The 143,242-nt window shown below is 45.1% G+C and overlaps 4 protein-coding genes and 1 pseudogene across 4 annotated transcripts in view; 2 read left to right on the forward strand and 3 right to left on the reverse strand.

Moving 5' to 3' along the window:
* Window positions 1-367: 367 nt before the first annotated feature.
* Window positions 368-1,866, reverse strand: CLPS (colipase). Its single transcript, XM_040982956.1, has 3 exons — window positions 1,786-1,866; window positions 826-948; window positions 368-484 (listed from the first exon to the last, which is right to left on the reverse strand). The coding sequence occupies exons 1-3, from the start codon at window positions 1,864-1,866 to the stop codon at window positions 368-370; spliced, it is 321 nt and encodes a 106-aa protein (XP_040838890.1).
* Window positions 1,867-9,934: 8,068 nt separating this feature from the next.
* On the forward strand, window positions 9,935-17,542 carry LHFPL5 (LHFPL tetraspan subfamily member 5). The gene is made up of 3 exons (XM_040982957.1): window positions 9,935-10,375; window positions 16,565-16,801; window positions 17,530-17,542. The coding sequence occupies exons 1-3, from the start codon at window positions 9,964-9,966 to the stop codon at window positions 17,538-17,540; spliced, it is 660 nt and encodes a 219-aa protein (XP_040838891.1). The 5' UTR covers window positions 9,935-9,963; the 3' UTR covers window positions 17,541-17,542.
* A 6,013-nt stretch (window positions 17,543-23,555) lies between these two features.
* SRPK1 (SRSF protein kinase 1) lies at window positions 23,556-78,051 on the reverse strand. The gene is given in 16 exon segments (XM_040983246.1): window positions 23,556-25,958; window positions 26,887-26,979; window positions 28,686-28,755; window positions 35,296-35,403; window positions 37,655-37,755; window positions 38,138-38,545; window positions 38,918-39,131; window positions 39,570-39,595; window positions 41,448-41,613; window positions 42,402-42,508; window positions 45,767-45,854; window positions 46,722-46,809; window positions 47,757-47,865; window positions 48,259-48,377; window positions 77,466-77,920; window positions 77,923-78,051. Coding segments are annotated over 16 exon segments (2,451 nt in total). The 5' UTR covers window positions 78,037-78,051; the 3' UTR covers window positions 23,556-25,773.
* LOC121158518 lies at window positions 57,722-58,161 on the forward strand (annotated as a pseudogene).
* Window positions 78,052-99,433: 21,382 nt separating the features above from the next.
* The window catches only part of SLC26A8 (solute carrier family 26 member 8), a 57,931-nt gene continuing 14,122 nt past the window's right edge, over window positions 99,434-143,242 (reverse strand). The window contains exons 4-20 of the mRNA XM_040983248.1: window positions 141,352-141,468; window positions 132,533-132,714; window positions 128,529-128,693; window positions 127,676-127,825; window positions 122,902-122,984; window positions 120,031-120,178; window positions 119,124-119,237; window positions 112,060-112,137; window positions 110,572-110,667; window positions 109,531-109,637; window positions 109,381-109,450; window positions 108,851-108,943; window positions 108,617-108,748; window positions 105,518-105,880; window positions 104,177-104,231; window positions 103,901-104,085; window positions 99,434-100,263 (exon numbers count right to left, since the gene is read on the reverse strand). Coding sequence (XP_040839182.1) covers window positions 99,853-100,263; window positions 103,901-104,085; window positions 104,177-104,231; window positions 105,518-105,880; window positions 108,617-108,748; window positions 108,851-108,943; window positions 109,381-109,450; window positions 109,531-109,637; window positions 110,572-110,667; window positions 112,060-112,137; window positions 119,124-119,237; window positions 120,031-120,178; window positions 122,902-122,984; window positions 127,676-127,825; window positions 128,529-128,693; window positions 132,533-132,714; window positions 141,352-141,468 — 2,549 coding nt within the window. The 3' untranslated portion in view covers window positions 99,434-99,852. The remainder of the gene's footprint in view (window positions 100,264-103,900; window positions 104,086-104,176; window positions 104,232-105,517; window positions 105,881-108,616; window positions 108,749-108,850; window positions 108,944-109,380; window positions 109,451-109,530; window positions 109,638-110,571; window positions 110,668-112,059; window positions 112,138-119,123; window positions 119,238-120,030; window positions 120,179-122,901; window positions 122,985-127,675; window positions 127,826-128,528; window positions 128,694-132,532; window positions 132,715-141,351; window positions 141,469-143,242) is intronic.

A 143,242-nucleotide genomic window follows, 5' to 3' on the forward strand; every position in this document is an offset into this window, starting at 1 on the left:
GTGTGTGTGTACAGCTGCTTCTCTCTCCAGGAACTCTGAAGCCTAAGGGGCCACTCCAAGGGGGTGTGACTGCTTCCCAGTACTGGAGAGACACCAGGCCTGACCCCAACCTTGACTCTAGTCGGCCTACTGTTTAGAGCCATCTGCCCTGACCGTGTGTGTGTGTGTGTGTGTGTGTGTGTGTGTGTGTGTGTGTGGCCTGCCCAGATGGGTCAGGTTGGCTGGAGCTGAAAGGGAAACAGCAGCCGCTCACAAGAACCACAGGAGGCCAGGAGGATTTGCATGAGGGCTTTAATCGCCAACAGCCTGATTTAATCTTGGAGGTACTGCTCGAGGAGGTGGCCAGCCACAGCAAAGGTGGCCAAGATCAGAGATCAAGGCAGATGCCGTAGTTGGTGTTGGTGATGGAGCCCACGATGGACCTGTCCCCTTCGCAGGTCAGGCCCCGCTCACAGGGGCACTTGTAGTAGATGCCGTAGATGGTCTGCAGAGATGGAGGCCATAGTCATCTGCTGGCCCGCCTGCCCTCCTGCCTCCCCCTCACCTCCCCTGGCTGTCCCTCACTTCCGCCCCTGGGCTCAGGTGCTCTTATCAAGGTCATCTCTCTGGGGTGCCTCTCTTTCCCCATCCGTGAAATAGGGATAGCAAAGACCAGCCTCTCCCACCTCACAGAGAAGACAGATGGGATGGAGTTGAGAGTGAACCTGTGGCCCTCCCCTCTCTTTGTTCCCTTGCCAGTCAGTCCAGGCTCATGGTCAACTCTGATCTTAGCCCTCACCCTTTGGGGACCACCCTCCTTGGAGTCCACCTGTTCCCAGCACCCACCTGGGGTGAGCACTCGCTGTTCTCGCTGGCCTTGGGCTCACAGCGGGCCAGGCTCAGAGCACTCGAGTGTTGGCAGCAGCCGCTCTTGCACTGGGCACTGTTGAGGCAGAGTTCGCCATTCTCCTGCGGGGTCCAGGACAGTCAGCCCAGGGTCCCTGTCCCACCCCCCGCCGCCCTGTCCCTGCTGGGCTCCATATGCAGGACTCCAACCCCAAGCAAGGGGGTAGGGTAGCCTGGAGGCTACTTCACTCTCCCAGCTGTATGACTCAGGAGCAGCCTAAGGAGTTCTAGGCTTCTGCACTGCCAACTGCTTGGTAACCCAGCGCGAGTCTCTGCCTCCAGGCTTTCGATCCGCTTGGGAATGTATGTTTGGAGCTCCAGGCAGGGTCTGGGGACCACTTGGGGCCCCACAGTCCTTTGGGGAAATGGAGAAAGCTCAGGATTCCTTCCCATCCCACAGCCATGCACATCCAACTCAAGGAATCTGGGGTCCTCCAAGCCCCTCCCCAGCTGGAAGCAAAGGAGCTCTGGACTGGTTGGATGGCCCTATGGGGCTTTCCCAGCTATGTGTAGCTTCTATGGCTGGGGTCGTGGGAAGAGCAGGAGCTTGCCATACCAGCTCAGCCACAGGCAGGCTGCTGCCCACTGGGTGGATGAGAACTGTCTCTGGGTGGGAAGTCCCTGCAAACCAGCAGCCACGGTTACTGGCTGAGCGTTTTAATCTGCCCTGGACCTCCCAACTCACAGTTTCCGGGCAGTACCCTGGCCTCTGCTTTGAGTGCATTGCAGGTGGGATGCATGAGCTCCTGGGATGCCCGTGGAGGAGGCACAGAACAGGGCCTGGGGCAGTGAGGGAAGAGGCACCCCAGCCCCATCCCGGAGACACCAGAGGTCAAGCTCCAAACTTTCCCAGTCCTTCCCTGGGGACACGGATGGCTCCTCCCCTAAAGACCCTCTTACCAGGTTGATAATGATTCCCCGCTCAGGAGCCGCATGGGCCACCGCCAGGACCACAAGCAGGAGGATGAGGACCTTCTCCATGGTGAGTGGGACAGTAGGTGTGAGCTGCAGCCAGCAGGTCAGGGACACAGGCCATTGCCAGCTGGGGTGGCGGAGCCTTTAAAGGGACCCTGCCCACAGGGCCCTCCGTGAGCAGAGACACAGCTGTGGCCAATCTGCTGGGGTCCTGATAAGGTACTGGGCAGGCTCCTGGGAGTGTGTGCACGCATGCTTACCCAGAGAGGGAGTACTCTGTACTTGTGGCTGTTGCTAGCTGTCAGAGTGATTAGACGGTGAAATCATCTCACTGTTTGGCTCTCAGTGTTTTCACCTCTCTGCCAAGGAGACGCTCAGTGAGCCAAGAAGGCTGAAATGACATGTGTGTATTTGTGTTGCGGATGTTTCATGTAGATAACTATGCAAGTCTATTTTTATTAACCATTGTCATTTTTTTTAAAGATTTATTTTGTTTTTATTTTTAAGTTGGATTCACAAAGAGGGAAAGAGCTTCCATCTGTTGGTTTATTCCCCAAATGACCGTGACTGATTAAAATCCAGAGCTGAACTGATCCAAAGCCAGGAGCTTCTTTTGGGTCTGTCACATAAATTCAGGGTCCCAAGGCTCTGAACTGTCCTCTACTGTTTTCCCAGACCCTAAGCTAAATTGGAAGTAGAGCACCCGGGCTCAAACCAGTGCTCATATGGGATGCCAGTGCTTAGAGTTGGAGAATCAGCTTGTTGAGCCCCAGCACTGGTGCTATGCTAAGCAGGATAGGGACTGGGGTGAGGCCAGGAGCCACCACCTCTTTACATTTGCGACCTAGCACTTTCTTGCCTCATGTGAGGGCAAGCTCTGCCTTGGCCTTCACACACACAGAGGCATCCGGCAGTGTCAGGCCTGCTCTGGTGAGGAGACACCCCTCCTGCATCCTCCTGGGGGATTCTGGGATAGGCCAAGGTCCCAGAGCCACCCAGCTCTGCCAAATGTGGCCAGGGTGTGTGTGTTCTTACTCTGGTGCACCTGTCGCTGCCCTCATACCATGGTCCTGCCTGCAGCAGTAATTTGGAGCTTTTGGGAGATCCTTCCTGGAATCTTTCTCCCCTTTCCTGTCTGCCTCCTTTAGTACCAGCAATCCCAGCTTCAAAACCTCAGCCCTTTTGTTAGGGCTGCTGCTCACCCTGCCCCTCAAGGCCATGTATGAGCAGGCACCATCCCCAGTGCTGGCTGAGAATGAGGTCTCGTGAGCCTCAGAGGAAGCAGGCGCTGGAAGGTGGGAATGACGCAGGTGTCTGAGTGTGTTCAGGCATGGGAACAGAGCAGCTTTTCTCCAAGTGCTAGCCATTGAAGCCTGGGGCCCTCAGTCTTCCTGTCCTCATTCAGGTGATGCGAGATAGCCCCCCACTGGGACCCCAGACTGGGTCTACAAGTACAGCTTTGATGCAGACTAACCTGGCATCAACACCTGGCACTCACTTTCTCCATGGCCTTGGATGATTATAGAAGCTTTGTAAGCACCTGGAGCTGCTGTTTCTTTATCTAAAGGTGGGCCTGGGGGGGGGGGGTAGGAATGACTTCAGCTGTGTAAGGCCAGAACTGAGCAAGACCCTGTGTGCGGGACCCCTATGGCAGTGCCTGCACAAGCAGGTGCTTAGCTGTGTACTCAAACCCACGTCTCCTCACCCTCCCATCTCCAGGGTGTGCACTGTGAGGGTACAGCTGGAAAAGTCAGCCAGGAGGCTGTCAAAAGGAAGCAAACCCACCTGGTTCTGGGCACATAGAGATACTTTGGCTAAAGGAACCTGCTCCTTTCTCTTCTATGGATTTGCGATCATTTCCCCTCTGCGTTCCCTTCTACAGACTGCCCCCGTCCTCCCTAGCGTTGGGAGGTGAGCGGCAGGAACGGTATCTCGGTATCTCAACCACCGCTTCTCACAGTCGGGATGGGAGGCAGGGGGAGGCACCCAAGCAGCCGTTTCCATCCGTGAGTGCCACAGCCAGGTACAGCCAACTTCCTGGGGCAAGATTGGGGTGTTCTCCATGGCAAGCAGAGTGTAGCAAAAAGAATGGTGACACTTCTGCATACTTTCCAAACAAACTTTTTTTATCCCCAAACCTACAGTCTGGTCATGGTACATCTCTACAATCTTAGCTTTGGGGCAGGTGTTTGGCCCAGCAGCTAAGCTGTTTGAATCTCTGCTACTTTGCTTCTGATCCAACTTTCTGTTAATGGGCATCCTGGGCGGGAGGCGGGGGGGGCGGGTAGTAGATGACGGCTCAAGTCAAGTATTAAAGGGAGTGAATCAGTAAAAAGAAGTTCTCTCTCTGTGTCTCTCTCCCTCTCAAATTAAATAAAAAAGTCTTACTTTAGGGGCTAAAGTGTAAAGTTATGTGCCGCCATAGAAGGAAGGAAGGAAAGAGAAGGACAGATACAGAAAGGTGAACGTGACACAGCATTGAAGACAACACGGGCAGATACTGGAGTCTTTATTGCTACAGACTCCACCAGGCTGTGGAAGGGACATGGGACCCTCCCCTGAGCCTCTGCCTCTGTTGGTCCCCATTCTTCACGCTGTGCAGTGAGCCTAATCCTGAGACATCTGAGCCCTTCACGGTCCTACTTGTGTGTTGGGTTCTGTTTCTTCCTTCCACTATTTTTTCACTCTGGACATGGTAGTGAGGCATGTCTGTCTAAGCATTTGCTGCATTCCCCCTCTGCATGCTGGCTCCCCACCAACACTCAGCACTACGCTCCCCGCAGCGGCATGAGCAGGGTCAGAGAGACAGGCGACACTCCATTGAGAAAATAAGAAATGAGACAGATGCAAGATATGGATTATGAAAATGGGGTGGCCAGTGGGGAGCCTCTTTCTCTAGGGAAAGGACGCCCACCCAGAATGCTCACTGCCTCAAGCTTTTATTGAACTGCTTGGGGAGTCGAATGACAAGAACTGATGTGGCACCAAGACTGGTCACCACACCCCATATTCAGGCGAACCCAGCCAATGGTTGACAATCAGGAAGCGACAATGTGATCCAAGCACAGAAGTCAGTCCGTGACTGTTCCAAGGATATCTTAAAGCACACAGTTCTGTGGCCTTGGACTGTTGCCCAGTTGCAGATCCTCATCTATAGGCCTCGACCTTAAATTTGGATTTTTGCCCACTTGTGCGTTGTTGCCCACACTTTGACCTTGGTCTCTGGTGCCAGCAGTCTGTGAACTCAAACCCCAGGCACAGTGTGGCCCTGCTCTTCCTTATCAAGTCGCACTGTTACTTCTTACAAACTGCCCGCCGCAATTATCTCGCATTTTAATGTTAGCATCTCGTTGATGTGGCAGGCCTGCAGTCTTCTGAGAACATGGTTCCACGAGCTTGGGCGAATGCACGCATCATGGAGCCACCATCAAATCAAGGCGTAGAGCATGCCATCATCCTAAGAAATTCCGTCTCGTGGCCATTCTGGAGTCAACCTGTGCCATTTGTGCCTTCGCCTTGTCTATAAACGAAATTACACAGTGTGTACTTATGCTTGTTTTATGGTGGTGTGGCTTCCTTTACTTAGCGTAATACAGCTGAGGTTCATGCATTTTTTTTTTATTTTTTTTTTTAAAGATTTATTTTTATTATTTTGTTATTGGAAAGGCGGATGTACAGAGAGGAGAGACAGAGAGGAAGATCTTCCATCCGATGATTCACTCCCCAAGTGAGCCGCAACGGGTCGATACTACGCCGATCCGAAGCCAGGAGCCTCTTCCGGGTCTCCCACGCGGGTGCAGGTTCCCAAAGCTTTGGGCCATCCTCGACTGCTTTCCCAGGCCACAAGCAGGGAGCTGGAAGGGAAGCGGGGCTGCCGGGATTAGAACCGGCGCCCATATGGGATCCCGGGCGTGCAAGGCGAGGACTTTAACCACTTGCGCCACCGCGCCGGGCCCGGTTCATGCATTTTATTCATGGCATTTTATTGCTTCTTTGTTCCAAGTTGTAATTCATTCTTTATTTGAAAGGCAGAGTGACAGAGGAAGAGATAAGTCTTCCATTGCTGTTTCACTCCCCAAGTGGCCGCAACAGTCAGCTCTGAGCCAGGCTGAAGCCAGGAGCCATGAAGTCCATTCTGGTCTCCCACATGGGTGGCCGTCTCCTTCTGCCTTACCGGACACAGTAGCAGGAAGGTGCATGCAAAGCAGAGTAGCTGAGCTGAAACTGGCATTCCAACACAGGATGCTGGTGCTACAAGTAACATCCTCACTCACTGGGCCACAGCAGCAAACCCAGGTTGTTATTTTACATTACCCACTGGTCATCCACTCGCATCAACAGACTGTAGTGTTTTTATCCACTCACTTGCAACTCAAGAGTTTTGAGAAGTTAGGAAGAAAGCTGCTCTACACGTTAATGTGGGCACAACATGTATTTTTTGTGATCACAAATTTTCATTTCTCTAAGATAACTAGAGCAAGGAGGGAGAAGGCTGAGTCATATGACACATGTTTGCTTTCAATTTCTAAGAAATGATCCCAAAGTGGCCTAAGGTGACAGCCGCTGTCTGTTGATACAGCATCATCAACACATGTGCTCGGTTGCTCCTTGTCTTCACTGTACTGGTGCTGTCAGCTGTGCAGGTTGTCCCTTCTGGTTAGGCATACCGTGATGCATCAGTATGGTTTGTGTTTCCCTACTGGCTCACACTGGGTATTTTTTCATATTTGTCACCCACCCACATACATTCCTTGATAAAACATTTGTACACAGCTTTTTGTTTTAAATGAGCCTATGTCCTACAGCAACAAGCCTTAACGGATGTTTGAGCAATGTCACAGAAGGGTCTGGAATTTTGGTTTGCTCCTTAATGTAGGCTTTTGAGCTTACGTTATATGGCATTCTTCAATGCCATCACAAGCAGGCACCCCATTCAGGGTTCCTAATTTCTTCATTCCCTTGAAGTCTATCTATGGCCCAACCACGCAGTTCTCTAAATTTGACCTTCAGAAGGCTCACGGTCTTTTGCTTACAAGTGATAACTGATGAGTTACTTCTCCTCTATGTACCAAGAGCTGCTGTTTCATAATTCTGAAAATAAACAGGGATCTTAAAAACTCTTTGTACCAGGGCCCAGAGTGATAGCCTAATGGCTAAATTCTTGCCTTACATTTGCCAGATCCTATATAGGTACCAGTTCATGTCCTGGCTCTTCCACTTCCTATCCAAGCTTTCTGCCTGTGGCCTGGGAAAGCAGTGGAGGACAACCCAAGGTCTTGGGACCTTGCACCAGTGTGGGAGACCTGGAAGAGACTCCTGGCTTCAGATCAGCTCAACTCCAGCTGATGTGGCCACTTGGAGAGTAAATCTGTGAACGGAAGATCTTTCTCTCTCTCTCCCTGTAAATCTACCTTTCCAATAAAAATAAATAATAATTTAAAAAATCCTGCACCAGTAGTACAGTGGCTCAACTGGTTAATCCTTCAACCGCAAATGTCACCATTCCGTATGAACGCTGGTTCATGTCCCAGCTGCTCCATTTCCCACCCAGCTCCCTGTTGTGGCCTGAGAAAGCAGTTCCCTGTTTGTGGCCTGCGAAAGCCTGGGAAAGGCCCAAAGCCTTGGAACCATCTCCCACCCACATGGGAGATCCAGAAGAAGCTCCTGGCTCCTGACCTCAGATCGGCTCAGCCCCGGCTGTTTTGGCCATTTGGCAAGTGAACCAGTGGATGGAAGATCTTTTTCTCTCTTCCCTTTTCTCTGTAAATATGCTTTCCCAATAAAAAGAAGTAAATCTTTAAAAAAAAAAAAAACTCTTTACATAAGCTGGAACACCCTTTCTGGTGCCAACAATTTAGAATAGAGAGGTTTTTGCTGACAAGCCAAAGCCCACTTTGGCTAATGAAAGCAAAAGGAAACGGATGGCTGTCAGGTGGGTCACAGAGCTGGGTGAGGTGGGGCAGGAGTCAAAGTGGCTGAGTGGGAGGCACACATGGATTGCTTCTTAATAAGCAACATTTCCGCTTCATGCCAATTTCGGTTCCCTGGGGGAGGCAGGGATGGCCTTGGGCCACACAGCAGTCCCTTCTAGAGGGACCGCATGTCCTTTGATTGACTTGCTCACCAGAACCTTAGTGTGCCAGGCCGGTCAAACAAGAGTCACCCACCTGCTCTTAGGGAAGATGCCACCTCTGCTCTGGGGGAGCACCCAATCTGATGGCAGAGGTAAGGGCTCTGTCCCAAGCTGACAGGGTAGACTGGTCACAAAAGTAAATGGATTTAAAGAGAGGAGCAAACACAGGAAATGGTGCAAACCTGTTCAAGGCAGGGCTGTTTTTCAAGGCTGGCAAGTGCCAAAAACACTTTGGGAAAAGGGAGAATTTTTTTAAAAAAATTATTTTTATTGCAAAGTCAGATATACAGAGAGGAGGAGAGACAGAGAGGAAGATCTTCCTTCCGATGACTCACTCCCCAAGTGACTGCAACGGCCGGTGCTGCACCAATCTGGAGCCAGGAGCTTCTTCCGGGTCTCCCATGCGGGTGCAGGGTCCCAAGGCTTTGGGTTGTCTTCAACTGCTTTCCCAGGCCACAAGCAGGGAGCTGGATGGGAAGTGGAGCAGTCTGAATATGAATCGGCACCCATATGGGATCCTGGTGTTTTCAAGGCCAAGATTTGAGCCGCTAGGCCACCATGCCAGGCCCAAGAATTTATTTTAAGTAATTATGGCATGTGGTACCCTGCACCTCACTCTACAATAGCTAAAGTCATGTTTTTGAAAAAGGTAAAATGAAAAAATATTGATGGTATAACACTGAATGAAAAAGTTGTATACAAAATTTATAGGCATGGGCCCAGCACGGTGGCGCAGTGGTTAAGGTCCTCGCCTTGCACGCCCCGGGATCCCATATGGGCGCCGGTTCTAATCCCGGCAGCCCCGCTTCCCTTCCAGCTCCCTGCCTGTGGCCCGGGAAAGCAGTCGAGGATGGCCCAAAGCTTTGGGATCCTGTACCCGCGTGGGAGACCTGGAAGAGGCTCCTGGCTTCAGATCGGCATAGCATCGGCCGTTGCGCTCACTTGGGGAGTGAATCATCGGACGGAAGATCTTCCTCTCTGTCTCTCCTCTCTGTATATCTGCCTTTCCAATAAAAATAAAATAAATCTTAAAAAAAAATTTATAGGCACTATTATCCAGTTGTGGAAAGCAGTGTTCATGAAAAAATGAAAGTGCAGAGAAATGTTACTGGATGTCCTAATAATAAAAATCAACACTTTAAGTGACTTTGATACATAAAGCCCTGAAGCCAACATTTTTCGTAAGTTATTCTACCTAACCTTATGTGACAGATGCTGTCATCAGCCCCCTGATAAACAGACGCTCGGGAAAGTTATATTCCCAGATGGTTACTTAGCCAGCACCTGGTCGGTACCAACTCAGGCCTGTCTAAGCCCTAAGTCCAAATCTGTGATTTGGTCTTGTCTCCAGCACAGGCGTCAGCACACAGTAGGCTCTCAGTAATTGTGTGACAGATATGGACTCAAAGCCAGGCCAACCGCAGGACAGAGACAGGAAGCTTGCTGGCCTCGGAAGAGGATGGAGAGGGGGCCTGGCGAGCGCGGGAGAACCTGGAGCAGGAGGGAGGATGGGCGGTGCTTTGCTGCGAGGGGAGTGGATTTGCGGCTGGGAGGAGCCGGGGCGGCATCCGCAGCCCCCTCCTTGAGAAGCAGGCGTGGGGACCACTCGCCCCGCCCCGGCGCCCGGGCGCTGTCCGCGGTGCTGAAGCGCGCCCTGGGCCCCGGGCGGCGGACAGGCGGGGCTCCCGGAGCGGACGAGGGGACGAGGGGACGAGGGGACGAGGGGACGAGGGGACGAGGGGACGAGGGGACGAGGGGACGAGGGGAGCGGGCTGGGCGGCGCCGCAGGCCGGAGACCTTGGCCGCGGCCGCAGAGGAGGCCGGAGGCTACAGACAGGTCCGACCGGAGCTGCTGGCGAACGTCTCCCCGGCCGAGGCCGAGCCTGACTTTGTCCCTCTCCAGTCTCTATCTCCCAACCTTGGTGGGACCTTCACCTTGGACCGTGACTTTGGTCCTCTTCACGAAGCCCAGCTGAGGAGTCACCCATCTCTGGGGTCTTGCCCTCCTCCTCTAGAGGCGAGCCCTCACCATGGTGAAGCTGCTGCCGGCCCAGGAGGCCGCCAAGATCTACCACACCAACTATGTGCGCAACGCACGCGCCGTGGGCGTGATGTGGGGCACACTTACCATTTGTTTCTCGGTGCTGGTCATGGCGCTCTTCATCCAGCCCTACTGGATTGGCGACAGCGTCAGCACGCCGCAGGCAGGCTACTTCGGCCTCTTCTCCTACTGCGTGGGCAACGTGCTGTCCTCCGAGCTCATCTGCAAGGGCGGCCCCCTGGACTTCTCCTCCATCCCCTCCCGGGCCTTCAAGACAGCCATGTTCTTTGTGGCCTTAGCCATGTTCCTCATCATAGGCTCCATCATCTGTTTCAGTCTGTTCTTCATCTGCAACACCGCCACAGTGTACAAGATCTGCGCGTGGATGCAGCTGGCTGCGGGTGAGCAGGGGCGCGGGGAAGGCAGGGGCCCCAAGGTGGAGGCTCCGGCCCCGACACTCAGCACCTTCCGCGGTGCTTTGCGGGGGGGTTCTGACGCACCTCAGCAGGGCTGCAGCAGAGAGCACCTAGTGTTCTATCCACTCATCTTACTGCTGAGGTTGGGAGCCCAGAGAGGGACAGTGACTTGCCAGGGCACACAGGACACCTAGGCCATGGCGCTGGAGGCTGTTGCAGCTCCAGGAATGAGAAAGAAGGAAGCATGCCTTGTCTGCCATGTGGGAATAGGGCCTAACCCCAAGCAGAATAGAGATGTTAATCAAACACTGCCCAACACAGGATAGAGGTGTTATGCGCATCTCTAGCTTCTGGGCAGTGTTCTCCTTTTTTAATTTAAAAAACAGTTACAGAGGAAAAAAAGGAGAGACACACAGAGAGATCTTCCATCCAGTGGTTCACTCTCCAAATGAATGGCCACAACAGCCAAAACTGGGCTAGTCCAAAGCCAGGAGCTTCTTCTGAGTCTTCGTTGTGGGGTGTTGGGGTCTAAGGACTTGAACCATCTACTGCTGATTCCCTAAACCATGAGCAGGGAATCGGATTGGATGTAGAGTAGCTGGGACTTGAACCAGCACCATTTGGGAATTGGCTCCATTTTTTCTTCTTTGAATAGTGTCCAGACGCCCAACTGTCCCCACTCCTTCCTTTCTACCCCAAACTGCTCTTAGGAAAGTGCCAGGGTTGGTCATTGATTTTGAAGTGTTACCATCATGCTGAGCCTGCTCTGTCTCTGAGGAGTGCTGAGTCTTTGAGCCGCGGTTAAGGGGCTCCTTATGCAAGCCAGCAAAGGGAGGGATGCTCCGTGAGCTGGAGGGAGGCCATGCAGGGTGTCGAAAGCTCGGTAGCTGGAGCAGGAAGCCTGGTGTGGTGCTCGGGGCAAGGCCTTGCCCACCTTTCCCCCTGCTTCAGGTCCCAGGCACATCCCTTGGGCCTGGGGAGCTCAGGGAGGGCCCAGGACCTTGTCCTGCAGCCTCAGGTGCCTCAGTCTGTGCCCATGCCAATTCGGCATTAAGATTTTTCACACTGCTCATAGGGGCAGTACTGGGGCCTGGAGGTACAGGAAAGACACCCTGGGGTTGCTAGCTAGAATGAGAAGCTGTTATTTATTTTTAAAATATTTATTTATTTATTTGTATTGAAAAGGCAGATCAGATTTACGAGGAAAAAGAGAGACAGAAATAAAGATCTGTCTGCCAGTTCACTTCCCAAATGGCTGCAATGGCCAGAATTGAACTGATCTGAAGCCAGGAGCCAAGAGCTTCTTCTGAGACTCCTACATGGGTGCAGGGTCCCAAGGCTCTGGGCCGTGCTCCACTGCTTTCTCGAGCCACAAGCAGGGAGTTGGAATGGAAGTGGAATAACAGGGGGATGAATCTGTGCCCATCCCAACATGTGCAAGGTGAGGATTGAACCATTGAGTCATCATGCCAGGCGTGCTGTATTATCTTAACAGGCAGAGTAAAGCCAGAGGCTTAGTCTGAGGCCACTGAGTGCACAGACTACAGAGCTAGAGGGGAAATTGGCCTCCACCCTTCCCAGCCCCCGACTCTACATGAGGAATCTGAGATCAGGCTTGGCCAAGGCTGTGTCAGATCAGCTGGTGATGGAGGATGGGGATAGGGCCCAGGGAAACAAAGGTACTCTAAAGTGTGTGTTTATATTGAATCACATATGGGCCTGCTGAGCCGGAGCCCAGCCCAGCGAGTGCAGCTCCTCTGTTTGACAGACAGTGCTCCTGGGAGCCGACCGGCCCTTGAGCACACCTATTACAAGAGGCCAACTTTTTGATTCCCAAACTTGCCCGGAGTCCATCCCCCTCTGGCTCCACCTCCCAAACCTTCCCACTGTTCTCCTTCTCTCTAATCTCCCTGTGGATTAAAAGAAGCCAGAGCAGGTGTGAGGCCATCTCTAGTGGACGGAGGAGAGAAAGAAGGGAAATTGAAGATGAAGTGGTTTTGTGTTTTAGAGAATGGGCCTTCACTTGCCATCCAGCTGGTGCGCTCTGCCAGGGCCCTTCACGCCAGGGCTACGGGAAGCTGGCCCCTGACCCTCCGCACATTCTCAATGCTGTCCCCCGGCTCCCCAACTACCCGCCCCCCTCCACCGCCAAAACCCTGCATCAGGTGTCACCTGCTGAGCAGGCCCAGGTGATTTGAGTCGTTTATATCTGGGTCACAGAGCTGGAGACATTGATAGCAGAGGTGGCCAGGTGCCACCTCATGAAACATTTATATTGGGGATAGGCATAAATAAAGGTGGTGTCGTATTCCATTTCGCTGTGCTGGGAAGGGAGGATGAGTGGGGTGCAGGAGACGAGGTGAGGGTGTGCCCCACAGCCAAGAGCTGGGAGAGGCATCTACCTGAAGCCACCTAGGCTGGTTAGCACACTCGGCCAAGAAGCCCCGGAGCAAGGAGTGGGTGGAGCGCTGCAGGGCTGCAGCCAGCAGTGCTCAAGGAGATTTAGGAGGTCAGGGCCAGGTGGCATGGGGTGGCTGCTGTGTGTCTTCTCCCTGAGATGCTCATGAGATCCTGTGTGGGAAACCCCTTGCATTGTGCCTGGCACCCATGTGAAAAACACAGCAAATGCTTTACCAGTCGAGCTGGGAAGTGGTACAAGAATCACAGGGGCTTAAAACAAAGGCCTACTACCTGCTTATGGCACACAGCCATTAACATGAGCTGCCCTTGGCTGTGGTCACTGCAGAGAACCTGCAGAGAACAGGTGGGGAAGGTCTTCTACTAGCATTCAAGGGCAGCCTGGAGATAATGCACATTTCTGTTCGCCTCTTATTGGATAAAGGAAGTTATATGCCATGCCCAACCCCATGGGAAGAGGGTGGGATACATAGGCCTGCCAAGCACCTGGCAGCCACACCTCTGGAGTGGCTTCTGTCTGACATTGTGCCAGTGGTAGCCATGCCCCACATCACTCGGCCACACATAGTGCAGGAGACACCACTGTGGCCATTTTCTGTATGGGATTCATACTCAGTTCTTGCGACTCTGACATGAGTTAAACGTCAGCTCCATTTTACAGATGAGAGAACAGAGGCTAGAAAAGAGGAGTGAACTGGCCCAGAGCACCAGGATGTCTCCATGGAGCGCCCTGGGGCAGCCCGGTGTATCTAGAGAGAGGAGTGTGGGTGAGTGGGGTGCTCCTGGGGTGTCACTGGGGAACCTCCAGTCACAGTTTGCTTCCAACTCAGAAGCCCTGGATCTCTTTCTGGACCCATCCCAACCAGGAAGATGCTGTGGAAGGAGAAGGGGGCAAAGGGAGGGGTGTGCATGCCGTGGGGTGGCTTCTTGCCCCCCTCACCTGTACGGAGCCCCCGTTAGAGTGATAGGCTGTGCCTGCCACTCACACGAGGTGGCGAAGCACCTGGCTACACAGACGCCTCGCCCTCACCTTCTGCATCTTCCTGATACGCTTGTCAAGGTTCTCAAGAAGTCTAAGATGTCACTGCTCAGTAATTCCAGCCCTCTGGAGAGCTCGCCTTCTGGCAGTGGAGAGAACGAACTCTCAAGTCAGGAGTCAGAAGGGAATTTGAGTCTTGGCTCTGCTATAGCTAATGATCGGTGTGGGACTTTGGTTTCTCACTGCTCTCAGTTTTCTAACCTGTGAAATGGGGATATGAATGGTCAACTTACTTTGCTGAAGAATTTGTGTCAGGGTCAAGATGGTGCATGGAATATTCTGTGATCTGTCAAGGAGCCGGATAAATGAGCTGCTCTCGGAAACATCAGAGGAAGGCTGACCCATGGAGACGGGGAGGTGGGACTTTGGTCTTTACATATCACTGCACTGCGTGTTTCAAACGTGTATCGAGACAACCGTTGTGGCACGGTGGGTTAAGCCCTGCTTGTGATACTGGTGTGGTACTGGCACATATCAGTGTGCAGGTTCAAGTTCCTGCCACTGTGCTTCCCATCCAGCTCCCTGCTGACGCACAGGGAAAGGCAGTGGAAGATGGCCCAGGTGCTTGGGCTCTTGGCATCCATGCAGGAAGTGGAATGAGGTTCCTGGCTCCTGCCTTCAGCCTAGCCCAGCCCTGCCTGTTGGGGAGTGAGTCGGAGGATAGAAAGATGTGTGTTTCTCTGTGTGTCTGTGTCTCTCTGTTATTCTGCTTCTCAAATAAATGTTCCTCTTAAAAATTAAAAGCCTTTTATTTGAGAGGCAGAGAGATAGAGATGGAGCTATCATGAGCTGCTTCACTCCACAATGCCTGTGGCTGCCAGGGCTGGGCTAAGCCAAAGCCAGGAGGCATGTGTGCGGCAGGGACCTGGGTGCTGAGTCCATTGCCACTCCCAGGGTGGCACATTAGCAGGAGGCTGGAGTTAGGAGCAGGGCTGACACTCAATCCCACACTCTGATATGGGATGTAGGGGTCCCAAGTGGGATCTTTTTTTCAAAAAAGATTTATATATTTTTTGGGCCCAGCACAATAGCCTAGTGGTTAAAGTCTTTGCCTTGAACAAGCCGGGATCCCATAAGGGTGCCGGTTCTAATCCTGGCAGCCCCACTTCCCATCCAGCTCCCTGCTTGTGGCCTGGGAAAGCAGTCGAGGATGGCCCAAAGCCTTGGGTTTCTGCACCCATGTGGTAGACCCGGAAGAGCTCCGGCTCCTGATTTCGGATTGGCTCAGCTCCAGTTGTTCTGGCCACTTGGGCAGTGAATTATCGGATGAAAGATCTTCCTCTTTGTCTCTCCTCCTCTCTGTATATCTGACTTTGGAGAAAAAATAAATAAATCTTTTGAAAAGACTTATTTTTTTGTTGGAAAGACAGATTTACTGAGATAAGGAGAAAAATGTCTTTCATCTGCTGGTTCTCTCCTCAAGTGGCCAGTGCTGAGGCCGATCTGAAGCCAGGAGCCAGGAACGTCTTCCAGGTACAGGGGTCCCAAGGTCCTGGGCCATCCTCTGCTGCTTTCCCAGGCCACAAGTAGGGAGCTGGATGGGAAGCAGAGCTGCCGGGATTGGAACCGGCGCCCATTTGGGATCCTGGTGCTTGCACACTGATGGATTACCGTGAGTGGGATCCTAGCTCCTGTGCTAAATACTGCCTCTGGAATGCATGCTGAGTCCTGACCTGGGAATCAACATTTTTTTGTTGTTGTTAATTCACACATTCATTTATTCCTTTAAGTTTTACAGAACACTATCACAGGCTGTCTACATTCCAGGGTTTGTCTGCTGCTGTCTGGCCACAGGGGAATAAACATTTGAAATCTTGCAGAAAATTCTTGGATTTAAGGCAATGAGGGCAGCTGCACTGTGTGGAATCAGAGAAGGGGAAAAACCTGTTTGGGTAGAAAGTTCATGACAATGCAGCCAGGGCTGAGGCTGGAAAGCCTCCCAGTATCCAAGCTCCACAATGGCTGAGTTCCAGGTCCCCATATGCTATGCTCTGTGAAAAGGAAAAGTGCTAGCGACCAAACTGTGGCCTGGTGCTTGCTTGCTTCCTATTTTTTTTTTTCAGGATTATTTTATTCATTTAAAAGTTAGAATTACAGAAAGAGATCTTTCATCTGCTAGTTCACTCCCCAGATGGTCAAAATAGCCAGGGGTGGGCCAGGAGCTTCTTCTCAGTTTTCTACATGGGTGCAGGGGCTCCAACCCCCAGTCTATCTTCCACTGCTTTCCCAGGCATATTAGCAGGGAGCTGGATGGGAAATAGAGCAGTCTAACTAGAATCAGCACCCAAATGGGAAGCCGGCTGAATAGGCAGTGGTGGTTGAATCTGTTACACCACAGCGCCGGGGTCCTGACATTTTCTGATTACACTTTAGAGATGTTGAGCTATGAACAAATGTATATCACAGTCTCAGGGCTGCAGCCAGCATCTGAGGGTCAGAAGCCAGACGAGGCAGTGCCTCATTGAGGCCAGGGTGAAGAGTATGGCTGATGCGTGCTAGGCCCCCTTGGTCCAGGGCAGATCCCGTGTGGTTGAGCCTGAGAGCTCAGCTCCCTGCATCTGCCCCCAGCTGCCAGCCTGGAGCCCACCTGGGAGTGGCTTCCCCTGCTGAGATCTACAGGAAGGCTGCATAGGAGCTGCATCTCATGCTTCTCCAGGCTGTTTGAAAGCCAGTTCCCTGCAACCTCACCTCATCTACAACCCCTCTTGTTCCCTCAGCCACAGGCCTAATGATCGGCTGTCTGGTCTACCCAGATGGTTGGGACTCAAGTGAGGTACGGCGCATGTGCGGGGAGCAGACAGGCAAGTACACGCTGGGCCACTGCACCATCCGTTGGGCCTTCATGCTGGCCATCCTCAGCATTGGCGATGCCCTCATCCTCTCCTTCTTGGCGTTCGTGTTGGGCTACCGGCAGGACAAGCTCCTCCCTGACGACTACAAGGCAGACGGAAAAGGTACCTTTCTCCTCACCACGAGGTCCCTGCCTGGCGGTGGAAGGTTGCAAGGAAAGCTAGTTGTCTGGCTCCTGGGCAAGGGATGGGGACGCCAAGGCCAAACAGTCATAACTTTTGTCCTTCCCGAGGGTAAAGGCCAGGGGCAGGTGGCAGGCTTTGGATGACCAGGTGCCAGGAGACCTATTGATGGTAGAGAGGTATCTGCCCACCTCTGTCCTCTCAGTGCATGGGGCGGGGAGAGAGGTGACTTACTCCATACAGTTCTCCTGTCTTCTCCCAAAGAACACACTAGAACACACTACTAGAAAAGTCAGTTGGAGTCCACCTTATTTGGGTAAGCTTCGTGTTAGGGAAGTAGATGAACAAAACATGAAAGCCTGGGGTGGTGCATATATAGCGCTGGCAGCACCTGCCCTGTCTGGCTGGTACCTCCGTTGGCTCTGTGCCTCTTTCTCCCCAGCAGCTCTGTGCTCTGGGTGCCCACCGGCTCCTTTAGGTCCTGGAAGTAGAGCAGTGAATGTCAGCGTTTCCACTGTGAAACTTCCAATGTTTCCCTGGGAAGGGAGGCTGTCATGCCTCCCAGGATTTCAAACTGACTTAGCAAGAAGAAGTGCAAGCTTTTTGGGAGTGGAAGTGAGGAACGTGGTGTAACTTGGGGTGGTGGGCAGGGAAGGGGCCTATGCACAAAGCTTTGTTGTAAGCATAAACCTCTTCCTCTTCTGTTACAGAGGAAGTGTGAAGTGCTGAAGTTCAAAGCCAGGTGAGATATGCCTTTGCCAGGTGGGCTTCTCCCCTTCCTGCTGCACACCCAGTGACCCATGAGGCTGGGTTGCAAGGTTGCAGGGCTGCGGTCAGCATTCTGTGGCCAATGAGGGGAACAGGGGCTATCTGACCTCTGGAAGCACCTTGTACTCTTGGTGGCCTGCAGTGTGCAAGGTGACAGGAGAAGTGCTAACTGCCAGCAGGTGGGGCTTTCATGTCTTATGGGCTTGTCTTTTGGAGGGCACTGGGCAAATGGGAGCAGACTTCAGTGTTACCATGGGGATCCTCATTTTCAGGAAGAATTTTAAGTCACTGCACTTCTAACCGGCCCCCGGAATAGAAAGGAGTAGTTTAATTTTTCCTCTCAAGTTTCCGCGGTGTTCACTGGGAACTCTTTTTTTTTTTTGCAAATAATTGAGAGCCAGAGGTCATAAGAGTGCTCTCATTGGCTGGTTCCTTCATCCAAATGCCCACAACTTCTACTGCCCAGGGCCAGGGAGGAATCAGGAGCTAGGAACTCAACACAGGCCTTCCACTAGGGTGGCAGGTTAATGGGCAACCACACAGGACCAGCTTGTGTCCCGGCTGCTGCGCTGTCTATCCAGTTCCCTGCTTGTGGTCTGGGAAAGCAGTCGAGGACGGTCCAAAGCCTTGGGACCCTGCACCTGCATGGGAGACCTGGAAGAGCTCCTGATTAGTTCAGCTCAGGGTGTTGTGGCCATCTGGGGAGTGAACCAGTGGATGGAAGATCTGTCTCTCCTTCTCTCTGTAAATCTGATCTACCTTTCCAATACAAATAAATCTTAAAAATGACAATAAAAAGACACAGAGAGCATAAATGAGGAAATTCTGTCTTGGTAGACTGAAGTCAATATGTGAGAATAGATTGATTTTTTAAAAAAAATATTGGCTTTTACAAGTGGCAAATTTGGGATGGGTGCCATGGTTCAGCAAGTTACACCCCAGCTTGGAAGTGTGTATGCAGTGTCAGAGTGCTGGATTAAGTCTTGGCACCACCACTTCTGATCCAGCTTCCTACTAATAACGCTCCCGGCAGCAACACACGATGGCCCACATACTTTGGAGGTGCGGACAGAGTTTCTGAATCCTTGGTTCATTCTGGTCTAGCCATGGCTGAGAGGCATTTCAGGATGTGAACCAGTGGATGGAAAATTCTATCACTCTGCTTTTCAGTTGAACAAATCAATCTTTTTTTAGAGATGCCAAATGTTATAATCTTGCCCCCCCCTTTTTTTTCTAATACCACAGGTCACCCATTTCCCGGACAGTGGAAAATGAGAGGGTGTGATTCTTCCGAGTTCAAGTTTCCTTCGTCAGTGGCCCCCGTGGTTGGCTGCTGGTGGACTGATGCTGTGGGGTAACATGAGGGCCTCCTAGGCTGCCTGTAGAGAACTGCCTGCAGTGAAGCAGAACCATGCAGACCCATGGCCTCTCGTAGCCCTTCGCCCAGGAAATCACCTCAAGCAGTCCCTCCTCTCCACCAAGAGGGCTGGGTGGCAGTCATCCTGGAAGGGACTTCTGACAGCTGGACGGCCCAACCAGTTCTACATGGCCTGCTCAGGTGTATGGGGGCACTGCTTCTCCCTTCCTGTGTTTTTCTGAGTGCTCTTGAGAGAAGGGTAAGGACTGTAGGGGCTGCCAGAACAGAGTCCTGGAAGTGCCTGCCAGTCTCTGGAGGGACTGGGTGAATGGAAGACCTACAGAAGCCCAGAAAGCCCGAGGAACACAGCGGTTGACACAGCAGTTGACACAGCAGGTTCAAGGCCCGCCTCTGCTTTGGCTCCAGTTTCCTATGTGTACTCTGTGGCTCAGGTAGTTGGGTCCCTGTCAGCCGTGACACCCAGATCGAGTTCCTGGCTCCTGGCTTCAGTCTAGCCCGGATGAGCTGTTCGTGGGCATTTGAGAGTGGGCCAGCAGAAGGGAGCAATCTTTGTATCTTATCAAATAAATATTTTTAAAACCCCAACAAAACTAATTTGAGAGTAATTTGACTTTTCCCCTCTGGGAACCAACCAGCCAACAAAAACAAAACTACCAACCAATCCACAATTCCTCATTATATCCATGCATCAAACCAGCACTGACTCCCAGCCTCAGGAAGTTGTGATTTACAGCCAAGGAATTGGTAATGGGAAGATGACTTTTCTTGTCGTGAGCTTTGGATTTTGCATATTCACAAGCATGCAGGCAACTGCAGTTTAGGTGGTAAATGCCAAGACGAGGGCAGTGTCCTCAGACTATTCTCTGCCTGCAAGACAGACTCCTGAGACAGGGTTTCGTTGGTTATCTCTGGGAAGCAAGATCTGGTCTGTCCAGAGTAACGAACAAAACTGCAACGAATGCTACGCTTGCTCCAGCCACGGTAACGCAGGGAGTTCTTTCCTCCTTGTTGGCCTTTGTCTAACCTCTGTTCCCCAACAACCTGCCCAGTCTGTGTTGCTTTATCTTCTTTTCAGGTAGGCTAGGAATGTATACTAGGACTATTCCTATTCAATGGTTGATGAAGAAATCTATTATAATGGGGTTTAATTTTTGATACTTGATTCATAGCATATTTTCCCCTAATGACTTTTGCTCTTTAAAGATTTATTTTTATTGCAAAGTCAGATATATAGAGAGGAGAGACAGAAAGGAAGATCTTTCATCTGATGATTCATTTCCCAAGTGGCTGCAAAGGCCGGAGCTGCGCTAATCTGAAGCCAGGAGCCTAGAGCCTCTTCCAGGTCTTCCTCGCTGGTGCAGGGTCCCAAGCATGGACCAAGGCCACAAGCACGGAGCTCAATGGGAAGCAGGGCCACTGGGATTAGAACCAGCACCCATATGGGATTTCAGTGCTTTCGAGGTGAAGACTTTAGCCACTGAGTTGCCATACCAGGCTCTTCCCTAATGACTTCTTTGAGACAGAGGTATCTTCCATCTGCAAGTTCACTCCTCAAATGGCTGCAACACCTGGGGCTAGGCCAGACTGAACCTGGATCCAGGAACTTCTGGATCTCCCATGTTGCTGGCAAGGAACTACCTACCTGAGCTTCCTAGGCATATTAGCAGGGAGCTGGATCAGAAGCAGAGTATTTGGGACACAAACAAGCACTCCGATATGAAGCCCACCACACACACAGAGTAACATTATTTTAAAAATATTTTTTGTTGGAAAGGCCAATTTATAGAGAGACAGGAAGATCTTCCACCCAATGGTACACTTCCCAAATGGCTAAAATGGACAGAATTGATCCAATCTGAAACCAGGAGTCAGGAGCCCTCTCTGTCTCCCACGCAGGTACTGAAGAGTTTGGACCATCCTCCACTGTTTTTCCCAGGTCATAGCAGGGGGCTGGACTGAAAGTGGAGCCACAGGGCTCGGTGCAGTAGTCTAACAGTTAAAAGTCATAACCTTGCACGCACTAGGATCCCATATGTATGCCAGTTCAAATCCCGGTGGACCTGCTTCCCATCCAGCTCCCTGCTTGTAGCCTGAGAAAACATTCGAGGATGGCCCAATGCCTTGGGACCCTGCACCTTTGTGGGAGACCCGGAGGAAGCTCCTGGCTTCAGATCAGCTCAGTTCTAGTCATTGCAGCTACTTGGGTAGTGAACCATTGGACAGAAGATCTTCTCTGTATATGACTTTCCAATAACTAATTAACTAAAGTGAAGCAGCCAAGAGTTGAACTGTTGCCCATATGGGATGCTGGCACTGCAAGTCAGAGAATCAGCCAGTTCAGCTGGCCCCATAGTGACTTTTTTTTTTTTTTTAAAGATTTTTATTTATTTTTTTATTGGAAAGGCAGATATACAGAGAGGAGAGACAGAGAGGAACATCTTCCATCCGATGATTCACTCCCCAAGTGAGCGCAACGGCCGATGCTATGCCGATCTGAAGCCAGGAGACTCTTCCAGGTCTCCCACACGGGTGCAGGGTCTCAAAGCTTTGGGCTGTCCTCGACTGCTCTCCCGGGCCACAGGCAGGGAGCTGGATGGGAAGTAGGGCTGCTGGGATAGAACCGGCGACCATATAGGATCCTGGGTTGCAAGGCGAGGACCTTAACCACTCGTGCCACTGTGCCGGGCCCCCCATAGCGACTTTTTAAGACAACATCCCTGTTGTCTTTTGCTGATTCAGATTTTTTACGCTGCACAAGTTGATTCCAGAACTTGACAGATTCTGTAATTTGAAGGGCTATTTCTATTTATTTAAAGGAGGTACAAGGAAAGCTCCTAAAGTCTTTCTGCTGTCAACTGGAGAACTTCAGGTACATCCAGCTAACAGCCCATCTCTGCTCTTGCTGGGATTCACCTCATTAAAGCAGGAGTCATCTTGGCCAATGAATACGGATGGGGAAGGGAGTTGTATGACACAGACCATGGCTTGCTTTGTCTTCAAGCAAACGAAAGTTCAGCCTGGTAATAGTGACTGCCTTTTAGATACCACTAAATCATTGCTCTGTTCAAGAGACTGCACTGGATATATTTTTTTCAAAGGATTTACTTATGTTAAAGTCACAATTAGAGAAACTGAGATCTCGCAGCTGGCTGGTTCACTTCCCATGTACCCCCTCAATGCTAGGCCAAGTCAAAGCCAGGAGTACCCAAATTCAATTCAGGTCTCCCATTTGGGTCAGCGCTTGCTGCCTCTTAGGACAACCACTGCCAAGATAAATTGTAAGTGGAGCTGGAATTCATACTCCAGGGTCTCTATATATGATCCAGGAGTTCCCAGCGGTGGCCTAACTGCTGGGCCAAAAGCTTGCATCTCACTTAAAATCCCTGAACACATAGCATGGTCTCACATTTTTTCTGGCTCTTAACTGGACTCCTGGTAAAGCCACTGCTTGCATCCTTAGTATCCCTTTTGGCTGTTGGTTTATGTTCTGGTTGCTCCATTTCTGATTCAGCTCCCTGCTAATGGCCTGGGAAAAACAGATGGCTAGGTGCTTGGGAACCTTGCAGCCATGTGGGAGACACAGAAGGTTCCGGCTCCCAGCCTCAGCCTGGCCCACCCCTGGTTGGTATAGCCACTGGGGCAGTGAACCAGCTGATGGGGATCCGTTTCTCCTGCCCTGTATCTTTTAAAGAAATCAAATTACAATAGGATTTAACTAGTGTTTCTGTGATGGCAGAGATATGTAACTTTTTAAAAGAAATTTTTTGAAAGGCAGAATTACAGAGAAAAGGAGACAGAGATTTCCTATCTGCTGGTTCACTCCCCAAATCGCAACAGCCAGATTTGGGCTGGGATCAAAGAGCTTCTTTTAGGTCTCCTATGTGGGTCTTGGGCCATCCTGCGCTTTCTCAGGCTATTAGCAGGGGGCTGGATGGAAGTGGAACTTCTGGGACTTGAACTAGCCTGCAGCTGATGCAAGCAGAGAATCAACCAGAAAAACAGGACACTGTCCCCCAAAACATTAGCAGTAGTATTAAAACTACTAAGAAACTGACAAAACCCAATGTCTTTGGTTAATGGGACTGGAGTTTTACCTTGATCTTTCTATACTAATGTTCAAAGCCACAAGGGGTTCTGAACGACTAGTGTGACTAACTTTCCCTGTTGCTGTCACACATTTCCCATTTTCCTCCTAAGGCTGAACATACAGGATTCAAGAGTGAGAGTATGGGTAACACTGAAGTTGTTCATAACCTTGGACTGCTCTGGAGCAACTGTGGACAATTCCTTAGATCTTTTGGGATGGCTGCAAGCATTGCGACAACAGCGCTGTTTCCTCCGCCTGCGAGGGCTAGGTCTGCAGATTTCACAAGCATCAGTGGGATTACTTAGGGAAGTCTGGCAAGGGTTTGATAAATTCCACCCCCTCTCCCCGTCCCTCCAACAGGTCAACAGTGTGGATATGTGACATGTATCAAGTACTGCACAGTTAAACACAACCGTTTATGTGCTGTTGGATATTGATGGGGAACGATTTTGTATTATGAGTAACATAACAGCAAGTAAACAGAAATGTTTTAGAAACATGTAGGTTATTAAATAATCTGTTTATTGTACTGTATTTATAAAAGAAAACAGACAATGCACACAGTAGAAAGAATAAAAATGTATTCAGGGTTTTATTTTTAACTAATAGCAAATAGAAATCCTTTAGTGAGATCTTGGCAATGATTTTGACAGCATTATCTTTAAGCTCAGTAAAGGTACATGGGATACTTGGAAGATCAAGTTCTACAGCTGCCTCTTTCCTTAAATTCTAATTCATTTGGCTGCTTACATGACAGGAGGAAAAAGCCCTTGTTTGGTGGCAAGCATTTCTGAAATGATGCCACAGCTTTTCTCTCCTGTTACAATTTTCCTGTCAACTGTTAAAATGAGGCCTTTGGTTTGCTTGTGAGTTTCTTTCTTTTTATTATTTCACCTTAATAGCCTCATCAGAATTCCTGTGGTCCGCAACTGTGATTTTACAATGTAGAAAAGAATTCAGTGCTAGTCTGCTATTGCTCTAGATGTAAATACAGCTGAACACCGTAAGTGGATCAGAATTGCTGAAGGATTTCCCTGCCGTTGTTTGATGCAATCTAGTCTCTTCATTCTTGATTGGTGCATAGACAGTCTGACATCAAATTCTTTCTACAGGAGCATGTATGATTTAAGGAGTATCCAATCAAGGATCCAAAGAATGGCTGGCCAGTTATTCAGAGTATAGTTTGTAAGTTAAGTGGATGGCCCAGGGGCACCACTTTTTCCTGGTGGATAATGAAACTATTCCAGGCTCCCACACAGGAAGATGGCTCCCCAGCGTCTCCCTGGTAGAGCTTCAAGTTGCACCTCCTTGGCTTTCCAGAAATGGAGCCCTACAGCTGCTTCTGGAGGATGCTGTAATCCAAGGCCCACTCGGTCCGTGATGAGTAAGCAGCTGGGACCCCAATCCTGCTCTGTTTTTGCTTCTTAGTTTTACTTGAGGAACATGTCATGTCTAGGAGAAGCCAACCCTAAAGTAAAATTCAAAAAGCTTCTTCTCATTAAAAAAAAAAAAGCAGCCTCAAGTACATCTTAATCAGCTCAAAATCATGGTTACAAACTTACATTATACAAGGAAATAGCAGCAGAGAATGGCTAACCTGAAAAACTAAGAAAAAAAATAGTCAACAAAAAGTGCCATTCTATCCCTCCCATGGTTCTTTTACTCAGATTCTTGTTGAAGACCCCACAGCTCTGAGAAAATGAGAAAGGCAGAACCACAAGGGAAACTGCTTCAAGGCCAGAACTTCAGGTAAGGTAAAGAGAGAGCCATTTTAAAAAAACACAAAATGAAACAAAGACCAAAAAGTACGCACATGGCTGAGTGAGAAAGGTCTGAAGCCCAGATCCCCTTTAGAGTCATCCCGACCCTTTAGTTTCGGGGCTATACACTCAAGCGCGCCGATTAAAATTAGCCAGAGATGGTAAAAAATAAAACAAATCAAAACAAACACAAAACAACAACAACAAAAAACCCCCAAAAGTGGCCAAAATGACTCTGCTTTCAGGATAACAGGAAAGGACTATTTGCAGAACACCTGAGGGTCTCAAGAAATTATTACTTAATGGTTCCACTTTTGGTGATATTCAAAATCGGACGGATGATTCAAAGATCTTAGTAAAGGATGAAACAATCTTATGATTCTTTGAACAATGATAAAATGGTACCTAAATTCAACGTTTGTATAGCTCATTTCAAAGGGTAGTAGCTTGGAAGTTGCAGGAAAAAAATAAGTGAACATGGGGAACAACAAACAATCCAGGAAGACCATGCGGCCTGGATGCAGTGAGTTTAATGTCTCCGCTGCACAGAGTACACACCCTTCCCCTCCTTGTGGCGATGCTGGCGACACGACACGTGCTAGAAAACATAACTTGCAGAGTCAGTCAAAGGCTGGGTTCATCTATCTTCATAGCTCTTTCTGAAAAAAGATGTTTGGAACTTCAAGAACATCCTAATGGAAAGGCAAGGGCAGGGAGAGGCTGTTTCACATTTCAGTCCGTTAAGTCTTTGGCAGAGTTCAACCAAGGCCAAATTCACCTAGGATATGCCCAACGGGTGTGGGGATCTCCACAGGGCCAACTAAGCAAACCCAAATGAACACGTGGATTGGAAAAAAAAAATCGAGAAACCCCTGAAGGAAGAGCTTCACCCTGAGAAGGGAAGCTCGGAGGGAGGGGCAGAGAGGCAGTGTGCCATCTCTGCTGCAGGGCCGACTGGACCTTAGGAGTTGAGCCAAGGATGCCGGAGACACTCGGCGGCTGTGGCTCTCTTCTCGGGCATCAGCTCCAGCATGGGCAGTAAGAAATCCGTGAAGCCAGCTGCCTCTTCGTGAGGCCACTCATACTTCTCTACCAGAACCTCAAAAAGGCCCCAGGGCTTCAGCTTTGTGATGTGTTTCAAGTCACCTGCAGTGAAGACAACACAAAAAAACTGAGTGACACTGACAAGTGTCAAGATTCTCTTGTGGAAACCCAGGAACTAATCCAGGTAGTCTACAGAGATTTGAATCTTGCTCTCAGAATCTAATCCTCTTCACTCAAAGTACCTGTCTAGAATTATATGTTATTTTCCAAAAGATCCTAAAAGTTTGTCACATGGTTCCCAGGGACAGTCTATCAACATACACCAAGAACAATTTGCATTTTCTCAACTTACTGCTCAATACTCCAGTTAGCGTCTGCTTCAAAATGAAGTAGCAATTTAAAAACAGAAAGTTAACACCAGGTCAAATACTTATAAAAGCAGCAAAAGAACAAACACAGACTGTAGGTACAGTAGCATGTTACTCTGAATCTGTATTTGTTTCTTTGTCAAGTACCAAGGCGAATGTTGCTGAACAGTTTTGCTGAAAGTCTCCTCTGTGTGCAGGGATGCCTATGTAATCACGTACCATGTATACATGCATATGTTAAGCTGACCTTGAACAAAAAGGAGGAACTCTTATGTGCACTTCACCCATTTTCCTACCCAATAAAAGGCTTAAGAAAGAGTAACATCGCTTGGTTTGTCTCCTGTCACAAGTTGAGTAAAATCAATTTTTCATAGAATTTAAATAGAGGTTGTGAGGAAAGGAGGAATCGCCATACAATGTGGAAAGTTTTCCAGATCCTTCTAAAAAGGTTTGTACATTTCAGTTTTATTTGGAATATATAATAAATACATTATTAATGTCAAAAATTTGAAATCTTTCTCTGCACCGATCAGCACTAATTCACCCTTCTCTAGGTTACAGCTCGCCACAAGGCCCAATTTTCACAAGATATTGGGAACAAGTACCCAGCTCTACTTACCTCATCATCTTTAAACCTTTGGGAAAAAACACATATATTTTACCTTTTTTGGTGAAAAATTCCTTGGAATATTTTCCTGCCAAAATGAGCTTGCGCGGCACCTTCCCCAGTAGTTCTATGATCAATGCAATGTGATCTGTACATTTTAAACATATGGGGTGGGGAAGAAAGACACATTTAACAGGAATAAAAATGCAGCTCCAGGCACCAGTGCAGAACACACACAGCTCTTTGCAAAGCTTTTCAGGCTTGCTTTTTTGTCCTATTTGGGAAGATAAATCCGGATCAATCCATCTAATGGCGAATCAATAAAATCCTAAGAAATCAGGAGCCCTAGTCTTGCACAGTAGCCTAATGGCTATAGTCCTTGCCTTGAACGTGTTGGGATCCCATATGGGCGCCGGTTCTAATCCTGGCAGCCCCATTTCCCATCCAGCTCCCTGCTTGTGACCTGGGGAAACAATGGAGGACGGCTCCAAGCCTTGGGACCCTGCACCTGCGTGGGAGACCCGGAAGAGCTCCTGGCTACTGGCTTTGGATGGGCCATTGTGGCCCTCACTTGGGGAGTGAATCATCAGAAGGAAGATCTTCCTCTCTATCTCTCCTCCTCTTTGCATATCTTACTTTCCAATAAAAATAAATAAATCTTAAAACATTTTTTTTCCAGGAGCCCACCCATGTGCGGCCCGACAGCAACCCTGATGTGAACGTTGTGCTTCCTGAAGTCCTCTATCCCTGAGGCCTACACAACAGTCTCATAATGATACCAGCTCTGCTCGAGTCCTGTGACTCACTCTTGGGGCAGAGCTTGTTGGAATTCTGCCTATCAGCTCTACAATGTGTCTAAAATAGAAGGGTACAAGAGCAGTAAGATCATAGACAAGCTGTAATAGAGTTTTTTTTTTGTTTGTTTTGTTTTTATGAACAGCTTTTCAAGGACTAGTTGTTTAAATTTAGCTATAAATAAAACCAAGGATACTAGTGGGAGACTGGGAAGGCTAGGAGTTTATTGCAGGTGGCTGATCACCTGACAGTGCTCAAAACCTACCCGATCTACTAAAATAGGCACTTAGCAATGGAAATTATCAACTATGCCATCTTCTAAACAGTGCTTGTTAGTAATATTAGTGTGTCCAACTGACACTGCCTGCTACTATGCCAAGGGACCACATTTTGAGAAAAAGAGAGCTCAAAAAAACCCCTGCTCATTGAGTGGATCTGCCAGAGCTCACTCTCACCATCCTCACCCATCCTGCAAGGGAACACTAATTCCTCTAGGGGTCTAGTGTTACCTTGATGGAAGCACCAGACAGACAGCACTTCCTCAGCCACTTAGATGGAGCAAGGGACAGCACGAGCTGTTCCCACGGACCACCACAAAGCTTACAGCCCTTATAGTTTCTTTTTGAAAGAAAATATAATTTTAGCTCTGAAAAATGGAAAATTTTAAATGCTGCAAAATTTATATAAACAGGACATGGTTTTATATCCGGGGAAGGTAGTGTGCTTGAATGCTAAAAGCACTGACTTCTAGGTACTGATGGAAGCATGGCTGAGTGATGGATGGTGGAACAGGTAAATTCAAACCAGGCAAAGAATGATTCACTAACAGAAACAACAAGGAAGATAATTAGATGCTGAAGAAAAATTTACCTGGCATCAGAAATGGTAGTTTAATCAACTGTAGCCTTAATGTAGTAAAGCTGATGTCTAAGATAAAATACCTTTTGTTATTTCTTAGCACACTAAGACAAGCAAAGCTGCTCACTGCTAACGAGGGTTGCCAGTCCCACATGCAGAACCTTTGTGCTCTGCAAAGATGTCTTCAGGGAAGCTACTCACCTTCATCGCGACTGTATTCTTCTCCTGAATGCGGCTCAAACAAATAGTCTCCCGTGGCGAGTTCAAAGGCCTAAGAAGGACAAAACGGCACAAGGAAACGTCAAGAGAAAAAGGTCTTTGGCCAAGTTTACTGCTCTAACTCAACAGGCTTTTGTGCTGGTATAGCTTGTTTTATAGTCCATCAGTTCATAATGAGATTCAATTACAATGAAAAAACAGACACCTGTTCTGGTCAAAATCGTCTAGAGATTTACAGTCCAGACCAGCACAGAAAAACACTGATTACTAGAGTACAGAGTTGTTACCAGATGGTTAACCAATAGAAAAGGATGGCAACATCAGATGTGAAAAGTAGCAGGAACGCTGGGTCAGGACTTACGTTGCTGAACACCCATCCTCTTAGATGAGAAAACTGACCAAAGAGATACCTTCGATTTCAACCCCCTGCTTCCTCACTGACCAAGCTGACTGCCTGAAGTCACATTCACACTCATACACAGGCAAAACCAACGAAAAGACCTAGCACAAGGAAACATCCAGACAGTGGAAGATGCTTCAACGTTAAAAAGAAATAAGCTACCAAAATATGGAGAACAAAGGGTAAAAATGTCTATTGCTAAGTGACAAAAGTCCATCTAAAAAGGCCATATAGGATAGAATTCCAACTATATGGCATTCTAGAGATCGTACAAAGATTATGATACAATGGGAGACTATTCTATGACACAATGGTGGTGGACATCTGTCAAAACTAAAAACTGTAAAATGTACAATACCAAGTGAACCCTAAAGTACACTATACAGTTTGTTAGACAATATATCAAAGTAACTGTTTTGTTTTCAACAAATGCGTGTGTGCATGTGTGTGTGTGTGCGCGTGTGTGGGTGAGAGAGCTTGTGCTACACTTACTCCACATGCAAGCTCTTCCTGATAGGAGTTAGTGCACGCAAAGATCTGAATGTTTCCCCTAAAGTTCATGTGTTGGAAACTAATCACCAATGTGGAAATGTTGACAAGTGGGACTTTTTTCCTTTTTTTGAAAAATAATACTTGTTTGAAAGGCAGAGCTCCAGAGAGAGAAGGAGAGAAGGACTGAGTAGGGCTTAAGTTGGGGGGCAGGAGTTTCACCCAGGTTTTCCTTGTGGGTGCAGGAGCCCAAGGACTTGGGCCATCTCCCGCTGCTTTCCCAGGTGCACTCACAGGGGCCAGGCGCTGGAGTAGAGCTGCTGAGACCTGAATTAGCACCCACAAGGGTATCACAGGTAGGCACTTTAACCCACTCAAAAACTTTTTAAAGTATTCTTTCATGTATAGAATATAAAAAAGTTGAACTCAGGGACAGTGCTGTGATACATAAGGTAAAACTGTTACCTGTGACACCATCATTCCATATGGACACCTACTTCACTTACAATCCACTTCCTTACTAATAGCCTGGAGAAAAGCAGCAGAGAATGACCCAAGTTTTTGGGCCCTTGACACCCATGTGGGAGATCTGAATGAAGCTCCTGGTTTCAGTCTGCCTACCCAGAAATAGCCATCTGATGGAAGAATCAACTCTTTCAAAATAATAAATCTTAACAAAAAGAGCTGAACTCACAGGAATTTGGTGGTGGTCATAAGGGGTAAAAAATTAAAGGGAAATAGTAAATTATAACTTTCATTAATTTTTTTCTGAAAACTATTAAGAGTGAAAAGAGTGAATAAACCACATGGTCTGATGCCTCATTTTTGTTATATTTGTGTAAATAATGAAGACACTAAGTTGAAGATGGTTTTGAAACTATTCCAAGCAAGAAACGTTGGCCTGTTTCTATTTTGTGTAGCTGTCTCCTCACTGTCCTTCAGGCACAGAGAAGTGATACCAAAGATCTAGTGTGTAGTGCTCCGGCAAAAACTCAGCTTAAGGGAACAAGGCAGGAAGTGAACGAAGTAAGGGCGCCTTAACAGTTACAAAATTACAGCAGTCAAAAGGCAGAAGAAAAAGCCAGCACCAACATATATGAACTCCACAGAATGAAATGCATGTTTGGGGGAATGCCAAGGAACTCAGTTAAACACATAAGAATACTTCAAAAAGTTCATACTCCATAGAATTAAAGTTTATTTTGGCATAAAAATTTTGAAATGCATACAAGATTTTTCCTTATTATACATTTCCTATGAACTTTGCGAAGACCTCTTATGCCATTCACTCACTGCTTTAGATGGAATTTTTCTGATCATATCTTAGATGGCAGTAAATTAAAGCAAATAAATGCTTATCATTTATCACAAGTATGCCTAAAGATTGCTGTGAGGTCCTGCTGCAGTAGCCTAATGGCTAAAGTCCTGGCCTTCCATGTGCCGGGGTCCCACAGGGGCGCTAGTTCATAAACCAGCTCCTTCACTTCTCCTCTTCCAGCTCTCTGCCTGTGGTCTGGGAAAGCATTAGAGGAGGGCCCAAAGCCTTGGGACCCCACACCCATGTGGGAGACCTGGAAGAAACTCCCGGCTTCGGATTGGCTTAGCTCTGGCTGTTGCAACCACTTGGGGGCTAAACTAGTGGGATGAAAGATCTTGTCTATACTCTGTAAATCTGAGTTTCAAACAAATAAATAAATAAAATTTTAAAAGTTGCTGAGAAACTTTTTCAAAATAGTTGTATCCACTGTACAACTTCCTCTCCCTGTCTAAAAATCAGACAAAAGTCTGCCTCACACAAAAAGCAAACAAGAGAAACAACATGTGTTTCATGGGGTGACAAGTTACATGAAAAAACCAAAACAAAAAACAAAAAGTGGGAGCTATTTTATAGAGGTTATGCTGGAGTCACGATCTGTGTAAGTTGGAGGGGGAGTTACGTCTTAAGGTTCTAAGGCAAGAGTGAACCTGGCAGATTAGGAAAAGAAATCAGGACTTTGAGGGAACAAATACAACTAAGAGATACAAAACAGGGGAGTAACATAATTTAATATTTATGACTACTCTGGCTGCAATCTAAGAGTGAAGAGAGAAAAGTAGACACAGAAGGAAGAAACTGGGTGGCCACCACAGCGATTCATGTGTGAAATGATGTCTTGGCTACAACGGCTTAGTGGAGAATGTTAAGAGGCGGCTTGCACAGACACACCCTGAGGGAAGGACACACAGAATTTCAGCTGTAGAACCCGACAAGGATTAAACTAAAGTCCTAAAGGCTTAAGAGCTTGGTCTGAGTGACTGGCTGATTATGTGGAATGACTCAAGATCAAGACTAGAGGGAAACTAAGGCTGGAGAGGCCTTTGGGATTGGATGAGAAGCCCCAGGAAGGGGGATGTCCCCTGCACGATATAGATAAAAGGTAAACAACAAGGGCAAGGTATGGCACTACAGACCTGGAAGTTGCGCCTGTTTCTCGCTGGTAATTAAAGTATTCTGAAAATAAACTCTAATGTACACAGCTGTATAAACTGACACAAAGAAAGCACCTGGGATGAAAACCGACATCTAGGAGGTTCCGCTTGGTGTCAGCTCAACGTTGTCCTGCTCAAGGGTGCGCTGTTCCCTCGGATTATAGTGACGATCAGCCACAAACCATCCTTGGAGCATCCATCTGCTTCCCTCCCTGCTGGCACCGCGCCGAGGGCTCTGCTCTGCCTCACCTCAATCTCAAGGCAGCAACTGCTCTGCTCTTCAGCCCTCCTGCCGGCAATGCCAAGGGGCACACACCGAGAGCAGGAATCTACCCGGGGGAACCAAGCCTCTATCACACACTGTGAACGAAATCATGTATCTTTTTTGAGTGGTTGTATTAGCTGTGGTTGCAACAACAGAAAGTCAAACCTATGGGTTTTGTTGCGTAGGATAAAGAAACTGCATAAGAATTCAAAATCTTAGTTGTTAATATGGTATTATATCTCTGCCTCCAGTGCTTCACTGTTACTGAAAACAGGTGCAATCTTCATATCTACACTTTTTAAAGATGTATTTTTAAATGCCCTCAACGGCTGAAGTCTCCTATGTGGGAGGCAGCAGCCAATTACTCGGGCTATCTGCCTCTTAGGGTCTGCCGTAGTGGGAAGCTCAACTCGGGAATCAAATCTAGGAACTTCTATGTGTGATGCCGGTGTCCTTTTTTCTTTTTTTAAAGACTTACTTTATTTTCATCAAGAAAACAGGTTTACAGAGAGGAGATACAGAAAGCTATCTTGTCTGCTGGCTCACTCCCCAAGTGGCTGCAATGGTCGGAGTTGAGCCAATCCAAAGCCAACAGCCAGGAACTTTGTCCACATGGTTGCAGTGTCCCATGCCTTTGGATTTTAGTCAACTGCTTTCCCAGGCCACAAGCAGGAAGTGGATGGGAAGTGGAGAAGTTGGGAAGGAAACTGGCAGCCATACGGGATCCTGGCACATGGCAAGGTGGGGATTTAGCCACCAGGCTATGGTGTTGGGCCCAAGATGCTGGTGTCTTAACCACCAGGTTAAACACTTGCTTATTTAAGTAACACCTTTGGTGACAAGGAAATGGCTTTTGTGCACAGCACTAGAAGTTGTAACAGTACAGACATTTCAGGCAGCTCACAACAGGACTGGTGACAGTGGAGGAACAGCTCCCTGGATCAACTTAAACCACTTCCCAAGTGGAAGTTGGATTCAATGAAGAGTAGGTGGGACTCAAATCAGTACTCTGATATGGGATCTAAGTGTCCAAATCAACAGCTTAACCAGCTATGCTGCAACATATTCTCCACTAAATATACTTTGATTAGTCATGAGCCAGTTTCTGCAGTGGACAAGGATATTAAATTTATCCCATATCCTATAAATATCCAGTGCCACAAACCCTGCTCTGAATTTCAGACAGTCAAAGATAACAGGAAAGGAGCAGCTTCCAAAGAGACCCACTTCCAGAAAGGGTTCTTCAAAAAGTTCAGTGAGGGGCTGGTATTGTGGCACGACAAGGTAAGCCAACGTTTGTTAGGACAGCAAAAGATATCCCTTGGCAGAGAGCTGGCTGAGTCCCTGTGCCTTCGCTTCTGATGCAGCTCTCTAATGCGTCTGAGAAGGCAGAAGACGGTCCATGTACCAGAGCCCCTGCCACCCACGTGGGAGACTTGGATACAGTTCCTGGCATTGTAGCCATTTGGGGAGTAAACCCACAGGATGAAAGCTCTCTTTTTCTACCACTCTGCCCTTCAAATAAACAGAAACATAATTAAATTCCATGGAAAAATGGAATTTAAAAATTTTATTTTTGAGGAAGACATTCTAAAATCCACGTATGTTTTTATAATATATACATTTCACTAGACATTTATTTTTATTTGTATAACTGCTCTTCTAATTCAATCACTAATATGGGAGGCAATCTCTCAGCTTATCTCTACTAAAAACGGTCCCAGTCTCTACAGCAGTAATTGCATGGTTACTGGGCAATCTATCTTTCTAGGCTCCCCTGATATTTCAGGATTTAAAGCAACATTTCTTATGTTTACTAATAAAAAGGGGAAATTTGAAATTTGGTAAACAAATGGGGCTCAAGTTTGCTTTATATCTCTTGGCCAAGGAAGTCTGACGTAACAGCAGGTTCACAACTCTGGGAGAAGACCAATTCCCCCATTGTCTCTTTCCCTTACTTCTTACATGACACTGCCTATGTTAAATAGCAATTGGGAGTGACTGCACTGCTCTACAACAAAATAGAATTTTGAAGTCAGGAAAAGAAATCAAGGTCTTCATTGTCTTGCAGCAAACAACTAACCCATTACTAAGAATGACACTGGGATTCACATTTTTATAAATAAGATTTTGGGCTCGAAATGGTAGCCTAGTGGCTAACGTCCTTGCCTTGCATGTGCTGGGATCCCACATGGACACCGGTTCATGTCCTGGGAGCCCTGCTTCCAATCCAACTCCCTGCTTGTGGCCTGGGAAAGCAGTCGAGGATGGCCCAAAGCCTTGGGACCCTGCACCCACGTGCGGTCACTTGGGGAGTGAATCATCAGACAGAAGATCTTCCTCTCTGCCTCTCCTCCTCTCGATATATCTTACTTTCCAATAAATAAAAATCTTAAAAAAATAAAATAAGATTTTATGTATTTATTTGAAAGGTAGAATTACTGAGAGGAGAGGTTAAGCAGAGATGAGGTGAGAGAGATGAAATAGAGATCTTTCATTTGCTATTCATTCCCTAGATGGCTACTATAGCTTGAGCTGGGCCAAATCAAGGTCTTTGAGTTAGTTGTGAGGGATTGGGCTTCACAGGTGTGAATTGTAAACTTGAGGAGATACTGGATTAGAGAGATTAAAGCAGCTTCCAGGGGTTTCCCTAGTTTACAAACAGGTTAGTGCTAAAAGGGTCAGGTACCTGCAATCTCCCGATGAAATCCAGTACCACCTCACACCAACTATTTCAGTGTTTCCCCAAACTCTGTCACTTGGTTCCCTGACCTAATAGGAATTTGGCAATAACCAAGTAGAATGCCAAATGTTTACAATAGGTTTTTAAAGTCAGGTTTCTCTAGAAACAGGTTACTTGCTCTAAGTTGTCTTTTTGCTTCCCTCTTGCTGGTCTATTGAAATTAGCAAATAGAGCAAGGTATTTAACTATCCCCTAGTAAGTGGTAACCAGAGGAGACCAGTTTTACCATGCACGCAGTACTCCAAATGTCAGCCGGGGTGTTATATCCAGATCCAATTAGAACCTCCAGGGAGCGATACTGCCTTGTCTGAATGTCTTCGGTGAAATGCTTGTGCTAAATAAATAGAGAAAGAAATAGTTATTTTAAAATTCATTTACTCTAAGGGGTAATAATATTGCTTCACAATGGAGATGAAAATAAATTCAAAAATTTCCCAAAGCTGACATTAAACTAGCTTCTTAAGTATCATTTTGATGTTTTTACATCGAAATAATTCTTTTGTCTTATTTATAGCTTTACTTCCAATTTTCTTCAGACAGATGAGTCTAAACCTCACTTGGATACACGGACCTATGGAGTAACTGGTGCCTGCCATGCACAAGGTATCAGACTGAGCCTACTGCTGTGCAGAAAAAAATATTGAGGGGAGAGGGAGGGAAAAGAATGAGAAAACCCATGAATGACTATGATATGAGAATATGTGTTTGGAGAATTATTCAGGTGGTAGAGGAAAGCGCTCTGATGACACCTAATGGTAACTTAAAAGAATAGGTGGGTATAGGCTGAACACATTACTTTGGGAAGTCCTAGGCAGAAAACAATTACGGTGGTGTGTGAGCCATAAAGACTGACATTCCTTTAGAGCAGAGTCACTGCAAAGTTTCAAGAGTACCTGACTGACTCCCATTTCAAAAGTACCACTCTGACAGTGGTGTACTAGACTAATTCCACCTGCTTGGATCAGTCAGTGCTGTTTAGTACTGACTTGACTTTTGCTAGTATACTGGAAATGAGATTCTGTTGGGGTCTAAAGCACTTCCTGTTAAAAAGCATTTGGCTTGACAAGTTTAATTTATGTCACAGATAAAAAGATGTCCATGAAAAAATAACCCCAAACCTTCCTAGGTACCTAGTTTAAAAAAAAACAAACAAAAACAAAAAGCATAGTATTAATAAATTTTAAAAAGTTAACTACAGTTAGATTTTATGACTTAACCTAAGACTGGAGAAAACACCTCTTCGAATTGTTAAAGGTAGAATGATGTTATCTTCTTGAGAGAAAAATATTGCACTATACACCAAAAGGCTCTTAAAAATATCGCCCTATTTAGACTTCATAATTCTACATCTAGGATATGTCCTTAGGACAATTAAACAATGATTCATATGCAAAGACTGTCATCACAAAGAACTATCAAAAACATGAAAGTCTATAATATATTAGGGAATGTTATGTAACAATGAAATTTTACATAAATTCTTCATCAATAAAAATAAATATCCATAATCCTTTTTAAAAATATTGACTCATGGGACCCAGTGGCGTGGCATAGCAGCTAAAGTCCTCATCTTGAACGCGCCAGGATTCCATATGGGTGCCAGTTCTAATCCTGGCAGCTCAACTTCCCATCCAGCTCCCTGCTTGTGGCCTGGGAAAGCAGTCGAGGATGGCCCAAAGCCTTGGGTTTCTGCTCCCATGTGGGAGACCCAGAATCTCCTGGCTCCTAGCTTCAGATCAGCGCAGTACTGGCCGTTGTGGTCACTTTGGGAGTGAATCATCAGATGCAAGATCTTTCTCTCTGTCTCTCCTCCTCTCTGTATATCTGACTTTCCAATAAAATAAATCTTTTTAAAAAATATTGATTTATTTATTTGAAAGAAAGTGAGAAAAGATGGTAAAAGGGAAGAGGGAGGAGGGAAATGAGAGGAGAGGAGGAAGGATGTGGGGAGAGGGAGAAGAGTAAGAGGAGGAAGGAGACGAGCAAGAGTGGGAGAGGAGAGGAAAGGAGAAAGGAGGAGAGTGGGAAGAGAGGGAAAAAGAGATTGGAGGGAGAAGGGAGGAAAGAGGAGAGAGAAGAGAGGAAAGTTAGAGAGAATCTTCTATTCCCATAACAAAGCCTGAAACCAGGAACTCCATCTCCATCCACGTCTCCCGTGTGGGTGGCAGGAACCCAGCTACTTGGGCCATCACCCACTGCCTCCCAGGTCCATTAACAGGGAATTGGATCAGAAATGAAGTAGTTGGGAGTTGAACCACACAAGCTCTGTGGGAACAGGTGGCTTACCCCACATTGTGCCATAACCTACTAAGCGCATTAAAATAAAGTTATAGCTCATCAGTTAGCTGTCAAATAAGGGTGGGGGCAGAGGCAAGTATGAGTTGGCATGGCAATCTGGGGGACAACGAGGAGAACCAAAATGAGCTGCTAGACTATACCCTTCCTGCTACTTTGATAAATACATTTCCAGAATTAAAGGTTAAAAGAGTTGAAATAAAGTGTTGGGTACAGAACTACATATGCTTTATTTTAGCGTAAGTCTAAATTCTTGTTCATTCCCGCTACATTGAGATGAGTTAACTTACCACCCAACAGGCATTTCCAAGATCAGCAATCTTCACTTTCAGCTTTTCTGCATTTTTTGGCTCAAGGGGATTAACAAGAAAATTTCCAGCAGTAGATTTTCCTACAGACAACAGGCATCATCAACACAGCTGTTCAATGAATAAATACCCAGAAAAAGATAACAAAGGTCTTCAATGCAAGCGTTGCATGGTTAAGTCCCCAAGTGGTAACTTACAATACATTTTCCAAATTAAGAAAGAGCACACAGTAGCACCCCAAGTTTCTAAAATTAAAAATTTTTGCCTTCTTGACAGCCAAGTGAAATGTTGTGCCCCTCAGTATATGAAGAGTAAAATTTAAAGTTAGTTACAACACTTACATATTGGAAATAACCTGAACACCTGCTATATGCCTACCGTTACAAACAACAGTACTTTCAGTGTGGACACCAGGAACGTGTCATGCACAGAACGGGTGCTGAAGAAGTGTATCTGCTGGGGTACCTTTATTGTCCAGTGGTCCATTCTGTTCATCATCACAGGGTATCTCAGCCCGAATGCTTTCTTGAAGTTGGCTGATGTTCTGTTCACTGAACGACTCATCTACAGTTGAGGAAGACTGGCATACCATGATATCTGATACCTCAGAGGTTACAGGTGTACAAGAGTCTGTTTCTTGAGATGTGCCGCTGTCTCCATTTTGGGAGTTTAGGAAACTAGGTTCCTGCTTCAAATTTTGGACATCACAGTCATTAGCATTATGCAGATCCTCTTTAAGCCTCAATGTTTCTTTATTAGTGTTCTCAGTATAATTAACGATTTCAATTACTCCATTGCAATTAATTTCTGCGGCACCACCCTCTACACCACGTTCCGTAAGTGTATGATCCTGGCCAATGGTACTTGACTCTTCTAAGGAATAAACAAACAAAAACAAGGATGTATGTGCATGTGGGAAACAACAGAAACATTTCTTATATAAGATAAAAACATTTTCTAGAACTTATGCCAAGTGACACAAAATGTAACTGGACATCTACAGCCTTTTTATCAAAGGATAGAGATCTTATCCTTATCCAATTGCTAAATGAAGTCTATATTTTGTGTCCTGAGAAAAGTTAGAAATTACATTTGAATACCACCTGCCTAACACTTATGAGAAAATCCGTATTCTTGCAAGAATACCCCCAGAGATGTGCTAAATATGATAAAACTACTAATTATATAACAATGATAAATATTAACGTGTGCCATAAAGTAATTTTTGTGATGCTCTATTTATACCAAGTTTTTCTTGGGTCATTTTATTAGGTGGGTTCTCTTTCAAGGGTCTTTCAACAGGACTTTCTGATTCTTCTTGCTTGTTAGGTCTTTTTTGCCCAGGGCCCGACTCTTTCTCCATTTCCTCAATTTCCTGCATTCGCTTCTCTAGTAATTCTGCCTGGCGCTTCTGCTTCTTCTTCAATTTCTTCTTCTTATTCTTTGACATTTTGTCAGCCTGGGCGGAGATTACAAACAGATAAAGCCTTCAGGTGGCTAATCCATCACCCCTAGTTGGAGATAACCGTTAATTTTAATTACTTCCTAATTAAATTTCACTCTTTCCCTCAACAGCACTTCAGGTTTTTATCAACATAAAAAAAGATGCAGATAGTGTCATGAAACCAAACAAAACCAAAACTGACAGCAAATCTAGGCCTTCTGAGCAGTCTGTGGGGCTAATGCACTCTCAGACACATTCAGATTCATAGATGCTTCATCATCACAAACCTGCCGAAGACTGCATGGAAATTAATTGGAGAAAATTAGGGAAGCGCAGGGATATCTCTTTTCCTTTGGTTTCCACATTCTAAACAAACTGTGACCATTTAAATAGAAGAACCCAAGCCCACAACCCCACAGATGAGAATTAAATATAGAAACACCTTATACTTACTGGTTTAGGTTGGGGAGCAGTACTGACTGAAAAGAAAAGAAAACTAAGTCAGAATCCTGGATTATCATAGGCAACATAAACTAAACTCAGATCATTCCCTCTACAAATCAAAGTCTTTCTTGCATAGCCTACATTGTAGAGAAAATGACTGTTTTAGGTGATTTGGGAAAACATTACTGTTGCATTTGAGGTGCCAAATTTAAGCTTAAATAAACTGAATTCTTCACCAGATAGCGCTGACCTATGCAAACATGCGAAGTCCTTGTTTCTGGCTTCCACTGCCCCTGCTGCTGAGTCACCTGTTTCTTCTCCCTTGTTCTACTTACAGTGACAAGCAACAACACCCTTCCCCTCCATCCATTCCAGCTCCAATTCTTCCTTCCTGGCTCTCCTCAAGTTTTAAAAGGGAGATCTAGGTGACATCAATTTACAGTAATTTACAGATGAACTTAGATGGGATCTTCAATCTCCCTCCAAAAATGTTCAAAAATCATGATTTTAAAAACCTACAGAATACAACTTAGTGCCTTACATGCCTACGGCATGTTCACACAAACATGTTCACACAAAACCTCTATAACTATTTCACCTTGCAAACTAAACCCGCTGAATTCTCTTCAACCTTCCTTTTCAAAAGCCCATAACTATTTCAACTTGGAATAATAAAATTCCTCAAGTACAATTAAGCTATTAAAAATTAAATCTGTACCTCAAGTGGAAAAGAAAGCACAATCATAGTAACTATAATTTATTTAGGACATAATTCTATGAAGCATACTACTAACTGCTTTAACTTGAAATTTAATCCCAATAATTGCTAAAGGAGGAACTATGTCAAGGTTCCCAAGATAACGGTTAAGACAAGATTCAAACCAGTTCTGTTTACTCCAGTAAACCCATGGTCTTAATAGCAGTGTTAGTTTCCCCCCCTTGGCAGAACATGGATCCATAGGCGAGCATGTGGGATTAAGGTTAAACGGCGACTGTGGTAATCCACAATAGCAAAGACATGGAAACTCAGACACCAAAGAGTAATGAATGGATAAAGAAACTGTAAAATCTACCCTATGGAATATTATTCAACCATTAAAAAAATTGAAATTCTATGATTTCAACAAAGTGGTCCCAACTGGAGATCATTAAGCTCTTGAAATAAGCCAGTCTCAAAGGGACAAATATCATATGCTCTCTTTGATAAAAGGCAAAACTTCATACAAACCACAAATAAAAAGATACACAGGTAAACAAGGATATACAAATCATATTCATAAACAGTGTAATGGAGACTAGAGAGTACAAAGAAGCACTGCAGTATGTATCTCTACTCCTGAATAAAAGAAAATCTCCCAATGAAACTGTTAAAGGTATCTTGACAAGATACTAGATTCTCTGCCACTGCCTATACCTGCAATGTCATGACACTTAACATAAAACAGCAGAATGCTGAAACTGACTGCATTGTAAAATACAAGGGAAAACGGGGAAGGAGGAAAAGGAGGGATGGGGAGAAGCCCTTTACCTACAAACTGTATAATGGAAAAACCAAAAACCAAAAAACTAACAGAGGCAGGGGGAAGAGGTGATTGTGCTACAAGGCAAGCATGTCAAAATGGTCAACAAATCACAAGAAAAAACATTTATAAACAGCAATAGGATTAGTTTTTATAGCATACAACATATGTGTTCCCAAAAGACACAACAATCTCAAGCTTTCTTCCCATTTAGGAAGAACAGTAAGAATAAAGTCTCTTGAAGGCTGGTACTATTTCTTAACTATTTTATTGTTAAATGACTGAGTCACATAAAACTCCCCAGTAACAGAATAAAAACGGACATTAACTAGTAAGAGCAAAAGCCACCCTTCCCCCAAATCCCCACCTGCTGATCCAGAAGGAGGAGGTGCTCCGGACCGCTGCCACTCGGTGGCTTCCGCAGCCAGTCTCCGAATGTACTGCTCATTCACTGACAACAAGATGTTTTCCGGTTTAATGTCAGTGTGGATGATACGGCACTTGGTGTGTAAATAATCCAGACCCTGCAGAACCTGGATAGGGCAGAACAAATCTGTAAACATAAAACACAGGTCTTCCCGGAGAATGATAAAATCACAACATGGGTGGAAAAAAATGACCCAACAGTGCATTCTACATACTTTTAAAAAACAAAGAAACTCCACCAGGAAGGTTGTCAAGCTCCCCAGTTTCACAAAGCTGGTTATATTTATAGACTTTAAGTATATAAATTATAAATTCTGAGAAAAATGTTCACAATACACACTTTGAAGGGTTGAAATCTAGGTGATGAAACGGCTTTAGGTATCTCTTACCTTAAAATTTCCTCCCTGGTAAGAGAACTCTTGCTTCCCAATTTAGACTTTTTTCTAAGAAATATTTTCTAAGACAGATTGGCTGTGCCTTGAAATATGAGTACTTTCCTGATAATTAAGTTCTGTAATGTATATCAAAGGCTATTCAGGAAATGCCCATGAACATGGCTATGTAAAAATATAATAATAATTTGGCATAGCAAATCTGTTGACACAATTAATGAAGGTTCCAATTTCCAAAGTCAGGTACCTTACACAGATGTCCCCCAGAACCCCACTCTAACCCTTAACAATTACAGCAGATGAACCTGGGGGATAACAGCCATGCTAACACATTTACAGAGAGAATACACACAACAAACCCTAGGGCTGAGTAAGATATTTATTTCCAGCAATTTAAAAAACTAGTTCTTAAAATAAAAATTCTATTGGAAATTGGAAACTCCTTTAACACTTAAAAAAACACACACAAAGTCATCACCATATAATCAAATGCAGATACATACTTGCTGAATGATCTTTTTGACACAAGGCAGTGGAAGCCCCTGATAGTTGGACTTAATGATCCACTTGAGCAGATGATGCCCCAAAACTTCAAATACCATGCAGATATCTGGGAATTCTTTAAGCAGGAAAACACAGGCACAAGCAAAGAACGAGCAAAAATGTGGGTGCCACCAGAGGGGAATACTGTTTTCTCTCAGCATGAAGAGTTAGTTGTGGAGTGGGCCTAGCACAGTGGCCTAGCAGCTAACGTCCTCCCCTTGAATGCGCCAGGATTCCATATGGGTGCCAGTTCTAATCCCAGCAGCTCCACTTCCATCCAGCTTGTGGCCTGGGAAAGCAGTCGATGACAGCCCAAAGCCTTGGGACCCTGCACCCATGTGGAGACCTGGAAGAGTTCCTGGCCCTGGCTTTAGAGCCATGCGACCGGCTGTCGCGCTCACTTGGGGAATGAATCATCGGACAGAAGATCTTCCTCTCTGTCTCTCCTCCTCTCTATATATATCTGCCTTTCCAATAAAAATAAATAAATCTTTAAAAAAAAAAATAGGAGATTGACTTGCTTTATGTGCTGTGGGCTCCAGAGTTCATCTCGAATCTAGTGCCAACATGCGTCATGAATATCCTGTGCAGGCTCACTCGTGTGGAGTGGTACCCGGATGTCTTTCACCCCCAGAAACTTCTACCTATACCGCAATGTCAAAACACACACAAAACGGTGCGGTGCAGTAGCCTAGTGAGTAAAGTCATGGCCTTGCAAGCGCCAGTATCCTATACGGACAGCGGTTCTAACCCTGGAGGTCCCACTTCCCATCCTGCTCCATGCTTGTGGCCTGGGAAAGTAGTCAAGGATGGCCTAGGACCTGGAACCCTGAACATGCAGGGGAGACCTGAAACAGGTTCCAGGCTCCTAGCTTTGGTTCAGCTAATCACTGGATGGAAGATATTCCTCTCTGTATATCTGACTTTCCAACAACAACAATAAAAACCCTTTAAAACCACACACACACACACACACACACACACAGAAATGACATACTGCTTAGAATTTTTGCTTAAATAGGATTTTCCACTAAAACCAAAGCTTAAGTTTCTTGGAAAAATAATAGCAAATCAAAGGCCATATACTGGACAAGGTGAGCTTAGAAATTTTGCTGTCCTAACAAATAAGGGAACAAATTATGAAGAAATAGAAACTAACCATTTTGAAGAGGATGCCACTGGCTAAAATGGAACAATCTTACAGTGATGTTATAAGTTAATATATTAATTAAAAATGCAACGAAGGGTCGATGTTGTGGTGCAGTGGGCTAAGCAGTCACTTGTGATGCCAGCATCCTGTAATGAAGTACCAGTCTGAATCCTGACTTCTTTGCTTCAGAACCAGCCTCCTCATGCCCTGTACCCTGGAGGGCAGCAGAAGGCCCAAATACTTGGGTCCTTGTCCCATACAAGGAAGACTAGCCCAGCTCAGACTGTTGTAGGCATTTGGGAAGTGAACTAGCAGATGGAAAATCTGTCACTCTGTCTTTCAAACATAAGTAAATCTTAAAAACATAAAAAGAATTCATACTATTATTAAAGCAAACATGAAGTTCACAAGGTAATAAGTATACAAGGTAATTTTATAATCACTATAGCAGTAAGAATCATCGAATGCTACAACCAGTGTGTAAAAGGACTATCACAGGGCCAAACGTCACTCCACAGATCGCTCACCTATTATAAGGAACAAGGAACTTTTACAACAGAGAAATGTGGAAGGCACTGTGATCAGTCAGCAGCAATAAGCACAACTGTATGTGCACAAAACATCTGTGTGGTAAAGCTGACAAATAAGAATGAATAATGTTAATAAACAAAAAAAAAGAAAGGGTAAGAAAACAGGTTAATGTCACGAAGGAGTGGTTCTAAGTTACAGAAGATTAGTAAAGAAAACTTTAGGGAAACAAAACAAGACCATCTCAGCTTTGCTAGAATGACTGAAATAAAAGCAGTGAACTGGTATTGAGACACAGCAAGTTCAACCGCAGAATGTAATTCTAGTATCTCACATCAGAGTGTATACTGAGTCCCAGCTGCTCCACTTCTGATCTAGCCCCCTGTTCATGTACCTGGGGAAGCAGTCAAAAATGCTCAGGTCCCCATAGCAATGTGGAGTTCAAAGTTGCTAGCTTTGAACTCATCCAGCTTCTGGCCACTGTGGGCCATTAGGGAAGTGAACCAGTAGATCTCTTTGTCTCTCCTCTTGCACTCTCTATCTGTAAATCTGCCTTTTAAATACACGGCCATCTTTAACAAAAATCATCCATGGCAACTAAGAATGTATTGTACAAGAAGTTAAACAGGGACAAAAAGTAGAATGATAGGGCCCGGCATGATAGTGTAGTGGTTAAAGTCCTTGCGTTGAACACTCTAGGATCCCATTTGGGCGCCGGTTCTAATCCGGGCGGCTCTGCTTCCCATCCGGGACCCTGCATCCACGTGGGAGACCTGGAAGAAGCTCTTGGCTCCTGGTTCTGATCAGCTCAGCACTGGCCATTGCAGCCACTTGGAGAGTGAAGCAGTGGATGGAAGATCTTTCTGTTTCTCTGTCTCTGTAAATCCGCCTTTCTAATAAAAAAATAAATAAATCTTAAGAAAAAAATGTGGTGCCCATAATGCTTGCCTCCCACACATAAGAGCACTGGTTTGAGTTCCCAACATTCTGCTTTGGATCCAGTTCCGTGGTGATGAGCCTGGGAAAGCAGTGGAAGATGGCCACTGCTTGAATCCCTAATACCTCCTGGTGCCCAACTTTTGCCTGGCCCAACTCCAGCCACTCAAGTAATTTAGGGAGTAAACCTGCAGATGGAACTGCTGTCCTTTCCTGTCACTCTGCTTTTCAAATAAATAAGTTAATATATTTTTTAAGTTAGTCTTATCATGATAGAATGCTAACAATCACACATATTTAGAATCTAAGAACACAACCCACAGTCTCTCAAATAGTGAGGCCTGGTGAGTAACAAATAAAATCTACCTTAATTTCTTGTTTACCCATAAAAAAAAAAAAACAAACAGCTACTTCCCTTAAAACACCTGTACTGATAAAGCTTATGGTAAGAAACTTTATTTAGTAATATAAGGTTATTCGCTAAAAATGTCTCTTTTGACCGTGGTTTGTCTGGAAAGGGGGAAAAAGCCAAAATCAATATTCTCAAAAAGATATTCAGACATAGATCAAATGTGTGTTCCTAAGTGTATGGTGAAAGGTAATTTTACCGTAGCTTGCCTTGAGAAAAAACAACATTGCTGCTGATCCAGCTGCTTTCTTAAGGCTAAAGATATTCCACAATTTATTAAGAATAGGTTCTCAAAAGGATACGTGTTCCATTTACTCCTGATATTTTGAAGTCATCTAGTAGCTGAACAACCATTTCTCTATTGGGATCATTGGGGTCTGAATTGCGAACCTGTGATAGGGAAAAGACAGTATTTAGTCCAAAGCAAAGTATACAGGCCAAATGTCAGGCACCAACATCCACAACAAATCAACTCCACACCACACTTCTAATTAAACCATTATGCTACTCAAAATGTGGCCTCCAAACTGACTGTTGGCTACCAGATTATGTGGAATTAAGAAATTAACTATAGCACTAATCACACTATTTATTCAGTTTTTTTTGTTTCATAGAAACACTTTTTCAGTGAAGCAAACAATGTTGTTTTGCTTTGGACACAGGTTTGTCACAAACAGGTACTCTTGAAACATACTCCAACAGAAATCTCCTAGTCTAACACTCTCACTTCTGAATGCAAAGAGGGGAAAAAATAAGAGGGAGGATACAGGAGGATAAAACTGCCCTAAACTCGGGTTTTTATCTCTGAAGGTAAGCACACTGAAATCTTAATCATGTATAAAACTGAGAACAAACTCTGGATAATCTTTACCAAGCTTTCCTCGCAAAAAAGACATGAATAAGTACAAGATTTACTTTTCACAGCATATTAAAAACATAAAATACATCTCGTCATGCATCTTTCCTTTTAATCATGAGAGAGAAAAAACATTTATGACAGTATTATCAGTATATAAAGACATGTTCAACGAATACGTTGTGTCACAACTTGTTTTTTTTTAGAATATGTTTAGGAAGAATTTTGATTATAACAAATACTGTTACTTTCCCTTTACAGGCACAGAAATATGCAACCACTATTATCTTCCTCCATTTAAAGATACAGGAGTTATACAATTACTAGCACTTGGTGTGTCTTAATTCAACAAAACTTTACTTATAACGCTTTGCAGTCTACACAAATGACCTGATACTCACTGATTTCAGCAACCGGATTTCATCTAGTGCTGTTTCAGTATAATGTTCAGCACTTTTAACTACTTTCATTGCCACAAACTTCTTCCCCCTAATAAACAAACAGAGGCAATTATGATGAAATGTGGCACAACTATCTTAGAAGCTGACTTTTTTTTTAAGTTAAAAAAAAAGACTCATTATTTTGAAAGCCAAAGAAATAGAAAAACAGAGACAGACAGATGGAAAATCACATCTACTGGTTCATTCCCCAAATGCTTAAAAGAACTGGGACAGGGTCAAGTTCAAATCCAGAGCCAGGAACTCAATCCAGGTCTCACGGGGCAGGAACTCAGTTTAGCCATCTCTTGTTGTCTTCCTCCTAACCTCCATGGTCTGCATCAGTAGGAGGCTGGGACCGTGAATGGAGCAAGACTCTACTGCAGACACTGGTGTGTGATAAGGGCAACCCAAGTGATTTGAACCACTCACCGAATGCCTGCCTCTGGAAGCTAAGGCAAACCATAATTGGGAGGAGACTGTGATAAAGAAGCATTTGGGTGAAAAGAAAAGGACAGGAAAAAAAATCATAAAAGCTCAAACAACAAAAGGTGAAGAACACAAACAGTAATCACTATTCTCATAAAAGATGGTAACTTCTAAATACACAAAACCAATTAATATGATCCGCTAATAATGTTATAAACACTCAAGTGGTCCTTGGCAGAAAAAAGGTTTTCCATTCCATGGACCATTTTCTACAAGTTTGACTGGGCTCCCGTGAGAAAGTGCTATTTACACATCAACGCTGAATCTGGGAGCTCCAAGTGCTTCACAGGCACCATGATCAATCTTTCGTCTCAAGGCAGAGACACATGGCCTGATTCTTCATGAGGGGGAAGTGATTTGTCCAAGAACATAAAAGTGATAACAAAATACAGATCAGGAAAACACTCTGGAGATGAACCAAAGCCTGAATCTCCTCAGGGGGAAAAAAAATATCGGACAAAAACATGAGTGTCACCTTACTAACTCCTATACAGGACCGTGGAAACTTACTGAATATCCCATGACAACCACACTGTGGAAAAGTGACCCCAGCCCAGCTTTCGGATCACATGGTATCTCCCGTTGAATAGATCTCCGATTTTCACAAGATGATAACCTCCTGGAAGAAACACCAGAGGACATAGTCAGAGGGACCAGAATTGGAAACAATCTCAAGTAGTAAGATAGAGTCTTACATTCCATTTTTCAATATCTATACATTTGCTCTATCAAAGTTTCTCCTGTATAAACACCAAACACAAGAAAATCTTATTAAGCAAAAATCTTATCAAATGAACCACATAGTACTACTGAACTCTTGTTAAAAGAAAACTACATAAAACAACCTCATCTTCAAACAAATAAATTCATGTATCATAATACTCTTGTTGCTCAATTAAAGATAATTATGGTTGCAGTCTCAGGCTGTTTTCTAGCTTCTACTGATAGACCAACGACTATCCAAAGAGAAAGTGCAAATGGGCAGTGGTTTGGTGCCTACGTACAGAATTACCTTTACAATAATCATTGGGATCTTCCTGCTCATCATCGTCTGACCCCAGAATCTCCTCTTCTTGCTCTGGTAGATCACTCTCAGAGTGGGGAGCAGAACCTCGGTGCTGATTTTCACATCTAAAAATTGACACAAAAGCAGCATGCTCATTCCACATGGATAGAGGAAAATGTCTTTAAACTTTTCCCTCATTAAACCTCCAGAAATATAAATAAAATATTACCAAGTGACAGCCTAGGAAAACGTTATACCCACTAGTTAAAACAAAATTCTCTGAAAAACAAACAACAGCAACAAAAAGATAAAACATACAAAAAGCCTGAGAAAACGACTAGATTTTCATCTATTATACTATTATATCCTCACAAAAGTTAAGTATCTGTGATCACACACTGTAAAAAAAAGTTCTACTTCCTGCCAGTTCAGAAAGTACGGTCTGGGAGTGGGCGTGGTAGGCTGTGGCTATCACTGGTGAGCACTTAAGTTAGGCTGGGCAAGCCTGTTCCACTTGTTGGCACGTATGTGAACTGGCTCAGGAAACAAACCGGGCAGGGCGCACCAAACCACAGCACACTGGCATGCACAGGAACCAGGATGGGGTGGGTGCAGGCTATGCAGGGCTAGGCTGTCAACACCTACCAGTTTGCATGAAAGTTAGGAATGGAGGCAGGCTGGGTTGCAGCAACCACCAACACAGGCAAGCTCCATGCCTGGGAGTGAATCTGGTAGGGGAGCTAAGGGGACACCCCTGCTGTACTGTAGTTCCCACTTGTGTGTATGGGCCAGTGCTGGGGAAGGACCAGGCTGGACAAGGTGGCAGCACCTTGTATGGAAATTTGTGTAGATTATGCGTCATGGAGTATGCAGGCTGAGCTAGGCTGTAACACCCATAGCTGCATATGAGAACCTGACTAGAATGTGGCACAGACCAGAATAGTCTGCACATAACTGGCAAGCACAGGAGCCAGAGATGGGCCTGGGGGTGTGGGGGGAGTTGGGTTACTGGGGACCACCCCAACTAGGCTGCAGTTCCTGTTGGTATGTATAAGGGCCAGGTTTGTGGTACGGCTGGGATGGGATGGGCCACATCATCTGTAGGTTTGCACAGGACATGGGGCTGGGGATGAAACTGACTAGGCAACTAAAATCACTAGTGTGTGTGGAGGCTGATATGGGTGACAGACTTAACAGGAGGACCCTGCACTGGATGGCACATGTAAAAGCCAGGTCTGGGATCACCCCAGGTGGGGATTTTTGGGGGACCCCCCCCAACTGGACCACTTGACTTATTAGAGGGAAGAACACAGGATTCGTAGTCTAACCTTGGACCACATGCATGTGTTAAGATTGGGCTTCCTCAACTGCTGATGCCTGTGCAGTGGACAGCAAGTTGAGGCGAATGTGGGGGACAAGACAACCAGAGCATTTAGGCCTGCAGAGGATGTTAAGTGCCATGTCAGAAGATGAGCACAGAATGGGTTGGACAACTCTTTTGGCTGAGTTTTGTCAGCAAGTGTTGGGTAAGTGGATACACTGGGGTGAACCTTGGAGCAACTACCAAACTTACTATCAGAACTGTCAAAGTCACTTGGGCAACACTCTTAGAACATTCTTCATATCCGGGTCTCTAAGGTGACACCGAGTGGACATCCCCCATCAGTAGGTACTGATGTAGTTCAGCAGCTGGGTGTGGTTCCCTCCCTTCCTCCCAATACAGGAGAAAAGAAAAAGTGGAAGCATTTGTCCCACCCACCTTCCTGCACTTGCGACCCTCACCCCCCCAAATCCGTGCTCCTCAGGGGCATGCATCCTTGTCAACTGTAGGAACAAATACTGTCATTTTACAACATGCTATCAATTTATTTCATATTATCTCACTCATTTGTTGCAGCACAAGTTTGTACACTGGTAAATTTAGGAGGCAGAAAGACCTGGATTGGCATTTAGGCTCTGGCGCCTATTAGCTGCCTGCTTTACAGAGCTTTGGGGGTGGGAGTTGGGGGAGAAGGAAGCAGGTATACAATATTCCTTTCAATAAAGGAAAAGAAATTTTGGTTTCCAACTTTCAATACTTATTTATCACGTACTTCAACTGTTTTTTTTCAAGACTGAATGTTAAAACCAAAAAGAATTTAATAGAAAAACCATCACAGGGCATTACTGGGCTATTGAGGCCTTAGTGAATGTGACTAATTATTTAGACTTGGCTTTTTAATAGCCATCCCAATTTTCTCAATTCTTGGTACTTTCTCTGGCCCCCCGTAGCCATAAGACATTAGAATTCAATATTCACTTTTAGTGAAGACATATCTTTGGGAAATTTTAGTAAAGTGAACTGGCTTCACTTTCCAAAGTGGAAATATCAAGTATTGTCAAATCTGAGATCAACACAGAGTAGCAAACAGACTCTCTGATTCAAATTTAATAAATGCAAATGTTGCCTTTTATAATTTTCATGATAAGAACAATTATAGTTATGAAGTTTTTGAAGGTGGTAAAAACCAGAGTTTACAATAATGAAGTATCAGAATTCTTCAAATATCATAATTTAAAAAATCCTTTTTAAAGATTTAAATAATTTCTGGAAGAAAATATTTTTGTTGAGTTGTTCCTCCTCTGGTTTCTTTCAGGATCTTCCCCCTTTTCATCCTCATGTTCTGAAATTCCATGATTGGGGTTTTTAAAAGTCTATCTTGTGATATACTTTGTGTGTCCTGGCAAATTAGAGACTCTGCTCAGAAAAAATTCCTGCCACAGATAATTCCTTTTGTTCTGTCCACTCTTTCTGGAACTACCGATTCATACACTTGGGCTTCTGCATAGTTCATGTTATTTTATTCTATTCTATCTCTTCTCATTTTTTTTGGTACTCTATTTCATTTTAAAATTTATGTCTTTTAAATTTAAATTTATAATGTTTAAAACTGTTTCCTTCTTAAACATTACTTCCCTCCCTTTTTGGAGCAGATTCCTGTCCTGTTTCAATGATGCACTCTTAACCTAAGGATATGATTTATGATTGTCTTTCTGATCCATGCATTGTACTGGCTATCTGAAACTGCCCATTTTACAAATGGTGCCATGAAGGAACATGAGATAATGAGAGAAAAAAAGCATTTGTCCTAAGAAGACAAACCCAAGGTAGAATGGAAACAGAAATCTGGAGTGACAACTACTATTTGAACCTTAAAGTGAGAAGGAAGCTAAGAATGCCATGGGAAAGAATTCAAGATCATAAAACTTTAGCGAATGTTCAGAGAAAGGTCATCATATGAGAAACATGAAGAAAATGCTAGAGGAAGACATTTCAGTTAACATTAGAAACACTCTTCCTAAAACAAGGAGTCCTCAAATACAAGCAATACAGATTTCTAAGTTTTTAAACCTGTCTCACTTCTGAGATATCTGCCATTCATACTCAAAAGAAAAAGCAGTATCAATTCTTTTAAAGTTCTCAAAGCAGATAAAATGTGATCCAACACATCTACTGAGTGTGTGATACAAACTGCAGTGGCAACAGATCAAATCCTTGTTCTTCATGACCTCTTCATCCCAATCACGTATCATCACCCAAGCCAACGGTAAAGCATAGTGCCAAACAAAAACATACTGAGAGCCTCTTGATTGCAATTATACGTTCATAATCATAATGAAGAGTGTATGCTGTTAAGAGATTTCACGTAAAAGTTTCAGAATTTACATAAACTTCAATTTTTCTATTCATAGACTGTTAGTAACCACAGAAACTCGTTTTTAACATCCTAGTGATCTGGGTTTAAAATATTGTCTGGAAAAGATTTCTTAATTTCTTTATTGAGCTACAATTCACATGTCATAAATTCACTCACCTCCAGTGTGCAATTCTATGCTTTTAAGTTCAACTGGGTGGGGCACTTGTTTCTGCCAAGGGCCATTTGGACGTTTATAACATCCCTCACAGACCATACAAAATTATGACTTTAAAACGTATCTGTTAGATAAATTTTCAATTCCCATCTGTGGCTTTCTTTGTAGGGTTAGATCACATGACGTTCAGGAGTTCTCCCCGACCCCAATATGTTTAGAACATTGTCATCAACTCTGCCTACAACTTAAGCCCACTAGCAATCAAACATCCTTACCCCATGTCCCTTAGTAATCTGTAAGTATCTTTTGTCTCAATGAATTTATGTGCATGGAATGATACAGTGGTCTTCTAGTATGATCTCTTTTATTTAGCATAATATTTTCAAGATTGACTTATGCTGCTAAATGCATCGTTGCTTTATTTCTTTCTATAGCTGAACAATATTTCATTATATGAATACACCAGATTTTATTTTCCCATGTACAATTTATGGACTCTTAGGCTGCCCCTGGTTTTTAGTTATCAAGAATCATGCTAGGGCCCAGTGAAATGGCTCCACTGGCTAATCATCCCTCTTAAAGTGATGGGATCCCATACGGATACTGCTTCAGGTCCTGGCTGTTCCACTTCCCATCCAGCTTCTTGCTTGTGGCCTGGGAAAGCAGCTCAGCATGACCCAAAGCCTTGGGATCCTGTTGTGACAGACCTGGAAGAAGCTCCTGACTTTCATTAGCTCAGTTCCTGCCACTGTGACCACTTGGGGAGTGAACCAGTGGATGGAATATGTTCCTCTCTGTAAATTCGTCTTTCCAATAAAAATCAGTAAGTCTTTAAAAAAAGAAAGATTAAAAAAAATAATAATCCTATTTCTGGGAGCATCCTACAAGAAGCCTGTGTGCTCAAAAAAGCAGCACTGTAACAGCCCGAAGCTGGAACATGTGATCAATAAGCACATATAATACCATGACACAATCATGTCTTATTTCTTACAGTGAAACACAGTGAGCAACACATACTATCATGAATAATTTGTATAAACATAAGATGTAGTAAAAATAGAAAAACTGCTCTGTTTCAGTCAAATTTTAAAAACATACAATATTTAAACTGTTGGAATGGGTAATACATATTTAAAACAAAGAAATGCAGAAGGGCCCAGCATGTTAGCCTAGTGGCTAAAGTCCTCCCCTTGAACATGCTGGGATCCCATATGGGTGCCAGTTCCAATCCTGGCAGCCATGCTTCCCATCCAGCTCCCTGCCTGTGGCCTGGGAAAGCAGTTGAGGACAGCCCAAAGCCTTGGTACCCAGCATGCATGTGGGAGACCTGGTAAAAGTTCCTGGTTCCTTGCTTCGGATTGGCTCAGCTCCAACTGTTGCGCTCACTTGGGGAGTGAATCATTGGATAGAAGATCTTCCTCTTGGTCTCTCCTCCTCTCTGTATATCTGACTTTCCAATAAAAATAATTATCTTTAAAAAAAATAGTGGCAGTTAGGGAAAGGCTGGAATGTCCTCAAGGAAACCTCCCCAACAGGGGCTGGTGCTGTGACACAGTGGGTGTGGGTTCACGTCCTGGCTGCTCCACCTTTGATCCAGCTCTCTGCTTGTGGCCTGGGAAAGCAGTTGAGGACAGCCCAAAACCTTGGGACCCTGCACCTGCATTGGAGACCTGGAAGAGGATCTGGGTTCCTGGCTTCAGATTGGCTTGTCACCAGCAGTTGATTCTGAATCACCGGACCCAAGATCTTCCTCTCGGTCTCTCCGCCTCTCTGTATATCTGACTTTGTAATAAAAATAAGTAAGTCTTTTAAAAAATAATGAAATGAAAGGCCAAGCGTTGAGCCTAATGGTTACAGAGATGCATGTGTCCCACACAGTAGTGCTTATATCCAATAGCTGGCCTGGCTCCTGACTGCAGTTTCTTGCTGAAGCAGATCTTGGGATGGTTCAAGCAATTGGGTCCCTGCCACTCGGGTGGCAGCCCCAGACTGAGGGCCCAGCTCAGCTCTATGCTGGCCATTGCAGACATCTGGAGAGTGACCCAGTGGATGGGATTTTTCTCTATTCTATCTTTCAAATAATTTAAAGTGAAAAAGACAATGGATTGAGTAGTATGATGTACATATCATTTAAAAAAAAAACATGTTGGCATATATATACATATATATACATATGTATTTTCATACATAAACACAATGGAAGATTTTAAAGGCACAAACAACTCTTAACATGCTTTCCTTTTTCAAAGAAGTGAAGCATAATGTGGAAAATATAAAGGAAGTTTCCTATTTTTTGTGTATAATATAATTCTGAAATTTTTCTCATGAGAACTGCTCTTCGTCCAAAAAAAAAAAAAAAGGCTGCTTCAGTTACCGCCTGCTGCTGCATTGCAGAGAGCTCAGACAGCAGCGGGCTGCTCTCATTCTGAGTTTCATCCTCTGCTTGTCATATTTTCCCTTCAGGAACTGCAGCCCTACAATCTAACAAGGTGGCCTCACAGGAGTGCACAAATGACCCAACAAGATCATCTTAGGGATGCTGAAAGAAACTTTCTGAAAGCGACAGAGATCAAGAGTCGCCAGATGTGACAACTGCTGTTCAGCAGGGACAGCACATATTAGAATGAACTTACAACAGGAAAATAAAACTAAGATATTCATTAAATGAGGAGTGGGGAATGATAAGAAAATCTAAAAAACACATTCAAAGATAACACAAACCTTAAATGATGCTCATTTCCAAGTATGGTAAAGTGCTCTGAGAGACGAACAATAGGGTAGGTGTTTTAGTCCAGCAATCAAGTGTCAACTGCATGGGAGACCCAAACTCGGTTCTAAACTCCTCGATTCAGAATGACCCAGCCCTGGCTACAGCAGCATTTGGGGAGTGCATCAGTAAATGGAAGATACCCTCCCCTCTTCCTCTTTTAAATAAAGTTCCTAAAACAAAGAAAAATCACCTGCAGAGATAATAAATGCATAAAAAAGAGACTCTCTAGAATTTCCATCATTTGAATGAGAGTTGTACAAACACACTTAAGAATAACAGAAAGGAGGAAATATTATAGAAATGGTGCATGCACAAGAGCGTGCACACTCCTACCAGATAACTCACTCTTCAAATGCCTGCCCAACTACTTGAACCTGCACTTGCTGTCTCCCACCTGTCCATTATCAGAAAGGTTGAACCAGGAAGAGCTGGAACTCCAAACCCAGGCACTCAAAAAAGAGGAGTCCTCAAGCATCCTGATCACCAGAGCAAATCCTAAAGTACATTCGTCTTAAACTTGAACCAATATTAGAGGGTTAAGAGGGAAGCTCCATGGAAAACATGGAGACAAGTATGCTTAAGACATGGGACAATCTAGCAATACAATTTAAAAAAGGGTGAAGAGTAGGAAGAGGAAGTAATGATAACTCCAAAAAACAAGAAAACAAAGCAGTATGTGATCATAGGGAGGAAAAAAAGGCATAGCAATATACATACAGGTGGATTTTCAATCTTCAATATCAACCTGAAGTTGATGAGCAAAATAATTAGAGTGGAAACACAAGGCAATTATCCTAAGACTGTAAGAATTTACAGAGCAACAGTGGGAAAGAAGTGGTGAAGTGCAGGTGTACTGATATTCTTAGGCTATGAAAGTGTCTATAGCTGGCGAAATCAAAGTATTAAGGTTAAAAAATAATCAAAAGTAGATCTGAATAGATAGTAACAGTGTTGCTGAAGCTGTGGAAAACCTGGAACCCTTGTCTGCTGCTAGCAAAATGTAAAACAGCACAATCACTCTGTGCAACAGTGGGTTCCATCTTCAAAGTTAGAATTATCACATGGCTCTAAAATCCCACTTCAAGTTACATACCTTACAGAGAGAAAAATGAGTTCACGCAAAAAGATGTATAAGGATGTTTATCATATATTTGATTATCACCAGTAGGGCTAGCCCTAACATCACTCAGCTACCTTAGAAATAATGGAATTTATATGAATATACTGAACAATAAAATGACAGCACTGTTCATAAAAACCAGGAAGTGAATACAATCCAGATGTCTACCAGCTGATGAAAAGGACTATTTTTAACAGACTATTACTCAGCTATAAAAAGCTATAAAAAGGAATATAGTAATGATACAACATACATGAACCTTGAAAACATGCTGAGTGAAAGAAGTAGAAGTCAGTCACAAAAGAACACAGTATATAATTCCAGTTATATGAAATATTCGGAACAAGTCAATGTGTTACAACAGAAAACAAATGAATGAATGACAATAAAGGGTACTGGTGATCGAATCCTAGTGAATTCAGTGTCGTCTTAGCAATGGGGGTTGTTCTAACCTTGGTTCCATGATTCTGCAAACATATTTTAACTAAATGGCACAGTTCTGGCCATTGCAGCTGCTTGGGGAGTAAATCATCAGATGGAAGATCTTCCCCTCTCCTCCTTTCTGTATATCTGACTTTGCAATAAAAATTAAAACAATTTTTAAAAAGTTATTTATTGAAAAAGAATAGGTATTTAGAAAAAATGGAGCAGCTGACAACTGGCTAAGACCCTCCACTCACCATCCTCTCACACAGACATCAATTCGAATAGATCAATCAACCTTTATAAGAGCTGGGGAAGTCAGTGACAGCCCAGAGTTCCTGGCTTTAGCACAATCAAAACATCAAAAAAGGCAAGAAGGAAGAGCTGCTTGCATTACCCCCAACCCTACCCTAAGCAACACAGTGTCCTAGAAGAGGGAGAGAGAATTAAGCTCAGGCCTCCATACCAGGCCCAACAGGTGCCATTCAGTGCCCCATGACCCCTGCCTAGAAGCCAGTACCTGGGGACTGCCTCTAGCAACCCTCTCTGCAGGCAGCAAGGTGCTCCAAGAGTGGGGCAGGAGGGCCAGGCCAGGCCTAGACAGTTGAGATCTACAGATACATGATGGTCTCATCCATTGGAGAACTAAGCACACAGCATGCACCTCTCCATCTCCCCAGACAACTCTGTACTGAGAAGGGATTTCACCCAACTAGAGGAGGCGGCCCCAAGGAGCCCCATGCATACCACAGCCTCCTGAGGCACGTACGGTCTGAGAACCACACAGCTCTCACAGACTGGGTTAGCACAATGCTGCACTGCCTGGGACAAAAGGCTTGGCTCTTGCTGTGGCTTTCCTGGCATGCAGTATTCTGAGACTCTACCTACTCAAGGTCCTAGGAAGCAGCTGCTGAGGCAGCTTCACAATCTCACCCAAGCCTGGCAAGCACCTGCCCACCTATAGTCCTGGAAGTAGGCTCAAAAAACAGCTGGGTGGTTACACTCTCGCTCCTGCTGCCCCAGGCAAGCCACATGCCCCGCCCACTCAGCTCTGGTCCCAGGAAGAAAGCAAGCAACTAATACTCAATGGTTTAACCCACAGAGGCTCAAGGAAGAAAATCAATCGTGTTCTCTCAAGAAGCAAGCTGGTGGCCAGCTCATCCTCTTTTAGTCAAATAAAAATTACTAAATCCAAAAAATATGTTTGTTTAAAAATCTATTTTAAAGAGAGACAGAGGGCCCGCCATTTGTGCATCCCACGCCTGCCTGGTGCCGCGCGGTTGTGCCGGCAGCGTTCTGAAAGAAGCAGGGGCACTAGGTGGACCCTTCCTGCTGCCAGGATGTCTATTGGTGTGCCAATTAAAGTCCTGCACGAGGCCGAGGGCCACATCGTGACCTGCGAGACTAACACCGGGGACGTGTACCGCGGGAAGCTCATCGAAGCCGAGGACAACATGAACTGCCAGATGTCCAACATCAGTCACCTACAGAGACGGCCGCGTGGCGCAGCTGGAGCAGGTGTACATCCGTGGCAGCAAGATCCGCTTTCTGATTTTGCCCAACATGCTGAAAAATGCACCCATGTTGAAGAGCATCAAAAACAAGAACCAGCGCTCAGGAGCCGGCTGAGGGAAAGCTGCCATTCTCAAGGCCCAGGTGGCCGCAAGAGGAAGAGGCCGTGGCATGGGCCGTGGGAACATCTTCCAGAAGCGAAGATAACTCCCTGCTGAACAGAACTATGCCCTTTGTTTCCGTCCAGGTCATCTGGGTTCAGGGGCGGGTGTTTTGGTGTGCGTTCTGGGTTTCCTTTCTGCATCTTTCTCTTTAGATCAGGGGAAGTTTGAAACTAAATAAATCCGATTGTTTGGTTTAAAAAAAAGAGAGAGACAGAATCTTTCATCTGCTGGTTCATTCTCCAAATGGTAGCCATGGCTGGATTGAGCCAGGCTGAAGCAGAGAACCAAGAGCTTGTTCTGGGACTCCAAGCACTTGGCCATCCTTTACTGCTTTACCAGGCACATTAGCAGGGAGCTGGATCAGAAATGGAACAGTTGGGACTCAAAGCCCTATCCACATGGGATGCTGGGAAAACACGGAGAGGTTTTTTTTTCTTTTTCTTAATTTAAAGATTTATTTTATTCTTTACTGCAAAGTCAGGTATACAGAGGAGAGACAGAGAGGAAGATCTTCCGTTCGATGATTCACTCCCCAAGTGGCTGCAACAGCTGGAACTGCACTGATCTGAAGCCAGGAGCCTAGAGCTTCTTCCAGGTCTCCAATGCAGGTGCAGAGTCCCAAGGCTTTGGGCTGTCCTTGACTTCTTTCCCAGGCCACAAGCAGGACACCGGATGACAAGTGGAGCATCTGGGACATGAACTGGCATTCACATGGGATGCCAGCAGATACAGAGGATTTGGCCACTGGGCTATCTCACCAGGCCCTCAAATAAATGTGTGTGTATGTGTATATATGTAAATACATATTTCTTTAAAGAAAACAAATACAGCCATCATCTCAAACATTCTCATTGCATTATTTAACTGAAATCTAATTAATCTCTTAACCTTACTTTTCAGTTTAAAGGAAATATAAGAGAAACAATTTAAATATAGCATAATGATATTGACAAACCTAGAGTGTAGAATACTCTAATTGGTTTGATCTGTTCAAAGTTAATGTTACAGAGAACGGGTGGAAACAGTACAGGAATTATTTGAGATAAAGAAAACAAAGCCGGGCCCGGCGCGGTGGCGCAAGTGGTTAAGGTCCTCGCCTTGCACGCCCGGGATCCCATATGGGCGCCGGTTCTGAACTAGCTTCCTAATAATGTGCCTGGGAAGGCAGCAGAAGATGGCCCAACTGGCACGATGGCTCAGTTGGCTAATTCTCACCCTGCAAGCACTGGGATCCATTGTGGGCACTGGTTCATGTCCCGGCTGACCCACTTCCCATCTAGCTCCCTGCTTGTGACCTGGGAAAGTATGATTCAAAGCCTTGAGACTCTGCACCCATGTGGGAGGCCATCAGGTGAATTATCTTTCTATCTCTCCTCTTTGTAAATCTGCCTTTCCAATAAAAATAAATATTAAAAAAAAAAAAAAGGTAGCCCAGGTTCTTGGGTCCCTCCTCCCCATGTGGGCGACCATATTGGAGTTCCAGGTTCCTGGCTTTGTCCTGCTCAGCCCCATTTGTTGTGATCATTTGGGGAGTGAATCTGTTGCTTCCTATGCCTTTCAAATAAATAAAAATAAGTTTGTTTTGCTTTTGTATTTAAAAATAAGTTTCTAGGGCCCGGCGCAGTGGCGCAGTGGTTAAGGTCCTCACCTTGAACACCTGGGATCCCATATGGGCGCCGGTTCTGATCCCGGCAGCCCCGCTTCCCTTCCAGCTCCCTGCCTGTGGCCTGGGAAAGCAGTCGAGGACAGCCCAAAGCTTTGGGACCCTGCACCCGCGTGGGAGACCCGGAAGAGGCTCCTGGCCTCGGAACGGCACAGCATCGGCCTGTTGCGCTCACTTGGGGAGTGAATCAGCGGATGGAAGATCTTCTTCTCTGTCTTTCCTCTCTGTATATCCGCCTTTCCAATAAAAAAATTATAAAAATAAAATCTTTAAAAAAAAAAAAACAAAGCCAAATATACAGGGAGCTTGACTGGATCTTTGATTTTTAAAACACAAAAGACATTTTTAACAGAGCTAGAGAAACATAACTGGCTGTAGGACAATACTAAGCAACTACAGTCTAACTTGTGACATCATTAACACAGCAAGAAAAATACTCTTGGCCAGAAGCAAGCTGAACGAAGTGTTCAGAGATAAGGTGTCACAGTATCTGCAACTTTCTATTAGTATATACACGTCTAGTATATACACACAGAGTTGAGACACATTTTAAAAATTTTTTCATGTTTAACTGAAAGGCAGAGAGAGACAGGAAGACGAGTGAAGAGAGATCTTCCATCTGATGGTTCACCTTTCAGATGTCTCCAAGAACCGAGGTTGGGTCAGGCTGAAGCCACAAGCCAGGAACTCAGTTTAAGGTGTCCTGAGCCATCGGCTGCTGCCTCCAGAGTGCGTTTCAGCAGGCAGTGGGGAGGAAGCAGAGCAACCAGGACCCAAACAAGGAATTCCAATACGGGCTATGAGCACCCCGAGGGGTGACTTAATCGCTGCTCTACACAGCCACTCTTACTGTATTCTCACAGTCTTTCAACTCCTGACTGCTGGCTGCCGAGGGCAGGCAGGGGAGAGGGAAACTGATTGCAGAAAGATACACACACTGTTAAATTTCTGGAGTGATGAAAAGTTCTATAGTCTTGACTAAGGTGTTGGTTACACGGACAAATATATTTGTCAAATATATTGAACAGCACTCTAAAAGTGAGTTCCAGTTTATTGTTCATAAATTTGATTAACTCCCCAAGTGGAAATGGAAAGCTTTTGGATTCACCTAAGGCCAAAGAGTGACAAGATTCTCCATGCATACGGGGTGTTCTTGCCATCCGGCCAACGATGGCAAACCAGTAACAGCTCTTCATAAGGAAAGGTCCTGGAATGGAGCCAAGGACAGTCAGAAAGGCAGTAACTGCAGCTGATAATGGGGACAAGCACTTAATTTGCAAGGAATTCTTGGGAGAATACAAAGCACAGAAGAAAAAAAGAGCAGTCAGCTTGAAATCTGCAAAAGGGACGCCTTCCGGGGATCCACTGCAGAAGGACTCTTCATGACCTGGGCAGGAAAACCCTTGCTGCTTTCTCTCTTCGGAGTTTGGATTCCTTTTAATAAAATCTACTTAGAAAACTTCCTACACCTAATAACTATTTTAAAAATCTAAAATTTAATTTAGTGGCCTTTGGAATTCTGTTTTCAGATAATTCAAAACTGAGATACACAATAAAAATTTTACAGATAAACAAAGCCATATTATCTAAAATGATTTTGCCATTTCATTTAATTTTAAAATAAAAATCCGAGACTCAAATCAGTATTTAGATTGCTATATATTTTTTCTTTTTCAAAATATTAACTGCACATACAGTACTACCTTCAAAGTATTACAAAACAATTCTGTGGGTCTGGCATGGTAGCCTAGCAGCTAAAGCCCTTACCTTGCACATGCTGGAAACTCAAATGGGTGCCAGTTCATGTCCTGGCAGCCCCACTTCTCATCCAGCTCCCTGCTTGTGGCCTGGGAAATCAGTCCAGGACAGTCCAAAGCCTTGGGACACTACATCCACGTGGGAGACCCAGAAGAAGTTCCAGGCTCCTGGCTTCGGATGGGCTCAGCTCCAGCCATTGTGGCCACTTGGGGAGTGAATCAGCAGACAGATTTTTTTCTCTGTCTCTCCTCCTCTCTGTAAATCTAACTTTCCAATAAAAATTAAATAAATCTAAAAAAAAAAAAAAAAAGGATTCTGTGACAGAAACTGCTCTGTAACTTTCCTTTCTCCCTTCCTGCTGCAGTGGTAACACTGGGCATACAGACACCAGAGGGTCCACATGGCCCACGTTTTGTTGCAAGTATTCACAGCTATGTGACGAATGCCTGGTGCAACCTCGTCCCCGAGGAAGGCAAGGGTCACAAACCAGGAAGCTAAGGAAGCTGGCAGAGCCTGCGACCTCGACATTTCACGGGTCCATCACAGTAAACAGTTAAGGATATACTCAGGGTTGGACACATGAGAATGCAACTAACACAATTCTGCTGTAAGAAAGTCAGCAATACATAGTATGTGAGTGTGGCTTTCAATCCATTTCTAGCAATATAACTTGAAGGGTGGACCTTCAACAATACTGTGACTCAGTTCCAAAGGAGCACTATGGACCTGCAAAAACAGAATGAGTGAGTTCTAATATGGAGGAATATCCAGAACATATTGTTAAAATGGGAAAAGTGCAAAGAACTAGCTACACTGTGTTACCTTCCATAAATACAAGCACACTCATTTGTGCAAAGACAAACATAGGCAGAGTAATCTGGAGACTAATGGGTGAATGGAAAAGGGGCGGGGGAGAGGGAGAGCGGAGCCAGGGTAGCAGATGAGGAGTGTGCACTTTCTTGTGTATCTGACGCCCCTACCTACATACACACACGCACACATAAAAAACCAAGCTGGAGTACAGCCACATTAACAAGGGAATCTGCATCTCCCATGCGAGTGGCAGGGACCTACCACCAGAGCAATCATTGTTGTGTCCTAGTGGGGTTGGGTACCAGATTCTCTACCCTGGCACATGGGCATCTTACCCGCCAGGCTAACCACAAGCCTGCTGGGGTACTTTCCTGGGGAGTGAGGATGTGATAGTCTAACTTTCAAAAATTTTATGTGATATACTACACCAAATTTTACAGTCTTCATGGCACTAAATCACCTTACTCTCTTTCTGGATTCTCTGTTCTGCTGCCTTGTCTATTCAAGTGTAACACTTTTCATTATTGTGACTCCATTAGCACATTTATATCTGGTATGAGAGTCTCACCCAATATTTACTATTGCACTCTTCTACTCATTTTTTAAGAATTTATTTTATTTTCATTGGAAAGGCAGATTTACAGAGAGGAGAGATGGAAAGATCGCCCGTTCACTCCTCAAAGGGCCTCAATGGCCAGAGGTGACCTGATCCGAAGCCATGAGCCAAGAGCTTCTTCTGTGTCTCCCAGGCAGGTGCAGGGTCCCAAAGGTTCTGGGACAGTCTCTACTGCTTGCTTTCCCAGGCCACAAGCAGGGCGCTGGAAGGGAAGTACAACAGCTGGGACACAAACTGGCACCCCACATTAGCAGTTTTTAACACATGGAAAAACAAAAAGAACTTCGCTTCAATCTCAATGACCATAGTTCCAGTAGCCCATTCAGTGTTAAGGTACTGCGAGAAAAAAACCAAAAAACCCCAAACTCCACCACCTACAATTTTCATCAGAAATAATGGAGTGAAATGTTATAGAAACCATTATGCTAATTTTCACGTACATCATTCCCAAATGTAGATTTCTAAACATCAAGTTCTTCTAAAAGAAATTAAGACTTCCTCAGAGAAATTGTTTCCAGAACTGGGGAAGGCACCATGCAAGATTAACCATCTGCTGTGCCAAAAACTACAGAAGTGCCAGGAGCATGAAGAAGACACATCAGAGGGCACTGGCAGAGCTGAGGGAACTGGAGCATCACAACAATGAGAGCAATACATTAAACTCTGAATAAAACAGGCTCATAAATTCAAACCAGTAAGATGATAAATGATAATGACAGGTAACCTCACCTATCTTGGGAGGTGTCCCCTGATGTAAAGTACCAAAAACAGTACAAACAAGTACAATGTGAAGCACAATGAAACAAATTCAACCCAATGAATACTTTACAACAGATTCATACTGTTTAAGAATATCAGTGTAGGAACCTACACAATAACGTAGTGGTTAAAGTCCTTGCTTTGCATTGGGATCCCATATGGTCACTGGTTCTAATCCCAGCGGCCCCACTTCCCATCCAGCTCCCTGCTTGTAGCCTGGGAAAGAAGTCAAGGACATCCCAAAGCCTTGGGACCCTGCACCCACATGGGAGATCCGGAAGAGCTCCTGAATGGGCTCAGCTCCAGCTGTTGTGGCCATTTGGGGAGTGAATCATCAGATGGAAGATCTTCCTGTCTCTCCTCCTCTCTGTATATCTACCTTTCCAATAAATATAAATCAATCTTAAAAAAAAAAATCAGTGTCAGTTCAGTGCAACAGCCTAGTGGCTAAATACTCGCTTTGCATCCACCAGCATCCAATACAGGCAACAATTTGTATCCTGGATGCTCCACTTCCCATGCAGCCTGTGTTTTGGCCTGGGAAAGCAGCAGAGGATGGCCCAAAGCCTTGGGACCCTGCACCTGTGTGGAAAACCCAGGAGAGGATCCTGGTTCCTGACTTCAGACTGGCTCAGCTCTGGCCATTGCGTCCAGTTGGGTAGGGAGCCAACAGACAGATCTTTCTTTTATCTCCTTCTCTCTATACCTGCCTTTCCAATTAAAAAAAAAATCTTAAAAAACAGAACAAAAAGAGTATCAATGTCAGGACAGACAAGGACAGAAAATAAACTGGTTTAGATTGTTAAGAGCTGGCAGAATGACTCCAATGGCTAATCCTCTACCTGTAAGCCCTGGGATCCTATAGGGTGCCCACTCATGCTCCACTTGCCATCCAGCTCCCTGCATCCGTAAGGGAGACCTGGAGGAAGTTCCTGGCTCCTGGTTTCAGATCGCTTCAGTTGCAGCCATTTGCAGAGTGAATGTAATGTGAGCCTGGGTTGGATATAATACCAGAAAAAAAAAATGTTGGTTTTTTTTTTCTAAACACTTTTGGGACAACTGGCAGTTTTAACAGGATTTAGAGTAATACGGTGTTAATGTTTAAATTTCTATTTTGATAACTAAAATGTAGTTAAATTTGACCTTATTCTAAGGTAACTAAGCATTTTGGGTAAAAGGATATAATTTAACTTCCTCCTAAACACAGTTAATGAACTAAGGCTTTTTGAGGCATACACACTTTTCACAGGGGGGCTGAGTTGGCAACACATTTTCGTAAAGCCGGCTTGCTGGTTTTTCCGCATGGCTCACTGCCTACATTTATGATCCACAGCCACTAGATGGCACTTTGTTTGTGACGCCTAATCCCAGAAGCCTCTGCTTCTACAGGCAGAAGCTTTTAGATTCAACAACTGAAACTCGCCAGTTAAACAAATGAAAAGTCAAAACACAAACTGGCCATCTTTCATACAGTACAAACATTAGGCAATCACTATATTCGAAACAGTTCTCACATGGCATACCCGACCCCTCATGACTCCACTGCCTCCCCCCTCACCCCTGCTGTGAGAGAGAAGTCCAAAGGAGCTCTCCAACCCTCCCTACGTGCAGCAGCAGTCTGGGACACACAGCCCTGCCACTCCCCTCTACCTGGTTATTTTTCATCAGGGCACAGCAGTTTATTTTCTTCCTTTCCACACCCTCAGAATGTAAGTTTCCTGAGGACAGATTGCTTTACGGATCACCCTGTCAGAAGCGCCCAAAACAGGGACATCGAAGGTTTTCTCTTTCATCTTTACCTATCACTTCTCATTTGTTTAATTCAAAATTCATTACACCCTGCTTCCAACCAGCCCCCCTCAACGGAACTACACTGCAAAAACACTGAAGTGCTTTACATGGAAAAACAGAGTTACCAGAGCAACCCTACAAAAGGAGGCTTTTTCAACAAAGATTTCCTTGGGCAAGACAGTTTTGTAAATTGCAGCAGGACTGGACGGTAAAGATGCAGGAGACTGAAGGTAGTGCTAACGGCCAAGGCCTCTGGAGTCAGGAGACAGGGGTGACCACAGGCAGTGCTGCATGACGCTGGAGCTGTGCAGAGGAGCTGGGACAGCAAGCTCCATCCAAGTCCTGTCTCACCATCTCCCTGGGAGACACATGGCCTATAATATTAGGATGCGCACAGGACTACAGGCAAGAATTAAGCAGGGTAATGGGACTGAGTGAGCTCATGCTACTTTATAGAACTGTGACATAAGAGAAAGGTGGCAAGAGACCCTGGAATTTAGAATGACTCATATGGTGGTTCCACAAATAATACTGAAATTTAAGAGGAATTTCTTTGAAAACCATGTGCACTGGGTCTTACAAATGCTTAAGTTAGAGCTTCAAAAAACAGACAATGCTGACTGGAAAAAGCACCTTAGAAATGTTACTCACTTATAACTGCTTTTTCTGCCGTGGGGGACGGGGAACTGTAGGGTCTCCTAATGCAGAGAAATGCCCTCCTGGGCCTGCGTGATGGGCTTAAATGATGACCCTCTCCAAAAGCAACTCAGAATCCTAACCTCCCGCGCCTCAGAGCATGAGTGGAGTTGAAGACAAGTTCTAAAGCATCAAACGAAAATGGGGTTTATCAGGACAAGCTCTAACCCAGTACGACTGATGGCCTTATGAAAGGGGGCCATCTGGAGATAGAAAAAGACACAGAAAGAGAAACTGTCCATCCACAAACCAGGGAAGGAGGTCTTAATCAGATTTTCCCTCCCAGTCTTCTATAAAAGATGCTGATTTTGGACTTGCCACTTAGCAGTTACTGTGGTAGACTGAAGAAAAGCAGACCGGCTAGTGGAGAGCAAGAGCTCCTTAAGAAGAGACTGTCCTAGCTGTCCTGTCCTCACTTGAGAGTGTCACACTTATATCTGCTGCAAAGATTTAACAAGATGCTAATTTAAGTTCTAGCACCTACACACAAATGGAATTCAATAAATGCTAACTTTCTCCCACTACCTTTTCCATATATACTTTCCCAGACACTTCTGTAAAATGACATAATCCCTTACATTATCTAATTTTATCTGAACTTAACTTGAAAACTCAAGACATTACAGTAATCTGTTTCCCAACTAAATTCTAAACTGGAGCAGCAGGCGCTTTACTGCAGTGGCTGAGGGCTGCTTGGGAGACCCACAGCCTACACTGGATTGCCTGGTTCAAGCCCCAGCTAGTATGCTTCCGATGCAACTTCCTGCTAATGCACACCCTGTGAAGGCAGCGGGTGACTGCAAAAGCACTGAGCTGCTGCCAACCTTGTGGAAATGGAAAAGGAGTTCTGGGCGTTGCTCTGGCCTAGCCCAGTCCTGGTTAACATGTGAGGAGTAAACCGTAAGATGGAAGATCTCTTTGCCTTTCTTTCAAATAAAAATGGAAATAAGTTTTGAGAAAGTCTAAACTGGACTGGGTCAGTTCCACCACTGGCATTATGTGTGAACCAGGATGGGTGTGAGACAGGCTGGGTCTGGGCGCCGGCCAAGTTAGCTAGGCTGCAGCACCCGCCAGCATGAGCTGGAACTGGGGGGCAGGTTTGGGCTGAGCCAGACTGCAGTATGCACTGGCAAATACCAAGGTGAGGCAGACCATGCCAGTCTGGGCCATATCACCCACACACCCATGGTGAGTCGGGGGAGGGCTGAGTCCAATGAGGGAGCTACAGGAACTTCCTGCTGGGTGCTCCTCTGATAGGATACAGCACCCACTAGTGACAATGGGAACCAGGGCTGGGGGTAGACCTGGCTGGACATGCGGTAGCACCCACTGGCATAAGTGTGCGCTGGATAGTGGGATTGGTCAGGTTGCGTTAGGCTGCAGCAACCATTTATGTGTACAAGAGCTGAATGGGATATAGGACCACTGGACCAGTCTGTTGCACATACATATGCAGGAACCAGAGCTGGATGAAGGCCTTGTAGGGATTTTGGGGGGTTGCTCCAAATGGGCTGCAATTCCTGCTAGTGTGCTTGAGAGTTATGGGCAGGATTGGGCTGGGCCACATTCACTGGTTTGCATACAAGATGGGTTAAGGGAGAGACCTGACCATGGGACTAACCACCAGCATGTATACAGACCAATATGGGTGATGGACTAAGTGGGACCCCGCACTCACAGGAGTCAGACTGGGGTCACTTCAGGTGAGGTTTCTTTGGGGAACCTTCAACTGGACCACTGGACTCAAAATTCTAACCACGGGGAAAATCACAGGATCTGTGGTCTGACCCTGGAGTATATGTGCAATAACTGGGACTTCTCAGTTGCTAAAGCCCATGCAGTGAATGGTATACCCAAATGCACACGTGCGACATGACATTGAGGCCTGCAGAGGAGATCTACTACCAAAGAAGGCAGAATAAACTGGACAGCTCTCCTGGCTGATCTTTGACAGTAAACATCTGGGTGAGTAGACTCTAAGGTGGACTATGTCAGCCAATGGATGCTGAAGGGATTCCCTCAACCTCGGAGCAATGGAATCAACAACATCTCAGAACTATCAAAACCACCCTTGGAACCCACTTCACACTGGGACCCAGAGGATGACACTGAGTAACCATCCCACATCCTCGGGTACTGGTACAGTTAGGCTGCTGGGAGAAGCCTTCTCCCATTCTCTTTTCTATCATTTATGTATCTGGGGGAAGAGGAAAGACGTTTGGAAGCAGCTGTCTCATCCATTTTTACCCATTCTCTGACCCTTCCCACCCTAACTGGTGGTTCACATGGACATACATTCTTCTTAACTATGCAAATATCATCAAAAATAACAATCTATTATGTAAAAGTAAAAGTCTAAACCGGAGCAGAATTGGAGGTGTTGGCATTGTGATGTAGCAGGTAAACAGCCACCTGAGATACCACGATCTCTTAAGGGCACCATCTGAGTCCTAGCTGCTCCACTTTGAATCCAACTCCCTGCCAATAGCCTATGAAAGCAGAGCAAGATGGCCCACTCACATGGAGACCTGGAAGAAACTTCTTGGGCCAGCCCTAGCCATTGTGGCCACTTAGGGAGTGAACCAGCAGATGGAAGATCTGTCTCTCCTCCTTTCTCCATGTAACTCTGCATTTCAAATAAATAAATACTAAATCAATAAATAACCCATTCCTGATCTCCAAGCTGACTGTACTCCAAACCAGATGTCTCTCACACACACACACACACACACACACACACACACACATGCACACACTGGTATTTCAAAAAGTTCATGGAAAATAAACTACACATGGGTTTCAATTTTCTTGCACCCACATTATGCAGTCATTTGGGAGAGATAGTCTGAGACAATAGGTCTCCTTTATGCCCAATCCTCAATCCTGAAGGCTCTTTAAATACAGACTATAAACTGCAGGCCCTTAACTTTGTTCACAATGCTAAAAAAGTTACGAACATTAATCAGGAAGATTACATAGAGATTTCCAGCTTTTCTGAAAAGTTCTTTAGATGTATACATGTTATTATAAGATAATCAGCAAGAGCCAAAAAGTCTTTTCTTTTTAGATGCAAAGGAGGACATCACACATTCTAATAATCACCACACTTTTGTCAAATTCAGGGCATGTTTCATAGGCCCTATTCACTCTTTTCATTAAAGATTTTAGTTTCAGTTTTATTTTAAAAGTACAGTTAGAGAATAGAGAAAGTACTAGCCAAGTCAAAGTCAGGAGCTTCTTTTGGGTCTCCGACATGGGTGCAGTGGTCCAAGAACTGGGCCCATCCTCCACTGCCTTCCCAGGCCATAAGCAGTGAGCAAGATTCAAAGTAGAGCAGGTACCTGTAGAGGATGCCAGCTGGCAGGCTGAAGTTTAGACTACTATACCACCATTCCCACCCCATGAAAGCCCTATTCTAAGAAACCAACACAATCACAAATTACATAAGGTATTCATTTTAAGCTTTAAACACAGATGACCCAAATAATTCTGCAAGATCTGAAACCTTTAAAAAGTCAAAGGTGAGGTTAAAAAATAAATAAAGAAAGAAATCTGTGTAACCATGTGGTAATATAATTATAGACAGGAACTGGTCCCTTTAACTATAAAACTCAGTAATTGACTCTACAGCCCTTGGAAATACATCTTAGGAAAAACAACTGCTAGCTTTCCTTGGCGGGCATGTTGTTGATGAAATGTCTAGCACTGTCATTCTGTGGCCTGTGTGTATTATAAAGCAGGGAAAACAAAGTAAGTAGAAGCAGCTAAGAACGTGGGAGTTTTAGTTTACAACGGCAGAGCGACACAGAATGAAAGAAACTATCATAGAGGTTCATTTTTTATTTGAAAGCCAGATTAACAGAAAGATCCTCTATCTGTTGATTCACTCCCCAAAGGCAGGAGCCTCCTATGGGTCTCCCATGTGGGTGCAGGGTCATAAGCAGGGAGATGAATAGGAAGTGGAACAGCCAGGGCACAGACTGGTTCTCAGAGAATGTTGGCACCTGTAGGCAGAGGATTAGCCTAATGAGCCACAGTCCCAACCCAGAATGAAATTAAAACTTCCTTAATTCTATATTTTGACTTTTAAGTACAACATGAATTTTTTTAAGGAAAACAAAACAAAACAAAAGAATTTACTTCCTAACTTTAAAATCAGAAAAGGAAGTCTACAGCACAATGACTAACTCAGATCTGGGATGTATCTTCAAACACTATTTCCCATGAAGACTTCTTGGAGAAAGAGCTAGTTCCTGGTCTGGGGTACAGTCTAGGTACCGTGTCATACCAGACAGCCAAAGAGCCACCAAAGATGTCGCTGGATTCATTTGGAAGAGAATACAACCGGCTAAAAATGGAACAATACAAATAACACCATTATGTGCCATATACAGCATGCATACTGAAAGCATCACATCGAGTAAAAAAGCCCTCCTACTGTGTGAGTCCATTTATAGGACCTGTCCTGCACAGGCAAATCTACAGTGAGACATTATGGCTCCCTGGGGTTGGAAAGAAGCCACGAGGAATGAGTGCTGATGGCTACAGTTTCTTTTGGAGAAATGAAAACATCCTCATACTGTAATGATGATGACTGTAAAAGTGAACATACTACAAACCATCAAAGACTTGATACAGATGAATTTTACAGTATATAAGTTACATTCTGTAAAACTGCAGGGAGGAAACCGAATCTCAACAGATTAAACACAAATGTTCAAATCCGTGGGTTTATGATCAAATCCTTACTGGTCCTTTTAGAGAATGCTAGGAATCCAGCTCTGTAAACTGTCCCTCTCTGGGTGGCCAAAGGGACCAGGAAAGGTTTCTCTGTAGTAGTACTGAAGCCAACACTTAAGCAAAAATGGAACAGTTGATCTGAAATCTTAAAATAAACTGATAGACTGCAATGCTCAACAGTTACCAATTCTCAACAAGAGAAAACCAGACAGCAGCCTCCTGGTGGAAGAACAGACCACCGCCTAGGAAGTGGCAAAACCAAAATGAGCATGAGAAAGAACCATGGAGAACCACGGTGAACAGACCAGGAGGGACCTAAAACAAAGGCAGGTAAGAAGTTCACAGACCCTGATCCAAACTGGCAGGGAAACTCAACACTGGGTATTTGATCTAAGAACTTAAAAAAAAAATTGTGGTTTTGAACATTAAGAGTGCATTTTTCAGGATGCCTGGGATTTGCTCTAAAACAGGGGAAAGACAAACGTGGGGGGAGAAAACGAAGATGAAAAACACTAGCCAGGGTTAAACTGCTGAGGTATGCAGTTTGTTAATTCTGTACACTCGAACTTTTCCACAACACAGCTTTCTAAAAGACAAAAACGCTGCCAATTCCACACATCACTGGAATTACCTCATCTCACGGCTCCAAAAATGAATGCCGTTGACAATTTAACATCTCCCAAAATGTAGACACATCTTAAAGAATCAATGGTGTGTCAGTTTAACTGACAGTATTTTTTCTTAGTGGTACATAAAAATGCTGTCTTTCAAAACTGATAAAATGCTAAATCAAATCAGAAATTACACATACAGCTAAATAAATGCTTCTTGTGGCACAGCACCTTAAGCCACCACCTGTCATGCTGGCACTGCATACAGGAGTGCTGGTTGAAGTCCCATCTGCTCCTCTTCCGATGCTGCTCCCTGCAAACACTCTTGGGAAGGCAGCAAATGATGACAAGCACATGGACCCTTGCACTCGCCATGAGAGCCAGATGCAACCTGGCCCAGCCCTGGGATGGTTACGAAACCTGTCTCTCCTTCACTCTGTCACTCTGCCAAGTAAGTAAGTTCTTTGGAATAAAACAAATTAACTGAATTTTTAAACTTGCCTGGAGTTCATTTACAGTAAGAGAAGCATTAAAAAACTACATAGTAGTCAGCACAAAAATGAACTTCATTTCCAAACTGGCAGATTGGAGGAAAGACTGGCAGAGCATGAGCTCTGCCGGCAGAGGAGAAAACCGGCCAGTTACTCCACAGGCTAGGATGATTCCAGATCCGCCCTTTCTTTTCATAAGGAAACTCCTAGGCACTCAGGGGCTTACTCATTAACACCTGAGCAAGTTGCTCATTTTAGGAAACCCAAAGAACATGGTAATCTTTTTAAAAAAAGATTTATTTATTTTTATGGGGAGTCAGATATACAGAGAGGAGAGACAGAAAGGAAGTCTTCCATCTGATGATTCACACCTCAAGTGGTCACAATGGCCAAAACTGCCCATCAGAAACCAGGAGCTTCCTCTTCCAGTCTCCCACACAGATGCAGGGTCCCAAGGCATTGGGCTGTCCTGGACTGCTTTCCCCAGGCCACAAGCAGGGAGCTGGATGGAAGTGGGGCTGCAGGATTAGAACCGGTGCCCATATGGAATCTAGCACATGCAAGGTGGGATCGATCCCTCCCTTCCTTTAGCCACTAGGCTACTGTGGCAGACACAGAACATGGTAATTTTGCAAGCTGGGGCCTGGATCTGGGTTTAGTGTAGTACAAACACAAACTTAAACAAAACAAATATATAAACTTACTGAGGAATAGAAGAAAATATTTGACAACAGTTCTAGAAATGCATTTTTTAAATGGAATCACACATTTAAAAATGTAATCATTTATAAAGGATGTGATAGCTGACACCAAAAATTTTAAAAGGAAAACAATGTAGTCACATTAAGGATCAATTTACATCAAAAACACTACAAATGAAATTTTAAAAAAGTTATTTGGGGGCCTAATGTGGTGGCCTAGTGGCTAAAGTTCTCACCTTGAATGCCCTGGGATCCCATATGGGCGCCGGTTCTAATCCCGGCAGCCCCACCTCCCATCCAGCTCCCTGCTTGTGGCCCGGGAAAGCAGTCGAGGATGGCCCAAAGCTTTGGGACCCTGCACCAATGTGGGAGACCTGGAGGAGGTTCCTGGCTCCTGGCTTCAGATCGGCTCAGCACCGACTGTTGCAGTCACTTGGGGAGTAAATCATCAGATGCAAGATCTTCCTCTCTTTCTCTCCTCCTCTCTGTATATCTGACTTTCCAGTGAAAATCAATCTTAAAAAAAAAAAATTATTTGAAAGGCAGAAACACAAAGAGCGCTAGCTAGAGACAGATCTTCAGGCCCTAGAGCACTTTCCAAAAGCCCACCACAGCCAGGGCCAGGCCTGGTGCAAGCCAGGAGCAGGGAACTCAGTCCAGGTCTCCCCCACAGGTAGAAGGGCCCATGTTCTTCAGCCAGGGCCAGCGGCCTCCTACGGTGCCCATTAGCTGGTAACAGGAAGCCCCAAGCAGAGCTGGGAGTTGATCTGGGCACTCTGATGCGACTGGTGGCATCCCAGTTTTAACTGCTATAACAATCACAACCCTTATAAACAGAATCTGAAAACTCATAAGCTCAGAAAATACAAATACGCTTCCCTACAAAGCATATTTTAACAAAGAGCTCCCAGGATTCAATAAATTGGAGTAATAAAAACCCTGAATTTAAAGACAGTAGACTTCATATGATCAGATTAGAAAGCATTTCTCAAGTGGTATTGTAGAGCCCTTGTCTCCACAGAGAACAAGGAACACTGCCACTCTGACTGCCCTGCCCTCCATCTGTCACAACATGGTCTCCCTCACTGGCTTGGCAACTGCTCTCAGGGTCCTTCAGCCACTGAATCAGGTAGTTTCCTTGCCCCAGGTGGTCTATTGTTCATGCTGTGCCCCTTCCCAGGAAAACAAAACTCCTAGCAGGCAAGTATTTGTTTTTTCCTTCATTGCAGTATCCCAAAGATAGAGGATAGTGCTTGGAATGTGGCAGATGTTTAAAAACCGTCTAGTACTTTTTGGCCTTTTCGGCCAAGATCAAGTGCAAAAACTATTTGTCTAATGAATAGCGGTTAAACTGGCTGACTCTTTCCAGAATAACTGACAGTACAGATTAAAATTCTTTACAATAGATGCATCAGTAACATAATTTCTAGGGGTGGTTTAACGTGGCTTTAGGGTCCCTCAGAGCCTTCCTGGGATCTCTAGGAAATGGTTCAAATCCCTGGCAACTCCACTTGCTATCCAGGTGTGTGACGGATGCTACTGAGAAAAGCAACGTAACATGGCCCTGCCACCCAAGAGGGAGATTCCTGGGATGAAGCTCCTGACTTCGGACTGTTAATGCCATCTGGGAGTTCAACAGTGGATAGAATTGCCTCTCCCTCTCTCAGTAATTCTTTCAAATAAACAACTCTTTTTTTTTTTTTTTTAGAGATTTATTTATTTATTAGAAAGGTAGATATACAGAGAGGAGGAGAGGCAGAGAGGAAGATCTTCATCCGATGATTCACTCCCCAAGTGAGCGCAACAGCCGATGCTATGCCGATCCGAAGCCAGGATCCAGGAACTTCTTCTGTGTCTCCCACATGGGTGCAGAGTCCCAAAGCTTTGGGCCGTCCTCGACTGCTTTCCCGGGCCACAAGCAGGGAGCTGAATGGGAAGTGGAGCTGCCGGGATTAGAACCGGCGCCCATATGGGATCCCAGGGCATTCAAGGGGAGGACTTTAGCCACTAGACCACGCCAGGAGGGGGGCCCCAAATAAACAACTCTTTAACAGAACTCAAACACAGCACTGGGGGACCAGCGTCGTGCTGCAAGCCTCCACCAGTGGTGCCAGCATCCCTTCTGGGTTTTAGTTCTGGTCCTGGCCACTCCACACTTGCGACCCTGCTCTCTGCTTATGACCTGGAAAAGCAGCAGAGAATGGTTCAGTGCTTGGGCCCTTGTACTCACACAGGAGATCTAGAGGGGGTTCCTGGCTCCTACCTTTGGACCAGCGCTTTTTGGCTGCTGTGTTGTAGTCGTGTGGGGAGTGGTGCAGTTAAGATCTCTCTCTCAATAATTTTGTCTTTCAAACAAAACAACCAACCAAACAAAACCACACAGTATAGGAAAACAGGAGCCCTGGGTTCTAGCAAGGGTTGCTACATCCAGCTCCATGACCCTGAAAATATTATCTCCTGTGTGTGGGCCCTAGTTCTAAGATCCACAGAATGAAAGAGACTGAATATCCTGTCCATCTGTACCACACTACAATTACATTACAAGGTTATGCCAGCTACTGCTAATATTTTCAAAATTTTCTAAAACTTTTCATTTGATATTTTTGTTTTGTACCATTAGGTAATTGCTTCAAAACTAGACAGGTCTTCCTTCAAGACCAGACTACCCCAAGCTTCCTCCTAGGACCACCTTCCTAGGATTTGTGAGAGCAGTTGCTTGCCTTCAAGACACCCTGAGACCAGCAGGGCCCAGGCAGGAGCCCGACCTGGGCCAGGGGAGGCTTCAACTACTGACACAGCACATCCAACCAACCTAACCAATTAGCTATTCCAGCTACTTACAACAAAGAGGCTGAAAAACAAACAGAAAGACATGGAAAATTACAAAGAAACATGTATCAACTGAAGACAGAACAAAAAGTACCTTCTGCAAGGACCAAGTCAACAGGGCAGCTCACTCGCGGCTCTGGGGGAGTCAGAGCAGGACAAGATGAAGTGTCCAGTGAGATGCCGAGCACCGCCTGTAATCCACACTCAGAGCTTGCAGTATGACATAATTAAGAGCACAAATAACCGAGTTACCCAGAGCAGTGAAGAGAGGAGCAACAGATATCGCAAAGCACACCTGACTTTAGAAACAAAACACAATGTACAGAAAATTAAAATTAGCCCGACAGTCTCCCACCAATTCATAGCTTGATTTAAGCTAAAAAAAAAAAGATCGATTTCCAAGCAGTAGGAGAGACCAGAGAACGTGATGCAAGAGAACAGGACTTCTAAAAATACAGTGAATAATTAAAAAAAAAAAAAAAGGCCATCTCTTTTTCCAATTCAAAATGTTGTTATAACACATCCATATCATATCCATATACTAGAAGGAATAGCAAAACTAAGGCACAGAAACAAGTGACATTTTCATTCCTACTGCATACTACAACCAGGTTAGTTCCTCATCACTTCCTTAATCCAATCAAAGGATGGTCAGAAGGTAAGCGTGGGCGTGCACACACTCTCACACACACACACACGCACCCATGTTTTGGCAACCGCGCACTTGCAAAATAAGCAATTTCCTAAGACAGAGAGTAGAAAATGGAGCAAGAGGTGAGGTCACCTATCACTTTCATTCTATTGACAAGTTATTACCGACTCTACGCAAACAACAGGGAGCCTCACAGCTGTGTGCTATTGCCAGCGCGGGGTGGAAGCTAGGGCGAGGCCTCTGAAACGCGTCCTACCATAACAGCTCCAACACTAGACCTGTCGGATGACAATGCAACTACTTAAGAACTAGAGCAACAATTTTTTTTTTTTTTCAAAATACAAACTGGCATCCAGAGCCGCTGTCCACGACCCTCCCTGGACCGCGGAACGCCGGTACGAGCCCTACATCTGTCTGTAAGGCTAAGCCTCACTTGCTGTGCACCAGGCTGCTATCTGCCCCCATTCTGCATCTCCGCGAGCAGGGCACTGCACAGGCGGGCGCTCGCTCCACACACTGAGCAGAATCCCCGACGCTGGCTGGCAGAAGCTGGCCCAAAGGGAGGAACGGCTCAAGCACACTGCGACCAGCACGGTGATGCCCAGTGCAGTGGGGGATCGGCGTTCCGCCCGGGGTTGAGGTTAAGAGAGAGAGAGAGAGGGGAGAGCGCGCAACGCACACCGAGCGTGCGCAGGGTGGTCCCTCGACCCGCAGCCTCAGCAAGTTAACTAACTCCGAGAGTGGATGGGGTGAGGCGGGCACAGGGTAACTCCATGCTCCGCTCTACGCAAAGGGGCAGCATGCGGCGGCCCGGACCCAAAATAAAGACGCTAAACCCACTCAAGAAATGTCCTCGAGGCCCCGCGGGACCAGGTCGGCGTGCTCAGACGCCGGCAGGAAGGTTAAGTCAGGAGAGCGGGAGGGCAGCGTTGGCAGACAGAGCGAGGCGGCTCTCCCAGCTCCACCGGGGACCCGGGCTGGGGGAGCGGGCCGCGGCGGAAGGCACCGGGCCGGCTCAGGTCCCACCCCAGCAGCCCGGCACCTGGGCTATCTGCAGAGGGCGACCCCGTCCTGCACGCCCCCTACACCCTCTGCAAACCCGGGGCCGCCTTGGGGGCCATGTGTCGGCCACCGCCAGGTGCTCCCCACCCGGGCGCACGAGGTCAAGACCCGGAACTCTGGAGGAGCAGAGGTGCCTGGAGGGAATCCAGCAGAGTCGGGGGGCTGGAGGGGTACCAGCAAAAAGACTCACTTCCTTTGGGCTTTGTCCTTCTTGGCCTTGGTCCTTTTCTTTCGGGCCTGGAGCGCAAGCACTGCAGGAGAGAGGGATGGATGAAGGGCGAGTGTGGAGGAGAGCAGGCGACCCAGGTGAGGCTGGAGACCCAGCAGGGGCGCCAGGCCCGACCGCGGGGCCTGCCGGAGGGCGGCTTCGGCGAGGCGCTCGGTCTGGGGGCGGGCGGCCCACGGGGCGCACAGCAGCGCCCAGGCGGGATGCGCCGGAGGGGGCTCGGGCCGCCTCGGGGGTCTGCCTCGCCCGCCCTGGGCCGGGCCCTGCAGCAGCGGCCCCAAGGCGCGAGCGGGCCCGGCCGGGAACAAGGGGCAGTGACGGCTGGCGCCGGAGGACGCCGGGGCCGAGGGGCGCGGACCCCAGAGCTGGCGGGGGGTGAGGGGCGGCGCCACCTCCGCGCAGGGGCGCCGCACGCCGGGCGGCAGCGGCCGGCGGCAGTGAGGCCGAGCTCCCAGCGCTGCGGACTCGGACCTCGACCCGGCAGCCGTTGCCCCTCGTGGCGGAGGCCGCTCCACCGCTCACCTTTCCGCTCCATGGCGAGACCGGTAACCGCCAGGCGCCTGCGCACTGGAGGGCAGCGACTCCGGCTCCCGCCGCGGCCCCAAAAGCGAGCCCGCGCACGCCCCGCCCCCGGCCGGCCCCGCCCCCGACGGCGCCGGGCGCCTGCGCACTGGGCGCGGAGTCTACCACCTGCGCGCGGGCAGTGGGGGTGGGAGTTTGGTGGTGGGAAGGAGCCCCGGAAGCGGGCGAGGGCGGAGGGCAGGCGGGATGCTGCCGGGAGGACGCGCCCTGGGCCGGTTGGGGATGCGAACTTGGAAGCCTGGCCCGGCTCGTTCGGCTTCGTTCGCCCCGAGGTAGCTGCGTTGGAGAAGGTGGAGCGAGCCTGGTGGGCTCCTCGCCTGCTGAGTCAGAAGCTCCGCAGTCAGCTGGGATCTGCCTCACTTTCCTGGTCTTTAAAATGGGCTAATTGCGCACGTCCCAGTTTCCTCTCCCAGCTATTCTGAGGCTTCAAATAACTATGTAAGGAGAATAGGTGGGGGGGTTTAGGAAGCCAGCCTGGCCTCACGTGGGCGGTAAAAGTAGGAACGGTAGCCACAGATTTTCTTTTTGGTTGTTATTGTTTATTTTTCATTATTGGGGAAGAGCTCCTGTCTGCTGGTTCACTTCCCCAGTGCCCACACCTCGGGCTGAAGCCAGGAACTCAATCCTGCCCCATGATAAGAGGATACCTTTCTCAATTAATTGACCCTCGTTGGAACTTAAAGAGCAGTCCTGGAAACTGTAGGTTGTCGGCATTCCTATAAAGATGTACGGGCTTTGAAACTTATTGTTATTTTTTAAGTTTTACTGGAAAGGCAGGTTTACAGAGAGGAGATACAGAAAGATCTTACATCTACTGGTTCACTCCCCAAATGTCTGTAATGGCTGGAGCTGAGCCTTCCAAAGTCAGGAGACAGGAGCCAGGAGCCTCTTCCGGATCTCCCACAAGGGTGCAGAGTCTCAAGGACTTGGGCCATCCTCTGCTTTCCAAAGCCAGAAGCAGAGAGCTTGATCAGAATTGGAGCAGCTGGGACACAAACCTGTGCCTATATGGGATGTCAGCACCACAGGGTAGAAGATTAGCCTGTTGAGCCATGGCCTCCACCCCAGGCACCGAACTCAGAACTGTGTGTAATTTGCACATCGCAAAGTATTCTTTAGATTTTTTTTTCCAACCATTTCATCATTTCCATCGCTTCACTTGCCAGTCTGTGTTGTATAGTACTGCAGCTGGGCAGGGTGGTAGCGTCACAGGCCATTGTTATAAAACAAAGCTGAGGCTGTCTTTCTGCCAAAGAGCCCTTTTGGTGTTTTCTAGCATCATCTGCAGCTTGAAGATGTGCCTTCTCTGGATTCATTGCATTTCAAGTCCTGCCTGCAGTAGTTGTCTTGGGAGAGTCAGACCACATGAGTTCAAGGGTCATATTGAACCCATGGGGCCAGAGATTCCCCACCCCGGTTCTAGAAGGGAGGGACTTCATCCGTGAAGGCAGATAGGTCGTCTGTCCACTGAACGGTGAGGCCAAGGGTGCGACAGGATGGCACAAATCAAGTATGGGGTACTTGGATGGGGCTGCCTGGGCCAAAGGATCCCAGGCAGGAAGGAGGCAACCTGTCACCTGGGGCTTGCGAAATGTGTGGAATTTCCCTGGGTGGGGAAGGACAGGGCAGGCGTTCCTGAAGGAGCCGGTGAAACACACAAAGGCGTGGAGACCTGTGGGTGGGGGGCTGAGGCTGCTAATGACCCAAGGGGTGAAGTCGTAGGCGGGGTGGGTTGTTCGGAATTTGACAGGCAGATAATTAACAGCTGGTCCCTGGAACCTGAATGTTAGCATTTCTGGGTGTCTTGTGAAAGAGGACAGTGTCTGTTGGCCCAGTTTCTTCCCGCCCTCTGTACCTGGCAGCAGGAGGAGGGTTGGGGCAGGTGGCGAAGCCCTGGATTCCGAGGATTGGCTAGCTCAGGACAAGTGCAGATATTTTAGGAAAGACGGGAATCAGCTGACAGCCAGGAGGGAGAATCCCGGGTCTGTCCTGCCCTGCGAGAGTAATCATGACGAAGTTTCCTGGGTGTTACCCGGTGCCTACAACATCTAACACATAGTAGGTGCTCAGATCTTTGTCTAGTAAAAGGATACAGTTTCTGCAGACAGTGAGGAATGGCAGGGAAAGAGAGCACCCCAAGAGGGAAGCTCTGCTAGAATCCCAGCACAGGGAAAGTGTGTTCAGCCTGGGGAGATTCAGCCTACCAAGCCTGACCCTGTTTCTGTCATTCCGCTCTTGAAGAGCTTCACACCGTCCTTCCAGTAACGCAGGAGGATTCTTCCAGAGGCAGGAGTAAGTGCACTGGACCAAGTTCCGAAAATTGATCATTTCCATGCCCCCACCTGTGGGGGGCATGTTGGGAATGAACCAGTTGATGGAAGATCTCTATCTCCCTGCCCCACCCAACTGTACATCTGCCTTTCAACTAAATAAATCTTTTATACTAAGTGGTAACTCTTCTTTAATGTTTATCCATCACACACTGTTTGTATTTGCTGCATGTCTTTTTTAAAAGCAGAATTATTGGGCCTGGTGCGGTAGCCTAGTGGTTAAAGTCCTTGCCTTGCATGTGCTGGGATCCCATATAAATGCTGATTCTAATCCCTGCAGCCCCTGCTTCCCATCCAGCTCCCTGCTTGTGGCCTGGGATAGCAGTCGAGGACAGCCCAAAGCCTTGAGACCCTGTACCTGCATGGGAAACCTGGAAGAGGCTCTGAGCTTTGAATTGGTTCAGCTCCAGCATTGTGGCCACTTGGGGAATGTATCAGCAGATGGAAGATCTTCCTCCCTGTCTCTTCTCTGTATACCTGACTTTCTAATAAATATAAATATATATATATATATCTTAAAAAATAAATAAAAGCAAAATTATTCAAATCCTCATGCTTCGAGATGCTCATGGGTAGTTTCAATTTAATTAAAAAAAGAAAAAAACTCTTCTTATACTCTGCTAAGTTATCTTTTAAGAATGCCCTGGAATCTTTTCCAATGCCTGTTTGACATTTGAAAAAAAAAAGATTTATTTTATTTGAAAGGCAGAATTATATAAAGAAAAAGAAACATGAAGATCTGCTGGTTCACTCCCCATATAGCCGCAATGGTCAGAGTTGGAGCTGAGCCAATCCAAGGAAAGCGCCAAGAGCTTCCTCTGTGTCTTTCCATGGGTGCAAAGACTTTGGGCCATCCTCCACTGCCTTCCCAGGCCATTGATAGGGAGCTGGAACGAAAGTGGAACAGCCACGACATGAACTGGTACCCATGTACCCTACTGTAGCACAGCACCAGCCCCCTCTGACATTTTTGAAACCAGCTTCCCTAGATTTGAAGACACATGCTTCTTTCAAGCCAACATTCCCTGTTTTGAGACAAACTACAATGCTTTGCCCCAAAATTTCATTTTTTAAAAAATCCTGGTAGCCTGTCCACTTATGATTTCCCCCAGGTCCTGTGAGTTGAAATGAGCTATAGGAGAATGTGGGGCTGTGTGGGCTTTCTTTGGAGCACCTTTGAGATCCTCTGAGGTCGTTTGCATTCTGCATGCTTGGAGTAGCCCAACAGACCTTCAGCTTGCCTCTGTGAACGTTTGGGGACGTCTATGGGGAATGTATCACCATGTGCTAGGCCTGGCTATCAGGGCACACTCAAAAGGTTAAATGAAGGGGGCTGCAGGGAGAGTCAGAGGTGTGGATAGGGCGAGGGAAACGCAGAAGATAGGGTAGAGGGGTGCAGGGCAGAGGGGAGCATGCCCCATTCCTCGGCAGATAGGGTGAGAGATGTCCCCAGATCCTGCAGCTTAGACCCATGTGCTAGGACTGCCAGAACAGAGGACAACAGCCTGGGTTGGCTCAGGTGATATCCTGGAGGCCACCACGCTAACCCCTGGTGTGGCAGGATGGGTTGGTTCTGAGGGCGGAAGGAAAAGCTGCTCCAGACCTCTGCTGTCCTAGGAGGGGGCTGTCTTCTGGTGTCTCATCAGGGACTTCTCCTCACCACTGACTCCAGCTCAGGACTTGGCCAAGGAGAACAGGTCAGCAGGGCCAGACGGAGAACACCCGGCACCCAGTGCAGCCTGTCTGGGTGGTGGCTACATCCAAAGCAGCTGGAGCGGCTGCCTCTGGAGTCACCTGATGTCCCGAGAGGCTGAGGGAGTGTAGCTACTTGGAGATCTGCGCTGTGGCTTTCCCAGGAGACTGTGCTGGGGTGTAGCTGGGGTGTAGAATAGAGTCAAGGCCTGACTTGGTGGAGTGGGGAGTAAGGCACCTCTCCAAGGAGGGGGAAGTTCAGACTGGTGACTTCGAAGGCAAGCGGGACCCTGCGTGTATTCTAGGGAGGCAAGAAGGTGCTGCTGGTACCTTAAACTTATTGTGCCCAGTCCCCAGCACTCTTTGCTTGCGAGTGTTGCCTGCCATAGCAGCTGGATGATGTGAGGACTTACCTCCCCTCAAGCCTCAGGTTGCAACTTGCCACCTTTGTCAAAGGTTTATTGGTAGTTAGGAGCAAAGCAACTTTGCTGACCAGCTCTGTAAATTCTTTGATTACGTGTGTGTATGCAGGTGTGTATGTATGTATATAAAGAATAAAGGCAGATATACAGAAAGGAGAGAAAGATCTTCCACCCGATGGTTCACTCCCCAAGTGGCGGCAAAGGCTTGAGCCAAGTGCCAATCCGAAACCAGGAGCCAGGAGCCTCTTCCAGGTCTCCCATACAGGTGCAGGGTCCCAAGGCTTTGGCCCATCCTCAGCTGCTTTCCCAGGCCACAAGCAGGGAGCTGGATGGGATGCAGGCTGCTGGGATTAGAACCAGCGCTCATATGAGATCCCAGTGCGTTTAAGGCAAAGGCTTTAACAGCTACGCTATCGTGCCGGGCCCAAGATTTATGTTATTTATTTGAAAGGCAGCATTATAGATTGACGGAGAAAGAGAGAATCTTCCATCTGTTAGTTCACTCCCCAAATGACTGCAGCATCCAGGAGTAGGCCAGGCTGAAGGAGCTTCACCTGGGTCTCCCACGCAGTACACGGACCCAAGCACTTGAGCCGTCCTCTATGGCTTTCCCAAGCAGGGAGCTGGATGACAAGTGCAATAGCTGGAACATGAACCAGTGCATCACAGGCTGTAGTTGTCCCCGCTAAGCTTACAACTCTGGCCTCTTTGAATGTATTTTGTAAAAGTTGAAAAAGCAGAGATAAAACGAGATGCTCACAGGTGGGAGGAAGGAAGAGAAGAGAGAGAGAGACAGAGAGAGAGAGAGAGAATGTGTGTTGTTCTGTTTGCTGGCTTACTGCACAAATGCCCAGGATGGCTAGAGCCAGACCTGGGCCACTTTGACCGTGGAAGGTTTCCTCAAGGCAGGGCATGATCCCAGAGTTGGGTCTCCGTGCCCTCACGGTGACAAGTAGGCAACCAGAGACAGTCTCCCTTGTGTTTTGTTGTGTGGCCCCATGCGCCACTCAGGCCGTGAATATGATCAGTGTCGCGAACACCGAACCCGGTTGCTTGAACAAGTGCCACGAGTCGACAGAGTGAATGCTTTGCAATCAAGCGTTTATTCAAGTGAGCACACACTGAACAGGATGGGGGAAGCCACTGAGAGCGCCCTTGACTTCGGTCTCGTGGAAGTCTGCTGGCTTTGACTCCGGCCTCCTGGAACCTGCTGGACCTTTGGCTCCGGCCTCGTGGGAACCTGCAAGTTTTAGATGGAAGCCCAAGGGCTTTGGTTCCGGTCTCGTGGGAGCCTGCTGGCTTCGGTGACTGGGATCAAGGCATGGGTTTTTATACAATTCAGGGAGTCAGGCAAGCAGTTATTACAACGTTTTGATTGGTTATTAATGTTATCAGCAACACTTGCTTTCTCTTAGTTCTGAGAAACATGTTTTTTTTACATATTTATCAAGACACATTTTCTTCTTCTTTTATCATTTTTACGATAACTTGCTTTTTGTGACATGTTTACGTACATTAGGGCTTTGCAGCAGGAGTGATAGAAGAGGGCTTATGCACATATGAGCTTCTTGACAAGGATGGTAAGGGAGGGCTTGCACACAGGGGAGTCTGACAGCAGCAATAGGAGAGGAGACCCATTTCACCAGTAGCTTAGGAAGATGGAGTCACCTCTGTTCAAACACTCCAACATCCATACTATATCCATTATTAAATCACAGCATAACTTCAGAAAAGGTCTATTATTGTAGCTATTTCTGGATCATCAATCTCAGATACAAGTGCAGTGATATTAAGGATATAATTAAGATTATTGATAATATTACTACCCATATTTCCCATGGATTTATTTTTATCTATACCCATATACGTATGTATTGGTGGAGCAGTGTAGATGCAGATGGGAGTAAATAAACACTTATAACCAGACTGTTCCCGTCAATCAGAGGTGGGTTTTTCTTAGGAGCTGTTTGTGCAGTGAGGCTGCGTTGTCTCACTGTTCTGAACTACTTTCTGATGAAACTGCTCATTGCTGCTAGCATGGAGATTGCTGATGGGAGCTTGAGTTGCGCAGGGTGTCACTAAGGAACACTGCCAACTCACCTGTGCCTGCCCCCATTTTTTTTTTTTTTTAGATTCACATCTAGAAATGCTAACTTTAAATATATATAGGGTGCAGGCATTATGGTGCAGGTTAACCTGCCACTTGGAGTACTTGTATCTCAGCTGCTCTGCTTCTGAACTAGCTTCCTAATAATGTGCCTGGGAAGGCAGCAGAAGATGGCCCAACTGGCACGATGGCTCAGTTGGCTAATTCTCACCCTGCAAGCACTGGGATCCATTGTGGGCACTGGTTCATGTCCCGGCTGACCCACTTCCCATCTAGCTCCCTGCTTGTGACCTGGGAAAGTATGATTCAAAGCCTTGAGACTCTGCACCCATGTGGGAGGCCATCAGATGAATTATCTTTCTATCTCTCCTCTTTGTAAATCTGCCTTTCCAATAAAAATAAATATTAAAAAAAAAAAAAAGGTAGCCCAGGTTCTTGGGTCCCTCCTCCCCATGTGGGCGACCATATTGGAGTTCCAGGTTCCTGGCTTTGTCCTGCTCAGCCCCATTTGTTGTGATCATTTGGGGAGTGAATCTGTTGCTTCCTATGCCTTTCAAATAAATAAAAATAAGTTTGTTTTGCTTTTGTATTTAAAAATAAGTTTCTAGGGCCCGGCGCATTGGCGCAGTGGTTAAGGTCCTCACCTTGAACACCTGGGATCCCATATGGGCGCCGGTTCCGATCCCGGCAGCCCCGCTTCCCTTCCAGCTCCCTGCCTGTGGCCTGGGAAAGCAGTTGAGGATGGCCCAAAGCTTTGGGACCCTGCACCCGCGTGGGAGACCCGGAAGAGGCTCCTGGCTTCGGATCGGCATAGCATCAGCCATTGTGCTCACTTGGGGAGTGAATCATCGGACGGAAGATCTTCCTCTCTGTCTCTCCTTTCTGTATATCCGCCTTTCCAATAAAAAAATAATAAAAATTAATCTTTTAAAAAAATAAATACGTTTAAAAAAAATAAGTTTCTAAAAGTAAAAGAAGAGGGCCCGGCGCAGTGGTCTAGTGGCTAAAATCCTCGCCTTGAATGCACCAGGATCCCATATGGGCACCGGTTCTAATCCTGGCAGCTCCACTTCCCATCCAGCTCCCTGCTTGTGGCCTGGGAAAGCAGTCGAGGACGGCCCAAAGCCTTGGGACCCTGCACCCTTATGGGAGACCTGGAAGAGGTTCCTGGTTCCCGGCTTGGGATTGGCGCAGTATCAGCCATTGCGCTCACTTGGGGAGTTAATCATCAGACGGACGATCTTCCTCTCTGTCTCTCCTCCTCTCTGTATATCTGACTTTGCAATAAAAATAAATAAATCTTTAAAAAAAAAAAGTAAAAGTAGAAACGATCTGGTCACTAGGGGAATGCTTAAGTTTAACAGCCCAGCTTGAGCTTCCACACAGGGACCTCAGGAGTCTGTGTCAGAGATTACAGACTTTAGGGATTGATAATGATGGCCTGAGGAGTTTTCCTGCTGCTTTCTGAGCAGCAGGTGAAATTCCCAGGCTCCTTCCTGACCCTTGAGAGAGGAGCTTTACAATAGCTAGGATTAAAGTTCTCCAGTTTGGCAGGCTCAAGGTCAGAGGGAAGTCAATTTAGGAAATCTATGGAAATGGACAGCAGGGCTCACACACTTGTGTTCTGTTGTGTTCTGTGGAATCTGTTTTTTCTTTTCCTCTTCTGTCATGCACCCTCCTTGCAGACCTGCACACACTAGACACTGGGCTAAGGACTGTAAGGAGCAAAGAAGAAACAAAACCAAACCAATCCAAAACCAAAAAAAAAAAAAAAAAAAATCAAACCAAAACAAAACCATAGTCTTGCTCTGTGGGACGTAATAGCTGACTCTTACATAATAATTATTGCTTACTAGACACTGCTGTCTCTCAGCTCCCAAACTGTGAGATAGGCTCCTATTATTATTTTTTAAGATTAAAGAACACTTTTTATGTTTTTATTTTCATCTTTTTTGAAAGACAGAGAGACTGAGAGATGCATGAAGGGAGATCGTCCATCATCTGTTGGTTCACTTTCCAAATGCCCACAGCATGCTGGTGCTGGGCCACGTGAAGCCAGGAGCCTGGAACTCCATCTGTCCCCCATGTGGATGGCAGTACCCAAAGCATTTGGCCATGATATAGTTGCTGTTAGTATCACCTCTTTGACAGATGAGAAAACTGAAGCAACAACCAAGATCACTCAAACTAGGAAAAGACAGAAGGTCTCGAATCTGGGCAGGCGGGCTGTGGAATTGGGGCATTGCACACTACATCATCTATCCATATATTTACATATATTATACTCACACATATATATAAATCCAGTTATTTTTATCACATGCAGTGGCAGAAGTAGAAGGGACCATGGGAGCACAAAAAAGAGGCCGACTGAGCGCAGGGTTGCAGAGGAGGGGTAGGGACAAGGAGATGGCGCCTGAGCAGCCGCCATCAGCTGCACACAGAGGGAGGAAGGGAAGCTTATCATGGTGGGCAGGGGACCGTAAGCAGCCTAGCCTCACTGGAGTATAACGAGCCGGGGGCTCTGGTGAGAGACACATTGCTCCATGAATATTTGTTGGGCCCTGTCTCTGTGCAGCTACTGCTTTGGATGCTGGGGATAGCAGGGACAGAGCATCTAAGGAATGCTCTGCTCCCATATTCTACTCCCATAGCTGCCAGAATATTTTTTGAAAGCCACCCCCCATGCACGACACTCAACAGACTAGAAATAGATGGGAATTTCCTTAACCTGATAAGGGGAACTTATGCAACACCCACAGCTCTCATATTTAATGATGAAAGACTTGGTGCTTTGGCTTCCTCCTAAGATCTGGAACAAGATAAGGACATCCACTCTTGCCACTCCCATTCAGTATTGTACTCGAAGTTTTGACAGGTCACTAGGCAATAAAATGAAATAAAGAGCATAGAGCTTGGGGTCAGTGCTGTGCTGTGGCAGGTGGAATTGCCACCTGCATTGCTGACATACCATCTGGGCACTAGTTTGATTCCCAGGAACTCCACTTCCAATCCAATCCAACTCCCTGCTTATGGCCTGGGAAAGCAGCAGAAGGTGTCCCAAGCCTTTGGGTCCCTGTATCTATGTGGGAGAACTGGAAGAAGTACACAGCTCCTGGCTTTAGCCTGGCATAGCCCCAACTGTTGCAGCCATTTGGGATGCTAACAAGCAGATGGAAGATATTACTCTCTCTATATATCACACTTTCTTTCCTTTTTTTTTTTTTAAGATTTATTTATTTTTGGTGAACCGGAAGTGAGAGAGACGTTGTACAATGGTGCAACAACAGCATGAGATCACAGGAGGTGGGCTGTTGAGCCAGGAGCTGGAGTTACAGAGCCCATGGTGGAAGTCTAACATAAGAGCCCAGACCTGAAACTCACTGGAGGGAGTGGCACTAGTGACTGCAAACAAAGATTCGTGTACCAACTGAAATAACTACAATCAAATTGCAGGCCTGTGGATGACACAGCTTAGAAACCTGCCCTGGGGGCCCGGCGCGGTGGCGCAAGTGGTTAAAGGTCCTCGCCTTGCACGCCCGGGATCCCATATGGGCGCCGGTTCTAATCCCGGCAGCCCCGCTTCCCTTCCAGCTCCCTGCCTGTGGCCTGGGAAAGCAGTCGAGGACAGCCCAAGGCTTTGGGAACCTGCACCCGTGTGGGAGACCCGGAAGAGGCTCCTGGCTTAGTATCGGCCCGTTGCGCTCACTTGGGGAGTGAATCATCGGACGGAAGATCTTCCTCTCTGTCTCTCCTCTCTGTATATCCGCCTTTCCAATGAAAAAATAATAAAAATAAATCTTTAAAAAAAAAAAAAAAAAAGAAACCTGCCCTGAAGAAAAGAATCTGCTAACCAAATAAAATGACCAAGAGCAAAAGAAGAGACAAAGGCACAATGAATATTAGTGAAGGCTCCTCTGCAAAGGAGCAAAAGCCTTTGCTAACCTCAGAATTAACTGAGGAATATAAGGAGAAAATGGGGGATACAGAATTCAAAACACTTCTTTTTTTTTTTTTTTAAGATTCATTTTATTTGTATTAAAAAGTCAGATATACAGAGGGAAGGAGAAACAGAGAGGAAGATCTTCCATCCCATGATGCATTCCCCAAGTGGCTACAATGGCCGGAGATATGCCCATCAGAAGCCAGGAGCCAGGAGCTTCCTCTCCCAGGTCTCCCACATGGGGTCCCAAGGCCTTGGGCCGTCCTTGACTGTTCTCCCAGACTGCAAGCAGGAAACTGGATGGGAAGCAGGGCTGCCGGGTTTGGAACCTGCGCCCATATGGGATCCTGGCACATGCCAGGTGAGGATTTTAGCCACTGGGTTACTGTAGCTGGCCCACTTCCTATAAAGCTTCTTATCAACAACGAGAAGCACATGCAAGAATTTAAGGCGTGTGTTATGCAGGAAATAACAACACTGAAACAAAATCAAGCCAAATTATTGGAAATGAAGGACACAATAGAGCAAATTTAAAATTTTGTGAAAAGTCTCAATAATAGAATGAAGGAGGCAAAAGGAAGAATCTCAGAACTGAAAGATATTTCTTGTCACAATGGGGAAACAACTAAAAAGCTGGAGGCAGAGCTGGATCAAGCTAAAAAGAAAGTATTCAAGATTTAAATGACACGATTGAAAGGCCAAATAGAAAAGTATGGGAGTTCCAGACAGCGCAAAAAGAGAAGCTGGGTTTAAAAATGTATTTAATGGGCCCAGTGCAGTAGCCTTGTAGCTAAAGTCCCCACTTTGAACACGCCGGGTTCCTATATGCGCACTGGTTCTAATCCTGGGCCCCACTGCCTAACCAGCTCCCTGCTTGTGCCCTGGGAAAGCAGCAGAGGACAGCCCAAAGCCTTGGACCCCTGCCCGCATGTGGAAGCCTTGGAGGAGCCAGGAGCCAGGAGTTTCTCCAGGTCTCCCGTGCAGGTTCAGGGTCTCAAAGCTTTGGGTCATTCTCTCTTGCTTTCCCAGGCCACAAGCAGGGAACTGGATGGGAAGTGGAGCTGCCAGAAAACAAATCAGTGCCCACATGGGATTCCGGTACTTGCAAGGTGAAGATTTAGCCATTGAGTCATCGTTCCAGGCCCTAGAACTATCTTCAAAAAACAAATTAAATAAATCTTTTAAAAAATGCATAGTGATTGGGCCTGGCGAGGTGGCGCAAGTGGTTAAGTCCTCGCCTAGCACACCCGGGATCCCATATGGGCGCCGGTTTTGATCCCGGCAGCCCGGCTTTCCTTCCAGCTCCCTGCCTGTGGCCTGGGAAAGCAGTCGAGGACGGCCCAAGGCTTTGGGACCCTGCACCCGCGTGGGAGACCTGGAAGAGGCTCCTGGCTTCAGATCGGCATAGCATTGGCCGTTGCAGTCACTTGGGGAGTGAATCATCGGACGGAAGATCCTCCTCTCTGTATATCCGCCTTTTTCCAATAAAAAATAATAAAAATAAATCTTAAAAAAAATGCATAGTGATTGCACAGGAATTTAGAAATGTTTTCACTTTTCTGTTTGTTTGTGGGTTTGTTTTTTGTTGTTTTGGTTTCTTGCTTTTCAAAACTTTCCCCCCTATTTTTATAGGAATTCAAAATTTTAAAATAGAGCAGTTACATGATAATTTTGAATGCTATCCAGGGTAATTTAAATAGCAATTTGCTATGCATCATCATTCATTTATGTTGGATTTTCAAAAATAAAAGCAGCTTTATAAAAAATTTAATGTAGCTCTCTGTTGTCTATGAATTTGTATTTCTATTTCATTTTCCCCTTACAGAATTTTACCCTAGGAAATGAGACCATCCAAACCCCTTGAAATCTTAGCCACACCTTCACGTGGGTGGCACAAGTATTGCCCACCCATTTCTTAACTGATTAAGAGACCTCCAATAGGAAACCCTCTACCTGTAGGTTCCCACCCAACAAGGAGCGGCCAGGCAACGCTTAAAATCCAAAGACCCTTCCTCAAAGCTTTGGTGTCTCTCCCTGTCTCCTCTCAAGAGGCACCCCACCTCCGGCCCCTCTCAGGAGGTGCTTTCCCCGCCCCTTTTCTCCCCATTCACCTGGTTACTTCTCAAATAAGCTCTGTCTGCAGCAGGTTTTCGGCTTTTATTTCTATATCAAGCTGAGGAAAGAATCCACCAAGCTTTTTTCGTAATAGGTCATATATATCTATGAGAGGAGCACCAGGTACATGGAAGCTGCTCAGTGACTCCTCACGGGGCATTCAGAATATAAGACCTCTGGCGCCTGGGTGTGTGTAATGGGGGCCAGGGGAGCCAGCAGAGGGGGTCACCCAGGACACCTGTTGTCAGTTCTTCACTGAAAAGGCAGTAAAAGGCTATGTTTCTCCGAAATCGGATAAGCAGCTTGGGAGTCGAATAAAGGCATAACCTCTGGGTTTTAATTGTGACAGTGTCTGTGGCTTTAGCAAAACTCTTATTTTGCAGGATAAAAGGAGGGTTTGTGTAGGAGGTAACCATTAAACACAGCGCCTATAGCCTGGCGCTCGGTGCGTGTAAGTCAGCCTGCCTCCCAGATTTCTGTCTACACCCTTGATGGTGCCGCATCTCCCTCTTGCCCTGTAGAACTCTGCTCTATTTCAGCTCATCGTGAACCCTCACCACTGCGGCTGCAAGCTGTTAGGGTTAGGAGCCGCAGGTGGAATTCAAGGCGGTGAGAACCAAGCAGGGGGAATAACACCCTTCTTCTGAGGGTTGTTTTGCAGATCAGCACTTTGGCCTTCGTAACGGGATTGGACCAGAACCTGGCTCAGTCAACTATACTCGGTGTTGCTTTGTTGACCTTGCTGTAGGGACTGATGAAAAAGCACTTGTTGCCGTGAAGAGGGACAACCGGTGTAATGGTAGAGAGCCAGGACCCCCACTGTCGTTGCCTCCCTTGCAGCAGCTGTGTTGAAATAGCACAGAGAGTCAGGTAGTTGAGTGGCATAAAAAAAAAAAAAAAAACCAACCACGAGACGAATTTCAGTGGGTGTAGCAGGTGAAGGGCACCGTGGGTAACCGGCTCCCATCCTTGGGACTTCCTCACGGGCCCCAGCAGAGGGCGAGGGAAAGCCCTGTCCCTCTCCCTCCCTCCCTGCTCTCTTAGAAGCTGCTCAGTGCCCCTGGCATTCCAGTTTCCGACTTACCTGCAGCCCCCTCTCTAGCCCGCGCGCGATGTTTCCCAGAGTAAGAGACGCATCCTTAAAGCCCCAGACGCGCACAGGGCTCAGCACGTGGCAGGCACTGGAACACTCCAGTGCAGAATATGGAGGTAAAATGCTCACATCATAGCTTGCTAAGGGACAGCTCCCCTGGGACTTGGGGAGGGGAGGAGAATAGGGTGGGGACAGACTCAGAGCAACGCTTTCTTTAGTTATTTTAGTAACTGGGAAGGATGAGGGTGTGGCCCATTTCTGTCCATTCCCAGGCAGTTCCTGAAGTTTATTAAATCCACGGAAAGTACAGTAGAAATCAGCAAATGGGCCTGAATGCGGCTTGGACAGCGGGGCTGGTGAGGACAGCCAGCAGCGCCTCCAGCTTGCTTATACTTGATAACAAAAAGGTATGTGGGGGGCCTTGGTGTGGTAATCTAGCGGCTGAAGTCCTCACCTTGCATGTGCTGGGATCCCATATGGGCGCCGGTTCTAATCCCGGCAGCTCCACTTCCCATCCAGCTCCCTGCCTGTGGCCTGGGAAAGCAGTGGAGGACAGCCCAAAGCCTTGGGACCCTGCACCGGTATGCGAGACCTGGAAGAGACTCCAGGCTCCTGGCTTCGGATGGGCTCAGCTCCGGCTTTTGCAGCTTCTTGGAGAGTGATTCATCCCATGAAAGGTCTTCCTCTTTGCCTCTCCTCCTCTCTGTGTATCTACCTTTGCAATAAAAATAAATAAATCTTTAAAAAAAAAACCGTGGAGATAGGATGCTTTCTCTTAGATTTAATCCAGGCACCTCCAGATTTGCTCAAGTTTTAGAAGTTGTGTAACCCTGAGGTGGGGATGGGGCGTTCCCTCCACTGCCTGGCTTTCTATGAGAGCGGACTTGGGGAAGATCAACTGAAAATTCCCCCAGGCAGCGGCAGTATGGGAGACCCTTCCTCGCTGTTGCATTTCTGTATTTCATAGATCTTCACTGAAGAGCAAATAGTGTTCTTAGAAGGCTTTATGTGAACAAATGTTTATCCTGAGCTCAAAACAGATTTTCAAAAATCATACAAAATTAATGAAAAAGTGAGGCTGCTTTGATTATGTTAAGCCCAATGTTGAGAGCATCAAGTATTCAGCAAGATTTTGTCTCAATTATGGGGAGAGGAAGTCCCCCCAAAACGAAATGCTGCCCTGGTTTTACCTAACAGTACACGTGTGTTACCTGAAAGAATCAAACCACATCCTGGAAGAAACCTCAAGAACATTTATAGGATTAGAAATGTTCAATAAGATAAAACTGACAATGGCTCATACGAGGTTCCGGCAGTCAATAAAAGTTACCAGGCATGCAAAGAAGCAAAGTATTTTTAAATGGGAATGCAAATCAGTCAATTGACATAAACCTGGAAGTGCATTGACAATAGAGTAGTAGAAAAGAACTTTGAATTAATTATTACTGTATGTTTAAATAGCTGGAGGAAATCTTCAACATTTTCTTAAAGATTTACAAAGAGGGGAGAGAGAAAAATCTTCCATCTGCAGGCTCATTCCCCAAATGGTCTCACTGGCTGGGTCTGGACCAGGCCAAAGTTAGGAGCCTGGAACTCAATCCAGGTCCCCCATGTGGGTGGCAGGAGGCCAAGTACTTGCATCATCATGCTTTCCCAGGAACGTTAGCAGAAAGCTGGAATGGAAACAGAGCAACTGGGACTTGAACCAGTGCTCATAGCGAATGCTAACATTGCAAATGGCAGCTTGGTCCAGTGTACTACAATGCCAGACCCATGAGTAGAGTTCTTGAAGAGAGAGTCAGGGCCAGAACAAATATGTGCAAAATTTATAAATATGATGTAAACTATAGAGATACAAGAGATCCAGAAACCTCAATAAATCTGAGGAAGACACATGAGGAAAACCATATCAAAATGTGTCATACTGAAATTGCTTGAAATTGGTAAAGAATGAGGAGGAGGAGAAGAAAAATAAGAGGAGGAGGAGGAGGAGGAAGAAGAAGAAGAAGAAGAAAAGAAACATCTTAGAAAATAGCCTGGGGTAAAAGAATATCTATAGAACAAAAGAAATGACAATAGCAGATTTCTCTTAGGAGCCATGTAAGTTATAGAACAGTGAAATGACCTCTTTAAAAGGCCTAAATTGTCAACTGAAAATCCAGTGCTTACAGAAACTTTCACAGATAGAATAAAGACCTGTTTTTAGACAAGAGGGAAAACTGAAAGAAATTCATCTGAAAGATGTGCACTGCAGTATGCTAAAGGAAGTTTGTCTAATGGCAGGAAGAGTATAGCAGATGGCAATGTGAAGTCATGCAAAGGAAGGAAGAGCAACAGAAAGGCCACCTATGCAGGTATTTCAAATCTTTCTCTTGATTATAATCTTCTGCAAAGATCGTTGTTTAAAGTAAAAAGGGTAGCAGTATATATGTGTGTGTGTGGTAGGGGTGCTTCTGACATATGCAGAAGTAAAATATACGACAGCGTACCAAAGGCTGAGGGGGAAGACATGGAAATATACTATTTTGTTTTTACATTATATATGGGATATACATTCCCATTTGAAGGTAGATGTATAGTATAAACCCTAAAGCAACCAGTGAAAGGATTCAACAAAGAGATATAGCTAGTAACCCAACAAAAGGAAAGAAGGAATCATTCAAGAAGACAAAAGAGGGAAAAGTAAAGAAACACATGGAAAGTGACGGCATAGACCTACGCATGTCAATAATCCTATCAAATGCAAAGGGCCTAGGGGCCAGTGTTGTGAGGGAGAGAATTAAGCTGTGGTCTACCACACATGTGAGACTTGCCCTAGGAGCACCAGTTTGTTCCAAGTCCCAGCTGCCCTGCTTCCAGTCCGTCTTCCTGCTAATACTGGGAAAGAAGCAGTATGGCCCAGTGCCACCCACGTGGGAGACCTAGTTTCAGCCTGGCCCAAGCTGACTGCTGAAGCCATCCGGGGAGTGAACCAGCAGATGGAACACTTGCCTTTTTAAAATTAATAAAGTATGTCTTTCACATAAATAAACACATATTTTTTTTTAAAGTTTGCTTTCTTTTTCTTGATAAAGAAAAAATGCCCACCTTCTATTACATTCTACTCAGAAGTGGCCATTTCCTCATGTTCTTTGACATTTATTTCAAATCAAAATTTGAAGGTTCATATTATTGCATTTAACTGATATGACTTTTTTTTAGGATTTAATTATTTTTATTGGAAAGTCAGATTTATGGAGAGAAGGAGAGACAGAAAGAAAGATCTTCCATCTGCTGGTTCACTCCCCAAGTGGCCACAACAGCCAGAGTTCAGCAGACCAGAAGCTAGGAGCCAGGAGCTTCTTCTGGGTCTCCCACATGGGTACAGGGTCCTAAGGCTTTGGGCTGTCCTCGACTGCTATCCCAGGCCACAGGCAGGGAGCTGGAAGGGAAGTGGAGCAGACAGGATACAAACTGGTACCCATATGGGATGCTGGCACTTTGTAGGCGAAGACTTTAGCCACCAGGTGCTGAGCCGGGCCCTGATGTGACTCTTAAATCTCCCAGTTTACAGGTTCCCCATCCCTCTTGGTTTTTGTGATATTGTTTCTCATCTTATTTGTTGAAGAATGTGGCTCATTTGTCCTATTGAGTTTTCCAAATTCTACTAATTTCTCCTCATTTAACATACTCCCCTGCTGTCTGTGTTTGTAGATTTCCTATCTCTGAAAGTTACATCTAGAGGATTCATAACATTGTTTTCTTTATATATAATGTGTATAATCTTGATCCAACACTTGTAAGCATTTCCTCATCTTTGTCTTTAGAAAAAAAAAGGATTTATTTATTTTGATCGGAAAGACAAATTCAATAGAAAGGAGAGACAAAAATTTTCCATCTTGTTTCACTTGCCAAATGGCCACAATGGCCAGAGCTGAGCCGACCTGTAGCCTGGAGCTCCTCTGTATCTCTCTCATGGGTGACTGGGTGACTGGGCTTAAGGACCATCTCCTGCTGTTTTCCCAGACCATAAGCAGAGAGCTGGATACCAGAAGTGATGCAGCTGGGATACAGACTTGTGTCCATATGGGTTACCAGCACTTGAGGCTAGAATATTGGCTTGCTCAGCCACTGTGCCAGCCCAAACATTCAGTTTCAAAAGCTTGAAAATATATAGATAGTGTTTTTTTTTAAAAAAATATATATATATTTTTTTTTTAATTGGAAAGTAAGATATACAGAGAAGAGGAGAGACAGAGAGGAAGATCTTCACTCCCTCAAGTGGCCGCAAGGGCTGGAACTGCACCAATCCAAAACCCAGGAGCCCGGAGTCTTTTCCTGGTCTCCCACGTGGGTTCAGGGTCCCAAGGCTTTGGGCCATCCTCCACTGCTTTCCCAGGTCTCAGGCATGGAGTTGGGTGGGAAGTGGAGCCACCAGGATTAGAACCGGCCTCATACGGGATCCTGGTGCGTGCAAGGTGAGGACTTTAACCACTAGGCTACTGCACCGGGCCTGATGGTGCCTTTTTTTTAAATGTGTTAAAAATTTGAATATGCCCTTTCCTACTTATTTTTAATACCCAGGAGAAATGTCATTTCATCTCAGCACTTTTCCTCCACCTGCATCCTTCTAACTTTGTCATGTGTATTTCCATATCATTTTACCTCCTACAGTTACCTTTGTATCTTCATTGTAATAATTTGGGATCCCTGACACCCTTTCTCCACAATGCCTATTTGTAGTTGGAGAACTCCTTGATAACAGAAATCATCTTTTATTCATTCTTTTATTCTCTTATTTACAACAGTATAGGTGAAAATGGCCACAGATTATTTGCTCTTTATCTCTTGGAACATGTTATTCCTCACTTTGAATCAAGACTGTGTCACTTAATCTGATCAATGGAATGTGGCAGAAGTGACACCCTTCCTTCAACAACTCTGTGTGTGTGTGTGTGTTTATATCCATAGACCATTGCTTTACTCTACTGGAGATACCCTGGCCAGTCTCCAGACCTGCCAGCCATCCCAGCTGAGTCAGTCGCTGAGTCTAGCCCTCACTGGCTGTGCCCAGTTGAATTGCCCATTGACTGCAGCTTCGTGAATGAGCTCAACTTTGTTTGACAAATCAGGAACAATTCCATGCTTTATTAATTTTAAACATTTATTTGTTTTGATTGGAAAGGCAGACTTACAGAGAGGAGAGACAGAGAGAAAAGATCTTGTGTCCGCTGGCTCACTCCCTAAATGGTTGCTCTGGTTAGAGCTGAGCAGACCAGAAGCCAGGAGCCAGAAGCTTCTTCCAGGTCTCCTAGACAGGAGCAGGGTCCTAAGGCTTTTAACCATCCTCCACTGCTTCCCCAGGCCACAGTCAGGGAGTTGGATGAGAAGTGGAGCAGCCAAGACATGAACCAGTATCTATTTGGGGTCCTGGTGCTTGCAAAGGGAAGTGGCTGGCGTTGGAAGGTAGTTCACATGAGAAGGTTGAGCCTCCAGGCCGCAGTGGGGTCCAGATGCTTCCTCACTGGCCACATGATTCCTCCTCAGCACACACCTGGCCATTGCTACTCACTGCTCCATCCCAAGCCAAACTTACAGGACCATCCAATTATATACTGCACTTTGCAAACTGTGAGATAAATAATATTATACAATTAAGCGCCTCATGACTAGCACATGCATTTTAAAAGAAGAATCCGCTTTTGAATTATTATTTTACTTTTTTTTTAATGCTGTAGTATTTATAAGTGGCTCACCATTTTTCTTTATCTATTTACTTGGGGAGTAGTTGAGTTTTGTGCGTTTGTATCAGAATATTTTTGAAAGCTAGATCGCTGTCCAAGTATCTGATAGGTCATATGTCAAAGCCAACATTCAGCCATGTTGCCGTTAAAGTGGGACAGACCAGATCTAGACTTTATTTAACGACCAAGTGTTAGTCATTGAGTCTATGTTTAAAGACATTCCTCTAATAGAAATCAGGAACTAAAAGGCACCTGGAGGAGAAGGTGGCAGGCCACAGAAACTGGGAAACTGGGTTCTTTATGTACTTATTAGTCTCTTATTATTAAGTATAGACTGTTTCTTTAGTTTTGACAGATTCTTATATCTGCCCTGCCACCCTAACAACTAATTACTGATTTGAGCCACTTTGTGCTGAGCAGTCCCCCTTAGTTGCCATCTGACTGGGTCCCCCAACTTCTTCTATTTCCACATGAGGTCACTACCACTCTTGGTGCCCCTTTTGACTATGCCCTCCAAACAGTCATTGGTACCTGCCTTCTCAACTACCTCCTACTCATCTTCCAGATCCCATGTCATAGCTCATCGCCATCAGAAGAACTTCCTTGACACTCAGGACTGGGTAAGGACCTCCTAATGTTGGCCCTCAGGGTTTATTCTGTTTTCCCTTCAAGGTACTTACCATGGTTTGTAGTTATTTCTGTTCTCCATTCTGCCCATCTGTGTTGTCAGCACCTGGACAGTGCCTGACTGTGCTGAGTTCAACAGATGGGAGTAAATGTGAGAAAATGAAGGTTTGACTTAGGCCCGCACCTTGTCCTGGATATTCCTGTGCAAAGTGGGAATAATATTGCTTTATCTACCCTACAGTGTGTGGCAGATGCCTGAGTAAATGCTTCTAGAATGAGAGAATGCCTTCACTGTCTCTGTGACTACAGATATGTGTGTAGTTTAATCCAGAGCCATTTCATCTAACAAATAAAAGAAATGGAGTAGAAGGAGTCATGTTTACTGTGTTGGAAATAAAACTAAGTTTCCATTTACCTTTAGAGTTGGTGCCATGGCATAGTACACTAAGCTTCCACCAGAATCCCGTATCGGTTCCACTTCTGATCCAACTCCCTGCTTATGGCTTGGGAAAGATGTGGAGGATGATTCAACTACTTGGGCCCCTCCAACCATGTCGGGGGACCTAGAACAAAAACTTCAGGCTCCTGCCTTTGGAACAGCTCAACTCTGGCCATTACAGCCATTTTAGGAGCGAATCAACAGATGCAACATCTCTCATCTCCTTCTCATCTGTAACTTCTTTCAAATTAAAAAAAAAAAACTTAAAAAACATTACATAAACCTTTGCTTATAGTTTTCCTCTGGATCTAATACCAAACTTTTTTTTTAATAGAGAAAGAAGGGGTTTTTTGAATGGATTTAGACAAAAATATTAATGATTGGCTTTTCTGACTCCTAGGCGGTTTGCATCTGCCATGAATTTTTCACTCAGTTGGGTCCACCAAGGATCCCGAGTCCAACCTGGAAGAGGCAAGGACAGATGCACACCTGAAGACCAGGAAGGGTTTCATAAAGGCCACAACAGGCTCAGTATCAGGCACAGCTGACCGGCCCCAAGGAATCGGCGGCAGGATGGAATCCTGACCCCTAGGAGGGACATCAAAAGTACTTTTGGCTTGGTAGGGCCTTTTACCAGCAGTCACACAGGCCGGCTTACCTTTAACCTGGTCTAGCCTTCCTCTGTCACTTCCCCCAGCAGTGCGGTGAAGATACCTCGCATAGCAGAAATGGCTTTCACCTTTTTTTTTTTTTTTGCTCATTTTTGTCCACTCCTTTCTAGTAACACTCTCCTCTCACATTTCCCTAGGGATACAGAATACAGAGAAGAAAGTACAGGAAAGATCCAAACATCAGCTGGAGTTATATATTTTATTTGAGCCTCACCTCTTTGGAGAAAGGGGTACAGTCAGAGAGGAGAGAGTTACAGTGGCCTGGCACAAGGCCTAGAGATGTGGGGTGTGTGAAGGAGACTTCACAACATCTGCTGGGGATGACAGAAGGAAAGTCTGGACCAGGAGTTCAGAGGTCATTCCTGGCATTTAGTTTTGTGATCTGAGAGCAGAATCCCAGAGCTAAGCCATGAGGAGGGCCTCAGGTGGCAGAAACCCAACGCCAAGTCTGCTGGCTTGTGTCCAGTCTAGGCTGTGCAACCAAGTGGCCCCCAGTGTGTAGGGGGAGGGCTTGCCAAGGGTGCTCTGGCCTTTGTTTTCAGTTTCTCTCTTTGTTGTGGTCCTAGGAGGTGTATGAAGTCGTTTGCTGGTGTCTCTTCTCCGTTGACTATGGCTGATTCTGAGATTGGGATTTGGGGACTCCAGAGTGATACATGGGCTGGTAAAGCCGCGCAGGCAGACTGTAAATCCTGGTCCTGGACACGGGTGTGGGCGCCCTGGCTGGCTCTGCTTTGTTCACCGTGCTGGGCTCGGGCTCATGCGCGGGCTCGGGCTCGGGCTCGGGCTCGATCTCCGACTCTGTTTTAGGCTCCACGTCAGATTCGGGCTCCAGTTCCTGATCCAGATCTAGGTCCAGGCCCACCCTGGTCCCTTTGTCTGCCTGCATCACGTGCTGCAGTTCCATGTCAGACTCTGACAATTCCTCTTCTATGGGTTCCACAATCTTGCTGAAACCTAAACTTGGAATGGTGGTGCCTGCTAGAAAACTATCACTTGTTCTACTTCCTGGTTTGTCTTGCTGAAATACAAATGAGGTGGGTTAAAAAGTTCCAATTAAAATTTGAACAGTCAAACCATTTCAGAAGGTCATGTGGCTTAAGGCACCAGAACTGTGGGTTCCTGGAGGGAACTATTTCTGATCTCAGTCTACTTTTAACCTTTGCACACACACCCCCAGCCCCTCACCCATTTTTTCTCAATTACTCACTGCCTGTCAGGCTTGGGGAGTCCTCAGCTTCTGATGCCTCTGTGTTTTCTGGCTCAGCTTTAAGACCAACTGCTGAAGCAGCTGTGGCCTGTACAGCATTCAGAAACATCTTATCTTCATCCTACTTGTCTTGCCAATACTCCCACCCCACCACTCCGCAGCATGCAGTCCCTGACAAGGCACAGAAGACCATTTGTCACCTGGCCCCTTGCCATCTTGTTTAGATTCTCTCCAGCTGTTGTTCCCACCCTTTGCTCTAGCCATCAAGTAACCCCTAGAGGCCTGACTGCTGCCTGCCTTTGCTCTCACTGCCCCTCCTGCCTGCCTCGTGTCCCTACCTCATTCACATCCAGTGGTGTAGTCCCTCTTCACTACAAGTCTATCCCTTAGGAAACTCTGAGCTCCTTGTGTTAGAGCATGCCCATTTCTTCATCTCCCCAGTATCCATGGAGCCTGGCACCTAGCAGGTGCCTGCAAGGCTTGGTGCCTAAGCCTGCAACTGTATCCCATTGACCACTCTTCCCCTTCCCAACAGGTTTTTCCCCTTTTTCATCTTATGACTATCTTCTGTTTTTCCTTCTTTGTTCCTGGCTTGTGACTTCTTGGGCTCTTCACTCTCTCCTCTACTTCCCAGCTAAATGTTGAGGCTGAATCCCAGGACCCTCCTCTTCTCCACTGGTGCTCTGCCTGCACATCATTTTACTTGGACCCACGATTCTCATTCCCTCCTCCAGCCTCAGGTTCTTCTACCCATTTCTGTTCTTGACATCTACATTTGGCTGTTTAATGGGCAGCTTGAATCATTGCATATGAAACAGAACTTGCTCCTCTCCCAGATTTCTCTACCTTACATTCCACACAAATTTTACGTATTCAACACCAAGTCTTAATTGAAGTCTTGAGAGGAACATTAGTGAAATACAGAAAGCATGTTTATAAAGACATAGTAAATAATGTCCAACTAAACCAACAGTCACTGCCAGCCTTGATAGAAACATAGCAGCATCTTTCCTCACGGAACTCAGAAGGGAAAGGAAAGCAAGACTCATCACTGTTACCTGAATTTGTTCTGGGAAGTCCAGATAATGCAACTACATATGATATTGAATAAGAATTACAATGAATAGAAGTCAGGGGGTTCGTGTTGTTTTTGGCAACAAAAAAACGTTTTTCTGTCTAGAAAAGCTAAGAGGATTAACAATAAACACGTTTAGTAAAGAGATTTACAAGAGGTCAAATAACTTGATAAAATCCAATGAGTTTCCTGTATACTACCTAATGCCAATTAGAAAGTAGAATGTTCAAAAATTGGAATGAAGAAACTGTAATGAGAAAGAAAATTTTAATAGCATCACTACAAATGTAAAACCTGTAAAATATAAGACATCTAGCATTTGTCTATATGGGGAAAAAAGTCACAAAACCTTACTATGAGAGATTAAAAAATCTGAATAAATGTGAGAGCAGTCTTTATTTCTGGATAAGAAGATCTGATGCCATGAATATATGAATTCTGTACTTACTGTATATTCTTAACCCAATTCCAAAAGATTTTTTTTTTTTTTCAGAAGGAGAGGGTATGAAATGGGAGAAGCCTAACCAAAGATTCAAAAGATTATCTTGAAAAACAATCTGGTAAGAGTAACTTGGCAAATTTTGAACTAGAAATCTGGTGACACAGGATTTCTTAATCAAATATTAAATTATTACTAAACAGCAGTAATAAAAAAGGGTAATTTGAAACTGTAGAGAAAAATTAAACCAAAAGTAAAGCCAGAAACAGACTTCAGTTTTGGTAGGAGTATTTTATAAGGACAGCATCTCAAATGGAGGCTTATTCAATAGGTGGTTTGAGTGTGTAGCCTCTGAAATGTGGGCTGACCCTACTCCCCATTGCGTAGCATTAAGATGTGGGGTAGTCATGAGCGCCTGTCTGGTGCAAGGTCGGTGCCCTGTGGGATGCCCAGGCAGTGTGCGTGGGTACGCTTGCCTTTCTGGTTTCCACCATGAAGAGATGCCTTTGATGGAACAAACCCTCATCAAACACAGAAGCTGCACGGCCTCAGAATTGTGAGAGGTAAATTTCTATTTTAAATCAATTGCCAGGTCCCATGTATTTTTGTTAGAGTAGCACTAAGGGACAAAGGCAGATGGCAGAGTCAAAGTGGTCCACATAAAGAAAAAAATAAAGGTTACTCTTCAACTCCATGCACTGAAGGACATTCTAACTAAGGAATAAAACATACGAAGGTAAAAACAAAAATCTTGAGGAAAACATTTATTTACTTTCGAAGCAGTAAGGACTTTTCAAACAGAAAAAAAAATAAGGAAAGATGAATAGGATTAACAGATATGGCTGGATAATATGCAAAAATAAGCTCATGGAAAGTATCATAAATAAAATAGAGCAATTTCCATTTATAGTAAAGGTAGAATACCTAATCCAGTTCAGTCTTCCCACTGGGCATACCTAGAAGAGCCAGGTAAAAATGCTTTTAAAAAACTTCTGCTTGGGGATCGGCGCGATGGCTCAGTGATTAAACCCTCTCTTTGCAATGGCTAGGATCCATGTGGGTGCTGGTTTGTGTCCTGGCTGCTCTACTCCCCTTCCAGCTCCCTGCTTATGCTCTGAGAAAGTCTTGGGATCCTACACTCATGTGGGATACCTAGAAGAAGCTCCTAGCTCGTGGCTTCAGATCAGCTCATTGTGGCCACTTGAAGAGTGAACCAATGGAAAGATCTTTCTTTCTGTCTCTCCTTCTCTGCATAAATCTGCCTTTCCAATAAAAATAAATCTGAAAAGGAGAAAAAAAAAACACAAAAACAACCACTTCTTCCTGGGAGCTGGCATTGTGACAATACAAGGCAATGGATGATGGACTCAAGTGTCTGGGCCTCTGAACTCAAATGGGAAGCCAGGATGAAGACCTGGGCTTCTGGCTTCAGCCAGGTCTAACCTTGTCCACTGTGACCCTTGTGGGGAATGAACCAGCAGGTGGAAAATCTCTCTCTCTCTCTCTCTCTCTAACTCTGCCTTTCAAATAAACAAATCTTTTTAAAAAGTAGCAAAGAGACTGGCAAACCTTTCCCTTTGCTACTTTATCAGTTTTACTCAGCATCCCCAGGCTATGGTTCGGTGGGTCCTAAAAGTATAACTAGGGAAGACTATACTTCAAATATGTGATAGTTGTATGGTTCTGACTAAGAATGCTAAAAAGGGTCCTTGAGGTCCTCTGCTTCCTTTGGGTGGGGTGTCCTGAGTTGTTGGGAAAGCCTGGGGGTCTCAGGGCCACTGCTGCTGCTAAGAGAGCATTTGGACTTCTCCAACACCGATCAGCTGTACTGACAAGCATTTCCTGCACATGGGTCCTCTCCATCTCATCAGACCTCTACTCCACTTTAGCCCTGCCCCCTGCACCCACCACAGCGAGGCTCCGGGTCCTCCCACCTTTTCTGATTCTGAGTAGGTTTCCTGTATCACCGTCTCTGACTCGTCCAGGCTTAACTCCGAGGGCTCCAAAAACTTCCTTGACATGGCAAACAGTGCTGCATCGTGGACGGAGAGAAACAGCTGGGCCTTGGTAATGCCAGAGTCAAAGAAGTCATTCTTCTCAAATGCCCTGACCACAGAAGCTACAAAGCAAACCATGAACACACATGGGGTCTGGCACCTGGAGAGCCGAGTGCTGCCCTCGTCCCCCCCCCAGGGAGGAGGGGCACTCACTGTGACAGCCCGCGATGAGCACCAGGATGTCCGCGTTTTGGAAAGCATTGCACATCTGGAGGGAGAGGGTAACGACATTCATGAACTGGTGCCACACTCACCAGGAAAGGGTCTTCCGGGGAGTGGAGGGTTCAAGCCTCTCTGGCCGTCTGCACCTTTGCAACTCAGTTCGGCTCAATAAACACGTGATAGGTGGATTTCTCTACTCCAGGAAAGTGCTGGAAACACAAGCGAGCCTCAGGCTGCCTTGTGTGGGGGAGGAGAGGGTGAAGGTGGTGGGCAGAGTCTGTCAGGGACTGGAGAGTGAGCCTTCGGGTGAGGAAAGCAGAACTCAGGGGTGGTGGTACACTCAGAGTCATCAGGAAGAGCAGCTCCTCCCCTCTTAGCATGATACTGCCAAGTCCTAGCCAGAGCAGTAGTGCAAAAGAAAGAAAGGGCATCTAACTTGGAAAAGAGGAAGCCAGGCTGTCACTGTTTGCAGATGACGTGATCTTACTTTAAAAAAAAAACTCAGTAATTCCACCAAAAAGCCATTCAACTAATAAATTCAGTGAAGTTATAGGATATAAAGTCAATATGCTAAAATCATGAGCACCATTATATACCCGTGGCAGATTACTTGAAAAAGATATCAAGCAAGGAAGCTAATTTCCAATAACTACAAATAAACAAATAAATACGTAAAATACCTAGAAATGAATTTAACCAGAAGTGAGAGATCTCTACAATTAAGAAAGCGTAGAGGAAATTTTTCAGGATATCAGCATGGTCAAGTTTGTTGTTGCTCTTGTTTCACGTGTCAGACCCCAAAAGCACAGGTAACAAGCAAAAATAAATAAATGGGATTCTATCAAACTGTGGAACTTCTGTTCAACAAAGAAAACAAGCAACAGAGGGAAGAGATAATCTACAGAATGGAAGGATTTTCTAGTTCTATATCTACATCTGACAAGAGGTTTATGACCAGAACATATGAAGAACTCAAACCACTCAGTATTAAAAAAAAAAATAGCACAAAGTCTAATTTAAAAATGGGCAGTAGATCTAGATAGACATTTCTGAAAGAAGACACAAATAGCTAATAGCCAATAGGTACATGGAAAAAAACTGTTTCATTCCTTGAGAAGTAATAACACATCATGTTTCCCAAACCAATCCAGGTCAGTAAATCTAAGCTGATTCACTTTATTTGATTGATCTTAAGCTACCTTCAAAGTCCAGGTTCATGGTGGCCCCAGTAAGTTAGCAGCTAGTTGGTGACTATCAGGATTCAATTTAAATTGGGCTGGGAGTGAGGGTAGGAAGAGAGCACAGCTCTTCTAAGACTGCCCCAGGACTTACCTGTCTTAATACGACTATAGCCTGTGCATCCACAAAATGTACCATGGTGAAGTCCAGGATGATGGTGTGGGTGATGGGTTCAAGAAATGAATCTGAGAAAGGGGTGAAGGATCGACTCCTCCCCTGACTTTGGTTAGCCAGTGGCAGTGAGTTGTTGCGCTGGGAGTAATTAGAAAGCCAGCCTTTATCCACATTCTCATAGTTGCGTGATGGATTCCTCTGCGATATGGAAGACATTGTGCGTGGCTCTTGGTCTTCGTATGTATCTTGGCTGTTCGTGCTGTATAAACGTGAGCAGCGCACCAGGTTGATAGAGGATGCTGAGGATTCCTGTTTACTCTCAAATTGTTCTGTGTAAGCAATCTGAGACAACAAAGTTAGGGGAAAGACTCACAGAAGACACCATCAAGGACTGGAAGTACTTGCAGCTGTGCCATATATCTCTATGAGCTCAATTTCCTGTCTCCTAGGAAACTGCTCCCCAGAATAGCGTAGTGTATTTTTTACTAGGATATTTCATGGTCACATCAAAATCTTGACGAAGGCCATACATGTGTCTTTCCATATCCTCACTAATCACAGCATCCCCTTCGGGACCCCTGTGTCCATCAAGGACACCATGATTTTCCTAGTGATCCTTTAAAAATCATCTTTGAAAACATTGAAAATGTATGTAAATTCTTCACCTGATGAGTTGATGAGACAATGGGCCTAACGTGTTTAGGCAAGACAAAATTTGTGTTTAGATTGGGTCTCATCCCTGTGATACGTCACTGTGTACATATTACTAAATCTGAAGAAATCTGAAATTTTAAACACTAAGCATTTCAGACAAGGCAGTCTCAACTGTACTTTTGTGTGAAGTGTTTCTTTTCCTCAGTCCCTTTCCTCAGCAAGCCCTTTCTTTGGTCTGGGTATCAGTCATCTGTGAGACTTCCTTAGGCAGACAAAAAATAGCTTCAGCAGGACTATCCTTATGCCTCTTACTCCTTGTCATCTCCCAACAGGCCCAGTGTGCTTGTGGGAACTTCAGGACAGTCTCCAGGGCTGCGAGTAAGATGGGGTGGGAGAAGCGAAGGTGGCCTCTGCCTCCACAGGGACCAGACTCCAAGTAGCAGAGTGCCCATGGCCACTGGAATCGAGAAACAACAATATGTGTGGCTGAAGGAGAGCTGTGAGGGACTTGGAAAAAATCAAGTCACTTACTTGCTATAGTGTTATCACTCTGGGTGATGTTTCTGGTTTTTTTGTTGTTTTTGTTGTTTTAAATGTTAGCATTCTAACAATGATACTTGTGAATACATCTTTAAAATTTCAAGGTAAAAACCATACATATATACCTTGTATATATTTATGAGATAGTGTATATATTATAGCCAAAAAAAAAAAGTGGTGTGGATAGATAATGGTATTTTGAATGAGAAAACAAATCCCCATTGCTTGAAGGCCACTGATGACAGGCCCTTAAGGCACAGGTATGGGCTGGCCCATAGTGAAATAGGGGTGTAAGTTCCTCCTGGTGGAGGAAGTTCCCTGAACATCCCCCCAACCCCACCCTGCTCTTTTCTCCTCTTTCATTTACCCTACATATTCTCATGCCACGTGTGTCTGACCTCAGCTCTCCAACCAAGTCCCTGAACTGAGGTAAGCTTATTTCACTCTTCTTTTTTACCTTGGTATCTTTGTCCAGACCTACCCATAGACTGGGAATCCTTTTGGTCCTACCCAACTTCAACCCAAATTTCTCTCCCTTGCCCAACACAAGTCCATTGCAATATTTCCCAACTGGATGAGTTCTTGTCCACTTTACCTTACCTGAAGCTTTAGAGTTGTTAGACTCTAAACACACAATTTATAAGACCACAATCTACATTGTGTTGTTTAGATCACAATCCTATTTTCATCAAATTTTAAGTTGCACTGCTATTTTTTTTCCACTATCAAGAAAGGAAAAAATGCTGAAAATTAAACAGTAACAGATCATGTGTTACAGCATGTCTCCAAATTCCAGGGATTGGAAAAAAGTATTTTAGCTTTGACGAAATACAATAGCCTAAAAGTCACCTTAGTGGCGAGTTGTCTCTTTAATTTTATTTAAAACTTCCTGCATTTTTTTCCCCAAATAATCCTGTGATTTTAGGGAACTCTAGGAGGAGGATGGGTATAGATCTGAAGCAAGATTAGTTATGAGTTATTAAATCTGTTTTTGTTTTTAAGACTCATTCTTATTTGAACATCAGACTGACAGAAAGAGGAGAGAGAGAGAATTATCCTCCATCTGCTGATTTTCTCCCCAAATGGCTGTAATAGCTGAAGCTGGACCAGTCTGAAGCCAGGGACCTGGAGCTTCTTCCAGTTCTCCCCCATGGGTGCAGAAGCCCAAGCACTTGGTCCATTTCCTGCTGCTTTTCCAGGCACATTAGCAGGGAACTGACTCAGAAGTGGAGCAGGTAGAACTTGTACCAACGCCCATATGGGATATCAGGCAGAGGCATAATGTACTACTTCATGGTACCAGTCCTAAAATCTGTTTTTCTTTTTAAATAAAGAACAGATATTTATGTGGAAGAGTTACAAAGAGAAGAGAGTGTCTTTTTGTCTTTCCCACTTTCTGTAACTCTGACTTTCAAATGTCTTTTTTCTTTTGTTTCTTTTTAAAAACTACCTAGATGAACTTTGAGCACATTACAGCAGGTGAAATAAATGAGTCACAACAAGACAAATGCCTCATGGTTCCACTTACACAGCATATCTAGAATAGTTACGGACAGAAAGTAGAATTGGTGTCCAGGGCCTGAATAGGGGGGAAATGGAAAGTGTTTTTTAGTGGCCACAGAATTACAGTGTTGTAAGATGAAAATGTTTTATTTTCGACTGGCAAGTAATCATTATGTTCATTTATGGGGTGCAATATGATGTTTCAATACATGTATACATTGTGGACCAAACCAGGCTAATTAGAATATCCACATGCTCAAATACTTAACATTTGTAAGTGGTGAAAATGTTTAAAATCTTTTTTCAGCTATTTTGAAATATACATTAAAATTTTTAAAAAACAGAATATTGACTTGAAAGGCAGAGACAGACAATTCTTACCCTGGGTGGTGGCTCCAGTTCATCACAGTCGCAGGCACACCTACAAATCTTATTTTCCTGGAGTTCGGTATCACTTGGCTTAAACAGGCTGAACATCTCTTCTTCTTTCAGAGGCACTCTGACCAGATCAAGCTGAAGGACGGAAGAGGGCTCTCACTCAGCTGGTGCGTGGGGGAAGAAGGGCGGGAGCTGGTAGGGGGTGAAGCAAGGCAGAAGGTTGGGGTGAGAAGTCACCTCCTTTAGCAGCCTGTGTTTGAGGTGGTCAACATTAACGAAGGTGAGAGAGTTGCAGCACTGGAAGATCTTCACCCCAGGAATGCACAGGATCTGTAAGGTAAAGTGAGACTCTGAGGGGGTAGAGTTCTCCCTTCTGCTATGACATAAGCATAAGAAGGCCTTTCATACTGCTTGTTGAATCACGGTTCTCTTAATTACAGGCAAGAACCAGAATTTTTTCTCCTCCCAGTTTCACACCCCAGCTTTTCCTCCTGTCTTTTTCCCCTCCTCACCCCACTCTTTCGCCTGACCTTCCCCTCCTTCAAAACCCATCTGAAGTTGTCCTCAGCTGGTTGCCTCACGTTAAGGGGGCTGCTGCTTCAGGACCTGCCTGTAGCCTTGGGTACCATGTCCCTTATTTTGGAAGTGAGTGTCTGCAGTGCAGCTGGCAACAGACACAAAAGAGGGCTTTGGTGGAAAAATCAAAAGGTCAAGCCTGTTGCACGCCACGCCTGGGGTAACACAGCGGGACCAATGTGAATTCTCACCTCCCGATACTCATTGGCGCTTCTGTAGATGTTGGTGTTGGGGATTTGGCCCAGGAGTAGTATCTTGATTCTGAAAGGAAAAGCACTTGCCTGTAGACCACAGCTGCCTTGCCTTGCACAGCTAACCTCCTATTGCCCGAGAGAAAGTACCTGTGTGAACGAACAGTGATGATGAAGAAAGTAAAAGCTAGTGAAACAAGGAGTCCAAGGTCCAGTCCCAGGAAAATCGTGGATGAGAATGTCACCATCCAAAGAATCTTATGGAAAAAGGAATGAAGGGGAGAGAAAGACCATGAAAGCAAGCTGAACTGAGCAAGTGACTAGTTTTTATCTTTCATCTCACCCTTCCCCCCTTCTCTTTTCCTACACATGGGATTGGGAGGAAAAGAAACAAAAAATCCTCTCGCGATATGGGCTGGAGCTATCACTAACAATTGGCACCTAGCAATTCTTTTAGGTGGCCCAAGTGATCTCTCCCCATTCTCTCTTGAAACTTCTGTTTCCTCAGGCAAAAAAAGATGGCATTATCTACCTTGGAGGCAAACTAAGACCCACTATTTTCATGAGTATAATAGTTGCTGCAAACGTAGCATCTGCACTCAGCTTTCTCTTATTCCCTCCAGCTCTGTTGGATGTTCTGTGCCTCCTCCAGGACCAGAAGCCCACCTGGCCTGTGACCCATGTCCCCTCTAAACTCTTTGTGGATCTTGCTGCAGCAACCACCTTTAATCCTTTAATCTTTTGCTCCCTCTGTGTTGTCCTTCTCTTTTCATAGTGTCTGCCCCATCTTTTAGCTCTTGCTGCTCTTTCTGTCCTCTGGGTTCATGCTCTGGAAAGAAGGAAGGATCTCCAGCAGCAGTTACTCTGCCTGACCAGACACCTCCTTCCTTCTCCTAGTAGGATTTGGTGCTCTGATCTGATTCTGGAGTTGTTTATGCTAATGAGATTAAAAGTCTTTCAGCTAGGCAGTGCAAGACAAATCCTGTTTCCTAGGTTTGCGTGTCACCACAGCCTCTTGGATTGAACTGTGCAATTGAGATGGGGGTCTCTGTGTCTTCATGCACCAACTACCTTAACTTCTCCTTTGAAGATGGGGCATCAAGGAGTTGCCATTGGATGATCTCTTTCCCTCTCTCCAGCTTGCCTCCCTGTCCTCCCCCTACCTCAGCCAGGGGAGGCAGCAACACTCACAAAGTCATACTGGTCCTGCCTCCACAGTGTGGGGAGGTTGTAGATGGTTTCAAGGTAGGGCAATACATTGCTCAGGATAATCCCAGCCATCACAGCCTGTAAGGGGAAAGATAAAATCTTGCTTCATTTTCTCATTGTGGTGGTGGGGCATGAGGTGATGGGGATTAGAGTCCCAAGTTCCCACAAAGAAACCACAAAATCAAACAGCTTTGTTCCTCAGAGATGCTTTGCACTGGTATTTCATATGAATTTCATGTCCATGCACCAACCCATTGTCCAATCATATGTTCTCCACATTGTTCTATGCTTTCCTCCAGAGAAGGTAAGGTCAGGCCATGGCCAAGGTCTGGCTAACTTAGTCAGTACACCGGTAACAGGGAGTTTATTTGTCACATAGATGATGAAAGGGAAGGTAGCTGTTTTAGCCAGCTTTTCATGATTACAATGAAATACGAGGGGCAATCAGCTTTATAAAAAAAAGCAGGTGATGTGTTTTGGCTCATGGCCCTGGAGATCCAGAGTCCAGAATAAAGGAAGCCCCACTACCTCAGCCTCTGGGGATGGTATGTTTGCTGGGCACAGCGTAGTTGCCTAACGGCTAAAGTCCTCACCTTGCACATCCAGGATCCCATATGGGCACTGGTTCATATCCCAGCTGCTCTACTTCTCATCTAGCTCCCTGCCTGTAGCCTGGGAATGCAGCGGAGAATGGCCCAAAGCCTTAGGACCCTGCACCTGAGTGGAGGCCCTGGAAGAATCTCCTGGCTCCTGGCTTCAGATCAGCTCAGCACCAACCATTGTGGCTACCTGGGGAGTGAACCAGCAGACGGAAGATCCTTCTCTCTGTCTCTCCTTCACTCTATAAATCTGACTTTTCAATTAAAAAAAATACACACTTAAGAAGCTGGTATTGTTGTATAACAGGTAAAACCTAAGACTGGTATCCTTTATGAGCACCTGTTTGTGTCCTGGCTGTCCAACTTCTGATCCATCCTGGGAAAGGCAAAGGAAGATAGCCCAAGTGTTTAGGCCCTTGGCACCCACTCAGGAGACTTGGATAATGCTCCTGGCTTCAATCTAGCCAGCACTGGCCATTGTGGCCGTCTTGGGAGTAAGCCAGTGGATGCAAGATTTCTCTCTGTTTCTCCTCTCTGCCCCTTTCCCCTTTGAGTAAAAAAAATATAACCTTCTTTGAAATAAACTCTTCCTTTCAAATAAATAAAATTTTAAAATACACATTTACAAGCTCTATATAGTATATACACACATTTATATATATACACACATACTTTATATATATCTATAAAGATATAGATATATAGATAATAGATATCCTATGATGGAGATGCCATTATTTTCAAGGGAAAGGGCTAGAATTAGACTGCAGCAATCACTGGGAACAAGCCCAATGCATTTCTCCTCCAAGATGCCCCAAGATGCACTCCAGAGGTTCTTTCATCCCTTGGTCATCTGGTCAGATCTACTCACATTTGGCAGTTCACAGAAAAAGTGTCCCGCCTTCACCATCAGGAGCAGCATCAAACCTGCGCCGACCAGAGAGGCAAACTGAGGAGACAGAGATGGGTCAGAGAGAAGCTGTCAGGAACTTACTGGGCCCCATCTGGCATCAAGGTCTTCCTCTTGGTGAGAAGTGTGCTATTCGTTTTCTTATATGGAGTTGGGCGTGATTATAAGTGCATTTTCGTTAAACTGACATTTTTCAGGTCTTATTAAAATGCTTACATACCACCAAGTGCCTGGTAAATACCTATAAATTGAAAGGCAGGAGTGCCCTCCTAAAAGTTCCCAACTGACATGAGGATTTGACTCCTTATCGTCACTGCTCCATATTATGAATCTGAGGTCTGCTCAGATCCGATCTCAACATGTCCTCCTCACACAACCCATACCAAACAGCCCTGAAACCCCACCCATTCTACTCACATAAACAGACATCTTATCCCTCACTCTCCTGTTTGGAGCTTGGAGCTTAATTCCCCATCTAACTGCTTTAGTGGTGTATTATCTTAAAAATATACAAGGTGAATTACTTCCCATTTTCCTACTGCTGCTTCTTTCTGCTTTCGCTCAATCCAAACAAAACAAAACTATCTGAGTCAAATGAGTCGGGGCCACACAGAGTGGCTATAGGTCCTGTCTCCACTGAGTTGACTACTCTGGGCTCAGGGACACTGGGTCAGCCACAACTCTCACCTGGCCAACACTGATGCTGAGATGCGTAATTCTCTAGCTAATCTGAAGGCTCTTTGGCCATACCCTTGAACTCAGTAGACCCTCCCCTGGTAAATTACCTTTCCATCAAAGCCCATACATAGCATTACAAACAATGGAAAGCAGTGTCACTTTTCCCCTTGATGGAGGAATGGAGGGTGGGGTAAAACTGTAACCACAAATTGATACAATCACACACACAAGCAACGACAGAGGGAGCCCCTTATACCCTCAAATCTAACCCACTTAAAGGGTCACTCTGCAATGATTCTCTCCTGCTGTATGCTCTCCTTCACTATGTATTGCTACTTGCCACAGGAATGTGTCACTGAAAATAGAAGCAATGCAGTCCACATCTGACTCCCTCCTTTGCCCATTCTAGCTGATTCACAGCTTTAGTGAGTGGCCCAACATGGAAAAGCTAGAGTCGTGTGGGAAGGATTCAGGGATACCAGTTGCTTAGAAACTCAGAAAGCTCTGGGTGAATATTTCCATACACTGTGGTCCTGAAACAGTAACCCAGACCAGAGCCCCTCCAGCTGATCCACCTGTCAGCCCAGTGCTGCATCTAATTTTTGGCTCCAGTTTCAGTTGGTTTTGGCAGTACTGCAGAAAACAACTACTTTGAGGGTAGAGATTTGTTGGATCAGTTCAGATACCACCTGGGACACCTGCATTCCATATTGGAATTCTTGGGTTCAAGTCGTGGCTTCAGTTTTGATCCTGGGAGGCAGCAGGTGATAGCTCAAGTCCACATGTTCTTGTCATGCATGTGTGAGACTCAGATTGAAGCCCCAGCTATTGGATTTGGCCTGGCCCAGTCTCTACTGCTGTGGGCACTTGGAAAGTGAATCAGTGGATGGGAGAGTTCCCTCTTCTTCAATCCCTCTTTTCCTCTTCCTTTTTCTGTCTTCCTGCTTTTGAAATAACCATGTAAATGTTGATTATTGTAGGAAAGGCCTTTTCTTTTTTACCGCTTCTTTTCTCCAAAACTGTTCTGTTTAGAAAGCAAAGATAGGCAATCCCCCAACCCCGCAAAAAAAAAAAAAGTTATATAAAAACCCATGTTAAAATGAATGCAAACAACATACTGAAACCCATCAAGTTATCAGGCCAGAGCTGGCTGGGAGGGCTGGGAGTCAGACTGTGGCCTCAGCGGCATGTCCAGCGGATGCTCCTGGTGATGTGGTGCCTCACTCAGGAAGAGGCTCCAGGGCTCTCAGATCTCAGGTGCTGTGCCTGAAGAGGATCTGAAGATGGCAACATGGCAGCACTTGACATCTTGGGCTTGTTCTGCTTTTCTGCTCAGGTTTTCCTTCATTCCCTTGGACGTTCTTGGACAAACACTGGCTCTGCCTTCTCTCCAGGGTTTCAAGGCAATAGGCATTCCCAACAACTGTGGTCACTGTTGATATACAGGTCCTTAGAGGTTAACGGCTCCATAAGCCATAGTGTGTTCCATGAGGTTAGGCCGTGGGTTACTGAATAGCTTCCTGGGTTCTGGGGAACTGGGGTAGAAATTGTGACTTCTGAACATCTCCTAGGTGACAAGCGCCTAATTTAATTCTCGCAATGAGAGGTTGGTTTGATTCCCCATTTTACAGATGAAGACTCACCAAGGGTTACACATTAAGGAAGTGTACAGTAAGTTTCCAACTTCTCTGAGCATATGACTATAAAAATCCAGGCTGTCTGCATTGTGCCATTTGCTTTCTTTTTTTTTTTTTTAATTTTTCTTTTTGATTATGTTTATCTAGTTGATTAGGGTGGGAAGGGTTGAGGATTAGGGGAAAGTGGATGAGACCATTTTCTTTAAATTTTCTCTTTCTTTTTCCTATATATGGGGGAAGAGGGAAGAGAAGGAGAGAAGCTACACCCAGCCTCCCAACCGCCTTAGTACCCAGGGATGGGGAACAATCACCCGATGTCATCCCCAGGGTTCCTGATGTGGAGCAGGCTCCAAGGGTTCTGTTTAAGTAATTTCGATAGTTCTGAAATGCTGTTGATCTCACCGATCCAAGAATGGGGAAATCCTTCTAAGGTCCACTGGCTGATATAGTCCACCTTAGAGCCTTTATTCACCCAGATATTTGCTGTCAGCACTTGACTGTTGAAGTTGCCCAATTTTCTGCCCTCCCACCTTTGCTATGGTACCAGATGTTCTTTGCAGGCTCCAAATGGACTGCCATATCCTCCATGTGCATCTGGGCATGCTGTCCACTGTTCCATCCAAGCCACCGAGGAGGCCCAGTTCTGACACATGCACTCCACAGTCAGACCACAGATCCTGCAAGTCTCCCCATGGTTAGAGTTCTGAGTATAACAGTTCAGTAGGGAGGATCCTCAAAGAAAGCTTTTCTGAGGTGACCCTAGATCTGACTCTTGTGTTTGTCTGCCAGGAAGGGGTCCAGCCCTGTTTATCCCCCACATCAGCCTATGCACACACTGGCTGTTGCAATTGCTGGGTCATTTCTGTCTCCTGCCCTGTCTCTTACATAAATCAATGGATGCTGCAGCCCAGCTCAACCCTGCCCACAACAACACACTTGGCCCTCATGCACACCAGTGGAAACTACAGTCTAGTCAGAACAACCCCAAATACTCTCCACCTGGCCCACCCCTAGCCCTGGTTTCTGTGCTTGCCAGTATGTGTAGCAGATTGGTCCAGTCTGTCTCACATCCCATTCAGCTCTTGTATATCTCAGTGGACTTTGAAGCCTAGCTCAACCCAACCAACTCCATTATCCAGCCATCATCATGGAGGCTGGTGCCACCACCTGTCTCGCCAGTCCAGCCTTTAACCTAGCATGACCCACACCTAGCCTGGCCCCTGTACATGCCAATGGGCTAAGGTTGGCCCAACCCTGCCCAGTTTAACCCCTCTAGAACCAACACACACTGGCTGACAAGTGGAACTATCTTGCTCAGCCTGACCAACACCCAGGCCTAAATCACGTGTTGGTTAGTGTCATGACCCAGGCTAATGTGACCCTTCCTTTGTTCCAACTTTCCCTGGTGGGTAGGCTCCCAGCTCTAGTTTTAATTTGCAATGTAGTGTGGTGTTCTGCAGTGGTCAATGCTAACTAGTCCAGCTCAGGTCTCCTATGTGAGCTAGTGCACCAGGCTGACCCATAAAGGTCTTCCAGCCTCTTCCCTCCAAAATGCCTGGTTGATGCCGCCTTGCTTAGCTGTACGTACTGTGGTCTCGTTGGTGGAAGTCCCTCAGAAGTCATTCCTCACCTGTAACACACTGCCTCAGTGGTCCTCCCTCTCAAATATCTCCTTGCCCCTTTCCCTGATCAGCCCACGGTCCCTATGCCCAGGAGCACATGGATTCTCCAGCCCAGCCTTCTGAAGCCTGATCTTCTGGTGGAGTAGTGTGCTGGGCTGGAGCTCTGCCTGCCTACTAGGGTCCCAAGCTCCTAGCAGGTATGTTGGCTTCAGACCTTACCCCTCCACACACCCAAGATCCAGGTTCTTTCAAAGTTTCCCAAACCAGGTCCACCAGCACACCAAGCCAGCATGCTAACCTAGAGAGCCCTCCTCTTACCCCATCTGGGAATATGCACGTGGAAAATCCCCAGGCTCTGCTCCACCTGCCTGGACATGAGCACCCAGCTCTTTGCCCACCCCCATTGGCACCCTCCCCAAGCAGCCCCACAATCCCACACCTCCAGGCCTCCATGAACCTGTCCTGGTGGGTGCCTTGGTGCAAAAAGCAGCAGTGGGCCCCAGCTGTACCAGCACAAAAGGCGGCCTCTGCTTTCTCTGACAAGAACACAATACACTTCTCTCTTTTATAATCATGGAATCTTGGCACAATTAAGAAAGCTAGTCCTTAGAAATCAGGGCACAAAGAAAGGAACCAAAGCATAGAGAACAGGGAAACACAGGTGTCAGAAATAGACAAGCAGGAAGGTGGGAGTGGGGGACAAGCCCATTGGCTACATGTCAAGGGTTCTTCCTCTTTGCAAGTCAGTGCTGCTGCAGCTCTGAAGTCTGAGTGTGGGCAGTAGAAGGAAGAGTGGGTTTTTCTGCAACCAAGGGAGGGAAATGAATTCTAGATGTGAAAGTAGGAAAGTGAAATCCAAACGCATATAAATAGTTTGTTTTATGCCAAATACAAAAGAAAAACAAACCATCCTCAGTGGCAGGTGGTATTTGAGAGGTTCAGGGGTCAGCACCCTAACTTGTCCTTCCTGGAGTCCCAGAAACTTGGAGGAAGTTGGGGTGTCCTTAGGCAGAGGGAATGGAAAGCCCCCAGAGAGAAGGGGTGGAGAACACGTGCACCGCTGTGGGATCTCTTCTGCTCCAGAGCAGGAACTCAAGTGGCTTCTGGGAAGCTCCAGTATACAGAGCTGGGAGCCGGCAGCATCCCCTGCTGGGGCTGGCGCCTTGCACTGGCTGGCACAGGGTCTCAGGAGGAAGGGCTCCTTAGCAACCCTAGGGACATGTGTGCCGGTGGAGGGGCCAGTTGTTGGTAGGGAATGTGTTGCATAGAACGAGGTGACAGCAAAATCCCAGCAGGAGAGTCATAGGCTGCCTTGAGGGCAGTCCCTTTGTCCAGTGAGTCAAGATGCTCATCACGGGCTCATGCCTAGCCTTCCTGTTCCTGGAATCAGTGAGCAGCATCATGACAGCTGTTCTTCCTCCAGTCCCCACCGCCCAGGGCAGGTGGCGGTAAGAGGCCTCTGAGTTCAGCAGAGCTGAAGCCCTTCCTTCCCCTTGCCGCTGTACCCACTCACACTGCCTTTTGGTGCTCCATGGGAGTGCCACTTCCTCCATCAGTTTCCTTGTCACAGCATTTCTGACACCCTTTTCTTAGTGTCCCCATTCATTCTGTGCTTGCTCTGCCTTGCACTGCGCTTTAGTTTTTTTTTTTTTTTTTTTTTTGCCCCCAAATGTGTGCATCTTCTTCCCCATAGTTAAACAGTGTGCTGTGATAAGTTAGTGGAACTAATTTTTGAGATTGCATTTCCACTCTTTTTTTTTTTTTAACCACAAAATCCTCCCTTTTATCTTTGTCTCTGAAGTTTTTTTCAAACTTGTATGAGGGGATTTCAAAAAGTTCATGGGAAAATGAAACTTAAAAGTAAAGTTTATTGGGTGTCAAAATATGTTGAAATCCATGTATAGTGTTTTCATAATATATATATATATTTATTTATAAACCTTTTGAAACATAGAATATCCTTCTTTTTAAAACAACTCAAATTCCTCTTTCCTTTTTTTAAAATTTATTTTCAACTTTTTGAAAGGCAGAGCAGCAGAAAGGAAGGGAGAGCACTCCCACTCAGAGATCATTTTCCAATGTCTGCAACAGCCAGGGATAGGTCAACCCAAGGCCAGGACCCAGAAACTCACGCTTCTAGGTGTGGGACAAGAGGCCAGTTACTTGAACCACCATCAGCTGCCTCCCAAGATGTGTTAGTAGGAAGTTGGATTTGAAGCAGAGTAGCTGGGGCTTGAACTGACACTTAGATATGTGACACGAGTGTCCCAAGATGTGGATTCATCCCCTAGGTTCTGGTGCTCACTCCCAAAAATCTTTCTTTCTGTCAAGGAGTTGAAAAGGACATCATTGTATCTGAAAGAAGCACCATTCACTTAAAATGTCTCAAGTAACTTTGGACCTTTGCTCTCATCTCCATTTAATTTTCTGACTTTTACCTTTTATTTGATTTCGCCTTATACCTATCCATGAGGTGTACACGTCCTGTTTCCCTGCTCACGTTTGGTGTGCATTCTTCTGATATCTGCATTTCTATCCCCTCTTGCTATACTTCTAAAATATAAGCTTATCTTTAGCTTCAACTGCCGTTTGTCATCTGAACCCTAGTTTCAATTCTGATAATTGCCTGATGTTTCATCATGCTCCATGCTAAGACAGGACTGGGCCTCCTCCCATGTTACCACATGACTATTATCAAGTCTGCTCAGAGCTCATGAACAAATGAGTTAGAGGATCTCATATCCACAATTGAACAGCTTTCTCCCATTTAGGATCTTGTTTGTCACCACTCTCCCATGCCCTTATTTGGAGCATCTGAAGAGAACCTGACCTAGCTTCTCTAATAACATTCCCATTAGAAAGTGACATTCAAGACCCATGTGGACACATAACTTTTAAGACCAAATCTGAGCAAAATGTAATGCAAGCCTGGGATTCAAATTCTTCCAAAAAATCTTTCCTATCAGACATAACATTAAAACACCAGTAAGATGAAATCCATACATTCCCCTTCTATGTATACACATATAGATCAGTATATGTATCTTTAGAGATTAGAAATTAGAAATTACATTGTATTTCAACATACCTGTTGTCTTCCTCCGCATTTATCCTGGATAATAGTCCTGGCAATGGCGCCAGTGAATACAAAAGACCTGAAAAATGAACTGACGAGATTGCAAAGGCCGATGGCTATTAAATCCTGCAAAGAAATGGCCGACACTTTAGGACTACTCTTTGTTGGAGGATACTGATTTGAGTTTCAGATAAAGTGAACTGTTTATTTCTTGTGTATGATGATAGGGTTATTCACATCATTTCAAACAACACATTGAAATAGCAGTTGGAGAGAACAAAAGGATGGTAAATCTGACTTTCTACATTGAGTTGAACCTTCATTTCAGCAGGTGATTGTAAGCTGGGGAAATGAGACGCTTTCATGTGGTAGCCAGAACCTAAAATGATCGTAAGAAGCACACAACTATCCTCCTTTTCCTGAGAATCGAAGTGCATCATATTGCCCTCTTGTTTCCTAGGGAAGAGACTAAATTTGGGATGGTTGACAATTTCCCCTAAAACATAACCATTAAGATAATTTCTGGCAGGCCAACATAATTATGTAGATTAGTAGCCTTGTTTTGGATGTGATTTCTCAGGATTTCTTTTTGCCCCTCAGTCCTCAGTGTGCGGTTGACATCTAAAGACTTAGTGGAAAGATAGAATGAAGAAGGGAGGAATTCTGTTAGCTTAATAAAATGATGTCATCTGTTATCTTCCTGCTTCTCTACACTGTGTCTGTCCTAGGTGAGTAACATGTTAATTCAAGTGGTTTCAAAGCCAAGTATCCTTCACCTCTCAAAAATGCTTTTGTGATTATGATCCAAATTATAGTCCAAGTGACTCTATGATTAAATAAGAATGCAGCCTTCATGTTGACAGGAGGTTCAGAATAGAAAACAAAGACCTCAGGGTCAGAGAAGTAATAATCCTCTCACCTGGTTGGAATTGACTTTGTAGTTATGAAGACTGGCAATCTTCCTGCCCAGGAACATGAGCATAAAGGAGCTCACCGAAGCCAAGGAAATGGCTTGGAAAAAAACACGGTGAAGCTCTGATACATCTGGTGTAATAGGAAACAGGAAGCTGGAATAAAATAGTGAAATTATTCCTGGTTAGCAGGAATACTTTATGGGCACCTGCCTCACTCCATACTTACAGTGCGCAGGACTGACCTTCCTTTTTATAACAATAAGGGTCAAGTAGAGCAACAGGGTTTGGTTGTTGTCGACCACTACCAGTTATTAAGGCTGTTAAGAAAACCCAGACCTAGTGGCTAAATCTGTGCCTTGAAAGCGCCGGAATCCCATATGGTTACCGGTTCCTGTCATGGTTGCTCCACTTCCCACCCAGCTCCCTACTTATGCACCTGGCAAAGCAGGAAAGGGTGGCCCAAAGCCTTGGGACCCTGCATCCATGTGGGGGAGAACCAGAGGAAGTTCCTGGTTTCTGGGTTTGGATAAGCTCAGATATGGCTGTTGTGGTTACTTTAGGGAGTGAATCAGCAGACAGAAGATCTTTGAGTCTGTAAATCTGCTTTTCGAGTAAAATTAATAAAAGGGATGGAAGGAAGCAAGGAAGGAAGGAAGGAAAGAAGAAAGAAAGAAAGAAAGAAAGAAAGAAAGAAAGAAAGAAAGAAAGAAAGAAAGAAAGAAAGAAAGAAAGAAAGAGAGAAAGAAAGAAAGGAAGAAAGAAAGAAAGAAAGAAAGAAAGAAAGAAAGAAAGAAAGAAAGAAAGAAAGAAAGAAAGAAAGAAAGAAAGAAAGAAAGAAAACAGCTGCTATTGTCTTCCAGTCCAAGGTTTTTGCCAAATATCAATGGTAATAAACCCACAACGACTCATGGGAAATGGTTTTCTGATCCTCTTTGAAAGTACACCATGGAGTAATACCAGGGAGAGCATACCAGGATACCATCACATCTAAGGTGTTTTTAGAGCTAAAAGGCTCAACAAAATTCCTTTTATTTATACTCAAAATTACACCCTTCCGGGTATAGCTTTAGCCATTGCCCTCATTACAAATTGGTTCCAAATTCTGCCTGCCTCTTCCCTCCAATAGTTTTGACATCAGTGGAATATTGAGATGTTCACTTTGTTGATAACCATAGTCAACTAATTTTACTAACTCTACTAATTCAATATATCTTATCTCTGTTAAGAACATGTTGTACCATGCAATCATTGCCAAATAAATAGAAACCAGGCTCAAAATCTCTTCCCAGGTATGGTTCCCACCATGTTGTTAACTAGAAAACTCTGCTCATTTAACACAATCAACCTTTTTTTTTCCCCCAGTACTATGAAATAGCAGGCCTGACACAAGGTGCTCCATGTTGACCTGTGCTACATCTTAGGTGAGATACCCCCGCAACTATGAGACTGTATCCCAGCTGGGAGAACCGCATTCTACTTGGCAGGTCAGTCTGGTTGTCTGAATTTGTTCTAGGAGTCTCTGTTCAACATGGGGTGATGAACAAATCTCCTCAAAAGGCTGCCACTAGACCCACTGGAATAGCTCAGTAGCTAAATCCTTGCTTCCACATGCTAGGATCCCAAATGGGCACCAGTTCATGTCTTTGTTGCTCCACTTCCCATCCAGCTCCCTGCTTGTGGCCTGGGAAAGCAATGGAGGATGGCTCAAAGCCATGGGACCCTGCACCTGCATGGGAGGCCTGGAGGAGACGCCTTGCTCCTGGGTTTGTATCAGCTCAGCTTCGGCCATTGCGACCACTTGGGGAGTGCGCTAGTGGATGGAAAAATCTTTCTGTCTCTACCTCTCTCTGTAAATATGCCTTTGCAATGGAAAATAACTATTTTTTTTTAAAGCCTGCCTATAGGGCCTGGCACAATAGCCTAGTGGCTAAAGTCCTTGCCTAGAACGCGCTGGGATCCCATATGGGTGATGGTTCTAATCCCAGCAGCCCCACTTCCCATCCAGCTCCCTGCTTGTGGCCTGGAAAAATAGTCAAGGATGGCCCAAGACCTTGGGACCCTGTATTCACGTGGGAGACCCAGAAGAAGCTCTGGGCTCCTGACTTTTGGTTGGCTCAGCTCCAGCTGTTGCAGCTGCTTGGGGAGTGAAACACTGGACAGAAGATCTTCTCTGTTTCTCCGCCTATCTGTATATCTGCCTTTCCAATAAAAATAAATAAATCTTTTTTTTAAAAAAAAAAAAGCCTGCCTGTGAGTTAATAAAGTGAAGTATATTGCCTTTCTCAGCTGATGTGATTCATCAATCAAGAGTAAAAATTTATGACTTAAAAAAAAAGTATGATTTACTGGCAGAAGCAAATATGAGACCCCATAGATGCTGGTTGGAATTAGTATGTAAATAATTGCTTGTCCTTAAATAATTCTACATTCCAAATCATTTGAAGGTAACTTTCTACCAAGAGTAAAAAAAAATAACTTAGTCAAGGGCACAAGTTCCTCTAAATGGCTGAAGGAATGGTCATCCCCTGAACCCTGAGCCCCAGGTCAGAGGCTGGGAAAGCAGAGGCAGCTCTGCTCTCTCCCTCAAGAGCTGATCAGAAAGGGGCAGAGGCCGAGAGGGCCTGTCATGCACTCTGAATAAGAGGGCACCTTCCCACTATTCAAAGGGGATTGACTCGACTACAGGAAGAGAGACAATCTGACCAGAGCGAAAGCAAGGAATTGCCTCAGCCCTTCTACAGTCAATATGTGTGTTCCAGAAGAAATGTGGCTCTGGTCAGGACCTGCTGGAGGAGGGCATCACTGGGCTGTGTGCTCAGAGGCTAGGAGTGCACCTCAGAAACAGCACAGCAGTCCTGGAAAGTGGAATGACCTACCTATAAGGAATCATCTCAACCAGCATCTTGCTGTTTTCCGAGGCCATGCTGATTTGGTTTGCAATCACACTGAAGCCAAGAATCTGCAGGAGGAAAAAGAAAGAAAGAAAGAAAAAGAGGCCTGTGAATATTTAAACATCATGCGCCTTACTTTCCAAAATAGAGGCACCCAGAGCCTGTTCTGGGAGACAGAAAATGAAATGTGTTGTAGTCCCAGTCTAGGAAAACCAGAAAGAGGGCCTGGTGTGATGGCTCAATTGCCAACTCTCCCTTGCACGTGCCGGGATCCCATTTGGAGATTGGTTTATTTCCCATCCAGCTCTCTGCTCATGACCTGGGAAAGCAGCAGAAAATGACCCCAGCTGCTGCATCACATGGAAGACTCAGAATAATGGCTCCAACCACTGCAACCATTTAGGGGGTGAGCCAGTGAATGGAAGATGTCTCTTTCTCTCTATAAATCTGTCTTTCCAATAAAAATAAATAAATGAAGCTTTATAATACATAGATAAATAAAAAGCAGAGACAGAGAGGCAGGGCCAGATCGGTGGAGCAAAACAAGCAGCAAAAGGCTTCCCTTGACGTTATTGGATCACTTGGCTCCCGCAGGCACCATAGCCAGAACGCAGCTCAACTTCAAGCCCTGATCTCTGACACAGGACAGAAGGAGGAATCTGGATCACTAAGTGAGTAAGAAAATAATCCCAGTCTTTAGATAAAGGGCAAGAAGTATGGAAAGTGGCTGAAAAACTCTTTTCTTTCCCATATAAAAGAAATGCTTGCGCATAAGGAAATATGAAGAAAGCACACAAAAAATTGAAAAATCGAAACAAATCACCCAATATGGAACAATATAGTTCATACTTTTAAAAAATGCTATGTGATACATTTACCACCCCAACACACAATAAACATGCCTTATGTATAATCCTGAAGGGCTCTTTCTCTTTCATTATTTAAAAAAGTTTAAATTTTATTTTTTAACATTGTCTACATGGTTGAGATGGGTGTAATTAGGTATCCATGTTGGGATCCAGTTAGAGGGGGAGGGTCCAGGCAGAGAGGAACATGAGTGGGACATATGTTTGAAATTTTTTTTCTCATGTGTCTACAGGGGAGAAACTGAGAACGGGCTGCTCCTTGCTGTCAAACTACTTTAGCACCTGAGACTGGGGGAAGGGGCAGTCATTTGATGATGCCTTGAGAATCCTGATGTGGGGAAGAGTATTCCGAGGGGGTTACTTGAGTGGCTCTGATAGTTCTCTGATAGGCTTCATTGCACCCAGGGCTGAGGAAATTTTTCAAAGGTTTATCAGCTGACCAGGTTCACCTTAGCACATCCTCAGGCCCAGAAAAATGCTGCGAAGGTTGGCAGGGGAATGGTCCGTTCGCTTTCCATTCCCTGATGAGTCACTTGACATCCTCTGCTAGCCTAGATGAGCTGTCAGGTTCACTGCGTTCACCTGGGCGTGCCGTGCACTGCGCAGGCCTCAGCAAAGGAGGAGGCCTAGAGGGACTCTTTCAGTTGTTGGTAGATGAGGGATATTCAAAAGGTTCATGGAGGGCAGGCATTTGCCCTTAGGACAGATTGATGGGTGTGTGCTATTTCTACCAGTACATGTAAGCAGTAATTTCTTGACAGATGAGAAGTTTTTTTATATCCTAAGTCATGGCAACTCCCAGCCTGTCTCCCATTTTTCTCGCTGCCAGGATAAACAGAAAGGTCTCTCTCAAGCCAGTTATTTTTATTTTATTTGAAAGACAGATTTACACAGAGAGAAGAGGAATAGAGAAAGACAGAGATCTTTCATCCACTGGTTCATTCCTCAATGGCGGCAATGGGCAGAATTGAGCCAATCCAAAGCCAGGAGCCAGGAGCTGCCTCTGAGTACCCTACATGAGGTCAGGGTCCCAAGGTCAGGCAATCTTCCATTGCTTTCCCAAGAGCATAAGCAGGGAACCAGATCAGGAGTTGAGCAGCCTAGACTCAAACCAGTGTCCGTATGGGATGCTGGCACTGTGGGTGGAATCTTAACCTACTATGCCATGGAACCAGCCCCAGCTCTGTTTCCAGTTCTAACCTATATTTCTAATTCTGTCATATGCCAGATAACATGTCTGCATTAACTTTAGTTGTCATGTGTGTAAGGGTTGTCATGTATTTCAGGGTAAAGGACCTGTGAGTACACAAAAATGTTTAATGCACAAATTGCAATAATTCTAAGATTCCTGCTCATGTTATTGCTGGGCATCAGTTTCTTCCTCCACTTTACACCATGGCATGTCACAGTTATTGGTAGTATTCTCCACAGGAGTATCTTGATGCCAGTTCACAAGCCAATCCATCATCCTTGACTCCATACACACAGTGTTCCCTGAGCTCTAGGACACTGCTGTTTGTGAGTGCTGTTCTGAAAAGTCCTTTGAAACAAAAGCAGCCTTTCAGCTTCTGGCCTTTACAAATGAACAGTTCTTTGACCACTCAAAGAAAGTCAGACTACGCACCTGCCTGGGAAGCCGACAAGAGTTGAGACATAGCTTGTCCCAAAGTAATGGGTTTCAGCCATGAGGAGGATCAACTGAGACAAGTGGAGACAGTCAGATTATGCTAGGGGAACTAACAAGCCATGAGGTGTTAGTAACACATGGAGCACACAAAGGCCACCATAGGTCAACCGCTCCTCTGTAAGCACCACCTCTGGCACCAGTTGAATTGCACTTGGGAACTTCTTTATCTTAATGATCTTGCCCAGCACAGCAGCAGAGGAAAGGACACAGAGATCCTGCCCTAGCCTCCTTTGTGTTGACTCAGAGTGGCAGGATCCTCCTAACTACGAGAGAGACTGGGAAGTGCAAGGGGTACGTGGATAGGGGAGCATTTCTGCCTTAGAACACTTAAAGGAAAAAATCATTCTCATTAGCACCTGAAATTTCAGCAATTCCAACATGAGAAAGATTGACTTCAAAGACCTGACTTTTTGTTTAAATGAAAATGTGTTGATCATTTAAAAAAAATAACTACAGACACAAAAGATACATGTTATGAATATTTTTTAAAAAGATTTATTTATTTTTATGGCAAAGTCAGATATACAAAGAGGAGAGACAGAAAGGAAGATCTTCCGTCCGATGATTCACTCCCCAAGCTGCCGCAATGACCAGAGCTGAGCCGATTCAAAGGCAGAAGACTGGAACCTCTTCTGGGTCTCCCATGCAGGTGTAAGCTCCCAAAGCCTTGGGCCATACTTGACTGCTTTCCCAAGCCACAAGCAGGGAGTTGGATGGGAAGCAGGGCCACCGGGATTAGAACCAGTGCCAACATGGGATCCCAGTGCATGCAAGGAGATGACTTTAGCCACTGAGCTACCGCGTCAGGTCTGAGGGTTTGTGTGTGTGTGGTTTTTTTTTTTTTTAAGAAACAGGAAACATTATCATTACACAGAAGGGAGAACTCGCCCTGTTATTTGCTAGTAATATGGATTAGACAAAACCAACAACTCATCTGTCTTAATGTTTCTGCCAGAGCAGAATGGAAATAAAACGAAGATGAATAACAGTACATACAGTTGCAACTACACTAATGCAGAAAAAAAACCCTTCTACATAGAAAATTATGGAGATTTACCAGCCTCAAGCAGAAGGTTCTCATTATGTGTTTGACAGAACCAGTAATGGAAAACAAAACGTCAATAGTAGTTGGCTTTGGATGGTGCAACTACAAGAATATTTTCTTCTCTTTCTTTCTTCCTTTCAAAAACTCTTTTATGTTTTCAAAATTTCTTGAATGAACCTGTATAGCTTTCGTAAGGAAAAGATTCTCTACTATTGAAATATGAAAAAGAAGAAACAGTTTTACCATGAAAATAAAATAAGATTGGAGGGGGGGAGAAGACCTATTATACAGTAACTAACTTATAATAGTATGCTGTATACTTGAAGATTGTCAAGAAAATCTTAAACATTTTCACAACAAAAAAGAATAATTTTGCAAGGTAATGAGTGGCCTTCGAAGAGTTATGAAAATATTTATTATGAAAAAACAATGGACAAATTTTAAATTTTTTACATCAAAGTAAGCCTACTTTTAAGTATCATTTTTCATAAATTTTTTGAAGTGCCCCTTGATGTCAAAGAGCTTGATTAATTATTTCATAAAGTATATTGTACCCGGGCCTGGTGAGGTAGCCTAGTGGCTAAAGTCCTTGCTTTGCATGTGCTGGGATTCCATATGGACAATGGTTCTAATTCCGGCAGCTCCACTTCCCATCCGGCTCCCTGCTTGTGGCCTGGGAAAGCAGTGGAGGACAGCCCAAAGCCTTGAGATCCTGCACCTGTGTGGGAGACCTGGAGGAAGCTCCTGGCTCCTGCCTTCAGATCAGCACAGCTCCAGCTGTTGTGGCCACTTGGGAAGTGAATTAACAGACAGAAGATCTTCCTCTCTGCCTCTCCTCCTCTCTGTATATCTGAATTCACAATAAATATAAAATAAATCTTTAAATTAAAAGAAGTGTATTGTATCAAAAGCATCACATTGTATACGTGAATAATATACTTTCTATCCATCAATTAAACTGAAAATAAGCACTAATTAAACATTTTATAAATATGAGCATAAGCATGCATTTAAAACTAAATGTATTCTGTTTGACACAATTCAGCAAGTTAAAAAATCCTTATTTTTATTGTCTCCTACAAACCTTTGCATTCCTAGATTTTTTAAATTTAATTTTATTTAAAATAAAATAAGTGCACTTACTATATCAAAAACACCTACCAGAACTAATTCCATGGGAAACTCGATGGGATACCGATTGAAAGAAATTCTTACACATTTGTTGATTCTCAGAGCAACAACCACAGTTAGAAAAAGCAGTATGCTGGTGGAATTAGCTTTTGGGAGAGCTAAACAGTAGTTAATTATGTTCTGAAAGAAAACAGAATTACAGGGGCTCAGAAAGGGATATGATAGTTGTCTAAATGTAGAAAATAATGCTCTTTTCAGACAAGCTTAGGAATATTACTGGGCCTGGGAGATCTTCATGACTGTTGCTAGGAGACAGAGGGCAAGCACCCAGGTAGCGAGGATGTGCATTTCTAGGTTCACAAAGGGAGGTAGACGCAGAGCTCCACTGGGAGAGGGTCTACTTCCTGCTTCAGCTCAAGGCAGAAGACCCAGGAGTCCTGGGTACTAGCTTACGTGTGAGTGATATTCCCAGCCCATGCACGTTCTTTAGCTTAGCTCCTACACCATTCCTATGTTCAGAAACAACTTAGTATTTCATTTTCTATAGTTGTTTTTGAATACATGTTTGTTAGGAAGCATGCAATCACATGAATTAAGATCAATAAGGTAACTTCAATATTAGATATTAAAGTAAACAAAAGTCGTTTCAAAGACTAGGCTGAAATGATAATGCAGCAGAGGGTATGGTAACATCCACAATTCATTAAGACCTCAAATCCAGAAAAGACAAAATTAATTCTAGGACCCTCGTTGACTGAGCTGCTTGTGGGTTGTGCCTTTTTTAGAAACCGGTAGGAGTCTCTGTACTTGGGCTTGCTTCTCTTTGAAGCTAAAGGGTAGAGGAGACATTTGTGACTCTGGAGGAAAGGACGCAGTTACTCACATAGAAGAAAGAGATGGGACCAGCATGGAAACTAATCATAATTCCGAGGATGCAAGTCAGCTGGGACAACATCATGTGCATTGCTGTGGCAGCCAAGTACGCACTGATCGTAGCCTCTGGAACATAGGTGGCCACGAAGCCAAAACCCAGCACACCCATGCACAGCTGCAGCGGGGTCAGACAGAAAGGAAAAACAGAGAAGGGCAGAATTTCATCAAACCAGTGAGGGCACCCACAAGCGCCCTCTGGAGGCCGGGTGAGCCCAAAAACTGCTAAGAGGGGTCTCTGAGTGGTGATTTGGAGGTTCCTAACGAGGAGTGGACTATACTATCTCCTTTCTTGAAACAGCCTGCTTAGCTCACTTGGTTAAATTCTTGCCCTAGATCTACTTACTGCCTTCTAGGTCACTATGGTAGCAAGATGATTTGTATCCACAGGCTTTTCAATAAGCTGTTAACAACCCTGTGTGTAAGGCAGCTGTGCCCAAAGGAAGACACTGTTTAAAGCAACTGGAAGACCCCGATCACACTTCTTGGTTTTGACTCTTCTCTTTACTTAAAATGTTTAAATAGAAAGTATTCAACTCTTCAGAGTTAGATATGTACTGAAGATACAATTACAGTTTTTTACATGTACACATGCATCAGTGACAGATGCAAATGCACACCAGTCCTTCTTCATGTCATCCTTTTTTCCATCTTATCACTGGCAAATTTCTAAAACTGCCATGGAATTCCTTGTTGTCCACTGTGATAGGGCATTGGATTCAGTGCTACAGGGATGTTTTGGGCAGCCACTGTCACAACTGGCCTGTGAAATGAAACTCACCTGTCATTCCTACAAGGAAGCAACAACTAAATGTTGAATGAAAGAGTTTAACATACAGTTAATGTAACTAAAAGTTGTTATTTTCCTTCCTGCTCTTTTGGCACCAAGCTTTTCACTTTTATGAATATTATTTTGTATTTTAAGATGAACTAGAACATAAATTCTGAAATGGATGTCCCAGAAATAGATGTCTAGTTTGGCATCTCACTGGCTGTGTGCTCTAGGGCAATTTACTTAATCTTTTAATGTTTTGTTGCCTTAAAATAAGGAGCACCACAACATTTACCCTCATAAGGAGGGTTGTAAGGATTGAGTAAGATCTCAGGACAGCCAAAAATATGCAATAGCAATAAATAATAACCATTATTATTATCTAGTCTGGGCTTTAAAAATAATTTTAAAATATTTTATTAATTCTTATTGGAGAGAGAGATCAAATTTACAAAGAGAAGGAGAGAAAAAGAACTTCCATCTGCTGGTTCCCTCCCCCAAATGGCCACAATGACCAGAGCTGGGCTGATCCAAAGCCAAGAGCCAGAAACCTCATCAGAGTCTCCAACATACGGGCTGGGCCCCAAAGCATTGAGTCATCCCAAACTGCTTTCCCAGATCGTAATCAGGGAGCTGAACAGAAGTGGAGTATCTAGGACTCAAATCAGAGCCGTTTTTGGGATGTTGACTTCACAGGCAGAGGCTTAGAGTCCTATGCCACTGGTCCCTGAAGGCCATTTTCACTGGGTATGAGATTTTGGATTGGCAGTCTTTTTAGCCCCTGAGACATAGGGTGCTTCTTCCTTCTAGTCTTCAAGACTTCTGGTAAGAAATGTACTGTCATTTGAATTGTTTTCCTATGCCTTCTTTTGTTTCTTTTAAGACTTTCTCCGACGCCTGCAGTTTTCAGAGGGCTAGCTTTGATTTTCTTAGGCCTGCTACAGGTTTTCCTAAGCCTCTTGAATCAGTAGGTTTACATCTACAAAGTCAGATTTTCTGAAATTCCTTTTTCTATGACTAGCTCCCTTTTAAAAAAAATGTATTTATTTGAAAGTCAGAATTACAGAGAGGGAGGGAGAGACCAGAGAGATTTTCCATCCACTTGTTCACTCGCCAAAAGGCTGTAACAGCAGTGATTTGGTCAGGCTGAAGCCAGGAGCTTCCTTCAGACCTATTTGGCTGGAAGGCCTCAAATACTTGGGCCATCTTCTGCTGCATTTTGCAGGTCATTAGCAGGAATCTGTATGTAAAGTGGAGTAGCTGGGCCCAGTGTGATGGCTTAGTGGTTAAATCCTCGCCTTGCATGTGCTGACATCCAATATGGGCACTGGTTTGTGTTGAGGCTGCTTCACTTCCCATCCAGCTCCCTGCTTGTCGCCTCGGAAAGCAGTAGAGAATGGCTCCAAGCCTTGGGATCCTGCACCCATGTGGGAGACCCGGAAGAAGCTCCTAGCTCCTGGCCTCAGATTAGCTAAGCTTCGGCTGTTGTGGCTACTTGGGGAGTAAACCAGCAACTGGAAGATCTTTCTTTCTGTTTCTCCTTCTCTGTATATCTGCCTTTCCAATAAAATATAAATAAATCCTTAAAATTAAAATAGAGTAACTGGGATTCAAATTGGCAACCATATGAGATGTTGGCATTGCAGGCTGTGGCTTTAGCCTTTATGCTCCCAGTTTTGGCCTGGGCCAGCCCCAGCTGTTGTGGCCATCTAGAGTATAAATTGGTGGGTGGAAGATATCTTTCTTTCTCTTTCTTTCTGTCTCTGTCATTCTACTGTTAAATAAATAAATACATATTTTAAGAAATCCTTACCTAATGCAAGGTAGTCTTATGGGATATGAATGAAAATCAACTAGTTGATGGGATAGTAGAGAAAACAGAGAAATAAAGTTGGAAGATATGACTTCAGTTCAGTGAATGAAGTTTTAGGTGGATAATCCGCAGAGGAAATGAAAAACAATGCCAAAATAAGTTTTGAGATTTTAATAAATTGTTCATATAATTGTCCTTTAGTTGTGGTCTTTTTCATAGCAGACCAAGGATTTAAGAGCTAACTCCAATGTTTACTAATCCCAAATACTGCATGTTAACCTACAATTGCTATTCTGTTATAAGAATATAATTTTTCAAAATGTTTTTGTTTGAGAGGGAGAGCGGCAAGAGATTCAGTCCTCAAATGCTAGGTCTTCGCCAGTTGAATCCAGGAAATAAAGACCCAATCTGGGTCTCTGGTTTGGACGGCAGGGGTTCAGTAGCTGAACCATCATCTGCTACCTCCTGGAAACGTTAGCAGGAAACTGCATGGGAGGAAAAGGTGAAAGAGATGTGACCCCAGGATGTGGGACACAGACATTTCATGTGGCAGCTTAGCTTGTTGTGCCACAGGGCCTGCTCTGATGTAACTTTGTAAAAGGCAGAATCAAGAGTCGAACTCTGGGACTCAGGCCCTAGGGCCCTTCTTGGCTACAGTGAAGGGAATAATGAGAAGGTTCAGTATCTTATCCTAAATCTCAGCTACAGTGGTTTTCTTTCTCTCTCTCTTTCTTTCTTTCTTTCTTTCTTTCTTTCTTTCTTTCTTTCTTTCTTTCTTTCTTTCTTTCTTTCTTTCTTTCTTTCTTCCTTCCTTCCTTCCTTCCTTCCTTCCTTCCTTCTTTCCTTCCTTCCTTCCTTCTTTCCTTCCTTCCTTCCTTCCTTCCTTTTTTAAAGATCTATTTATTTTTGCTGGAAAGGCAGATTTACACAGAGAAGCAGAGACAGACAAAGATCTTTCATCTGCTGGTTCAGGCCCCAAGTGGCCACAACAGCCAGAGCTGAGCTGATCCAAAGCCAGGAGCCAGGAGCTTCTTCCAGGTCTCCCACACAGGAGCAGAGTCCCAAGGCTTTGGGCTATCCTTGATTGCTTTCCCAGGCCACAAGCAGGGAGCCTAATGGGAAGTGGAGCAGCTGGAATATGAATCGGTGCCCATATGGGATCCCAGCTCATGCAAGGCGAGGACTTGAGTCACTGTGCTACCGCACTTAGCACATGTACAGTGTTTTTTAAAAAAGAAACTTTTTTGTGTGTGTGATAGAGGCGAGAGACTATCTACACATCCTGCAAATATTCCAGGAATAAACAACTGCAGTTCCATAAACATCATAAGAGATCAGAACAATGGAAGGAAGGGGTCCGCTGATAGCCTACCTGAATGATCCCGGTCAGAAAAGTTGTGGCTGCCACCATGCTCAGGGACTTGTTATAGCCTATGAAGAAGGAGGGGTCAGAAAAGTCATCCTTGATGAAACTTCCCAGGATCAGGTGACCGTCGTTGAATTGGATCCCTTTCAGGACATTGATCAGCAGGGAGCTCACGAGGAAAAAGGCACCTGTGGAAGACAGAGGGTGAGCCACCAGATGCTGACAAAAACAAAGCAGGGTCTGATGTGCCGTCCTTGATTTGAACAACTGTTCTTATTTGAAACTAGCTATTTATTGAGAAATCAGAAAGAACAAAGCAGAGAACTGTGGCTACACATCCTGCATTTATACTGATCCAGGTAGGCAGTTGCTGATCCAGGTAGGCAGTCTTCTTTTCAGGTGGAGTGGATTCAAAGAGAAATTGACCGGAAACAAGTGCGAGACTCACCCTGCTCTCAGAGGAGGCTAAAAGTGTGATGGGGGTAAAAGGATCATGAGACAGACTTGGTTGATATAACAGGAAGAAAATACCCCACACTTTTGAAAAATTTACTTTCCACAGAGTGATACTGACCTAAACCTATTTGAGTTCTGGCTGCTCCAATGCTGATCTAGCTCCACTTTTTTTTTAAGATTAAAAAAATTTTTTTAAGATTTATTTTATTTTTATTGGAAAGTCAGATATACAGAGATGAGGAGAGACAGAGAGGAAGATCTTCTGTCTGCTGATTCACTACCCAGGTGGCTGCAATATGGTTGGAGCCAGGAGCCAGGAGCTTCTTCTGGGTTTCCCACATGGGTTTAGGGTCTCAAGGCTTTGGGTCATCCTTGACTGCTTTCCCAGGTCATGGGCAGGGAGCTGGATGGGAAGTGGGGCTGCCGGGATTAGAACTTGCACCCATTTGGGCTCCTGTATGTGCAAGGTGAGGACTTTAACCACTAGGTTACAATGCCGGGCCCTGATCCAGCTCTTTGATTTGTGCCCCAGCCACCCATGTAGGAGAACCAGATGAAGCTCTGGCCCAGTCCTGGCCATTGAAGCCATTTGAGGAGTGAATCAGGAGATGGAAGACCTCTCTCTTTCTCCCTTCTGTAACTCACAGAAAAAATTAAAAATAGATGTTTTAAAAAACAAAACAAAAACCTATCCAATTCTCATAGCAACACAAACATATGAGTAAATAGGAGCAAAAATATATCCTACATTTAAAGTTCTCTGGCAAAGGACCCAATGTGGTAGCTTAGCGGCTAAATTCCTTGCCTTGCATGTGCTGGGATCTCATATGGGCACTGGTTTGTGTCCTGGCTACTTCACTTTCCATCCAGCTCCCTCCTTGTGACCTGCGAAAGCAGCAGAGGATGGCCCAAAGCCTTGGGACCCTGTACCAAAGTGGGAGAACTGGAAGAGGCTCCTGGCTTTGGATTGGCTCAGCTCTGGCCTTTGTCACCATTTGGTACGGGGGTAGGATGTGTGAATCAATAGACAGAAGATCTTTCTCTGTCTTTCCTCCTCTCTGTATACCTGACTTTACAATAAAAATAAAATAAATCTTTGAAAAAAAAAAAAAAAGGATTCTCTGGCAGAAATGGAGCTCTACCAAATTATTAGTGAATTTGGATTTTTTTCTATTTTTTTTAAAGATTTATTTATTTATTGGAAAGTCAGATATACAGAGAGGAGGAGAGACAGAGAGGAAGATCTTCTGTCCGATGATTCACTCCCCAAGTGAGCGCAACGGCTGATGCTATGGCCGATCCGAAGCCAGGATCCAGGAACTTCTTCCAGGTCTCCCACAGGGGTGCAGGGTCCCAAGGCTTTGGGCTGTCCTCAACTGCTTTCCCAGGTCACAAGCAGGGAGCTGGAGGGGAAGTGGAGCTGCCGGGATTAGAACCGGCGCCCATATGTTCAAGGACTTTAGCCACTAGGCCACACCGCCGGGCCCTTTTTTTCTATTTTTTAAAAATTATTATCATTTTATGATATATTTCCATAGACCTTGGTATTTCTCTTCACCTCTTACTGTGTTCCCCTATATCATTACTATACTATAGTTCTTCAGAAACAGTCATATGTCCATCACTGCTGTCAGGGACAATGGCAGTGTTCAGCATCCTATTGTCAAGATATAGTAAACAGTTTCATTGGGAGTCCATCTTTGATCTGGAAGTAGAGATGCATACTGCATTATATCCTCACGTCTGGATATGATAGTCTCCATTACACAATTACTGTACATCCCCTTAAATGAAATGCCACAATGCAAAATTAACAACAGGAAGAAAAACAGAAATTTACTACAACACCATGAGGTTAAATAGCATGCTGCTGAATGACTAATGTGTCACTGAAGAAATGAAAAAGAAAATCAAGAATCTTGATGAAATTATGCTGTTGTATGATCTATGAGTCAATGAAGAATTTAATAAGGAAGAAAGTGTTTTGAACAGATGAAACTAAAAAAAAAAAAATCAAAATCCATGATATATTGCTTCAGGTAATATTTATTGGTGAGATCTGTCTTCTGTAGGCAATAAATAGATGGGTTTTTCTTTTTAATCCAATCTACTAATCTGTGTTTGATTGATGCATTTAAGCCATTTACATTCAGGGTTGATATGAAGGAGTGGTAATTTGTTCCTGTCATTTCAGCAATGGGTTGTTCATTGATTTAGTCTTCTGTTGTCATTTTACTGGGATGTTCTTCACATTTGCCTTTGTTTTTGGTGGGTGCTATTCCTCTTCTCTGTCAAGAGAACATCTTTAAGTATCCTCTGTAGGGCAGGTTTAGAAAAAGCATATTCTTTTAACTTTTCTTTACTGTATAAGAATTTTACTTCATTTTCAAAGACAAAGGAAGGCTTTGCTGGGTATGTTATCCTGGGCCAACAATTTTTTCCTCTTAGAATCTGGAATATGTCACTCCATTCCCTTCCGGCCTGTGGAGTTTCCTGTGAACTTAATTGGCATTCTTTTACCTCAATTGATTTTTTTTCACAAGCACATTTAAGGATCTTTTCCTTATGTTCAATTGAAGAGAGCTTGATGGTCATGTGTCTTGGTGAAGATCGCTTTTAGTCAACCCTGTTGGGAGTTCTGTGCCCCTCCTGGATGTTGTTTCCCAATGATTTCTCCAGATTAGGGAAATTTTCCTTCAATATTTCATTAAATACACTTTTAAACCCAGCATCTTTCTGCAGTTTCTGGAACTCCAATAACTCTTATATCTGGCCTTTTAATAGTGTTTCTTAATTCTTGAATACTTTTTTTTTAGCTTGACCTAATTCTGCTTCCAGCTTTTTGTTTGTTTCCCTCCGCTAACAGAAAATACTTCCAATTCTGAGATTCTTTCTTCTGCCTCCTTCATTCTATTTTAGAGATTCTCCACTGTGCTTTTAATTTGCTCTACTGTATTCTTCATTTTTGATATATCAGCTTTCATTTGATTCATTTTCTGTGTGAAATATTCCTTAAATTCCTTGAATGCTTTATGTGATTCTCATTGTTGATAAAAAAAAGTTTTATAACAAGTGTTTTGAATTCTGTATTCCCCATTTTCTCGATGTGTTCTTCAGTTAACTGAGGTTGGCAAAGACTTTCACTCGTTTGCAGGGGATCTTCAGTAATACTCACTGTTCCTGTGTTTCTTCTTTTGCTCTTGGTCGTTGTACTTCTGGTTAGCAGATTCTTCTTCTTAGGGCAGGTTTCTAAGCTGTGTCACCCACAGGTCTACAGTTCGATTTTACTTATTACAGTTGGTACACAGCTCTTTGTTTGCAGTCAGTTGTGCCACTCCCTCAAGAGTTCCAGTTCTGGGTTCTTATGTTAGATTCCCACCATGGTCTCCATAGCCCCAGCTTCTGGCTTAACACTCTCCACCTCCTGTGATTCCAAGCTGAGGATGCATCATTGTCTGTACAACCTTTTTTTCCCACTTCTGGTTCGAGCAGTCATCAAGATTAGGGCAACAACAAGAGTCCTATACAGCTAGGTTGTTGGTGGTACTGATCTTGATGGAACCTGTTGATCATTAGGTCGGGGGGCCACAAAGACCTATTGTGACCCATAGGATGCCAAAGTTGGTATTATTTTCCTGTGGGACTAGTACAATGCATTGAACTCAATGAGTTCTCTCTCAGCTCAGTGTACATGCAGCTTACTGTTGTCCCTGAAGTCTTAAATTCTTTGCCACACTGTACGAAATGGTGCTTGATGCACCACTACTAGAGTTGTTGACCTGATGGCCGTCAGGCCTGAGGGCTACCCAGACCTATCTTGGGAGGAACTTGTAGAATGCCACATTGTTGCAATTCACTGAGCCAGATGAGTTCACTCCCAGCTCAGTGTATGCTCAGTCCTGTCCATAGGCTTTGTCTCTCCAGAGAAAATGGTGCCCAATTTGGCTCTAGGGGGTGGATTGGGCTGTGAAGTCTACCCTGTTCCCACACCGCCTGTCTGGGACCTGCCTCTCTGTCTCTGCTCCTGGTCAAATCAAACAGACCAGCAGGATGGGCAGTTCTTTGTCTGGGTTCACCTCCTGAGCTCCTGGTGAATGTCCCTTCCCACCTTGTTGCTGGTGTAGTTCTGGCTGCTGGTACAATTCAGATTGCTGCTTGCTGAATGCTGCTGGGATATTAGTCACTGCAACACCACACCGTTGTGTCCACTGCTCTCCTGTGTCTGTCAGTCTCCAGGTGCCCCTCTGCTTCTGTTCTGTCCTCTCTTATTTCCTAGGATGTGCTCTCTGTGCCTCACATTGGCTTATGTTTCTCCATCTGTTTAAACATATCCTAACCCTATTCCACCATCTTGATTGTAAGATATTTTTCTTTTAATCAGAAAGGCAGACTTACAGAGAGAAGGTGAAACAGAGAAAAAGATCTTCCATCTGCTGGTTCACTTCCCAAGTAGCTGCAATGTTTGGTGCTGAGCCAATCCGAAGCCAGGAGCCAGGAGCTTCTTTCAGGTCTCCCACATGGATGCAGGGTCTCAAGGCTTTGAGCCATTCTCCACTGCTTTCCCAGGCTACAAGCAGGGAGCTGGAAGGTAAGTGGAGCAGGTGGGATATGAACTGGCTCCCATATAGGATTCCGGCACATGCAAGGCAAGGACTTTAGTCAAACAGCCATTGCACCAGGACCTGGAAATAATTTTTGAGGTACCTTATGGAACTTGAAAATATGGAGATAAGTTTTATTTTCCCTTGTGTTGTAGTGTAGAAATTGACATGCAATGGATTTGAGAAAAAATGTGATTTTTCTCCTTAAAAAAAAAAAGGCAGAACCCCTATGTTCATAGCAGCACAATCAGTAATTGCAAAAACATGGAAGCAACTGAAATGCCCATCAGCAGAAGACTGGATAAGAAAGCTATGATTCATTCACTCCATGGAATACTACTCAGCTATTAAAAAAAAAAATGCAGTTCTTTGTGGCCAAATGGGCCCAACTGGAAACCATAAAGCTAAGGGAAATGAGCCAACCCCAAAGGTTAGATACCACATGTTTGCCTTAATTTAAGATGAAATGATGTCAATATGAAAAATAGTACCTATAAAATGTAATATTATCTCAACCTCAAACAGCCTATCTCACATGCAATAAGATACTGTGAATTAATCAGTGAACCAACAATCAATGTAAGTCAGACTGCTTATGATCTACATCAAAGAACTGTAAAACCTAATATACTTTCAATACCCTATGTTATTCCATAATGGGGCAGGAGAGCAGAGAAATCTTCCATCTCCCTAGAATGTGTGAGGAAGACATGAAATATAACCTACCAGGATCATAACTGGTAACTCATAGACAGCAGACTCGAATCAGAATTAGGCAATAGTTAAACTACAAAGACATATAGGGGGAATCAAGAGTGATCCTGACAACCTCTTAACAGGAGGTCATATGCACGGGGCGGTGGGGGGGAACCCCTGAGGGGAGCGGAGCAGGTAGACAGGAGGAGGCTTGTATCCCAACCCTGCAGACTCCCGGATCCTCACCAAGGACTATCAGTACGGGCACCAAGGACTACATCCAAACTGCCAAGGAGACCATGGGGAATAGGAGTGCCTTCGAGGCCAAGAACTCTGAGGTCATCCACTCCCGCTTGGATCTACCACATGGGATGGAAAAAGTCCAAATCCTTCCTCGCAGGATCCAAGGGCATCAGAACAACAGCCAGGAACCCTGAACGGTCCTCAGAATCAGAAGAACAGTAACCTTCCTTCGGGACTAGGGAGAGGAGCTCTCTCTGGTCCTCGCTTGGTTCCAACTTTGGATCCCCACCCTCTGCTGCAATGACCATCAGGATCGATCCGGAATCTCCTCAAAACAATCAAACAAACCAAAACAAAACAAAAAATCTAGAATAGATAGACAGAGAACAACAAGGAAAGCTTAGACTCAGACAGGAGACGGTTAGGGTGGATTCACTTATACCTTACTAGATGGGACACAAAAATTAGTTACTCCTCACTAGGGTATTGAAGATTTCTCTGCACGCCCCTCCTAAAACTATTCTGCACCTAAACTGTTGACACATGTCTTGTTAAAGTTATAAGCCAGTCTAGACCGCCCAAAAAGAAGCCAGATTCAGCAAAATTATGCTTCAATGCTATAAAATGCTAAATGCTAAAATTAAAATAGACACAAGACAGCTGAATAGTAATCTATAGCCATTTTAAGGTGTATAGAACCAGCATGCATATAAACTAAAATTGAAATGTCAATGAAGAAGTCACAGGATGTGGTTAAGAACTTGCATTTTTGTTTAACATATTGGTTACTCAATAGTATGCCAATTAATTCCATAACGTTATAAATCGTTGCTGATGTTATGTTGGGGCTTTTAATTGATTGGGATGATACTCTGCCAGCTCTACCTTCAGACCAGAGATGGTCTTCCCAAGAAGCCACTGAACTTATCTGGACAATAAGATGCTGGACTCTATGCTTGGTATATGCTTGCAATGAAAGAATCTCAACTGAACTTGAACTGTGATAATGCAACAAGGTAGAGGAATCCACCATGGGAGGAGGGTTTGGGGAGGGGTGGGGGGAATCCCAGAGCCTATAAAACTGTGTCATATAATGCAATGTAATTAATAATAATAATAATAATAAAGGCAGAATAGACACCCCACTGTGACAGCTAACCCAACTACATGCAGGCAGGCATACCTGCAGAACTGAGTCCATTAGAAGTGGTCAATCTGGTTGCTTGGCTGGTGACTCAGTGGGAAAGCCTAGGAAAAGCCACCACTCTCAGTGAAATGTTGGCAGTGCCTTTCCAAGCCTGTTGGGATACTGTGTGATTTTTTTTTAATTCTTCACCTTGTCTAAATATTAATTTTATTTAAATTTTTTATTTGAAAGGCAGAATTACAGAGTGTAGATGGGAGTGGGAGGAGAAACAGATATCTTAGAGGTATCTTTTATTAGTGCTTCACTTTCTAAATGGCTGCAATGGCCAGTGCTGTGCCAGGCTAAGCCAGGAGCTTCATCTAGGTCAGCTCCATGGATACAGGGGCACAAGGAGTTGCAATCTTTCCTACCCAGGTTTGGATCAGAAGTAGAACATTTGGGACTCAAATAGGTGCTCATGTGGGATATAACATACCACAACAATGGCACTTTGTGATTTGATTTCTATGCAAGTCAACCTAGGTGAAGTAAACGTGATGATTATTTGATCATTAATGATTCTCGTCCCTGCAAGAGCCATTTCTAATTAGAAATTAGCAGATGAAATTTTGACTCAGAGGCCCGGTGCCATAGCATAGTGACTAAATCCTCACCTTGCATGTGCCCAGATCCCATAGGGTGCCAGTTTGTGTCCTGGCTGCTCCACTTCCCTTCAGGTTCCTGCTTGTGGCCTGGGAAAGCAGTTGAGGATGACCCAAAGCCTTCATACTGTGAAACCCTGTGGGAGACCTGGAAGAAGCTCCTGGCTCCTGGCCTCAGATCAGCTCAGCTCTGGCTATTGTGGCTACTTGGGGAGTGAACTAGCAGATGGAAGATTTTTCTCTCTGTCTCTCCTTCTCTCTGTAAAGCTGCCTTTCCAATAAAATAAATACTTTTTTATAATTTAAAGATTTATTAATTATTATTTTTAAAATATTTATTCATCTTTATTGCAAAGTCAGATATACAGAAAGGAGAAGAGACAGAGAGAAAGATCTTTTATCCAATGATTCACTCCCCAGGTGGTCACAACGACCAGAGCTGAATCATTCTGAAGCCAGGAGCCAGGAGCCTCTTCTGGGTCTCCCATGTGGGTGCAGGGTACCAAGACTTTGGACCGTCCTTGATCGCCTTCCCAGGTCACAAGCAGGGAGCTGGATGGGAAGTGGGGCTGCCCGGATTAGAAACCAGCGCCCATATGGGATCCCAGCGCATTCAAAACGAGGACTTCAGCCGCTAGGCACCGTGCTGAGCGCTGAAAAATTTTTTTTGACTCTGAAAAAGATGATGTTCATCCTGTGGACCTGAGTACTCAATGATTAAGACACTGATTTTTAAATTAGCCCATGGATTTGGTTATTATATATCTTGTTGGAAGGTTAACTCACTCTAAGGACTATCAACATGTTATTTCTGGATCTTCTAGGATGAGGGCATTCAGATTCCTATATATGACAGCATCTCTGCTCTCTATGTCCTTTGGGGGAACGAACATCTTGCTGCCCTGGATTTTGGAATCTAACGCTAAGCATAAGAGACACCTGCCTCCTTTGCTTTATCTTAAAAGACAGCTTTAGTAGCACCAAGTAAAGTGTTGAGCTGGAAACTTCATCTGCTTCCTGTGGTTCCAGTGCATAACTCACCAATGGACATTTGATGACATGATCCAAGGATTACATAAATTACTGAAGAACAGAAAGCTGAATAAGCAATATTGAGAGGGGGAATCAGTTGCCTTGCCAGCAAAGTAAATGTCAAGCCTGAAAAGCAAGATAATTTAAGTTAGCAAAGGCAGCTTGGCTTTTAAAAGTCAATTTAAATTAGAACTGCAAGAATATTTAAAACTAAAATGACTCATGTGTATAGCTCACCGAGTGTGGTGTCAGTATCCCTTAGTCATGGAACCCTTGGTCGGCGCCTTTCATCACCTCCTTTGACTGCTAGCCTCTCAGTGTTACCATTCGCTTTCACACCTCAATTCTACAGCCTCTGCTGAAATCCCTTTGGCTGCAAGCTCCCAATTTCAGCAGCTTAGAAGCAGCTCTACCCTGGTTCCATTTCTGCTCTTCTTCCACAGGCAAATCACCCCGACATTATTCAATTCCTTCTTCTAACACTTTCTTTTCCCAGAAGCATCATGAGAATTTGGAAATTTTGAAGCCAATGGATTAACATGGGTGGTGTCATCTCTTTGATGTTTCAAGCCCATATCTCCTTTCCTATTAACTTTTTCTAGACTTATATCAAATCAATCTGCTAATCTAAATTCGGTGACGAATTCAGTGAGCTGCTTTAATGTCCTTGATAGTGAAGCTTTATCTTTTTTAAAATTGGAAATCTCAAATATATACAAAAAAATAGAGTCTGAATTTGCACGGCATTGGATCAAGGGCCTCTCTGGATACCAAAAATCTATGGATGCTTAAAGCTGTATAAAAAATGGAGTAGTATATGTATTAATCTCCATAATCCTCTTGTATACTTTAAATAATTTCCAGGTTATTTATCATGTCTGGCCTTGTATCTAGAAACCTTAATGCAGTCTTTAATTTATATGTTTGTTCTTTTAAATTGTGTATGTAAAATAATTCATCATTTATGAATAATGAAATTATTATGTCACAATCCTTATAGTTTACATTTTTTCTCTTGGTACATAGCTATGAACTTCAGTATAATGTTAATTAACTCCTATCTACTCTTTTTTAAAAAGATTTATTTATTCTTATTGGAAAGGCAGATATACAAAGAGGAGAGACAGAAAGGAGATCTTCTGTTCTCCGATTCACTCTCCAAGTGGCTGCAATGCCTGGAGCTGAGCCGATCCGAAGCCAGGAGCCTGGAGCCTTCGCTGGGTCTCCCACTCAGGTTCAGGGTCCTGAGGCTTTGGGCCATCTTCCCCTGCTTTCCCAGGTGCAATAGCAGGGAGCTGGATGGGAAGTGGAGCAGCCAGGATTCAACCAGCATCCATATGGTACTATCACAGATGGTGGCTTTACCTACCATGCCATAATGCCAGTCTCTTCTATACTCTTGATAAAGCAATATGTCACATGAAAAGACAGTTGTTTTAAAAGATTTATTTATTTGGACCCTGGCTCAATGGCTAAATCCTCACCTTACAAGCACCTGGATCCCATAAGGGTATTTGTCTGTGTCCCAACTGCTCCATTTTCCATCCAGCTCACTGCTTGAAGCCTGGGAAAGCAGTGGAGAACGGTTCAAAGCCTTGGGATCTTGCACCCATGTGGGACACTAGGAGGAAGCTCCTGGCTCTTGACTTCGGATTAGCTCAGCTCCAGCCTTGGCAGCCATTTGGGAAGTGAACCAGCAGATGGAAGATTTTTTTCTCTGTCCTTTCGTCTCTCCATAAATCTGATCTGCCTTTCCAATAAAATCATAGCAATGGGGGTGTGTAGTGGGAGAGGAGGAAGTCATGAAAAATATCCCTGTTGAAACTTATACTGGAATTTTAATGCATCTTTAAATATATATTGAAATAACTGCCCACAAATGCAGCATCCAGGAAATTCA

The sequence above is a fragment of the Ochotona curzoniae genome, unplaced genomic scaffold (assembly GCF_017591425.1).
Source record: "Ochotona curzoniae isolate NIBS_2020 unplaced genomic scaffold, NIBS_Ocur_1.0 contig_3819, whole genome shotgun sequence".
Lineage (NCBI taxonomy): Eukaryota > Metazoa > Chordata > Mammalia > Lagomorpha > Ochotonidae > Ochotona > Ochotona curzoniae.

Excerpts from the sequence above, each read along its gene's own strand:
- CLPS (XM_040982956.1), bottom strand. The coding sequence starts at position 1,866 with ATGGAGAAGGTCCTCATCCTCCTGCTTGTGGTCCTGGCGGTGGCCCAT. Across the intron at positions 949-1,785 it reads GGGGAATCATTATCAACCTG|GAGAATGGCGAACTCTGCCT; the intron begins GTAAGAGGGTCT and ends TGGACCCCGCAG. Across the intron at positions 485-825 it reads ACAGCGAGTGCTCACCCCAG|ACCATCTACGGCATCTACTA; the intron begins GTGGGTGCTGGG and ends CCATCTCTGCAG.
- LHFPL5 (XM_040982957.1), top strand. The coding sequence starts at position 9,964 with ATGGTGAAGCTGCTGCCGGCCCAGGAGGCCGCCAAGATCTACCACACC. Across the intron at positions 10,376-16,564 it reads GTGGATGCAGCTGGCTGCGG|CCACAGGCCTAATGATCGGC; the intron begins GTGAGCAGGGGC and ends TTGTTCCCTCAG.